Genomic DNA, 143,139 nt, shown 5'->3' with positions numbered 1-143,139 from the left:
TTCCGGGTCAAAAAGCCACGCAGGCCGCGTGGGGCCCCGAAAGGTGCAGAGTTCCTCGCGGTCGGGAGTGATGGTGTCACCCGGTTCACCAGGGCAGCCCTCACACTCACAGTCACTCACACTCACACCACACACACTCACGGGCACCCACACCCACAGACCCACGCGTTCAACATGTATTCTCGGTCTCACACACACACACACACACACACACACACACACATACACATATCCAACATTTACACACTGACACACTTGTTCACAGTCACACTCTCATCACACTCAGACGCACAGGTACAGACACGCTCACGTGCTCTCGCATTCCTACTCACACTTGCATGCATCCAACACACACGCACACACCCATACAGACACACCTGCTGCACCCACAGCCTCAAGCACACCAGCAGGAGGTGGGGCCGAGGGGCCGCAAGCCATCTGGGCCCTTTCTGGTCTGAGAGGTCTCAGCATTGGTTCGGCTGGAGTTTCCTTCCTCCCTCCCTGGGCCCCCCCACACCCAGGAAGTTGGTCTTGGTCAAGTGTGAACAGGGTGGCCAGTGTGCCATCAGCTCCCAGAGTTCTCAGCTGGCCTGGACGCCCCTCCTTCTTTGACCCCAGGCCTTCTGGGGCCTGGGCAGCCTCCAGGGCCAGGGCCACCCTTTTCTCCAGAGGCCTCAGCCCTCTGTCCCCTAAGCCATCAAGGGTTCCTCAACGTCCTCCAAGATTACCCAGTCCGGCAGGGCCTGGCAAGCCCTGAGCAATGGAGGCCCGTCTCCGGGAAGCTCCAGGCCAACCCGGAGCGAGCCAGGCCACGTCCACGCAACGCTGAGGAGGCAGAGTGGACTTGTCATTTTTCTCTTCTCAACAAGACTTTGTACAAAGATTCCTGGACCCGCCGAAACCGGTTCAGTGGATAGAGCGTCGGCCTGCGGACTGAAGGGTCCCGGGTTCGATTCCGGTCAGGGGCATGTACCTTGGTTGCGAGCACATCCCCAGTGGGGGGTGTGCAGGAGGCAGCTGATCGATGTTTCTCTCTCATCGATGTTTCTAGCTCTCTATCCCTCTCCCTTCCTCTCTGTAAAATATCAATAAAATATATTTAAAAAAAAAAAAAAGATTCCTGGACCCAACACACAACATACTACAGGTGATGTATCATAGAGCTGTACACCTGAAACCTATATAATTTAATGAGCCGATGTCACCCCAATAAATTCTATAAAAAATAAAAAAGATTCCTGGAGTGTGACCAGCGTCAGCCAGTCCTCCTTGTGTCTCTCAGTGACTCATGGGACTAGAGGCAGGAAGTCCAGCGCCTCCTCCGCCAGCTTCCCCAGGGGCTGTCCCAGAACTCTGACCAGGCTGACGGGGCTGATGGGCTCCTTCATCCCAACAGGTGCAGCCACAGCAGTGGGACCTTGCTACCCGGACTCAGCCAGGCCCCAGTGGCGCCCCCCGCTCAGTCCCCTAACGGGGCACAGCTCTTTGAATTCAGACCAGAGAACCGGAGGTGGCTGCCATTCACAAAGCACCCATGTCAGTGACAGGCCAGTCCTTGCACACAGGCCCGAGCTCTGAGTTGAACCCGAGTCCCCAGGCTGGTTCCCCCTCCCCTCATGGTGGGTTCCCTTCTAGAGCTTTGGGTGCCCCTTCCTGCCTGTCAGAAGTTGCAATGACACTGACCTCAAAGGCTCATGGGCCGGACTGCATTCCCTCCCCTAGGCTCCGAGGCCTTTGCATGGTTTCCCACCTCCTCCCAGGCCGTGGACACTGTCTGCCAGGTGCCCACTCCCACCTACTGCCTCCCTCTGTAAACGGGGGGCCTATTTAAGACGTGGCCAAAGTCAGACTTTGCCAAAAATTTCCCAGGCTGAACTACGTATGATTCTTATAAAGTAAGCAACTAGGCAGACATTTCAAAGACCTGCCCGAGGCGTGTTCTGCGACTCCTTCTATTCTCTACCAAAGCAATTACCAAGCAACATTCCGAACGCAGAGATGCAGAGGCAACCATGGTCGAGTCCCCCACCCCCACCCCAACTGTCAGAGCAGCTATGGACCCCTGCTACGGGGGATTGGAGGTGAGCGGCACAAAGACGTTTGCCCCAAACCCGGCAACTGCTTTGGAGGCCAGCCTTCTGCCCTCTGCAGTTATAGCAGCTGAGCAGCAGTGATGGACAGCAAGGAGAACCAATCACAGCTCTCTCCTCGATGCATATCAAAGGCGGAACTCTCTGTTCCCTATGGCAACGTGGAACAACAAGCTGACACCATTCTGGACAAAGACCTGTCTCCCAGGAATGTATGCAGCGCTACATGTTTGCTGCATGTCTGGGAGAAGTGCACACAGAAATTAGAGGGACTCACATCCATGTCACAGCTCAGAAAGAAGAAACATCCGCTGCATAGTGTTAGGGGGCTTCAGGCCAGTGAAGGGGCTTCACGAGGATCAGGCCCTCAGTGACACCTCCCCCGAAAAGACCATCGCCCCAGGGGTCCAACTTGGGCTGAAACGTGCTGGCAACTTCTCCCACTAAGACATGTTAAATGTGCACCAGGCGGGACCGCGACACATGGAAAAACAGTGACTAATTGTTCAGACGAGAGGATTCCGCACTCCGCATCCCAGAGATGGCTGTGACCACGGCTCTGCTCCGTTCTTTCTGCCAGGCTGTGTTGGGGGCCCCCTGTGCTCGTGCCCTGTTATTCACGTGAAGCATGTGAAATGAGCTATGACTGAGAAAGTCAACTACAACTAGAATGAATCCCCACACTCGGGCACGCAGGCCTTTGGAGAAAGCTGAGGCTGGTGGTGGGTGAGCGGGGTCTATGAGCAGTTCCCAGGGACAGCAGGTGGGATGGGAGTTTTGGGGGAGGATGGGAGTTTCCAGTCTGGAGACCAAAAGGGGTCTGAGTAGGCCTGTAATTGTCAGACCTTCTCTGCTCTCCAGCCTGGGTAGCGAGGATAACAAATGATCAGATTCACAAATTCAGGCTGTCCCTACACCTCCGGCTCGCCCATTGCTCTCAGACGGTCATCGCTGTGAGTGATTTGCAACGTAGGGGATGTTTCACAACTAACCCAGTTTGAACTTCCCTCCACTATTTCTCAACATAAATGCAAATGGTGAGCTCAAGTCACAGGAGCTCTCTCTCAGTGCTACATGCTGACGCTAATGGGACAGCCTTCGGGGCTGTTTTCAGGGGCTAATCAGCCAGCTACCTAAACAACCCGCCACCTTCTAATGAGAGCTTTCTGTCTAGTCAGGACCAAGAGGTCACGGTGTGATCCCTGGTCAGGGCCCAGGCCCAGTTTGCAGCTTCAATCCCCAGTGGGGGCCGTGTAGGAAGCGCCGATCAATGCTTCTCTCTCATCATTGAAGTTCGTATCTCTCTCTTCTTCCCCCTTCCTCTCTCTGAAACCAAGAAGAATATATTTAAGAGGAGAAAAAAGCCGAAACCGGTTTGGCTCAGTGGATAGAGCATCGGCCTGCGGACTGAAGGGTCCCGGGTTCGATTCCGGTCAAGGGCATGTACCTTGGTTGCGGGCACATCCCCAGTGGGGGGTGTGCAGGAGGCAGCTGATCGATGTTTCTCTCTCATCGATGTTTCTAACTATCTATCCCTCTCCCTTCCTCTCTGTAAAAAAATCAATAAAAATATATTTAAAAAAAAAATAAAAGGAGAAAAAAGCGTTTGCCAAGCACCAGCTGTCTGGTACTTCCTAAAGTCTGGATGAAGGCGCCTAGGGCTGTGATTGAAGGGACGGGCCTGGAGGGGACCTCCACCTGGCCTCTCTGCGGACCCCTGCCTGGGGCCCAGGCATCTTGGGCGTGTTCCTTTACCTCTGAGGCTGAGGTGCCCGGTTTCCCCGAGGTGCTGTGCTTCACCTATTCTGGGGTGTCATAGGCACGGGCCTGGTTAAGAGTCAGGCGGCAGGGCTCCTGGGACGCCCCGTGGAGTGAAGCTGCCAGGGTGGGCACCTGAAGCAGGTGACTGCCCCAGTGGCCCTGTCACAGGAAGTGGCCTTTCCTCCCTTGCTGTTTCTTTTTGAGTATGAGGCAAACCAAAAAATTTCCCCGCAGATGGTTAAGGAACCAAAATCGGACACTGACTTTGATGTGGGGATTTTGCCCTCCGGGCAGGGCTCTTCATTCTGCAACTCCAAATGCAGAAACTGCCCGACAGGCCCCCGAACAAAGCCCTTCTGGGCAGCCACTTCCAGGTCGCCCCCCAGAAAGGCCATGGGGGGGCTCCCTCGGAGGAAACAATTTGAATAGGCGTGGGCCTGTCTGAAGCTGTCTGGGGAACTCGGAAATGGGACTGGGATGTGCCCTCCTGCTCTGACTCAAGTAGATGTGACATCTTGTTTCCCAAAAGAAAGCAAAAGGTATGCCTGGCCGGCGTGGCTCAGTGGTTGAGCATCGACCTATGAACCAGGAGGTCACGGTCAGGGCACATGCCCGGGTTGCAGGCTTGATCCCCAATGTGGGGCATGCAGGAAGCAGCCAATCAATGATTCTCTCGCATCATTGATGTTTCTCTCTCTCTCTCTCCCTCTCCCTTCCTCTCTGAAATCAATAAAAATATATATTTCTTTTTAAAAAAGGTAGAAAAGGATAAAGGAAAAGTTCCCCATTTTTTCCAGAGCCTTGATTCCACTTTTCCTCCATTTTTAAGGAAAAATAAGATTGATTTTACCCCTGGATCAGAAAAACATAACATCCACTTATGGATCTTTGAAATAGTCATTCATTCGTTCATTCATTCATTCATACAGCCACAATGTCTACTAGGCCGTTGAGAAATCCAATCTACTCTGAGCCTATTCTGCTTGTAAATCCCCAAAGCTGCCCCTCCTGGGGGCCCCGAGAATTAATGCCCATGAAGGTGTCCCCCCATGCCTTCCTCCCCCATGTCACTCCGCCTACGCTGTGTAACTCCCTGGAAAGCCTGTGAAGACAGGCGCCACGCATGCGCTGAAGGTGTCTTCAGAATTGTGTTGTGAGGGTTTTGGCCAGAGCAAGGGTCCAGCTGCCACCTGGTTGTCAAAAGACCTGAAACGCTAATCTATAAGAATAAAAGTGTAATATGCTAATGAGACCTACCGTTCTTCTGGACGAAGCCGGGGCTGGGAGGGAAGCCGGGTCCCAGGTGCCAGAGGGAAGCCAGTGCCGGCAGCCGGGGGAAGGAAGGCCCACTCTCGCACGAATTTCGTGCATCGGGCCTCTAGTAATGCAATAAGAGCTCTGACATTTGCCCAGAAAAAACAAGACAGCCGAAACGTACACCTCCGAATACCTTTGTGGTTAGGCAAAACCCAGTAGCATCATTTAGCAACATGCATCCAGGTTAAGATCCTTTCAAAATGCTGGAATTTTCCCTAAGCCATTCCTTGCTACCCACCCCACCGCCAGGCCTTACTAGCACCTGCCATTGCTCCTCACCACTCTGCCCAGCAGGGCCCCCATCCTTCCTGACACCCATGCCCTCATTATCCCCCTACCACCCCCTTGTTCTCCCTACAACCCCCTTACTGTCCCCCACATGCCTGCCATTCCCTGCCACTCACCTCATTCCTCCCCATCTTTCCTCTGCCACCCATTCTCCCCCGCCATCCCCCACATATGAAGCGTGTCACTCTCCCATCACTGCTCGGCCCCAGGCCCAGCTGTGAGGCCAAGGCTGAAGTGTGGGCAGCCCGGGGGGCCAGGAATGGACGCCAGCACCTCTAACTGCATCTGACCCCAGAGCTCAGACCCAGGGACCAGCTCCTTCCCGGCCCTCCCCACGCTCCAGGCCCTGGGAAACTCCAGCGCCTCTTGCAGCCACTCCCAGGACGGGGACCTGCTGCCATGCTCACGGTCTCGGAGGAAGCCGCACACATTTCGGTTCCAGAGTTTCCAACCGAGAAGACAGACCCCCATGCTGTGCAGGGGGACCACGGAGGCACCCCCCCTGCCCCGTCCTGGAGTCCCCTCCTGGATTCCGAGGTGGGAGGGAGGTTAGGGGGCCGAAGGGCCGGCTGGACCACCAGGATCAGGGGCTGGCTGAGGACATGAGCTCCGGGTGCACAGGTGCTCTCCCCGTCCTTCACCGAGGCCGCTGTGCGCCAGACACGCCAGAGGCTCGGGGTGGAAAGAGAAATGAGGCTAATGGGGTGAGCAGACACGCACACACACACACAGCGACGGAGTGTCGGGGTGACACGGAGGCCCCGCTGTTTGGACGGTGCTCCAAGTCCTCAGGAAGCCCCCTTGTCTGTGTTCCTCATGACAACAGGGAGGCGGACACTGTCCAAGTCAGCATGCCGTCTCTAGGACCGCACAACAGAGCGGCCATACCGAGCGGCTGGCTGACAGCGATGTCAGCTCATCCTCCCTCAAGGCTCCCGGGGGCCCAGGGGCCGGAGGGGGGGGGGAGGGGGGAGGGCTGGCCGGGTGGGCTGCTAACCCGCTATGACTGCGTGGCTGCGGAAAGGGACTTCCTCCGAGGTCTGATCCTTGGCCCGCTGACCCTGGCGTGCTCCTCACAGACCTCGGAGCCATCAACCAAGACTGCTCCCTGCACAGCAGAGTTCCCCCCCACACACGGAGCCCTGTGGCTCAATGAGGAGTGCCGGGGCTCCTGGAGGCAAAAGGGAACCAGCCCTGAGGGACTCCCAGAGCAGAGCCTTTGGGGTGGAGGTAAAAGTCAGGGTCACGGGGTCATCTTTCCAGTTGCCACGTCCTCAGAGCCAAGGAGCTATGTGGGCAGGCTTGGCAATGCTGAGCTGCCCCTTGCAAAGCACTTTTGGGGTCTCTTGGATAAAGATTTCAATATTAAACATTAAGATTTTGCGATGATTAATTTCTCACTGGGCATGAGGCAAGAGCTGTAACTACATTTCAGTGCAGCATTTGAAGGGATTTAGTGATTTTCCATTAAGTTTTTTTTTAAATGTCAAGGGTACAGGTCTTTATTCGAGGACTCGGCCTATGGCAGGTTTCAGATTTAAAAAGCCCAGCGATGGACTTGTGAGACCAAGACAGGGGGGTGGAAATCTACAATTCAAACATCATAAAGCTGTTACGTCTTCAATTGGTTACAAAAAAAAAAATCATCTCCTTGGAAAATTCTGTAAGCCCTCTATGCATAATCAACTAAAATGAACCCTTGTAAGAGCTTGCTTTCTGAATAAAATGATCAAGCTCAGATCAAAGGCATTGCTGAGGGACCCGATCTCATTACAGAAGACCCAAATGAAGGCCCAGGGTTATGCTATGGGAGGAGACGGGCCGGACCGGGCCTCCCTCCTTCCTAGGCCGCCTCCGTCTCTCTCCCCCAGCCCTGCCTCGCGGCCAAGAAAGCATGCAGAGGTGCAGGCTTCAATTTTATGGAGCCATGGGTTCACTGCAAATATTTATTAGCTGTTTAGTAAATACAATTAAATTTCTGGCTGAGCTTTGCATGACTATTGCATTAGAATTAGCTAAGGCCCACTTCCAAGTCTAAGTGGGTACCATGGAGTATAGCGGTGTAGACATTCAAGTGCAAATGAGCCCGGCCGGCATGGCTCAGGGGTTGAGCACTGACCTATGAACCTGGAGGTCACGGTTTGATTCCCGGTCAGGGCACATGCCCGGATTGTGGGCTCAGTCCCTAGTGGGGAGGTGACCGATCCATGATTCTCTCTCATCGTTGATGTTTCTCTCTCTCTCCCTCTCTCTTCTTCTCTGAAATCAATAAAAACATATTTTTAAAAAATAAAGTGCAGCCAAAACCGGTTTGGCTCAGTGGATAGAGCGTCGGCCTGTGGACTGAAGGGTCCCGGGTTCGATTCCGGTCAAGGGCATGTACCTTGGTTGCGGGCACATCCCCAGTGGGAGGTGTGCAGGAGGCAGCTGATCGATGTCTCTCTCTCATCGATGTTTCTGGCTCTCTATCCCTCTCCCTTCCTCTCTGTAAAATATCAATAAAATATATTTTTTTAAAAAATAAAATAAAGTGCAAATGAAGAATTGGTGCTGATTACAGCAGGCGGGCAGCGGCTTCCTGTCTGTGAGGAGCAAAGGGCCTGGTCCGGGAGCCAACCTTGGGGCCTATGCCCATGTCCCTGCCTGCCATGCCTCTGCATGTGGGCACCATCATCGCTCCCCAGCACAGGCAGAGAAACGGTGGGCTCCTTCCCCAGGAAGGAAGTGGGCAGGCAGTGCCTCTCAGGGCTGCGCATCAGGCCAGCGCCCCTGGCTGAGACCCGCCCAGAGAAGACCTTCGGCCAAAGTCCTACAGTCACCAGATAGCACAGCGGGGCCCTCGGCCTCCCTGCTCCTGCTCAGGGCCTGGGTCACTAACCCCACCCGCCGACCCCTTCCATGGGTGCTTTCACCTGGTAGCAAGGCCCTGGCCCCGAGATTCTGCTCCCGGGTATCTCCCCTAGAGCTGTGGTCGGCAAACTGCGGCTCGCGAGCCACATGTTGCTCTTTGGCCCCTTGAGTGTGGCTCTTCCACAAAATACCACGGCCTGGGCGAGTCTATGTTGAAGAAGTGGCGTTAGAAGAAGTTTAAGTTTAAAAAATGTGGCTCTCCAAAGAAATTTCCATCGTTGTGCTGTTGATATTTGGCTCTGTGGACGAATGAGTTTGCCGACCACTGGCCTAGAGGAACGAAAACACCTGTGCACGTGAACACGTGTACACGGGTGTTCATGTCTGCCTTAGTCATGAAGCCTCCAGGTGGGGAGCAGCCAGCTTTCCTGCATCTGCTCAGCGGAGAACCGCGATGAGGGCTCTCCTACAACGAATACCCTTTGGCAGTAACTGAACCCAGCACTGGCCCCTGCCTCCACGTGGGTGAACCCTGAAATCCCCACGTTGCGTGGAAGCCCACGCAAGGACCGCACCGCAGGCCCCACTGTAAGAGCTCAGAACTGCAAACCCAGAGAGAGGCTTAGTGGTTGCTGGGCTGGAGGGCGGGAACCAGGGGCGACCACTACGGGGCGTGTGGTTTCTTTCGCGGGTAATGAACTTGCTCTAAAAGTGGTTGTGGTGATGGTTGCACAACTGTGACGATGGCAACCACCCCTGGGTTGGAGACTTGAAAACAGCGGACTGCGGCCCTAGCGGGTTTGGCTCAGTGGATGGAGCGTCAGCCTGCGGATTGAAGGGTCCCGGGTTCGATTCTGGTCAAGGGCATGTGCCTTGGTTGCGGGCACATCCCCAGTAGGGGGTGTGCAGGAGGCGGCTGATCGATGTTTCTCTCTCATCGATGTTTCTAACTCTCTATCCCTCTCCCTTCCTCTCTGTGAAAAATCAATGGAATGTATTAAAAAAAAAAGAAAGAAAGAAAGAAAGAAAGAAAACAGCGGACTGCGGACTGGACTCGGTTTTCGAAAGGACTTTCCTTGGAGGGTGTAGGCGACGCCTAAGCTCCGGGTGGGGCTCCCAGCCCCCCTTCCCGGCTGTGGGGCTCACCTCCGCCTCCTGAGCAGGTGTGAGGCCTCAGGGAGCCACTCGAGGGGCTGCCCTTGCGTCTAAGACAGGGGTGGGCAAACTTTTTAACTCGAGGGCCACAATGGGTTCTTAAACTGGACCGGAGGGCCGGAACAAAAGCATGGATGGAGTGTTTGTGTGAACTAATATAAATTCAAAGTAAACATCATTACATAAAAGGGTACGGTCTTTTTTTTTATTTCAATAGTTTTATTCATTTCAAACATTTTAACAAGAAGAATATAAACACTAATTATTATAATTTGAAACTTCAAAAAATGGAGGAATCATAGCACAATAACATACCTTATATTGAAGATGGCAAAGGCAAAATAAAATTGCCTAACAAAGGAAAGGTACAAAAGCCTTTCAAATTAAACTTAAATACAATAAAATAATTTAAAACTAAAACAAATAGAAAAGAACAAAATGTGTAAACAGTAAATTAAACATTTTCTTTAGTGCAACTTCCAAATTATGCCCGGGACGTAGATGTAGATGGCAATGTAGACTGGGTTGAAAGGTTTTTGGTCTTTGAAACATCAACTTCAGTGGGAACAGTGTTGTTGGTCTCCTTTTTAGCTAATGCTCTGATACTGTGCTCTCCAGGGGCGTGTCTCCCTACATCACCACGATGACGTGTCTCCGCATTCCCAGGGTGATGTTGGGGGACGCGTCCGCGGGCATTACAAGGAGCCTCTGGAAGATGGAGAGGTTGTTCCTTCTACTGAATGAAGAAGGAGCTCAGAAGAAGGAGCTGCGGCCGTGTTTCCCGACGTTGCCATGTTAACACTGCTGCTGGTGAAGGAGCGGAGGGGAGAGCAAGAGAACCCTCCGCTCTTTCGGCTCCGTGGGCCGGATAGAACAGCCGAACGGGCCGGATCCGGCCCGCGGGCCGTAGTTTGCCCACGGCTGGTCTAAGAGCACCTTCTTGGTCCTCGGGGTTTGGGCCGAGGCCCCGGCCCTCCTGGAGGTGGCCCTGCTCGCATGCCCATCCAGGCGGACAGGCAGCTAGGCCTGCCCGCTCCGCTCCACCCTCGCTGGGCCCCTCCGACACGGGTGGGTGGCCTTGGGCAACACTCAGTGGACATAGTGGGTTGGAGACGCCTTCTTCCAGCTCCTAGAAAGTCCTAGAAAGTTCTAGAAAGCCTTCCCCTCCCACAGGCAGAGCACAGCGACATCTGAGGGTTTGGCCACAAGTTAGAAGTGGCTTTTAAAAAAAGAATGATAAAAAATAACATAACATAACATAATAAATTAAATAAAATTAAATTAAAATAAGAAGTGGCTTTTAGGACAGCTTGGGGCCACGGATGGCGGCCGCCCGTCTAGGTTCCCAGGGCCCAAGCCCTGCCCTGCACGCCTCAGGGGGAAGCTCTGATTGGCTAAGCCCTGGTTCCCCTAGCCCATGATTGGCTTAGCCCTGCGCATGCGGGCCAGGCCCAGCCAATGCCGTGTGCGAGGCTGGCTACGGGGATTCCGGGGGGAGCTTTCTCAGGGAGACCAGACCAGGGGCACAGACGGCCTCGCTGGCGGACGATGGGGGCTGTGCCCGTGACGCCCAGACTCGCGGCAGCCCCCTCGCAGCCATGCGGGCTGCCCTGACGGTGACCAGGCCAGCCCGGAGCGGCCCTTCTTGGGGGAGGTCACTGCTCTCCTTGTCCTCACGCCAGTGGTTCAGGGCTCCCTGAGGAAGGGTCCCGGCCACCGCGGCCAGGTGTCTGGCGTCAGCAGAGCGATGGCGGGTGAGCACTTCTCCCGAGCGGGTTTCTGGCTCAGCCGCAGGGCTGTTTCCTCCTGGGCACACCCCTTTCCCAGCGCTCACACGAGGCCCTCACCAGGAGGCCTGCGCAGAGCCCGCCACCCGGGGCCTCGGTGCGCCTGCCCCAGGGCCCGCCACCGGGGAAGACGGCCCTGGCTCCGCGGGCACTCCGCCATCCACTTGGGTTTCCCCTTCGTGAACCACATCCTTGATGCCAAGAGGACGGGACGTCAGGACCCGCCGGCACTGTGCTCAGAGGTTCTCCCCAGGGGGCTGAGCCCGGGCCACAGCCTCGCCAATGGTCCCTCGGGGCAGAACTGCAGGGAGAAGGCCCTGATGCGGCCTGCAGGCCCGGGCTCCCTTTAGGACTGTGGTCGGCAAACTGCGGCTCGCGAGCCACCTGCGGCTCTTTGGCCCCTTGAGTGTGGCTCTTCCACAAAATACCACGGCCTGGGCGAGTCTATTTTGAAGAAGTGCCGTTAGAAGAAGTTTAAGTTTAAAAAATGTGGCTCTCCAAAGAAATTTCCGTCGTTGTCCTGTTGATATTTGGCTCTGTGGACGAATGAGTTTGCCGACCACTGCTTTAGGAGGCTGCAGTCTTGCAGACTCTGGCCTGTCCAGGAAGGCAGGAGGCTGGGGCGGGATCCACCTCTGCCTCAGTTTCTCCATGGTCAGTGGACAGGTCCACAGGATTTCCACCTCCCTCCTATCTCAGATGGGCCATGATCCAGCGGTGATGGTGGCAAGAGAAACAAAGGGCCACTACTCCCTCTTCTGGGGAATTCATTCATTCATTCATTCATTCATTCATTCGTACATTCATTCGTACATTCATTCATTCCGTTCCTAAGGCTCCACCTCTGGGGCAGGAGGACAGGAGGGGTCTTTAGGCAGCGAACCCGAGATGGGCTGGTGCAAAAAGACACCAGGTGCCATGCGCTCAGGACACCGGAGGGCAACAGGGACCCTCCGCGATCATCGCCAGCTGTGATGGGGGTCAGGAGCAGATCTGAGTCCTCTCGTGGGCTCCAGGCGGAGGCCTGAGGGAGGGGGAGAGTGTGCTCAGCTCCTGTGTAGGAAGGGAACCCCAGGCAGCGAGGACCGAGGCAGCCGGGGCGGAGTGGGCAGTGCTGTGAGCCACCGCAGGACAGCGATGCGAGGGGCTGAGCAGGGGCCAGAGCGCCAGCACGCAAGTGGGCTCGGGCTCTGCCACCCATGGATTTAATGCCCAGCTGGACATGCAGGAGGGAGAAGGCGCAGTGCATGCTGGGGCTTCAAGGCTCTGGCTCAGGGGCCGGGGTGGGAGGTGCCAGGAGAGGGGGCCGGGGGAGAAAGGACTGTGCTGAGCTTGGACCTGTGCCGTGGGGACACCCAAGAACGACGTGGGGGTGCAGGTGGTGGGGCTCAAGGATGGGGGCCATTGAGGTGAGGACAGGGAGCCCGAAGAGGAGAACCCACAGGCCCTCGCCAGGTGTTCCTTCCCAGCAGGAAGCAGGGTTGTGGCCAGAGACCTGCGTCCTCCGACCCTGAGCTCCCCCTCAATTTCCCATGAGCCTGAGCACCTTGGAGGAGGAAGGAGCGGATCAGGGGAGCGGAAATAAGGCCTCAGGGCATGTATAGCCAGGACAGGCATCGCTTGCTTACTTTGGGGTCATCAAGATAACTCAACCTCTCCCCTGAGGGGCCGAAAGCCCCCAATTTCCTAGTAGGGTCAACTGCAGCAAGAGTGAGGTTCAGGTGGCCTCATTGGTTCTGGCAGTTGGTTCCACCTCTGCCTCAGTTTCCCCGTTATCAATAGTCACTCTCAGAACTGCTTTCTCCCACAATCTCACCCAGGGGGCAGCCCTAGCCCTTGAGCTTGAGGCCCCAGACGGGAAAATGAGGCCTCATTTTCGCTCACTCATGCCCCAAGTTCCTGGTCCCCCAAACCCGCCCCCTCAGCCAGCTTCCCACAGGGCTTTATAGGATTGAATCGCTGAGGGCTGTCATGAGCGCTCAGTTTATTAAGATCTCGTTTCTCTGAAAATGTCTCATGAAGTTTTCTCTTAAATAATTAAAGCTAAATGCCACCGAGAAGGCGTGTTTGGCGCTGCGGCGTCCTCGAGTGACTTATCGGGGCCACACGCGCTTTCTCATCTGTCCCCGGAGGCACTGGCCTGCAGGTCCCGAGCTTTCAAAGTCCGTTTCTTCTCCTCTCGGGCCACTGTTGTGCACAGGGACGCTGGCCACGTTCCAGACCTTCCCAATATACCGCTGTCCTGAAGACACGCAGGCCAGAAAAATCATGCGACGTCAGGCGCCGACTCCAATCGGCCAGTCCCAAAACAAGGCTTTATCTGTGTCCCAAGAACGCAATCGCATCTATACTTAGGCTGCGGAATTCACACGCCGGGTGCCGGTGAGCTCACCACCTCCAAAAGCCAGAACTTGGAGCAGGGCTCAGCCCTCCGGACACTGGGCCCTCCAAGTGGGTCCCTACACGGCCACTGCTCTCCCGTGACCAGAGTGGAGCTGTCCTGTGGGGTGAGGCTGCCGTGATGGCCGACAGGACGGGAGGCAGGCTGAGCACACTGACCAGTTCAGTGTCCTTCCCATGACCCGGGCCACGTGTGTCTCCCGCCCACGCACTGGCCTGGCTGGTCCCTCACCTCCCTCGCAGGAGCTCGTTTGCACTCTGCACGGGGGGGATGCTCAGCCTGGATGCTGCTCAGCTGCATGGATTGCTGTCCTACTGGGTGCCAGGCAGGGCACCAGGTGGGCCTGGTGTTGGGCTTTTGGCGACTCTCACTGACCCAGGGCGCCAACGCTCCCCGCCATCGGGCCGGTGGAGATGCCGTCCTCGCCCCTGCGCGGTGGCCGCTGCCTGGTCCCCGTGTCAGAGACCGGGTCTCGGCTCCCTGAGCCGGCAGGCGGCTCCCTGGGGCCCGTCCGTGGCTCCCGCAGCGCATTTGCTGTGGCTGAAACGTGCAGGATTTTGTTGACCTTTAACTCTGCGGGGCGTTTTGTAGGAACAAACCTTGTCACCATCATCACCTTCTCTGGGTGTCCCTGCCCTGCACCCCAACTTCTGCCCAGCCATGGTGGACAGTGCTGTGTCAGGCCCAGGCTTACGGGTTCCTCTGAAGAGGGAAGGCCACAGCCTGCACCCGCGGAAGGAGTGGGGTGTCATCACCCCAGGGGCAGCCCTCAACCAGCTGGAGCTGAGTCTCTGGATGAGCACCCCCCTCCTGAAGGGCTGTCCTGAGGTGCAGGCGAGGCGATTTCCAGGTCCCCCACCCCCACGCAGGACTGAACTGCTGGCCGCCGGCCGGATCCCCCGGGGAACGGCCCGCGCCCAGCTCCTTGCTCACCCTGTTTCCGGGCACGTGGACGGGCCACGACCTCTGCACTCCAACCTGCTCACGGGAAAGGGGAGTAGGAGACAGGCCGCAGGGTGCCGGGAGGTTTGAGGGTGACCGCAGAGCCTGGCCGTGACCGCAGACGCTGCGGGAGGGGCGCGCGGGCGAGAGATGCAACGGGCGATGGCGTCTTCCGCCGTGGCTCCCGCACGTGCTCCTGGTGGCTGCTGGCAGCACGGCTGCTGGTTGGCTTCCTACTTGTTGGTCCTGGGCTGGCGCGGCCACAGATCCTCACCGCGCCCGCCTCGCTCCGGCTGCTTTCTGGAGAATTCAAGCAAAGCCCAGAATGTTCCGCCAGTGCCTCGCGGCCACGGGACGAGGGACAGGCCGAGGCCCTGCCCCACCTGCTCTGAAAACGCACAACCCGCAGCCGGGAAGAGCCGGGCCGGCGGGGAAGCAGCGCAGAGGGGACCCACAGCCCGCGGCGGCGCCCCTGAGGCGCTGGGACAGGCTGAGGGGCTCCCCCCTCCCCCCCCCCCCCCCGGGATCAGCACCTTCAAGATGAAACGCTGGAGCATGAACTCGTTAAGAAACGTGCGACATAGGTGACATCGAGAGTTGTCCCTGCCCAGACAGCGTGGCTCAGTGGCTGAGCGTTGACCTATGAACCAGGAGGTCACAGTTTGATTCCTGGTCAGGGCACAGGCCCAGGTTGTGGGCTCCATCCCCAGTGGGGGGCGTGCAGGAGGCAGCCGATCCATGCTTCTCTCTCATCTTTGATGTTTCTCTCCCTCCCTCTCCCTCCCTCTCTGAATCAGCACAGACATGAGGGGAAAGGCTCCTCCTGTCTGCTGACAGCTGGGCCCCACGGGGAGCGGCCGGTGGTGGCAGTGGGGACTCATGTGGCCTCTCTTTCTGCTGCACTGATTCTGGGGTTAGGGCTGTCGCCCGGGCAGCCCCAAGTGTGGCCTCACGCAGGCGGGCTGGGCCGGATGCCAGCTCTGGGAGAATCCGCTGAGTGTGTGTGTGTGGGGGGGGCGGGGGGGGGGCGAGCAGGGGCGGTTCTGCCGCAGGAGGAGAATCTGCAGGAAACCTCGCCTCCAGGCCTCGCAGGCACACGGGTCCCAATGGGCCAGGGAGGCGAGGTCTCTGGGGCCCGAGGCCTTGGAGCTGAAGCTGCTAAAAATAGCTGGGGCCTTGCCCCCCGAACCCACTCCACCTGGCCGCCCGGCAGGTGTGAGACAAGAATAGGCCGCGACCCCCGCACGGCCTCCACCCTGTGGGGATGAGCCGGACAGCGGATGGCGGGCCAAGCCGATCTGCAGGGCAGTGAGGAAGGGCCAGGCCAGGCCCCCGAGGGGGCAGGGGGCAGGGGGCGGGGAAGCACGCCCAGTACAACAAGGGGCAGGCCCGGCAGTGCCCTGGGCTTGGCTGGAGCGTGTCTCGGACTCTGGTGGGCTGTGTGGCCGCTCCAGGTGCAGCCCCCTGGCCACGCTCTGGGCACCCTGAGTCTGACCCCGCAGGGCGATGGGAACGGGGTGCTGCTGGGCCTGGCAAGGGCTCCGGGGGTCCACAGAGGGCCTGTCCCTGCAGCCGATAGCTCCGGGGCAGGGGCATGGGCGGGAGCGGGGGAAGGTGGCCGTGAGCCAGGCCACGTGAGTGAGCGGGTGTGGGGTGAGCCCTGGAAGTGACATGGTCTGTGGCTAAATAGGTCTGGTCACCAAAATACAGCAGCGGCGCCGGCGTCGGGGTGGGGGCTGGTGCGCTCTTGGGCGTCGATATCATGAGTTCAAAATATCACACCCCGTGAGGACGCGCGGCCTGGCCAGACGGGGCCACGGGGTGTGCCTCCCACTCCTTTCTATGAGCCGTGGGGCGGCAGGCTCCTGGGCCTGGGCCCGAGCATCGCAGCCCCCGTACCTGGGACTGGGCGCTGCTGGCATCTGGGCTGTGGCTGAGCCAGGCAGTCACTGGGGGCGCAGACTTGGGGGCGGAGAACCCCACGTGCCCCCTGTGGAGCCCAGCCTGTCCCAAGGTGGCTGTCTGCTCCCCAGTGTCCACATCCCTGGGCACCTCTGGGAGCCTGCATGGGGCACACAGCCCCGCTGAACAGGCCCCACGCTCAGCCGTCCCCTCGCTCAGCCAGCAGTGTGGGTGCTCCCTGGACAGCGCGGGACGCCCCTGGGTGCGGGACGGAGACAGGCTGGCCAGTGGGGGAGAGACGCACCCACCGCCCTGGGACCCTCCCTGCACCCGGCTCCCCTCGCTCTGGCCTGGCCGGCATCATCACGGGGTGGGGGGTATTTTGAACTCATGAGCTCCCCTCGCTCTGGCATCCTGACAGCCGGCCGGGCTGGTGCCAGCGGGCACCCTTGGTCCAGGGAGACTGTTGTCCCCACAGCCCACGCCTCTGCCCAGGCTGGACAGCGCTGGCCTTGCAAACAACCCTCTGCACCTTAGCGGCCCTGCCCAAGGCCTTCTGAGGGACCCCGTGCTCCCCCGAACCCTGTGGGCCCAGGAATGGTCAAGATCCCCTTCCTCAGGGACCCCGGCTCCAGGTCACTGTCACCTGAGCCCTCCCTGCCCAGTGCAGGAAGCCCTAACGGCTGTGGTGGGTGGAGCTGGCCCCTGCCCTGCGGTGGGTGCCCAGCAGCCTCATGGGACCCCTGCTCTCCCTCTCTGTCCTGCCCAGGTCTCCTGGCCACCTCCCCACCCTTCACCCCCACCCACCCTGGCCCCACCCCCCAGGACACAGGAGGGCCCGGCAGGGCTGGCTCTACCACCTCAGAGCCTTCTTTGTTTTAAATAAACCCAGGCAGCTTGGCTGGCAGGGCTCCATGGTTGAGCGTCAACCTATGAACCAGGAGGTCACGGTTTGATTCCTGGTCAGGGCACATGCCCAGGTTGGGGGCTCGATTCCCAGGGTGGGGTGTGCAGGAGGCAGCTGATCCATGATTCTCTCTCATCACTGATGTTGCTCTCTCCCTTCCTCTCTGAATAAAAATATATCTTATATAATAAAAAGCTAATATGCAAATCAACCGAACAGCGGAATAACCGGTCACTATGATGCGCACTGACCACCAGGGGGCAGATGCTCAACACAGGAGCTGCCCCCTGGTGGTCAGTGCGCTCCCACAGCGGGAACTCCGCTCAGCCAGAAGCCCTGAGCCGGCTCTTAGCAGCGCTAAGGATGTCCGACTGCCAACAGTTGGACATCCCGCCAAGGGCTCCCGAACTGGGAGAGGGCACAGGCCGGGCTGAGGGACCCCTTCCCGAGTGCACGAATTTTGAGCACTGGGCCTCTAGTTTAAAAATAAATAAATAAGTGTTGTGCAGGCACGAAACAGCCCTGGCCCCCACACAGGCACCGGGCCAGGCTGAGTCAGGGGCTGAGCGCCTGCTTTACCGGGGCTGATGCAAGAGCCACAGCACCACCAGGGGTCTCCTTGCCCACTGCCAGGGGCTCCGAACCTTCCCCAGAGCAGCCTCGACCCATCCTCAGGACTCACAGGGCAGGTGTAACCCCAGACAGGTGTAACCCCAGGGCAGGTGTAACCCCAGGCAGGTGTAACCCCAGGCAGGTGTAACCCAGGGCAGGTGTAACCCCGGGCAGGTGTAACCCCAGGGCAGGTGTAACCCCAGGCAGGTGTAACCCCAGGCAGGTGTAACCCCGGGCAGGTATAACCCCGGGCAGGTGGAACCCAGGGCAGGTATAACCCCAGGGCAGGTGTAACCCCAGGTAGGTGTAACCCCGGGCAGGTGTAACCCCAGGGCAGGTGTAACCCCAGGGCAGGTGTAACCCTGGGCAGGTGTAACCCCAGGCAGGTGGAACCCAGGGCAGGTGTAACCCCAGGGAAGGTATAACCCCAGGCAGGTGGAACCCAGGGCAGGTGTAACCTTGGGCAGGTGTAACCCCAGGGCAGGTGTAACCCCAGGGAAGGTATAACTCCAGGCAGGTGGAACCCAGGGCAGGTGGAACCCCAGGGCAGGTGGAACCCCGGGCAGGTGGAACCCCAGGGCAGGTGGAACCCCAGGGCAGGTGTAACCTTGGGCTCTCCACGCTCACCTGTTCCCAGGAGAAGCCCAGGGAAGGAGAGGTCCAGAGGAAGGCTGCGGGGAAGCGCCTGGAGGCGGGCCCGCGGCTGGGATAGCTGGAAGGGGGCAGGGCGGGAGGAGCAGCTGAGCCCCAGGGGCCCTTCTCCTCACTGTCCGGGACCTCCTGGCGGCGGAGATGTCCTCGGGGAGCAGACTGAGGCCCAGGACAGGGCTTTGCTCCCAGACTTCTCCGGGGCGAGCTGGAGAGCACAGGGAGCCCCTTCCCCGGCCAAGCCCCGGATCTCCCTAAAATGGCTTCTTGGGGACTTTGCACCCCAAGCCTACCCGAAGGTCCTGGGCACAGAGAGGACTCCCCTCCCCACACCCCCACGTGCACATGGGCCCTCGACACCTCCACAGCTGCTTCCGGCAGTTTCTCCACATCCGCACCCACGCTTGTTGTTTTTTAAACACAGGGTCTCCATGGGCTCACCCCCAGCCAGGCCTCCCCCAGGGCCCGGGCTCAGTGTGCCTCAACTCACCGCCCGGGGCATCTGAGAGTCAGCCCAGGGAATGGGGTGAGACGGGCATCTCTGGCCAAAACCATGCTTGGCAGAGGGGCCCTGACCTGCCCCAGGGCTTCCTGGGCCAACAGGGAGGGGCCCCAGAGCTGCCCCCACCCAGACACAGACAGGTGAGGTGAAGCTCAAGGTCACTATTGCTCAGAGAAATGCAAATTAAAACCACAGTGAGGTATCACCTCACACCTGTTCGCATAGCTACCATCAATAATCAACAAGCGTGGGTGAGGATGTGGAGAGAAGGGAGCCCTCGTGCACTCTTGGTGGGAATACAGATTGGTGTAGCCACGGTGGACAGCAGTATGGAGGTTCCGCGAAAAGTTAAAAATGCCCCATCCAGGTAGCTCAGCTGGTTAGAGCGTCATCCTGATGCGCCAAGGTTGTGGGTTTGATCCCCGGTCAGGGCACATACAAGAAGCAACCAATGAATGCATACATAAGTGGGACAACAAATTGATGTTTCTCTCTCTAAAAAAAAAATTAAAAGTGGAACTGCCTTATGACCTGGTAATTCCACTTCTGGGTACTCATCTGAAAAAAAACCCACACACTAATTTGAAAAGATATATGTACCCCCCCGTTCATTGTAGAGTTATTTACAATAATCAAGCTATGGAAGCAACCCAAGTGCTCAACAACAGACAAATGGACAGAGTACATACACACAATGGAACATTAGCCACAAAACAGAACAAAATCTTCCCATTTGTGACAGCTTGGAAGGACCAGGAGAGTGTTGCGCTAAGTGAAATAAGTCAGACAGAGAAAGACAAGTACCATATGATTTCACTTATGTGTGGGATCTAAAGCGCAAAATAAACCACAGACTCACAGATACGAAGAATAAACTGATGGCTGCCAGATGGCAGGGGTGTTGCAGGGCGGGGTGAAAAGGTGAAGGGATTAAGAAGTACAAATTGGTGGCTGCAAAATAGTCATGGGATGTAAAGTATAGCACAGTCAATTATATTGTAACTAGAGGCCCGGGGCACGAATTTGTGCACCAGTGGGGCCCCGCAGCCTGGCCTGCGGGATCAGGCCAAAAGGGGCTCTCTGACATCCCCCAAGGGGTCCTGGCTTCCGAGAGGGTGGTTCTCGGGTTCGCACCCTGGAATCAGGCTCCCTCTTCTCTGGTTCCGGGTGCATCACCCGAGAACTGCAGCTGCCAAGTCACCGCAGCTTGGTAGCTCCTGTGTTGAGCGTCTGCCCCCTAGCAGTCATTACGTGTCATAGCTACTGGTCAGACGGTTGAATGGTCCGATGGTCGCTTAGGCTTTTATATAGAGGGAGGTGGACTGTCAAAAAAATAATTGAAAAGAAAAAACCTTCTTCATTGACATGAGTGGTTTCTGTCTAGATCTTGGAGACACATCTAGTCTTTGACCCACATGCTTACCACTTGCATTGCCGTCCATCCAGCCGTACATCTTCGATGCCAGCTAGAGCCACCCCTTCAACATCACCAACTCGCTTTCACATTTCTCAGAATGAAGATCTGCATAGGAAAAATTCTCTTGCTTTTTGTTTATAGAAAATGTCTTTATTTGGCCTTCATTTTGAAGATTTTGCTGGATATAGAGTTCTTATTTGGCAGTTTTTAATTTCAGCATTTTGATGTTCCAGAGTGTTCTATCCTCTATTGTTTCTGCTGCCAAGTCAGTTAATCGTGTCATTGTCCCTCTGTGTAGCCCGTTTTTCTCTCACTTCCAAGATTTTCTCATTCCCATTGGTGTTCAGGGGTCAGCGATGGTGATCCTAGGACTGGTTTCCATGTTTCATCCTGCTTCAGGCTCACTGAGCCTCTTGGATCTAGAATTAATATGGCTCACAAATTTGGGTGGTTTCTGCCATTATATCTTGAGATGTGTGTCCTGTCCCTTTCTCCATTTCCTCTCCTTCTGAGACAATTACATGTGTGTTGGCTGCTTCATACAGTCTCACACAGCTCTGAGGTCCTGTTCATTCTTCCTCTTTGTTATCTCCATTTTTTGGATTAATTTCTATTGCTCTATCTTGAAGTTCTCCAATTCTTCTGCTACCTCTAATCTGCTATTCAAACCATCTAAAAACACAAAGAGAGAGAGAAACCAAGATGGTGGCATAGGAAAATAGCTGATCTTGCTGCCTTGCACAACCACTTCAAAACTACAACTAAAAGACAAAACGGACATCATCTAGAACCACAGGAAGGCTGGCTGAGTGGAAATTCTACAACTAGAAGGGAAGAGAAAAGCACACGGAGACTCAGAGGAGCTGCGGAAGTAACGTGTGGAGGTACGGAGGCGCGCGAGAAGAAAGGGCCGGCTACTGAGGACGAGGTTGTCTTTCTCAATCCGGAGGGAGACACAAGCTCCTGACTGTTCTGAACTCCAGTTCCGGGCGAGACTCTGGGGACCCAGACTCATACAGGGAAACTGGACTGTCTGGCATGGGGCTGGAACATGAGGGTGGCTTTCTCTCAGAGGCGCTTGCAGCGATTACCGCGGGACACTGAGACCCAGGGTCCTCTTAGGGCAGGGCTGAAGGTCAGCCATTGCTGATTGCTCCACCCTGTTGATTCGCTGAGACCCCGCCCCACCCAATTTACAACGCCAAACAAGCTGTGCTCAGAGAGGCTTTGGCATATGAATGGCCTGGCCCTTTGCAATCTAAAATTACCTATCAAACTGCAACTGGGTCAGAGAGACCCAGAACTTCCAAAAGAAGGCCCAAGGCCCCATAGCAGCCTGCATTGCTTCACAGCTGGGCCTCATCTGGGCACCTCCAAACCCCAAACAAAGAGGAGGAATCTGCAGATCTCTCTGTAGCTCCTGCTGGGTGGCCTCAGGTAGAGGCTAAATTGGCACCTCCTTGGAGATCCAAGAGCCAGTGTACCCAGGGGTCAGAGTAGGACCATCCAGATTACAACTCCTCAGATCCATAAGGGACACACTCAAGGGGCAGACTCAGTGAGCACCAAAGCCCCACTGAAGCAAGTCCTGCCCCATAAGGGTGTCTCCAGCACAGAAGTTCTCCCATAGTAGACACAGCTGCTCCTCACAGCCAATTGGCCTGGAGGTCAATTCCTCCCAGTGACACCAACAACAATCAAGGCTTAACTACAACAAGACTGTGCACACAGCCCACAAAGGGCTGCACCAAGAGTGTCCACCTCAGGTAACTGGGGAGGCTGAGCCACTGGGCCCTATAGGACACCTAGCACACAAAGCCACTCTATCAACTCAGGGAAGCAGCCAAAATGTGGAGACAAAGAAACAGATCACAAATGAAAGAAATGGAGGAAAGCACTACTGGATATAGAGTTCAAAACCACGGTTATAAGGTTTCTCAAGAATTTTCTAGAAACTGTTGATAAATTTAGTGAGTCCCTCAAGGATATGAAAAAGGACCAATTAGAACTTAAGCATACACTGACTGAAATAAAGAATAACATACAAAGATCCAACAGCAGACTAGAGGATCGCAAGAATCAAGTCAAAGATTTGAAATACGAAGAAGAAAACAACACCCATCCGGAAAAGCAAAAAGAAAAAATCCAAAAATATGAAGATAGTGTAAGGAGCAGCTGGGACAACTTCAAGCGTACCAACATCAGAATTATGGGGGTGCCAGAAGAAGAGAGAGAGCAAGATACTGAAAACCTATTTGAAGAAATAATGACCGAAAACTTCTCCCACCTGGTGAAAGAAATAGACTTACAAGTCCAGGAAGCGCAGAGAACCCCAAACAAAAGGAATCCAAAGAGGACCACACCAAGACACATCATAATTAAAATGCCAAGAGCAAAAGACAAAGAGAGAATCTTAAAAGTACCAAGAGAAAAACAGTTAATTACCTACAAGGGAGCACCCATACGACTGTCAGCTGATTTCTCAACAGAAACTATGCAGGCCAGAAGGGAGTGGCAAGAAATATTCAAAGTGATGAATAGCAAGAACCTACAACCAAGAATACTCTACCCAGCAAAGCTATCATTCAGAATTGAAGGTCAGATAAAGAGCTTCACAGACAAGAAAAAGCTAAAGGAGTTCATCACCGCCAAACCAGTATTACATGAAATGCTGAAGGGTATTCTTTAAGAAGAGGAAGAAGAAGAAAAAGGTAAAGTTAAAAATTATGAACAACAAATACATGTCTATCAACAAGTGAATCTAAAAATCAAGTGAATAAAAAATCTGATGAACAGAAAAAAAAAATCTAAAAACACACATTTTTCATTTTAGTTTTCCTACTGTTCAGCTCTAGAAATTCCATTTAACAACTTTTAAAAAATCTCTTGAGCTTCCTTATCTGATCACTCATTAAAGTAATTATCCCTTCATTATTGATACATATTTATAATATGATTTGAAGTGATTGCTAAGTTCAGCACCATGGTCCACTTGGTGACAATTTCTGTTTTTCCTGCTCCTACATTTTTCTGACTCTTTGCATGTTTTGGTTGAAAATCAGACATTGCAGTGATTCTGGATTCTGCTGTGTTCTCGTGGTGGTTACTTTGTTGTTATTGTTTTGGAGCGCAGGTAACTGGCCTGTGTTCAAACTACAGATTCCGTCTTACCCGACAGTTGCAGCAGCTGAATTTGCTCAGTCCCTTCAGCTTCCAGCAGCAGCTTTTGTTACCGGCTTCCCTGGGGCGGGGTATACGCCCCTCTGCCTGTATAGTTGGGCAGTCAGTCAAGGATTTCAGTAAAGTTTTTTTTTAAATATTTTTACAGATGTCAGAGAGGAAGAGAGAGGGAGATAGAAACATCAATGACGGCCCTAGCCAATTTGGCTCAGTGGATAGAGCATCGTCCTGCAGATCGAAGGGTCCTGGGGTCGATTCCTCGTACCCAGGCAGGTACCTGGGTTGCAGGCTCCTCCCCGGCCCTGGCCCTTGTTGGGCACATGCAGGAGGCAACCCATCAATGTGTTTCTCTCACATCGGTATTTCTCTGTCTTTCCCTCTCTCTAAAAATCAATGGAAAAATATCCTCTGGTGAGGATTAACAAAAGAAATCAATGATGAGAGAGAATCATTGATGGGCTGCCTCCTGCACGCCCCGCACTGGGGATGGAGTCTGCAACCCAGTCATGTGCCCTCACCAGGAATTAAACGGTGACCTCATGGTTCAGAGGGGAAAGCTCAACCACGGAGCCAGGCCGGGGGGCGGGTTTCAGTGAGTTTGCAGTGAGGTTACTCCCTCTGGGGGTCCCCTGCTTCTCAGATTCCCTCTGCCAGCGCCGGGGTACATGGTGGACCCGCAAACATGGAGTAAGGGGCACCCACCCCTCGTGCAGTTGAAACTCCACATATAACTTCTTTGGGTCCTTTTTTCTTTTTTAAAAAAATGTTTTTATTGATTTTTAGAGGGAGAGGGAGAAGAGAGATAGAAACATCAATGAGAAACATTAATCAGCTGCTTCCTGCACACCTCCTACTGGTTTAAGCCCGCAACCCTGGCATGCGCCCTGACCAGGAATCAAACCATGACCTCCTGGTTCATAGGTCAATGCTCAATGCTCAATCACCGAGCCACACGGTCTGGGCAGGCTGGCTCTTTTTAGCACATGCACTCACTGGACGGATGGAGACAGGAAGCCACGAACAACCGAGTCCCACGTGGGCGTGGTCACGCCCTCTCTGTGTCCCCACGGCCCTGACAGGCTGGTGGGAGAGGAGGTCCGAGAGCAGCCGGGACCGGACCCTGGCTCAGTGGACAGACCCTGCACGTTGGAACTGGCCTCCACCGTGGCCGGGTGAGCTCTGCAGAGCTGCGTGGGAAGGGGCTGTCCCTGCAGAGGACCGGCCCTGCCCTGGGGTCCCCTCAGCACAGTCCTCAATCTTCGCCAGCTGTTCAGCTCGGCACCTCAGTGGGATCCCAACCGTGAGGTCCCCGCATGCGGAAAGGAGGTGGTTCAGGGAGACAGAGGCTGAGACAGAGGCCTCCCAGCCCCACAGGGCGTGTGCCCACACTCAGAACCTCAGGGCCAAGGCAAGGGCGGGGGTACTGCTCTGATGGAGGGGGGTGCAGAAAATTGTTGTTTCATATTTTATTACATCAATGGCTTGAAAACTTTTATTTAATTTCAGCAATAGAAAAATGAACTCTGCAGAATCTCACAAATAAATTTTCCGATCTCCACTAACAAATGTTACCCTCAATGGCTAAGCAAGGGTCATGCTATGCACAGTCACAGGATGAGTGCTGACATGGGGAGCAGGCAGACAGTAAAGTATCACTCACACAGCATATCACAACTTCGCTTTGAAATCCCCAGGCGACTTCATCACTTGAAGATATACAGCATCTCCATTACCGTGTCAGCCTTAACCTTACACATCTTGTAAAACCCCCAAGATTTTAGCCGCCACAAAGCACTCCGTGGCGCCGAGCCTGCGCGGGCCTGTCCGCTCCGGGGGCGCCTGTGAGCGCGGGCGCTGCGCCGCCGCGGGCTGTGCTTTATCTGGTTGGGAAAGGCGGGGCAGGCGCAGGGGTGCCCTGCTGGCGTCGCAGGCCCCGCTCGGAGCGTCGGCTTGAGGCAAAGCTGCACATGATTAGAAGCTCGAGTCTGGGCTTTAGGCGTGACTGGGGGTGGGGGTGGGGCAGCCGGCAAGCAGACAGTGGGGTGGGGAGAAGTGGGGGCTCTGCCCTCTCCGAGGAAGGAGGGGACCACCTTCCCAACCTCCAGAACCCCCGGGCCCTGCAGTCTGCCCAGGCCGGTGCGGGGGAGCCAGTGCGGATGGACTCAGCCTTGAGGCCCTAGACCGGCTGCACCTCGTGCTTCGTCCAGGACTGAGCGCACCGCCCCCCGCCCCCCACGAGTGTCAGAAGACGGTCCTGATGGGGACAGATCGCGCCCAGGCACGGGCCTTGGACCCGGCCTTCCAGTCCAGCGCGTCTGGAGCATGCGCGGAGGGCGGGGAAACGTGTCCTGGAGGGGAACGAGGGAACCTGTTTGCGTGTGGACAGACACCCTCTGGGAAGACACAGCGGAGGGAAACCTCATGGTCCAGAGGCGTGGGAATTATTCCAAGAACAGTGCAAGGCATCTGTAATTACATTCATTCCAGGGAGGAAAAACTGGTGTTCGTATAAGATTTCATATTTTGAAAATTTTGGGGTAAGATAAGGGAACTATTAGGTGTTTCAAAGACCAACCTTTCGGCTCATGACGATAAAACCCGAGTCCGCATGTGAAGGGTGCACGGAGCGCTTGATGTGGTCCCATGAGGCTCCGCCACCGGGGAAGGGAGCCCCTCGGACACGCAGCTGGCACCAGGACGCAGGAGCGCCCTTGTCATTCCCGGGAAACCAGAGGCCCGCGAACGGGACGGGCCTGGCCGGTGGGGTGTGAAGGCTAGTGAAGCAGCGAGGGCGCTGTCCCCCCGGCGGGGCCGCTCTGCTGGGGCCGAGGGGGGTGCTGTGCTCAAAGCGAGTCGGTAGAAGGACAAGAAGTTTCCAGACTCATTACTGTAACCCGTTGCTCTCCGTCGGCACACAGTGAACCTGCAACAAAAACTACCGCCTTTTAGGCCAAGGGGCCCAAACCATTCAGAGCGCAGCTGGTGGCAACGCCGCCACCTGCAGCGCAGAGGAAAGACCCGGCACACGGCTCAGTGGCTCGGCAATAACTTAAGGATGTGTCATTTCTAGTTGTTGCATCCGGGTTCAGAGCTATTTTATAAATTTGGGGTTCAGGTATGAATATAAATAAAATAATGCATTAAAAACAGAAAAGCTTGAATCCTGGGTCCTAGGGTTCGGCACGGGGCTGGAGAGGAAGGCGGCTCCGCCTCCCGCGGCACCAGGTCCAGCGCCGGCTCCGCCTCCCGCGCCCAGGCCGGTCTGGCCAGGGGGACGCACTGGTGGCTTATTTTGGGGGCGCGGTTACACCAACAGTACATGTGATATTCAGAAAGACAAAAATAGGGGTAGCTGGAACTTAAAGTGACTTACAGGCGTGTGACATCTGAGGAAACTTTACGCACACAGGAAGCTGCTTGCTCCGTCCCGCAGTCAAGCTGTAAACCAACGGCATTTTCATACGCGTTTTCTGATGAGAGGTTTGTGAGCCTCCAAGGGTCTCACAGGCTAAAAACTACCAGCATCTCCCAGGCCGGGCGTCTGGGTCACACACTCAGCGAGCCCACTCAGTGGAGTCCACACGGGACCTCGGCCCCCTGGGTGAGAGCTGCATCGCAGAACTGACCACCGTTTCAAACCAGCCAGCACGACATTCAAGTAACAAGGTGTTTCCATGGAGAAGGAGAAAAACTTTACCTAACACTTTACACAGCTACAGGAAATTAAATAAAACAAACTTTTAATGCATATGCAATACAATTTATATCTTTTAGGGTTTCTAAACTAAAACTATCATTTGTTTCAATGGTACTATATTTTGCACAATAACTTATACTTAGGAGGAATCTTCCACAAAAATAGATATAATTATGACATTCACATTGATACTCTTTAAGAAGACAAAGCTGAGGGAACATGGTCCCTGACCTCCCACCCCACGCACGCCTGTGATGCACCGAAGTCTTGATATGTTTAAAAAGGTCTTCACGTCGGTAAGACCAGTCACTCGCTTTCAGCAAAGTGGTTTCTTGCATTTACATCATTGCAGACAGTGAGAACAGCCGAGGACACAGTGCTATCTGAGGTGTGAAACCGGCGGAAGCAGCCAGCAGCCAGCAGCCAGCAGCCGGGCCAAGACGCCGCGCCGCCTCTTCCTTCCGGCGGATGGAAACCACAGGCCCCTTTTCCTGGGAGACAGAGCCCACGTCAGCTGCTGTGCCGGCGGGAAGACCAGCGGTGGCGCCGAAGCAGGTGGAGACCAAAGAGCACGTGGTGCCAGGCAGGCCGCCGCCTGGCCCTGCCTCGCCGCAGGACGGGCACCAAGCTCCCCGCGGCCGGGGGACCAGTTCCCAAGGAACACAGCCTGGGCCGCGGGGAGGACAACCTGCCGGCAGAGTGAGAGCCCCTGCTGATCGGGGAGGAGGGAGGCCGGGAGGAGGGAGGCCGGGAGGAGGGAGGCCGCGAGAAGCGAGGAGCCTAAAGCCCCCGCCCAGGCCGTGTCCCTTACGGTGATGTGCAAATGTATGAGCGCTCCCATGGCCCCCTGCGCTTGCAATCACACAGCAGGCTTGCGATGCAGAGGAGACCAAGCTTGGGTGGCTCCTAGTGTCATCTCGCTCCCTGCCCAGGCAGGACCGTGGCTGGACTGCCCTCTGCCTCCCGGCTGCCCTCACCTGCGAGGACGCGAGCTCAGCAAGTCCCATCTTACTGCCCCTTCCGAATGACCTTTGTCCAGATTCCTTTAAACCAAAGGTCCCGTTCCAAACAAGCTGAGTCTAGCTGAGCCTCTTCCTAAAATCAGCAGACTTAAGAAAAGGCAAGGTGCTTGAGTCAAAACACGTCCGATTTTAATTGCATATTTTAAATTCCTAAGAATTGCTTATGCGCCTTAAAGCCTCGCACTTGTTTCGTTTTTGGTACTGAAAGCAGGAAAGGGTTTAAATGGCGGGAAAACGACAACAGGGAGCTCCTGCAGCGTGTCCAGTGCCGGCGGAGCTGCGGGGAGGGCGGCCAGGCTCGCCACAGCCCGCAGCCGCCCCGGGTCGGCTGAGAGCAGAAGCGACTCTGGAAGTCCCGGGACGTTTCTTAGGAAGTTTCCTTTGCTCCCAGTCCAACCAGGCAGTGCACACCCCTGCGGGCTGTTTGCTCTCATCGCGGCTCACCAGCACCAGCCACCTGCTCACGCCTCGCTCTGTGCTACGCTGTGGGAGAGGGCGGGCCGTGTGGCCTCATCAGGGCCTGAGGACCAGGGGTGTGGAGTGACGGGGAGAAGCCAGGCTGCCCAGGAGGGGGAACAACGTGCACTTTTAGAACCCCCCCCCCCGGCTACTCTGTTCCCCCGTGGGCTGCCTGACATCTCAGGCTGCTCCGTTGGGCGCGGCGGCGGGCTCTCCACGCTCGGGATGTCATCTTTGGCAAGCAGTGCCGTGAAAGAGCTCCAGCACTGAAGCAGAAACAGGACTGAGGACGCGGCTGCCCCAGGAGAAGGCACCAAGTCCAAGTGTACGAGCACCAGCGCAGTGAACGGACCCAGTCTCTTGGAGTGGGTTTGGGGGAAGCGGGAGGAGAGGGCGGCACCCATCCTGGGGTTGCCATGCGGAGGGCTGAAGGCAGAGGGTGGAGTCCACGTTCCTTTTAAGTTACGTGTCCAAAGAGAGCTGCTGCGAGCCAGCTGTCGACCAGCCGGGAAGGCAGAGGGAGCGGGCTAGCGGACTAGCTGTACCAGCCATCGCTGCCCCGCTTCCGGGAGGCGGGACCGAATCGGGGCGTTTGGCACGATGAAGGTTACAATGCAGTCTGCACACACGGCGATATCCAGAAACATGATCTCTTAGGTGGGGGCCTCCGAACCGGACCCGAGAACCCTCTAGAAGGCCAACAGGTCCAGTTGCTGAGAATGACATGATGCACAAAGGAGCGATCCAGGCCATGCAGGAAGAGGCGTGCCTTCCCGTCGGCCACCTGCTCTGAAGCTGCGGACGGAGGGGGAGAGCTGCCGTGGGGGCCCGGAGCTCTGCCGGGGGAGGCCACCCCAGGGCCAGGGCGCCATGCAGCCGCGAGATCCCGGCGCGTAGACTGCGCGTGAGATGCACGGAGCTCTCCAGCTAGTGGCGCCGACATGGAGGAACGAGCAAAGATTAAGGCAGATGTAGCACAGGACCGGAAGTGTTGCCATTTTTGGTAATAGCTGCTTGTCCACAGATGTGAGCAGATGGCTAGGTGATGCCTTGTCATACCTGATATCCGGGGAACACAGACGCCCATACCAAGTGTGGGAAGCTGCCTGAGTTTCTCAGGAGGCGGATGCATATCTGACGTCAAGGACAGAAGCAGCCTGAGGAAAGGAGAACAAAGGATCAGCCTGGCCGGCCTGGCTCAGTGGCTGAGTGTTGACCTTTGAACCAGGAGGTCATGGTTAAATTCCTAGTCAGGGCACATGCCCGGGTTGCGGGCTCCATCCCCAATGGAGGGCATGCTGGAGGCAGCCAATCAATGATTCTCTCTCATCATGGATGTTTCTATCCCTCTCATCCTCTCCCTTCCTCTCTGAAATCAATAATTTTTTTTTTTTTTTTTTTTTTATAAAAGAAGAGCAGGAAACGATGCAAATGGCTCGTTCTGGCGTCCTGCAAGGCGAGAGGGGGCCTGCTGGCTGCCCCGTACACAGCGGGCACAGCAGAGCTCCGGAGGCGGCCCAGGGGGTGGCTGCACAGCGTGGCCCCTGCAGCCAAATGCGGGCCCGGAGCCTGGCTCTGCCCCTTCCCGCTGTCTCCTTGCAGAATCCAGTCCCGGAGCCCAGCACCCAGGACAAACAGAACCCGCCAGGGCAGGAGCGTGTGCTTGGCGAGGGCGGCGCGGCTGGAGGCCGCCAGGCTCCTGCAGGGACACAGGACACCTAAGACCCCAAAGATGGCAGGACCCTCTTTCCCAGCTGCCATGGCATTCCTCCACTCTCCGTCCCCGTCTTCAAGCCGGACTCCCACCCCAAACCTCCAGCCTAACAGTCCCTTGTAGGCCCTGCTTCCCTCGTGGCGTCTTGTTGCCAGGAAACAATGGCTCTGCATCCAGAAGCTGCACACGCACCCTTCAGGGGTGCTCAGGTTCCGGGGCGCTCAGGTTCCGTGAGGACTGGGCGTCCATCGCGAGCCTTCTCCGAGCGACACAGCCCTCCACTCACTTCCAGGGAGCTCCTCCTTTCCCCACCTCCGTTCCAGCGCTCGCTCTGCCCCTTCTGACACTCCCAGCCCCGGGCCACCGCTGGCTCCTCAGCGAACCCTGGATCTCAGCAGCCCCGACGCCGGGGCTTCCCAACCTTCTCCGTCTGAAGGGCAAGCGCACGGAAGAAAGCCTTCTCTCTTGCAAACTCGGATGTCCTGTCCCAGGAGCCTCAACGCTAAACGCCTCCTGAGCGGAGCCCAGGACTCCAGGACGTCGCTGTGCTGCCAAAGGGCAACTGGCAGGGGACGAAGCCACGGCCAAGGATGGAGATGCCTTCGAGCTGCTCAGACGCTGCTGCGAGCCAGGGCTGCAGGCCCCGCGCCACTGGCCGGGGACCCTCGCATCGGCCACCCTTCCTACAGGGCATCCCAGTAGGGGCTGGTCTCGCTCTCACCAGTGGCCCGGGTCCGCACCTGCGGGTCCGCACCTGCGGGTCCGCACCTGCTGCCGAAGGCCCCGACACTCCCCCACTCGGCGGGAGGACCTCCGGGCTGCTCCCGGCTTCCGGAGGACAGCTCAGCAGCAGGAAACGGGGGCCTGGGCATCCCCATGGCTGCGCAGGGCTTGAGGAGAGTGACCTTCCTTGTAAAGCCAAGCTCACTGGGAAGTGACCAGCTCAGTGAACGCCGCCAATGGGGAGTGATGGGGATGACCGGGCCCTGTGCTCCGGGTGCGCCAGGCCACGGGTGGGAAACAGAACAAGCCTGTCCCAGCAGCAGGGAGGGGCGGGGTCCCTGCAGCCTCAGGAGCCCCCTGCCTGACCGCCACCGCTCAGAACCGCCCCCGGGGGAAGCACTGGGCCCCGCGGCCGCGGCAGAACGCACAGCAGTCCGCGAGGCGCGCAGTGAGGCGGCAGCACCGCTTCCAGCTGCGCTCCGCGGCCCCCCGGCACTTGCCGCTCCCCGGTCCCCGCTCCCCACTCCGTGGCAGCGCTTTCCGAGCTTAGGAGCCGGTGGGGATGTGTGACAGTCTGCGGCTGGGGAACCAGGGTGCAATGAGGGAGTGTCCAGGAATTCAAATGTAAGTGACACCCAGGGACAAAGCCGTGAACGAGCTCCACACCCAGATCACGGCATTACGGGCTAAAGTCGTTACTGACCGCTGAGACCAGGAACCGGCCCGCGGGGCGCGGCGGGTGGGCGGAGAAGGGCGTGCTCTGCGGCTTACCTCCTCCTCCTCCTCGGGGACCTTGATGGCGCTGTCCGGGGACTTGACGGGCCTCTGGCCGTTGGGCCCGTTGGCCTCTTCTTTCCCGTGCTCCGCCTCCCATTCCTGTAAAACTTCGTCGATGTTGAAGCGGCGTCGATAATTTACAAAAAAGTTTTTCACTTGTACCACTGATTTGTTCCCAATCACATCCGAGATGGCCTGGAAGTCCCGGCCATATTTCCTGATGGCTGAAGAGAATGTTGGTTTCAACACAGAGAAACCGAGGAAACGCCCCGCTGAGGCCTTCCTGTCTCCAGACAGGGAAACCTACAGGCTCCACCCGCAGGCCCACCCAGTCCCGGACGAGAGGGGTGGTCTGGCCACACCCACAGACGGCTCACGGGGTCAGGGCGGCCCTGCCAGCAGACGCCCCGTGAACACTGGCCACCCAGCAATGACTAGGGGCGTGGACACTCCGCACCCATCCTCTCAGGTCCCAGGACTACAACACCCCGTCCTTAAGCCCTGACACTCAGTCTGCCAAAATGAACCCATCACACCTGTAAAACTGGCACCTCCACACTAGCTTTTCATCTGTGAGACCAGCGGGAGTGGTGATGTGGCTAACAATGACTTCCACGGCAGGACCTGACCCCCGGAGTCTGCTTCCACGTGAGCAGTGCACGGGGCACGGGGGTGTGGGGGCGGGGGGATCTCACCAGTCTCGCCGGAAAGCTCTCTACGAGGAGGACGCCTTACCTTGCACGGCAAGCAGCTGCTCCTCTGTGGTCCAGCGCGCGTTGCACTTCTGAATGACCTGCACATCCAAAGGAGTCCTGTCAGCAGCCACCCATCCTCAGGAGCCAGCCACCCCGCTCAGGCCAGGGCCTCACACCAGCTCGGCTAGGAGGCCGTCCGCACCTTCCCCAAGAGGGTGAGCGGTGCGACGGGGACAGCGCGCAGGGCCGTGGCCCTCCGACGCGTAAACCCTGGGCAGGGCCTTTGTGGTGACGCTGACAGGCCTACCTCGGGGAGTCGGTACAGCTCGATTCCCCCGTCGAGTTTTTCTTTGAGAGCACTGTTGGTCTGTTTAATGTTCTGGATCTAAGAGAGAAAAGACTGTTATCCTATCTAATAAAGAGGGAATATGCTAATTGACCATCACTCCGTCACAAAGATGGCTGCACCCACAGCTGAGGCCAAGTTCCCATAAGGAGCCTTAATGAGCAATCAGCAGGGACCTCAGGCCACGCCCCCCACCAGGTGGGGCTTGACAGGGGACCTCAAGGTGTGCTTCCCGTCCTGGTGCTGGGCTAGGGGACCTCAGGCTGCTCCCCCCGCCCCAACACCAGGCCGGGGGACCTCAGGCCACGCCCTGCACCAGGTGGGGCTTGATGGGGGACCTCAAGGCACACCCACTGCCCCCGGTCTGGGCTGGGGGACCTCAGGCCACGCCCTCCATCCTGGCGCTGAGCCAGGGGACCTGAGGCTATGTCCCCTGTTGGTGGGGCTTGACAAGGGTGGGACTGGCGGGGTCTGGATCTAGCCCAACGGGGGGTAGGGCGGCTGGGTCTGGGTCTCACGCAATTTTGAGGTGCATGTGGGTGGGCGGGGACTTGACTCTGGGTCCCGTGGTGCGCCCCAGACTCTGACAGGAGGAAGGTTTTCATATACATTTTACTAATTTTCTTTCATCTCTGACACTTCTATTATAGAGAAAGGGCAAATAGCAATATTAAATTATTTCCTCTAATTAACCCCCTTTTAATGTGCACGGATTACGTGCACCAGGCCACTAGTTTTAAAATAAAAAAGCTCTGAAGTAGGGTGAGGCGGGCTGGTCCTCGGGCAGCGGGCAGGGTGGGGCCCCGCTCCTGCTCCGTGGGGCTCCGGGCTCTGTGCCCGCAGGAGGAAGTGGCAGGAAAGTGATTGACAGCAGGTGAGGATCTGAGGCAGAGCCAGCGACACTGAAGGCACCTGGACTGTGCGGGCGGCTCCAGGGCTTGTGGGGAGGAGAAAGGGTCACGGTGTGAGAAGGCGGTGCTGATAACAATTCTGATGTGCTCTCTCCCTCTCCCCTCCTCCTCTGAAATCAATAAAAACACCTTTTAAAAGTATTTCCTTCATTGTTTAAGCTGCTGTGAGTCAGGTTTCCTGTCATTTCCAGGCGAATGGTTCCCTGACATACAACCCAACACGGGCCTCCAGGCAAAGCGGTGTGTGCCTGCCTGAGTCCAGGGAGCGCCGGGCGGAGCCAGAGGCCATGGGCGGGGGGCACATGCTCCACCTCCACAAGGCGGACTCCGAGTGCTCTTTGCCTGCTCTCCTGCTACCCGCCACAGCCAGCAGGGCTGCGGGAAGAGGGGCAGCCGCAGGGGGCAGGGAGTCTCTGCAGAGGAAGGCAGATGCGCCCGGGAGCTCACAGCCCGATTCCACAGCCGGATTGGGGCGAGCGATTGGGGCGAGCACTTCCCATGCAAGCAGAGCACCCAATGCCCTGCGCTGCGACCCTCAGCACCCTGGAAGGCGGGGAGGCCCTCAGTCAGCACCCTGGAAGGCGGGGAGGCCCTCAGCACCCTGGAAGGTGGGGTGGCCCTCAGTCGGCACCCTGGAAGGCGGGGAGGCCCTCGGCACCCTGGAAGGCGGGGAGGCCCTCGGCACCCTGGAAGGCGGGGAGGCCCTCGGCACCCTGGAAGGCGGGGAGGCCCTCGGCACCCTGGAAGGCGGGGAGGCCCTCAGTCAGCACCCTGGAAGGCGGGGAGGCCCTCAGCACCCTGGAAGGCGGGGAGGCCCTCGGCACCCTGGAAGGCGGGGAGGCCCTCGGCACCCTGGAAGGCGGGGAGGCCCTCGGCACCCTGGAAGGTGGGGTGGCCCTCAGTCAGCACCCTGGAAGATGGGGTGGCCCTCAGTCAGCACCCTGGAAGGCGGGGTGGCCCTCAGTCAGCACCCTGGAAGGCGGGCAGGCCCTGGGCACCCTGGAAGGCAGGGAGGCCCTGGGCACCCTGGAAGGTGGACAGCGAGGACTGACCTCCTCTCTGAAAAGGGGCCGGAAGGCTGAGTGGTTCCCCCGAGATTAGAGTGCAGCTGCGCCAGTCGCCGCGCCAGCAGCCCAGCCTCGGCCCCGGGCCTGTGTCCCGGGCTCTGCTCCCTCCTGCACCACAATGCAGACCGGCCTCGGACCCACGCTTCTCATCCCCAAAGTGAGCGCTGGCCTCCTATCTGACCTTCAAACAAGTCAAAGCAGCAAAGACTAAAGTAAACCCTCAGGACAGAGGGAGAGGAGGGGGAGGGCGGGCAGAGGGGAAGCACAGAAAAGGGCGACAGGAGGCCACGCAGGTGAATTTCAGCTGCGATGTACCAGGCAAAATTAGATCCAAACCACACGCTATTTCTCAGGCTAGCATGAACACGTAGAAAAGGGTTACTGTTTTTTCTTCTTATTGATTTGAGAGAGGAAGAAAGAGTGAGGGGGCAGGGCAGAAGAGGGTTAATTTAAAAACAATGGCCTTTACAAGAACATCAAGGAAGTACCAAATACCTAGGAGGACTCCAGCAGGGACAGGCGAGACCATGCACTGGGAACAACACACAGAGAAGCTGAAGGCCGCGGTGAGTGTGCGGAGTCTCACGGGTCAGATGGTGTTAATGCCCCACTTTGACCTATAGGTTCAGCACAATCGCGATCGAGATTCTAGCAGCATTATGTTCCTGGAAGCTGAGAAGATGATTCTCCATTTAAACGGAAATACAAAGGGCCCGGAATGGCCGAGACAATCCCTTAGGACTTGCACTACCAGACGCCTGACTTCCACTCTCCCTCCGGACGGTCCACGCTGTGAGGAAGGACAGACAGACCACGAGCGGGCAAGAAACCCGCACTGACCGCCGGGGCTGCAAGGAAGACCAAGGCCCTGCCCTGCAGCAGGAAGGGCACGCGTCTCAGCACCCAGCACGAGTTTCACCCGAAGCCGCGCAGCACATGGACCCGCAGAGCACACACAGGACACCCCGCGCAGCACATGGACCCGCACAGCACATGGACCCGCAGAGCACACACAGGACACCCCGCACAGCACATGGACCCGCAGAGCACACACAGGACACCCCGTACAGCACATGGACCCGCAGAGCACACACAGGACACCCCGCACAGCACATGGACCCGCAGAGCAGAGCACACACAGGACACCCCGCGCAGCACATGGACCCGCAGAGCACACACAGGACACCCCGCACAGCACATGGACCCGCAGAGCACACAGACCCCGCAGAGCACACACAGGACACCCCGCGCAGCACATGGACCCGCAGAGCAGAGCACACACAGGACACCCCGCACAGCACATGGACCCGCAGAACACACACAGGACACCCCGCGCAGCACATGGACCCGCAGAGCAGAGCACACACAGGACACCCCGCGTAGCACATGGACCCCCAGAGCACACACAGGACACCCCGCAAAGCACATGGACCCCCAGAGCACACACAGGACACCCCTCACAGCACATGGACCCCGCAGAGCACACACAGGACACCCCACACAGCACATGGACCCCGCAGAGCACACACAGGACACCCTGCACAGCACATGGACCCGCAGAGCACACACAGGACACCCCGCATAGCACATGGACCCGCAGAGCACACACAGGACACCCCGCGCAGCACATGGACCCGCAGAGCACACACAGGACACCCCGCACAGCACATGGACCCGCAGAGCACACACAGGACACCCCGCACAGCACATGGACCCGCAGAGCACACACAGGACACCCCGCACAGCACATGGACCCCCAGAGCACACACAGGACACCCCGCACAGCACATGGACCCCCAGAGCACACACAGGACACCCCGAACAGCACATGGACCCGCAGAGCACACACAGGACACCCCGCACAGCACATGGACCCCGCAGAGCACACACAGGACACCCGCCGCGCACCGCAGACCACGCTGTAAGAGGCTTGGACGGATACATGCAGGCAGATGCAGCCAGCACACCTTCTACCACACAGGCGTGAACTCAGCCTGGGTCAAAGACTTACAGGTTAGACATGAAGCCATAAACGTTCTAGAAGAAAACACAGGCAGTAAAACCTCGGACATTTCTCGTAGCAATATTTTTTCTGATATGTCCTTGGGCAAGGGCAACAAAAGAAGAATAAACCAATGGGACCACATCAAACGAAAGAGATGTTGCACAGCACAGGAAACCATCAACAAAATAGAAACCAAAACACTAATTCAAAAGAACGTGTGTATCTCTACGTTCACTGAAGCGTCATTCACAACAGCCAAGATCTGGAAGCAGCCCAAGTGTCCATCAGTAGACGAGTGGCTAAAAAAGCTGTGGTACCAAAAAATAAAATAAAACAAAAAATTCCGTAAGACTTAAAACAGAAAAAAAAAGAAAAGAAAAAAAAAGCTGTGGTACATTTACACAATGGAATACTACTCTGCTGTAAAAAGAATTTTTTATTTTTTTTTTAAAGAAAATTTTTTGCCCTTTGTGACAGCATGGATGGCCCTGGAGAACATTATGCTAAGCGAAATAAGCCAGTCAGAGAAAGACAAGGACCATATGATTTCACTCGTGTGTGGAATTTAATACGCAAACTGAACTAACAAGTAAAACAGACAGATTCAGAGAGAGAGAGAGGCTGGCAGCTGGGGGGGGGGTGTATGGTTGGGGAGGGAGGCGTCACAGCGAGCGAATGTGCCTGTTTTACTTGTTAAAGAACAGAGCGAGAACTCATGGACACGGACAACAGTGATGATGGGGGGGTGAAAGGGATGAGTAGAGGGGGATGAGGCATAGAGGGAAGAAAAGGTGATGTTTTGAAAAAAATAACATAAAATGAAAAAATGTTTAAATGTAAAAGGCAAAACAACACCAGGATCACATGGGGAGTATCTTCCCTGCCTAGGAAGGCTGGCAACAGAACCCCAGAGCGCTGCCCACGAAAGACAAGAATGAGAAACGGGCGGCGGAAAGTAAGAACTTCTGTGACTCACAGGGTACCACGAGGAGTGGAAAGCCAAGCCTTAGAACAAACGGGCCATCTGCGCCCCCTCTTCCCGGCCAGTCCGCATCGCCTCGGGACAGTTCTGTGGTCACCGCGGGGGCGGGGGGGGGCACTGCCAGCATCTGGTGGGTGAAGGCCAGAGACGCTGCCGGCACTGGCTCAGGCACAAGACAAGTCCCCACAGAGAGGAACTGCACAGCCCGCACCTCGGCAGCGGTGGTTCGGGAACCTGCGCACGGCCACCCACACGCACTCCCACCCAGCAATGCCAACAAGGACACACGGTGCAGGGGTCACGTAAAAGAAGGTTCACCTGTGTTATCTGCAATGGCCCCAAATGGGGAACCACCCAGACGTCTACTTCGTACAACAGTTCCCAGCGGTGAGAAAGAATGAGAACCACGGCTCTACACTACACGGGTGCTCTCACGCGTTACATGAAAACCAGACATGCAAGAAACCACCTGATGTCACCTACAGATCTATGTTATAAAAGCCCAGTCCGTAAACGGTCCCTCGGGAGTGCGACCGCGAGTTCGACCAGAGGGTGGTGCGGAAAGAAGGCAGGCCTGGCCAGTAGCCGGGAGGCCCCGATCGGCCCTGATCGCCGGACAGGCCTGGGGACCCCACCTGTGCACGACTTCCCTGCACCGGGCCTCTCGTTTTTCTATAAAATCCACAAATGCATCACAATCACTGGTGGTTTTAGAGTCAGCACTGGAGAAGGCGGGGTGAGCCAGAGGCACGGGCGGAGCGGGTGACCGTGACCGGAGGGGACGCGAGTGGGGCTTCGGAGGCAACGGCCATTGCTTGGCTCAGGGAGAGGTTAGTCGGGCGTGTTCACCGTGTGGAAATCAGCGCGAACACACACACAGAAGCATTTATATGCACACACTTAACGTCGACTTCTAAGTGAATTTAAGAAAAAGCCGTGAGCCAGTACTAAGATCTTCTGCCCAATTCCTGGGGGAAAGTGCCCTTCGGAGATGTGGGGAGGAGACCATCCGCGTGTGTGAACAGTGACCCCCTAAGGCCTGGTCAGCCCCCCAGGCCGGGCGGGTACCTGGCGCTTGATGGAGACCAGCTCCATGTCCAGCTGGCGCAGCACCGTGGTGGCCGCGGTGGCGTTGGCAGACACGGCCTCCACGTCTTCTTGGGAGAGAAACATCCCTTTCGGAGGTTTCCTTTTGGCTCGGTTCTTAGCTTGAGTGCTATGCTTTTCTTTCTTCATCTGAGGGATGGTCTCAGTGGGGGGCGCCTGCACAATACAGATTTGGATGAATGTGACACTAAAATTAAAACGCCAAGTGGACAGTCAACCGTATTCCCTCACCACGGCTCCAAACAGTCCAGGACCAACACCAGGCTGCATTGTCACCGCACCGCCCCGCCCCGCCCGAACAGGGAGGCAGGCAGGGACGCCGGCTGCTGGGCTCTGCCTGGACGCCTGGCAGAGGACCCCACTTCCTGCCCACAGCTGCTCCCTCACTCTCACTTGGAGGCTCTGACGGCAGCACCTCAGCTCCCTGCACTGACGGGAGGGCACCTGCGCGCTGCACTGCACACAGAGGGCAGGAGCGGCTTGTCTTCACAGGCCCCACCGTGCACAGGGCACTGGACACGGACAGGAGGGAGGGAGGGAGGGGGGAGGGAGGGAGGGGGGAGTGAGGAAGAGAGGGAGAGAGGGAGGGAGGGAGGGAGGGAGGGAGGGAGGGAGGGAGGAAGGGAGGGAGAGAGGGGGGAGGGAGGGAGGGAGAGAGGGGGGAGGGAGGGAGAGAGGGGGGAGGGAGGGAGAGAGGGAGGGAGGGGGGAGGGAGGGGGGAGTGAGAGAGGGCGGTTGGTTCAGCACATGTATAAAGATCCATTTAAATTCTTTAAATCTTTATACAGGTTTAAAAATATACAAACTTCAATATGAATCTGTGACGTTTTACACATTCTTTTGGGGGGAATGACATTCAGCTTTTAGGGCAACTGTGCCCTGAAAATCTCCTTCAGGAACTGTAAGCGGTCATTTCCATGCCCGGCTGCTGCTCGTTTTTTAGGCACTTTCTCTCTGAACCCAGAAGCTGCAGAAACGAAAGGCAGTGGAGCCGGGGCCAGGAGAGCATACCCTGTCTCCCTGCTCGCCCTTTAAGAGCAGGAAGTGCATGTGCTCTGCTGATAAACTTAACTACCTTCACGTGTGAGACCGAGCTGAAGGCCATGCAGACTGGCCACAGCAGTGAGTCCCCAGCGCTAGGAGAGGCCACGGCCACGGCAGTGAGTCCCCAGCGCTAGGAGAGGCCACGGCCACGGCAGTGAGTCCCCCAGCGCTTGGAGAGGCCACGGCCACGGCAGTGAGTCCCCAGCACTAGCAGAGGCCACGGCCACGGCAGTGAGTCCCCAGCACTAGCAGAGGCCACGGCCACGGCAGTGAGTCCCCCAGTGCTAGCAGAGGCCACGGCCCCGGCAGTGAGTCCCCCAGCGCTTGGAGAGGCCACGGCCACGGCCACGGCAGTGAGTCCCCCAGCACTAGCAGAGGCCATGGCCACGGCAGTGAGTCCCCCAGCACTAGCAGAGGCCCATGATGCTGCCACAGGGCTATGCTGTCCAGCAAAGACCGCCGATGGACAGTGTGTCTGTTTTAATAACACTTTAGTATGCAAACAAACTACGATTTAAGCATTTTTCTTTTTGATTGAGAAATTGAGCTATATAAATAAGAATTACAGAGATTAATATAAAATCAACCTTTTCTCTTCCATTTAAAATGTTCCATTGAAGAACCTAATAGTGCAACAACACAAACCTTACTGAACATCCCAAGTCCAATTTGATTTCTCAGACAGTCTTAACTGCACTAACCCTTAAAGCAATCTTGTTGTTTGGACTCATACGAATTGCTGGCAGAGTGCCATCGCTCAAGAATGACTAGTTCCCCATTTGGTGATATAACCAGACCAAAGAAGCCTTAAAAACATGTCTAGAACACTTTCACCCACAGTCCACATCCAGAAATTAACTATAGCCCTAACCAGTTTGGCTCAGTGGATAGAGCGTCGGCCTGCGGACTGAAGGGTCCCAGGTTCGATTCCGGTCAAGGGCATGTACCTTGGTTGCGGGCGCATCCCCAGTAGGGGGTGTGCAGGAGGCAGCTGATTGATATTTCTCTCTCATCGATGTTTCTAACTCTCTCTCTCCCTCTCTGTAAAAAATCAATAAAATATATTTTTTAAAAATTAACTGTAATGGAAAAAAATAAGTGCACAAATACTTAGTTATGAGATCAGCAGTTCAGCATTGTTATAACAGCAAAAAGCAGGGGCAGAACTGTAAAAACCCACGAGGATTCATTTACTCGAGTATGAGGGAGGTGTTTGATGGAATAACATACAGCCGTGCGGGAAGCATGGGACTTGGCTGGAATGTCTGTAAGGATTCTCCGAAAGGTCAGGGGCCTCTGCCTTGACCTTTCCAAGCAAGTCCGATCCCCTTTCACGTGTGAGACCGAGCTGAAGGCCATGCAGACTGGCCACGGCAGTGAGTCCGCAGTGCTAGCAGAGGCCACGGCAAAAAGCAGGGGCAGCAAAAAGCAGGGGCAGAACTGTAAAACCCACGAGCATTCATTTACTCGAGTATGAGGGAGGTGTTTGACGGAATAACGTACAGCCGTGTGGGAAGCACGGGACTTGGCTGGAATGTCTGTAAGGATTCTCCGAAAGGTCAGGGGCCTCTAAGGGGACCTTGCCGAAGGCAGCAGCCCCTGCCTTGACCTTTCCAAGCAAGTCCGATCCCGGGTGTTCTGCTAGAATCTCTATGTTTAGTCTTTAAGACCCGACCTTGGAGAAGCATGTGCTTGGAGAAGCATGTGCGTTCTCAAGGATGCTTATGCTGATTGTGTCTAGAGGTTAATTTTAGTTCGAGCTGTTGTGACAATAAAAGCCAAAGGAGGCAGGCGAACAGGGCTACTGGGCGGCGACAGCCAAGTGGTGCCTTAGCCTCTCTTTCACAGAAACGGGTGTTAGAGTGACCATTCACCCGCCGCTCAGGTCTGCCGGTCAGCCCGGCACAGTTGTGTATACAAATGTATTTGACATAAAAATGTGTTCAGAGTAAATTTGAAAGGTTATGAAATTTATATATAGATAGATAAAGATCCCATTTATGTATTTTAAAATAAGTATTTACTCAGAATTAAGTATATAGGTATATACTTAAAAACATTTTTTTAAAATATATTTTATTGATTTTTTACAGAGAGGAAGGGAGAGGGATAGAGAGCTAGAAACATCGATGAGAGAGAAACATCGATCAGCTGCCTCCTGCACACCTCCCACTGGGGATGTGCCCGCAACCAAGGTACATGCCCTTGACCGGAATCGAACCCGGGACCCTTCAGTCCGCAGGCCGACGCTCTATCCACTGAGCCAAACCGGTTTCGGCTACTTAAAAACATTTTTTAAAAAATATATTTTTATTGATTTCAGAGAGGAAGGGAGAGGGAGAGAAAGATAGACACATCAATAATGAGAGAGAATCACTGATCGGCTGCCTCCTGCACGCCCCCTACTGGGACCAAGCCCGCAACCTGGGCCTGTGCCCTTGACCGGACTCGAACCCGGGACACTTTAGTCCCCAGGCCGATGCTCTATCCACTGAGCCAAACCAGCTAGGGCTACTTAAAAACATTTTTAAAGCCCTAACCGGTTTGGCTCAGTGGCTAGAGCGTCGGCCTGGGGACTGAGGGATCCCGGGTTCGATTCCGGTCAAGGGCGTGTACCTTGGTTGCGGGCACATCCCCAGTGGGGGGTGTGCAGGAGGCAGCTGATCGATGTCTCTCTCTCATCGATGTTTCTAACTCTCTATCCCTCTCCCTTCCTCTCTGTGAAAAATCAATAAAATATTATTAAAAAAAATTTTTTTTAAATTTATTTTAGGGAGTGAGAAAAAGGGAGAGGGAAGGAGGGAGGGAAAGAGAAAGAGGGGGAGAGGTCCATTTATTGTTCCACTTATTTATACATCCATTGGTTGATTTTTTTATGTGCTCCAAGCAGGGATAGAAGTTGCAATCTTGGTGTATAGGGACAACACTCTAGCCACAGCTACCAGCACCCACACACTTCTTACAGAGGAACAAGTTAATGGTGATTGTGTGTGTAAGTGGTTTCACTTCCTCCTTTTCGATGAGCTGTATTCGTACTTTGTCCATAAAAAGCACATGGTCCTGATGTCAGGTCAAGGTTAGGTGTGCCTAGCCCTTCTGTTTCCCTGCCTGAAACAGCTTTCTCAGACCTTAGAGCTTCTGAGACAGAGAACTGTCGAGTTTACTAAAACTGCAGGCTCTGCCTTCAGAACAACTCACGTGACCCCCAATGAACGTCCCGTCCACAGTGGGGGCCAACACCGCAGCGTGAGGAGCCCGGCCTGCCCTCTAGGCCATGTGGCCCCGGGCCTGCTGCAGGCAGTGCTGGATTGTGGGGTCCCCCAGAGCCACGGAGCCAGGGTTTCCTCGGAGGGCCCACAGATGCTTTATTCAATGCTGTGAATGGACAAAATAATGCCAGTCTGCGACCCCTACTTCAAAAGGCTACCATCCCGACACCCCCTATTCTCCGTGGACAGGTTACAAAAGTCCTCCACAATTACGGGGTTTTGTGAGGCAGGCCCCCGAGTCCACACTGAGAACCTCCGCATGTGCCTTTCAGGATGTGAGCGATGAAACCTCAGCGGGTGAGCTCACCGCGGGTGACCTGCGCTGCTGCTTCGGAGTAAGGGGAGGAGGGTGCGGAGCCCGGGCGTGACAGCGCGGGGGAGCCGCGCCCTCGCCTGGCCTCAGGAGCACCCCTGTCTAAGGCTCGCTGAGCCAGCGCCGGAAAGGTCGCAGCGAGGACTCGCTAGACAGCCTGTCACTCGTCACTGCAATCTCCCTTCAAGACTTCCTTTACTCTTGCTTCCTGGCGAACGCGAGGCTAGGTTCTCCAAAGCCAGGTCATTACTGCTCGAAATGCGTATCAGGACGCCCTGTGCCACAGAGCAACTCACACCTTCGGCGGAATGCGTGAGAGGGGGAAAGCTTTGCTTACGAACTAGCCAACACCTGTTTGCCTAATGGGAAAATACCTCCTTTTTGCTCTCCTTGTTCTGATCAACCTCAAGGTCGATGGGGTTGTTTCCATTGGCTTCTTCCAGCTCATCCTCACTGAAAGACAAGAAAAAGCCGCTGAAAGGTTACTCTGTATTAATGTACTTCACATACAAATAGAGGCAATATACCGATTTGATATAAAATTAGTATGTTTTCAGACTCTGAGATAAAAACCTTCTTACAATTTAAATAAAATACCAATTGCACAGTTCTTTTAGCCTAAATGATTAAAATAAACTGTTAAAACGGGTTTCTACCTCCCAAACCGGCCTAGAACCCTGTTGCTTTCTATAGAGTGTTTTCTCTCAGGTGAAAAGACAAAGTGTAAGACCTTCACTTTGCCTCCTCACCGTCACCTGGGGGAGAACCAGGACATGACCGTGCGCTACAACGGAGCCAAGTTCCCGAACGCAGCCCCTCTGCACAGGGAGCGGACTGACCAGCAAACACAGGGGCGGTCAAGGCCGCCCGCCGCCCACGGCCCCAGGCGCAGCGTGCGGGCTCGGGGCGGGAACTGGAGCTTTAAAGTCAGTCCATCTCAAAAGGCCCTCCCGGAGGGATGCTCCAGCTATCTAGCTCATGCCTCCACGCAGCCTTTATTTAAAGAGGACAGGAGATGCCCTGACCGGTGTGGCTCAGTGGATAGAGCATCAGCCTGCAGACTGAAGGGTCCCGGGTTCAATTCCGGTCAAGGGCATGTACCTTGGTTGTGGGCACATCCCCAGTGGGGAGTGTGCAGGAGGCAGCTGATGGATGTTTCTCTCTCATCGATGTTTCTAACTCTCTATCCCTCTCCCTTCCTCTCTGTAAAAAATCAGTAAAATATATATTAAAAAAAAATAATAATAAAAAAATAAAAAATAAAGAGGACAAGGGCTCGGTGGGGGAGAGTCCCTAGGAAATGAGAAAACGAGGCCGCAGCAGCCTGCCGGCTGGCCCACCACTGACACCAAGATGGCGCGGCCAGAGGGCTCGGGTTTTCCAACAGCCACACCCCCCTTGCATCCAGATGACCACGCCCCCTGCACCCCACTCTCCCCTACCCCACCCTCCACGGCCCAACGTGGTACAAGTTCTGGCTGAGGAAAGTGTGAAGGAAGGAAAGAGCCTGGGCTGAGGGCGCTCTGCCCCGTCCCTGCCATGGCACCACCCAGGTCCCAGCAGAGACAAGCCGGTGCCCCTGCCCCGCGGGCGGTGGGAGCAGCATAACACCTGGGGCGTCACCTCGCCCTCAGCACGGTCCCCACGTGTTTGGGGTTTAATGCTGACTCAGCGAGGGGACTGCGTCTGCCCGCAGTGACGGCCTCACTCTCACTCAGCACGAGACCTGCCCGAGCGGGACAGCCATGTCCTTGCAAAGCTGCCGCCGCCGAGGACACCCGGTAAGCAGGTGGCCACGTTTCTCTGGCGTGAGGCGTGCTGGCCAGGCAGCGACACGCCCCTCGTGCAGGCTGAAGACCCGGCCGCCAGCGGACGCCTCGGGGTCACTCTGCACGGCTCGGCGGGAGAGAGCGAGGTGGGCCGAGAGGGCTGAACTCTCCCAGAGGGATGCTCCACTCTCAACTTGTTCCCACGCTGTCCTCTTTAATGTGAAATCATAAAACACTCGTCTGAGATGGGGCCAAACTATTACTAGTTTATAAAACGACATATGACGCAAAAAGTGGAAAATGTAATTTTAAAAGTTGCCTATATTACCACCAACCTAACCCACAGACCACTGTGCTGTGCTGGCGCATGGCCCCGAAGCGCCTTCCTTTGGGCCGAGGGGCTGGGGCTGGGGCTGGGGCGGGCGAGCTGGGTCTGAACGGAAGGCCTGTGCGCAGCAGGGCCTCCCAGCCGGGCCTGGCGCCTGCTCCCGCGGCCACTCCCCCTGCGCTGTGCCTGCAGAGGCCCAGGGCCTGATGGCCAAGGTGCACCCTTTCACTAAACTCGCTGTACAACTCGCGTTTACCAAGAAAACATGGAACGCTTCTCTCTCTCACGTGTACAAAACAGACGGTCGAAGAGGGAAGAAGGAAACCCAAACTGCACTGGCATCTACCACCCCAAGCACGCGCACCCCACCCAGCACGCGCACCCCCACCAAGCACGCGCACCCCCACCAAGCACGCGCACCCCCACCCAGCACGCGCACCCCCACCCCAGCATGAGCACCCCCATCCCAGCATGAGCACCCCGGAGGCATGCCACGTAGCATCTGCGCAAGCACATCCGGTGGCTCCACGCAGAGCCCTGGCCGTGGAGCTCAGTGGACACAACGTCGGCCCGCGGCCTGAAGGGTCCGGGTTCGATTCCGGTCAAGGGCACGTATCTCGGTGGCAGGCTCCTCCCAGGCCTGGGCCCTGGTCAGGGCGCATGCAGGAGGCAACCAACATGGATGTTTCTCTCAGCCCCTCTCCTTCCGCCTCTCCAGAAGATCAACAGGAAGTGTCCTCGAGTGAGGATAACAGAAAAGCTGACTGAAAGCGACGCCAGGGAAGCACAGACCTGCTGCTGAAGAGACGCGGGCTCAGGCCCAGTGCACAGGGCTGGAGCATCGTCGTCCTGATGCACAGGACTGGGGTCCGAGCCGCGGCCAGGGCACATACAGGAGTCCCCAAGGAGCGTATAAACAAGTGGACAACAAACTGGTCTTCCCCACCCGCTCTTTCTTAAATCAATTTTTTTAAGCCGCCCTTAAGGGGCATGGCAGAAGGTGGGGAAGCTTCCCGGCGGGAGAGGGGCGAGGAGAGTGCTGCAGGAAATGCCCCGGTGCGTGAGCACCGCAGCCGCCGTGAGGGAAGCAGGTGGTGAGCCTGGTTCCAGCAGGAAGGCCCTGGGGGGACGCAGCCTCGATCTCGCCTGTGTCACCAGCTCACAGCGTGCTAGTGACCCCGACGGTCCCCAGGGGGGAGACAGCACCCCAGGTGCCCTCACCTTTCCTCCCGCTCTCGCTTCTGCTTGCGAGCATGGCGATCCATCACGCTGGTCTTAGTTCTCGTCTTCTTCCACGAGTAGTAAAATTTCACCAGACTCGCTATCGACTTGTCAGGAAGCTAAATGTAAGAAAGAGCTGACTTAGATTTAAAACTAACCTTTCAGAAGCACATGTGCTCAGACACACTTGTTAGGGTCACGCTCACATACTCAGAAATGTCAGAAGTCACAGCCCTTCCACAACAGGGGGGATCATGAAAGGGTTCTTCATCCATTTCCAAATGACTACGTGTGACCGTAAGGGAAACTCAGCAGTTGAAGATGAGCCCGTTTTCACACGCCCGAAGTCTAACATACTCTGACAGGACTTCGGGTTCCTTTATAGAGTTCATTTGAGCCCTGAGGTCCCAGTGGCGTGGCAGGAGCCCAGCGGGCAGCAGCCTGGAGTGTGAGAAATGAGCAGCCCTTCCCAGGCCGGCAGGCCGTGGCACCCCCTCCTCAACCGGAGAGCCTTCCCTAGCCTTCTGGGCGTCTGAACCAGCAGCCAGAGCCTTCCCCAGCCTTCCCCAGCCTTCCCCAGCCTTCTGGGCATCTTTACCAGCGGGCGGGGCTCACAGCCCTCAGGCTGGGAAGGGCCAGGAAGTGCTCCCTGCAGTGTTAGATCCTCTGCGCCCAGGTGTGCTGGGGCGGGGGGGAAGGTCTCTACTTACCATCTGTTGGATTCTGTGAAAAGTTTTCCCGTGAAAACTAAAGGCTTGCTCAAACAAGACTTTGTCTTCCACAGTCCACTCATCTGGGAAGGGGGTGAAGTTGGGCAAGTCAGCCAAGGACTTCTCAATGTTATGCTTGTGCCAAAAGAGCATCCCAAGAGCCTGGAAAAGAGCACCGGAGAGATCTCAGACCAAAGACGTGAGCGCACGTGACCACGGAGACGCGGCTGGCCAGAGCGCACACCTTCCCCCCGACAGTAAGAGCTGCTCCCGAGCACCGAGCACCGAGCACTGCCACGTGGCTGTCCCGAGGCATGGCCTCCTGCGCACGAACTCTCCGTCCGCGAGCCCGGGATAAGCAGGCCCCCCGCCCCCCACGTCTCGGGCTGGACCGGGAAGCCCTGCGGCACTGAGCGCCCTGCCCGCGCCACGGCCAGGCGGTGGCTCTGGCTCCGGTGCCGGCGGGTCACACCTCGGGCCCTGCACCTGGGGCAGAGGCTGCCTCACAAAAGCACACCGGCTCTGTCATTCCTCTGCCCAAACGCAAGCAGCCCTGGCTCAGTGGGCTGGAGCGCCGTCCTGGCACCAAAAGGTTGCGGGTTCGATTCCTAGGACACACACCCAGGTTGCGGGCTGGAGTACATACGGGAGGCAACCAATCCATGTTTTTCTCTCTCCCTCTCTCCCTTCCTCTCTCTCTAAAATCAACAAAAACATATCCTCGGGTGAGGGATGGGGAAAAAATAACCCCTGCAAATAGGCTGTTGTGGGGTAAATGAGCTCGGAAAGGAAGAAACATACAATGGACGAGGGATACATGAGAAACAGGAGAGGGCTCAGGACTTCCCTGAGGAGTGGCCCGTAGCACACCTCCGGAGCGAGGACGATCATACTTTGGAAGACCAGAACCCTTGAAAATTCATACAAGGGTATTTTGCAATCAACCCCCCAATGACGGTTACACTCTCTAACCAGAATAAAACATGGGTGAGTTTTCTGGGCAGCCCAGGAGCTCCCGAGCAGGGTTAGAACAGGAGGAGCGGCAGGTCTTGCCTGAAAGACCCTGGAGCCACCCTCTCAGAGCTGCCTTTCTGAGCAGTCCCCCCAGGACGGGACAGCTGGAAGAAGGCCAAGGCTGTACACGGAGGGCAAGTCTACACAACCTCTTTACTGGAACCTTCCGTCACTAGGGCCAGTGGAAATGCTTGCGCCTCGCAGGCTGCACAACCGAGACAGATGCCGGGAAGCACCGACCCGGCTTCGCCTGCCCACTTTGGAAGAGTGATTGCAACGCGGCTGTAACAGGCTCCGAACCATCTTAAATGAAGCCTTAGCCGAATTTTACACCTCACAGTGACTCAAAACAATTAACACTGAAACACGGCAGGTCCGAGTGTGGCAGCCCGAGTCGGGAACCACCAGCAGCAGCCACAAGGGGCAGCGCACACGGTCACGTAAGAAAGCACGTGCCCAGCGTCCCGCCCCACGGCCTCCACCGCCTGCGGCCCCGCGGGCGCACCGTCCACCGCCGCCCACCTCGAGGCTCCTCGCCCGCAGGCCCCCAGGCGGAGCGAGGGGCCAGAGCCCGGGTGACCACCCACGGCTGCCCCCCCGCCACGCCGAGGGGTCGCCCCACAGCCGTTACCTGCTCCATGTTGTAGCCGTGCTTCTCCTTGGCGATGGCGATGTACTCATCCACTGAAAGACAAGACAGGCCGTGAGCAGCGCCGCGGGCCCTGGGCGCCAGTGCACCCGAGTCCATGCACTAAACCAGCAGCCGCCAACCTTTTGGACCTCACGGACCACCAGGGCCACGGCCACCGGTTGGCGACGCTGAACGAAATGACCTCCGTGCGGCCTGGGTGAGCACGCAGCAGGCACTGCCCATTCCCGCCTCCACCCAGCTCTGCGAGCCACGGTGGCCACACGACCATCTCCCGGGGCCGAGCGCAGTCCCAGTGGGCCGCACTGCCCGCACCTGTGACAGAGCTCAGGAAGCCCGTCTGTTCCCCCCCCCCCCCCCCCCCCCCCGGCTTGCTGCCACCAGGTTTAGCCAAATCATCAGCTGGAAAACTCGGAAACAAAAGCACTCTGAACGCGCTCCGCTCTCACCTGCTGTTGTGTTCAATGCGAACACTGGCTGGGCTGGGCAGGGCAGGGCTGGGCAGGGCAGGGCGGGGCAGGGCAGCTGGGTGCTGGACGGAACCTTCATGGGCGCCCAGTAGGGCGCTGCGTGCAAGGTGGCCTGTAAGGCCCCGCCTGCAGGTTCCCCGGGCCTCCCTCTAAGGGAAGGGAGACCCCTAAGGGAAGGGAGAACGAGCCCACCACCCCAGCGCCACTCAGGCATGCACAGTCCGGAATGCTCCAGGCCCTGGCAGGCGGGAGGAAGTGACCTGTGGAAGAACCCTATCTGACACCCGCTGGCAGACACTGGCTCATTCTTTCCCTGTCCCCAGGTCCAAGGAAGACCAGCAAACACCTGCTGAGTGGTGCTGGGAGCTATGGCGTGCGGGTGGGGGCGTGGGGCTCCCTTCCCAGCAGGGTAAGGGGCCAGGTGAGCCCTGGGAGGAAGGCTCTGGCTGACAGAGCGAGGGCCTGGGCGGGGGGGACACTGGGCCCGGCATGTCAGGTGGAGGCCGCTCCCCCTAGCAGCTCCCCGGCCGCCCCAGCGTCCTTCAGAATGAACAAGTGTCTGAACCAGTAATGCTGAGACCGGCCTTGCCTGCCTAGCCCCGCCGTCCTGAGCTCCTCCTTGACACATGAGGCCCCACGCGACCGCGACCACCGCCGTTTCCGGCGCCCTGACTCCCCACCTCCCTGACTCCCTGACGGATGTGCCAGTAGCTGCTGGGAGGACATAATGAAAATGAAGTGTGAATTTTCAAAGCCTCCCGCGCTTTCCTTAAGCAAAACTAAGCTTTCAGCCTAAGAAAATAAAACCCACTTGCACATGCCCTGGTAAGAAAACAAAGGGTGACTAGATGCTTCCACAGGGATAAGAGATGAAACACAGGGGAGCGAGCCCCTGAGGCAGGGAGCCATCAAGGAAGATGTGATCAGGGCAAAGTCCACATGGCTAAGGAGCGGCCAGGACATGTCCTGGGGCCGGGACCTTTGCACCCGGCGCCCTGCCCTGCCCTCCCCAGTGCGCAGGGGTCAGTACCCGGAGTCCTGGGTGCAGGAAGCAGCAGACCTGCCTTGTGCACTTAGCTGACCCCCAGCTTGTCTGTCAGAAGCATAACTGGTCAGAGTTCAGGGCTCTCTGCTTCAGAAGCAGCCTCTCACTGCATAATGCAGTCTTTTTAAAACTTGAAAATTCCCATGGAAACCACCGAGGAAAACAGTCCAATCTTAAATGACGATGCATAAGATACACAACACTCTGCTGATTTAAGGAATTACACAGACTGTACGCAGCCTTTGCTTTTTTGACAAATACTTATTGTTATGGAAAGCACAGGTGGCTGAGTTCTGTTTTGGGGTAACATCACTTAAAGGCAGAGTGTGTGTGCACGTGATTCATCAAGAAAATTTACAATACAGTCAGCAATCCTCCTATATAATCCTATGTAATAAAAGGCTAATGTGCAAATCGACCCATCAGCGGAATGACCAGTGGCTACGACGCACACTGACCACCAGGGGACAGAGCTCAACACAGGAGCTGCCCCCTGGTGGTCAGTGTGCTCCCACAGCGCTGCTCAGCCAGAAGCTGGGCTCGTGGTTGGCGAGTGCCTCTCTCGCCTCCTCCGCTGCAGGCGGGCGGTAAGGAGCGAGGGGTCCTGGACTGCGAAAGCCCTGGACTGCGAGAGGGCACAGGCTGCCCCCCACCCAGTGCACAAATCTTGTGCACCGGGCCTCTAGTCCTATATAATAAAGAGGTAATATGCAAATTAACCCTCATGCCCTCACAAGATGGCTGCCTACGATCAGTCAGGGACGACCAAATGACTGGACAGCAGGCTGCGTAGGGCGACCCAGCCGGCAGGGGCGTTAGTGAGGGACGATCAAACGACTGAACAGCAGGCTGCATGGGGCGACCAGGCCAGCAGGGAGGGGTGTGAGGGGCGACCAGGCCGGCAGGGGGGCCGTGAGGGGTGACCAGGCCGGCGGGGGGCGTGGGGGGGAGTAGTTAGGGGCAACCAGGCTGGCAGAGGGGGACAGTTGGGGGCAACCAGGCCGGCAGCTGGTGACCAGGCCAGCAAGGGGGGAAGTAAGGGGTGACCAAGCCGGCAGGGGGAGGGGGAGGGCAGTTAGGAGTGACCAAGCCGGCAGGGAGGGGGCAGTTGGGGGTGACCTGGCCAGCAGCAGGGGGCAGTTAGGGGTGACCAGGCCGGTGCGGGGGCAGTTAGGGGCGATCAGGCAGGCATGCAGAGGCAGTGAGGGGCAATCAAGCCAGTAGGGGGGGTGCAGTTAGGGGCGATCAGGCAGGCAGGTAGGTGAGCGATTAGGAGCCAGCCCAGGGATCAGGCCTAAACCTGCAGTCAGACATTCCCCGAGGGGTCCCGATTTGGAGAGGGTGCAGGCTGGGCTGAGGGGACCCCCCCACCCCATGCACGAATTTCGTGCACCGGGCCTCTAGCATTGTAATAACTACGGATGGTGCCAGGGGAGTGCTGGGAACATCAGGAGACACTTGGTCAGGTATGACTGTCTACCACTATGCTGTACACCTGACACTAATGCAAAACAACCGTGAACGTAAACTTTAACTAAAAAATAACATTTAAAAAAAGAAGATTCACAAATGCCTCATCAAGAACATACTGAGCTACCCTTACTATGCAGAGAACGCTCTACGGAGTCGCAGGCCGAACCACAGGAGATAAACTGACTTCCCTCAGCGGCGTGGAACCACACACAGGCCACGGATGAGAACACCAGGTAGAGCTCCCAAAACCCCAGTGCACATGCACACGGCAAGGGCATGCCAGCGGGTCAGTGACGATAACGACGATGTCACCAGGGGACGCTGCCTGAAGATTCGACAGTTACACTGGGTGATGACAGCAGCTGACATTCGATAACTCACTGTGCCAGCCACTGCGATAAGGGTTTTGTTTCTGATTCTCCCCAACTTCAACTATTGCCCTCATTCACACACGAAGATACTGATGCTCAGAGAGGCAGGTGATGTGGAAACTCAGTGTCTGACTCGGGACCCGGGTGTGGAACCTCTGTCCATGGAGGGAGAAGGCCACGTCACACAGAACCGCCTCCAGGGTACAGAGAACAGACCAAGGCGGGCCGGCCTGCTGTATCCTGCATGAACGGAGTTCAGGAGCTAGAACCCTGGCTGATGAGGGCGGGGTGAAAACGGGCGGCCTTGTGCAGGCTTCACTTGTTTCTATATCCATGTTCAATCCAGGGAGCTGCCTGCCCTCGGCACCATTAGTAAGAGCCTCAAATCCAACTGCGAACGTAAGGAAGAACGCAGACGCAGCTGCCAGGTACCTGACTGCCGGCCCTTCCCTGGAACCCAGAGTCCGAACACCTTGTGCGGTGCATGTCCCAGCAGGAACAGGAGCAGGAGCAGGAGCAGGCCCCAGGGGGTGGGTGAGCTTCTTAAACGGTTTATCTGACAACCTTGGCAGCAGCGTTCGGTACGGAAAAGGAAGCATGGCGCCCGTTTCTCTCTTCAAGAACGTAATCAATATCGTGGCATCTCCTTTTATTATCAAAACACAAAACGAGCGATCACTGTACCTGACTCCAAAGGAGCTTAAATCATGTAAGGAAAGCAATGATGCCACCTGGTGGGCACAACTGTCACTACAGTTAACATTTCAATGAGGAACCCCCCCGCCCCCGTCCCCGTCCCCGCCCCCCTCAGCCCCAATTCAGGGGAAAAGAGAGCACAAGACACATGACCGGCCGCCGAGACTGCCAGAGCGTGATACAATGGGCCAGTGCTCCCTAGTCAGCAACCAAACACTTTCTCTGTGAAAATGCTGCTGCTCCACGTGGCTTTGCTAAAATCCCACTTCATAGAAAAAGTCGCCCCAGCTGGTGTGGCTCAGTGGATAGAGCATCAGCCTGCAGACTGAAGGGTCCCAGGTTTGATTCCAGCCAAAGGCACAGGCCCGGGTTGCAGGCTCGATCCGCAGTGTGGGGCATGCAGGAGGCAGCCAATCAATGCTTCTCTCTCATCACCGATGTTTCTCTCTCTCTCCCTCTCCCTCTCTCTCTGAAATCAATAAAAATATTTTTTTAAAAAGGAGGGGAAGCGCCCCCACCCTCCTGCACCCAGTGAATAGGACACAGCCCAGCCCAGTCCCTCAGACACTTGGATCAGGTGGAAACGGGAACTGTGAGGGCCGGGCCAAGCCTCCCACATCCGCAGGCAGCTCAGCACCTGCCGCTCTGCACCCCCTGCCGCCCTCCATCCAGGATCTGCACGCATGACTGGCAGTTCACCCGCCTCTGCGCCCGGGTCCTCATCCGTACGGGAGTGGAGTGTTTACGACCTTAAAGTGTCTTCCGTGGCTAACACTGCATGAGTAATCTCTTGAGTTTTAACGTGAAAGAGTCAAGTCAGCGAGTGACACACTCTCCTTGCGTCTCTCACATCAAGTCAACTTACTCATGACTCAGACCCTCGCAGGCAACTGCAGACTGAAAATAATTTCGTTTGCTCTCGTATGTCCTGCTTTGTACGATATGAGCTAAGAACAGAGCCATGCTCAAACAAACAAGGTCTGCACCTCCCTTTACTAAAGGCAGCATTCCCCCACATGGAGAGAGGCGGGGGGAGGGGGTGGTAAAAAAAAGTCCGGCAACATCGACTGGGCCTCAGCCACACAGCTGAGCGCCTCCTGGGAAGAGCCCTGACCCTGCGTCCGTCCTCGGCTCGTCGGGAACCAGCAGGCTGCAGGCCCGGCTCTCCCGAGAACCAGAGTAAGGCCAGGTACCTGCCCAGTCCGTCCCAGGCAGCAGAGCGGAGACGTACAATTGCAGGTGTTACAGAATTACCTCCTTCCTAAGTACTTGGGAGCGTCAACTACAGGTGAGGGTGCAGTTCAGAACCACGAGGTTCGCTTAGCAAGAGAAACCCACCGAGCTGGCGTGCCGCGGAACTCTGCTCCAACTCTGGTTCCCAGCCCCGGCCTGTGAGCCACCTCATCCACTTCTTCCAATCCCGCTCTTGGGCTCCACCCTGCTGTGTATATTCGTGTGCACGGCTGCATATGTGTGTACATGCACATGCATCTCTATATTGTGGTACATGTGTGTTACATACATGTGTACATACATCTATGTGTTTGGTGTGTGCACGTGCATGATGTATCCATATACTTTGGGCGTATGTGCAGTTTTATGAAGTATGCCGTGCTGTCATAAAGAAAAGCGCACCTGGGAGGACACAGCTTGGTGAATTTGTGGTGCACACACACCCCTAGCTCAAGGAGGGCCCCGCGCACGGTAGGTGGTTTGGGTCTGTTATTCTGGTGCTCCCGGGGATAATGACGGGCAGTTCTGAGAATCAATGAGCTAGAGCAAACAGCAATGTGTAAAGAGCATGGGTTTGATAACATCCCCCATTTAAATGTGATAAAACCCTCTCAACAGCACAGCGTATTCTAAGGGTTAGGTACTGAAAAGACTAAGACAGCAGCAAAGCCATAAGCACAAGAAGAAATGTGGCCTGAGGTTGTGAATTTGTGAGTTTCAGCCAAGCCAATAAATTTCCTTTCCGTGACCAACAAAGAGGCTCTTTGCAAAAGCACCAGGTTCAAGGCTGCCTCCTGCTGAGGGGTTACCAGCAGGGGAAAGGAGGTGGCCCGAGAAGGCTTTAGAAGCCGGCAGGCAGGACTTCTTGTAGCTTGTACACCAACCTCGCTTCACAGGGCGGCTGTCTTTGACCCGCCTCTCCCACCGAGGCAGACACTGGCCTTCCCTCACGCGATGCGTCCTGCAGAGCGCACAGCAAGTGGGGCCTAAGGGATTCACGTAGCCAAGGGCGGCCGGGCTAGGCCAGCACCTGGGGACGACCACCAGGTTCTGCCCACCACAACCTTACACAAGTCACTTGCCCTCTGCGGACCCTGTTTCCTCAGCTAAGCTGCGGGGTGGCATAGTGAGAATAGAGGGGGCATGCTTGTTGGGAGGGGACACCTTGTCCCCTGGTAAATCCTACTGTTTTCAATGCTTCAATCTCAGGGGGATGGGGCTCCTCAGCCAGTAAGAAACCTGAGCTTTCAAAGCAGGCTGCAGAGGAAGAGGTTTTACAACAAACTAGTGTGCTTACATTTAGCTATTCTCCACTGATTCAGTAAGTCTTTTAGCCCTACTGTGTGTGCCCAAGGCTGCTTCTGTAGCCATGACGAAAACAGTCTGCTTTCTAGAGCTCGGCGCCTGGCTGGGTAATTACACAATCAGTCCCAATTGCCACACGTGCAGAGAAGAGCTATGAGTGCACTGGCCTGGAAACTGACCTGCAGGATCAAGGAAGGACTTTTGCTTCTACTGGACGGACACTGTGAGTCCCTGCTCACGTGCATTATTTATAGTAGGGAAATGAAAGTATGTCAGTGGTCAAGAATGGAGACATGGTTAAACAAATCAAGCAGGCTGGCAACTGGGGGTGCTGTTGTTTTTTTCAATCGGGAGGGAGATACAAGCTCTTGACTGCTCTGAACTCATATCAGCATGGTTAAACATGCTGGAATATTATTCGGTATCAAAACTCAGTTTATTTCTTATCAGGAAAATTGAAGTTGGAAACTATTCTATACAGTGTGATCCATACGTGCTCAAAAGCAGAGTGCACACGGGCCTGGCAACAAGGCGTGAAAGCAACACGTTAGCAGTGTCACACCCACACGGTGCGGGGGAGGAACGCCAGGCTATTTTCAATGACAAAAACAAGCTCATGTGTACATGTAAATTCTTTTCTGAACCATGTGAGAGACTCCTATGTTGTGGCCTTGTACTCGTCTTAAATCCTCAGCATATATTTACTCATATTAAATGCTTGGCATTTGTTTTCCAACTGTAGGTACGTACATCCTCTTAACCACAGAACAGTACATCTAACATTGAAGTAACTCTCTCTGTGTCCAATCTGGCCAACACGTGCTTTATATGCTGAAGAATTTTTTAAATATATATATTTTAAATATACTTTTATTGATTTCAGAGAGGAAGGGAGGGGGGAGAGAGAGAGAGAGAGAAACATCAATGATGAGAAAGAATCATCTATCGGCTGCGTCCTGCACGCCCCCCACTGAGGATCAAGCCCGCGGAGCCAAACCGGCTGGACCATGCTAAAGAAGGTGAAAGTGAGAACAACCAAGATGGCGGCATAGGTAGACACCTGAACTGCTGCCTCTCACAACCACATCAGGGCTCCAACTACAAGACAAAACAGATATGATCCAGAACCACGGGAAACCTGGTTGAGTGGAAGGTCTACAACTAGAAGGAAAGAAAAAAGCGCATTGAGACAGGTAGGAGGTGCAGAGGTGCGGAAGTGCGGAGGTACGGAGGCGTGTAAAACGGGCTGGCAACTGGGTGCTCTGTTGTCTTTTTCGATTGGGAGGGAGACACAAGCTCCCGACTGCTCTGAACTCCAGTTCCGGGTGAGACTCTGGGGACCCAGACTCATACGGGGAGAAACTGGACTGTCTGGCATCGGGCAGGAATGCGAGGGCAGCTTTCTTTCAGAGGTGCTCACGGTGATCATTGTTCCTGCATAGGGCCGCGGGACACAGAGACCCGGGGACCGCTCCGGGGCATGGTGGACTGGCAGCCATTGCTGTTTGTTCTGCCCTGGTGATTCGGAGACCCCGCCCCAGCCAATTTACAACCCCACCCAAGCTGTGCTCAGAGGCTTTTGCATATGAATGGCCTGGCCTTTTGCAACCTAAAACCTAACAAACTGCAGCTGGGTTAGAGAGCTCCAAAGCGTCCAAAAGAAGGCCTAAGGCCCTGCAGCGGCAGCCTGCCTTGCTTCACCGCTGGGCCTCATCTGGGCACTTCCAAACCCCAAACAAAGAGGAGGAATCTGCAGATCTCTCTGTAGCTCCTGCTGGGTGGCATCAGGCAGTGGCTGACTTTGCACCTCCTTGGAGATCCAAGAGCCAGTACCCAGTGGTCAGTGTGAGACCATCCAGATTACAACACTTCACATCCATAAGCGACACACTCAGGGGGCAGACTCAGTGAGCACCAAAGCCCCACTGAAGCAAGTCCTGCCCCATAAGGGTGTCTCCAGCACAGCAGTTCTCCCATTGTAGACACCACTGGACCTCACAGCCAATTGACCTGGAGGTCAATTCCTCCCAGTGATACCAACAACAATCAAGGATTAACTACAACAAGGCTGTGCACACAGCCCACAAAGGGCTGCACCAAGAGTGTCCACCTCGCCAAAACCGGTTTGGCTCAGTGGATGGAGCGTCGGCCTGCGGACTGAAGGGTCCCAGGTTCGATTCCGGTCAAGGGCATGTAACTTGGTTGCGGGCACATCCCCAGTGGGAGGTGTGCAGGAGGCAGCTGATCGATGTTTCTCTCTCATCGATGTTTCTGACTATCTATACCTCTTCCTTTCTCTCTGTAAAAAAATCAATAAAATATATTTAAAAAAAAAAAAAAAAGAGTGTCCACCTCAGGTAACTGGGGAGGCTGAGCCACTGGGCCCTATAGGACACCTAGCACACAAAGCCACTCTATCAACTCAGGGAAGCAGCTAAAATGCAGAGACAAAGAAACAGGTCACAAATGAAAGAAATGGAGGAAAGCAAACTACTGGATATAGAGTTCAAAACCATGGTTATAAGGTTACTTAAGAATCTTCTGGAAACCTCCAAGAAATTTAGTGAGACCCTCCAGGATATGAAAAAGGACCAATCAGAAATTAAGCATACACTGACTGAAATAAAGAATAATATACAGAGATCCAACAGCAGAATAGAGGATCCCAAGAATCAAGTCAAAGATTTGAAATACGAAGAAGCAAAAAACACCTAACCAGAAAAGCAAAAAGAAAAAAGAATCCAAAAATATGAAGATAGTGTAAGGAGCAGCTGGGACAACTTCAAGCGTACCAACATCAGAATTATGGGGGTGCCAGAAGGAGAGAGAGAGCAAGATACTGAAAACCTATTTGAAGAAATAATGACAGAAAACTTCCCCCACCTGGTGAAAGAAATAGACTTACAAGTCCAGGAAGCGCACAGAACCCCAAACAAAAGGAATCCAAAGAGGACCACACCAAGACACATCATAATTAAAATGACAAGAGCAAAAGACAAAGAGAATATTAAAAGCAGCAAGAGAAAAACAGTTAGTTACCTACAAGGGAGCACCCATACGACTGTCAGCTGATTTCTCAACAGAAACTATGCAGGCCAGAAGGGAGTGGCAAGAAATATTCAAAGTGATGAATAGCAAGAACCTACAACCAAGACTACTCTACCCAGCAAAGCTATCATTCAGAATTGAAGGTCAGATAAAGAGCTTCACAGATAAGAAAAAGCTAAAGGAGTTCATCACCACCAAACCAGTATTATATGAAATGCTGAAAGGTATTCTTTAAGAAGAGGAAGAAGAAAAAGGTAAAGATAAAAAATTATGAACATCAAAATGACAACAAATACATATCTATCAACAAGTGAATCTAAAAATCAAGTGAATTAAAAAAATCTGATGAACAGAATATACTGGTGAATATAACAGAATCAGGGGCATAGAAAGGGAGTGGACTGACAATTCTTGGGGGGAAGGTGGCCTCGGGGGTGGGGGAAGAGATTGAAAAAATCTTACACCTATGGACGAGGACAGTATAGCGGGGGTAAGGGCATGGGGTGGGGTGGGAACCGGGTGGAGGGGAGCTATGTGGCGGGAGGGGGGGGGAGGGGAGGGAAGAGGAACAACTGTAATAATCTGAATAATAAAGATTTATTTTTTTAAAAAATAATTTTAAAGTAAGTCCAGGTATTTCATCAATATGCATCCTTTTAAAAAGGCCAAGAGCCCCAGCTCGTTTGGCTCAGTGGATAGAGAGTTGGCCTGCGGACTGAAGAGTCCTGGGTTCGATTCCAGTCAAGGGCATATGCTGGGTTGCGGGCTCTATCCCTAGTGTGGGGCGTGCAGGAGGCAGCCGGTCATTGATTCTCTCTCATCATTGATGTTTCTCTCCTTCTCCCTTCTTCCCTGAAATCAATGAAAATATATATATACTTTTTGAAAAGGCCAACCTATATTTTTTTTTTTTTTTTTTTACAAAACCACATGCCATTACCATACCTAACAAAAGCAGCAAACTTCCCTGGCATGAGAAACGATGTTATATGCACTGGCTCATCTAACACTCAGCAGTCTTACAGTCTCCGTACTGAAGACACCACGGATACATCACCCGCATCTCACTGGGCGGAGTATAAACCAGTCCGGCCACTTTGGGAAACAACCTGGCACTCACCTTAGAGCTGAGCTCTCTGCTCAGGATGGATATCAGACACAGGGCAAGGAATACTCCCAGCAGTAACAGCTGTCACAGTCAAAACGAAACAAAGGTGCAGAGAGGATAAATCATGATAACAAAATTTCAAGTTTAAAAGGATGAAGATAAGACTCATTGATATGGTTAAAGGGCCAAGTAATCCTTGATTGTAATGAGGGCTTCCTTTAGTGTGCAGATTTACCTATGTCTTGCTAATAAGTTTTGCACATTTTGGCTACCTCTAGAGCACTTAAAAAGAGAATAAATAATACAAATAATTTTCACAGGCTAAAAAACAGCATTTTAATCACAAGCCTCCAGCTCTTTGATAGCCATCCTATATAATAAAAGCCTACTATGCTAAGTGTCCGGTCGTCTGGTGACCGGTCCGGCTGTTCAACCAATCAAAGCGTAATATTCTAACGATATGCTAAGGCCGCTCAACTGCTCGCTATGACGTGCACTGACCACCAGGGGGCAGATGCTCCTACCGGTAGGTTAGCTTGCTGCTGGGGTCCAGCAGATCAGGACTGAGCGAGATGAGCCTGAAACGCCCTGGAGCCCTCCCACAGTTCCTCCCTGGCCCCAATCTTGCACTCGGCCTGGCCTGTGCCCTCTTGCATTTCGGGATCCCTCATGGGATGTCAGAGAGCTGGTTTCGGCCAGATCCTGCAACTCCCCTCGGGAGGGCGCCAGACGCAGGGCTCACGGCTGGTGAGTGCTGCTGCGGCACAAGCCTCTCCCGATCGGGGCCGGGATGAGTGGGAGCAGCAGGTAGGAGCTGCAGGCAGCGTTGGACTGAAGGTTTCGGCCCCATCCCCGCAGGCCACCCACAGGGACCCCACCCATGCACGAATTCGTTCACCGGGCCTCCAGTTTATTCATAACAAGCTGAAAACCAAGGCCAGCGTCAGCTTATCCCACCCCAACCCCTGCACGCTCCTGTCACCGAACGAACGGGTGAGAATGTGAGGTCCTGGCTCCCTGGGCAGTGAGCTCACAACCACACTGGCGGTTCCCACTGGACAAAGTGGCACTGGCCGGGGCTAGCATGCTCAGTCTGTCTTCCTCCAGCCGGACACATCAGCCGCTGCAATGTTCACTGAGCAAAGGAATGCTCCCCAAATGGCCCGAGTCGCAAAACAAAGCCCCAAGCCTGTACTTGCCATCTCCACCCAGGAGCGCCCACCCATCGTCTGCTCGCTCCCCGGACAGGTGGTCATGGCACGCTGCCACATGCCCACAGAGGGCCGACGGGGAACTGAACCAAGGGCCCGCCGCTGCGCTCGCCGAGGAGAGGCCCCGTGGTGCTAGGCTGGTGACTGGCGGGAGGAAGGAGCGAGCCCGGGGCCCTTTAGTGTGCCAAAGGAGGCCTCTGGAGAGCGCCGCCGCCGGACGGCGAGGAGGGCTGGGAGGAGCCCTGCTTGGGGAGCGTGCTGGAAGGCTCAGGAGGCAGAGGTCGGGTCGGGTCAGGCGATGCAAGGCCTGGTGCCCTGCGGCCAGGTCTCTGGCTTGAATTTATGGCGGACTGGAATGTTCTGAATAGAGACTCCTGACACTCACTACACGTTCACGTGAAAGTTTAGGCATTTACATTGACTACGTAACTGAACCTTCCGCACACAGCATACACACTCCTGGAAATGTGTGAAGGACACGCGCTGACATAGAACGAGTTCCACGTATGCTGCAGATCCCAGGCGGGTCTCACTCCAAGAAAACAGACTTATTTTCAAGTCTCGAATGTGCCTTTGGTTTCTGACACAATTTTAAATGCGGCATGTCTAGCATTTTGCGTGTTAGTTTCTTTCTCTGCAGTGACTGTCAGCCAGCGTGAAACACCACCAGCCAGCCTGACGCACAGCCAGTGAGTCCCGTCCCTGCCTCTCCAAGGACCAGTGCTTCTCACCACGTCACCAGTCCCTCCTCACGGTCATCAAATAAAAACAGTACGGTCAGTCACTTAAATAACCGCAGAAGCACCCATTAGGTACGACCCATGAAATACGTAACACGGAGCCACGATGACCGGTCCACGGATTCCCAGCAGCCCCCGCGGCAGTCTAGGAGGCGCTGCTTGGGAACCGCCAGCAGGGAGCGAGGCTGAAACCCAGGCCTCCCCTCCGGCGCCAAGTCAGCTCGTTCAAACCCTCCCTTCGAAGGAATCAAACAATGAAAAATCACCGTCACTATTCCCTTTGCTATCCTGTTCTCTCTTCCAAAGCTCCCTGCTAAGAATTCTCTCAGGCCACAGCTTCATATTTTTGGTTTTTCCTTAAAACGGTAAAATGGACTGTGGATAAGAGCTGGCCTAACTCTAAATACATTTCAAAGACAAGATTCTCTAGTAAAGACAAACACCTGTGAGATCCCGTGTTTAGTTAACGCTCACCTGCGTCTCTACACAAAGTGCAAACCTCAGGTGGGTCTCCCGGGCGTGGCAGGACAGGCACTGCACCCGCACAGCAGCGGCCCGTGGGGCGGACACTGCCAAAGCCACTGGGTGGGGGAGCAGGGGGGACACCCAGGGTGCCGATCACTGGGAGGAGAGGGAGGCCCGAGGGGGGCAGGCCTGGCGGGGGGGGGGGGGGGGGGGGGGTGAGCAGAGAGGAGCGCCCCTGCAGGGCAGCGGCACACATCACAACGGGGCCGGGCAGGCTCCCATACCCGTGGGGGACCAATGAGGGCACAGCGCTGTGAGAATGGACAAGGCATCTCTCCCGTCAAAGAACAGTTCAGACAGCCGCCATGTTGGACTGCGTGACCTGGCAGCCGCCCTGTTGGCCCTCCATGCATAATATTCTAATTCTAACCTCCCCTGGGGGCCGCCATCTTGAAACAGCCAAGGCCAACCCCTCCCTTTAACTAGCCAACCGCGAAAGACTGTGCGCCAGAGCTCCCATCAAGAGCAAAGGCCAGGTCACACGTAAGAGATTATAAACCCCAGCAGCCCGCCTGCTTCCAGACCAGGGGTGCGCACCCTTCTGTGGAGAAGTGAAGATGTTGGCCTCGCTGCCTGGCTCCCAGTGTTCTGTGTTCTACCAGGACCCCTGACTTGGGGGCTCGCCTTGTTTCTAACAGGCTGATGAACTGACAGAAAGCACCCTGCTTAGGGGCATGCTGAAGGCACCTGGCCCGCACCTAGCCCCACACTCCTATGACCCCACCTCCTTGGAGCAAGTTCAACCACTCCTGACATTGCTGCCTTCACAGCCTCCCAGACAGCACTGGCCTGTAAGAGCGTCAGATTCTCACCAGGAAGTGCGCGATGGCTTACTCACAGGGAAGCCTCCAGTCCCAGTCCCTCCAGTCCTCCCCGTCCCTCCAGTCCCCCCACTCCCCCTCAGTCCTGAACCCCAGCCCCTCCCCCAGGCTCCCCAAACCCCCCATGCCCCAGCTCTGCTCTAAACCACAGGCTGTCAAGAGCTTTCTGATGTAAATTATTTGGCTTCTAGCTAAAACGCCTCAAAAATCCTCATCCCTGTAAGTCTGCCTGCCTTTCCCGTTTCATGGCTTCTCATTCCCCAGGGACAACATGTGTCAGAGCCAGGCTGGGTTCCGAAGAGAAGAGTGCATTTCCTCCCACGTCTACACGTCTGTGCAAATGCCAGTCTCTCTTCTGTCTAGAATGCACTCTTAGCGAACCCATTCATGCCTCTGTTTTACTTAAATGTCAACAGTTTCCACCGCTTCCCTCAGTGCTGGAAACCGGAGCACTTCCTGCCGGGCCCCCAGGGAGCATCAGAGCACCAAACAGAGGAGACATTGGCGCTAAAATAATACGAGCACCAACTGTCCATTCTCCAATGTGCGAACACTTTCAGTTCCTCTCACTGTCCAACCCCAGATCCCACCACCCGCTTTCAGCCTCCCTTCACTCCACTGTCCCCGGATCTCATGGCATTGTTCAGTAATTTCCCACAAGCATTCACTATACTATTTGCACCCTATTGTTCTCCTCTGTGTTACTTGAAATTACTTAGATTTCCTCTACATGAAATGTCTCTACAAGACCCATTTTCTCGGCATCCCCAAAGGTTGCATCTTAGACACAGCCCAAAGCAACTAGTGTGCTATCAGTATTCAATTACCGTTTATTTAACGAAGCAGGACGGAAGGCAGATGTGTGTAATAACGCGGGCTATGGACCGGAAGTCTAGATGAAACCTGGCTGCTAACTAGCTGTGGGACCTTACGCATTAGACTGAACTCAGTTTCCAACACCTGAAAAGCCAGAGTGAGACGAGAAGAAATTTGTTTCATAGTCATTTTTCCCTCTTTCTCCACTAGAATATAAGCTTCCTGACACCCTCACTCCTGATGCCCTAGAGATTCACCTAGGAGAATAAAGACATGAGCCAGGAACACTGAGAAAAATAAAATGGTACCAAATCAACCGATACACCAACAAAACAAAATCCAGAGTCCAGACATAGACCAAAGTACGTATGAGTTAATGGACGTGAAGGGCACAAGTTCAATGGTCCAGGTGGAACAACGTTGTGAACGAGGAGGGAGGACAGAAGAAACAGGGGTGCGTGTCCATAATATTGAGGGGGAGGGCCCTGCTCTGACACATGACTGTACACTAGAAGCCACAGGTAAGATTAATAAATTTAACTAAAAATAATTTTTAAAAACAACAAATAAAATAAAAAACGTTTAGGTTGACTGCTATTTACAGAAAAATTAAAAATTCAAAATACAAAGATGCTCAACCTCCATAATAATTCATGAAAATCCTTTCATCAGCTCAGCAAAGTGTTAAGAAATTCCTGCCAAAACCGGTTTGGCTCAGTGGATAGAGCGTCGGCCTGCGGACTGAGGGGTCCCGGGTTCGATTCCGATCAAGGGCATGTGCCTTGGTTGCGGGCACATCCCCAGTGGGGGGTGTGCAGGAGGCAGCTGATCGATGTTTCTCTCTCATCGATGTTTCTAGCTCTCTATCCCTCTCCCTTCCTCTCTGTAAAATATTAATAAAATATATTAAAAAAAAAAAAAAAGAAGAAATTCCTATGCCCCACGATGAGATGCCTCTCACACCCAGCAGGATGACCACTTAAAGCAAAACCGAACCCCACAGAACAGGAAGGAAGTGCGACCAGAACGAACCCTTGTGCACTGTGAGGAGGAGGGTAACATGGAGCAGCTGCTGTGGCAGCCAGCATGGTGGTTCCTCAAAGAATTAAAAAACGGCATTAGCAAACCCGGGATCCCCATTCTGGATGCACAGCCGAGAGAACGGAAGGCAGGGTCTGGAGCGGTGTTTGCACAGCCACGCTCACGGCCGCAGGACTCACAGCACCAGAAGTAAGAGCCACGCACGTGCCCGTCGACGAATGAGAGAGAATGCGGCCTTCCACGCAGCGGGGACTGTCCGCCATAAGAGTGGAGGGACGGCGCCGTCGCCGTGGGGGGAGCCTGGAGGACAGTGTGCGAAGTGAGCTAAGCCAGTCACACGAGACAAATATCGTATGCATCCACTTACATGCAGGACCTGGAGCAGCCAATTCACCGAGTCACAGTGGAAAGGTGGTTGCGAGGGGTGGAGGGAGAGGGAGACGCAGAGTTGTTATTTTCGGGGACAGAGTTTCCGTTTTGCAAGATGAAGAGAGTTCTGGAAGCTGGTTGCACAACAATGTGAATGTACTTAACGGTGAACAGTACACTTAAAAATAGTTAAGATGGTAAATTTTATGTTGTGCATATTTTACCATCCTATCTAATAAAAGGGTAATATGCAAATTAATCACCACTCCGTCACAAAGATGGCGGCGCCCAGTCCTCTCAGCCCCGCTGGAGTCCCCCAGCCCCGGCGACGAGGCAAGCATTCTGCGCCCGGCCACGGATGGGCTTCTGGCCGTGGAGAGCCTCTGGGCAGTGGGCGTGGAACGGCCAGGTCCTGCAGAGAGCTACTGGCGCGTGGATTCGTGCGCAGGGCTACTAGTTAAATATAATAGCAAAATATTTTTTAGAGAAAATAATTAATATCTGCAGTGTTAGGGAGGTTTTGGAAAACAGGCACACTCATCTTTAGACAAAACATGGAAAAAATCCATACAATTTAAATGCATGCACCATTTGACCACTCCAAGGATGCTCTCTGCAGCGCTGTTTACTAGTAGAAATGCTTAAAACTATGAAACACCCACATTTTCCTATATAATAAGAGAGGAATATGCTAATTACCCATTACGCCTTGGGGCGTAACGACCAACCACGTAACAACCAGATCACAGATCTGCAGGAGGGTAGGGCAGCAAACTACAAGTGGGCAGTGAAACGCTACAGGAGGGGGCAGGGCAGCAAGCTATGGGGGGGGGGATTACAGGAGGGCAGGGCAGCGGGCGGAGAGCTCCATGAGGATGGGGCAGCCAGCTACGAGCAGCAGAGAGCTGCCAGCGGTGGTGGGCGGGTGGCCAGCTGAGGCAAGCGGCAGCAAGCTACTCGAATCCGTGCGCAGGGCTACCAGTGTGACATAAAAACACACACCAAGGTGTGTTCATAGAAACTAACAGACACCCAGAAAATTAACGTGACAGCAACTAACGTGGGAGACGCAGAATGTTCCCACTACTTTACTTTACGGAGTGTGCATGCCTTCTTCTCCGGTGTAGAAGAAAACAAGCCACACACCTATTCGGACGGCCCAAACCCACACGAACGCCGGCCGCTAGTGAGGGCGCGGAGCAGCCCTTCGGGGGCAGTTGGCAGCTTCTCACAGAACGAAACGTCCTCTTACCAGACAACCCAGCACTCCTGCTCCTCGGCGTCTGGCCAGAGTTGAAAACTTTGTCCACATAAAAACGTGCACACGATGTTTACAGCAGCTTCATCCGTGTCTGCCCTTGAACAGATGAACTGCGGTACATCCAGGAGAGTATTGCACAGCACTGAGAGAAAATGAGCTATAAACCCGTGGAAAGACATGGAAGAATCTCAAATGTACATTATTACTAAGTCAGAGCAGCCAATCTGAAAAGGGCTACGCGTGCTGTATGATCCCAACTACATGAACTCTGGAAAAGGCGAAGAATGGAGACAGTCAAGAGCAGTGGCTGCCGGGAGGTGGGGCTGGGAGGCCTGCCGCGGCGGAGCTCGGAGGACTCGCAGGCTACAATGACGGTACCCGGCACACATCTGCCAAGACTGACAGACAGCCTTTGAGATCTTGCTCCCCGGAATGTAGTCAGTTTGGCTTAACTGAATTCTTATACAAATTCGAAACAACAAAATAACCTATAGAATGTACAACACAAGAGTGAACCTAATGTCACTACAGCCTTTGGGTGATAACGAGGTGTGAGTGGAATGCAGGTCACTGACGGTAAGCGATGTGCCACTCGGGTGAGGGACGCCCATCGTGGGGAGGCTGTGCCTGTGTGGGGCCTGGGGTATGTGGGAAACCTCTACTTTACGCACAATTGGACTGTGAACCTAACACTGCTCTAAAAATTAAATCTATTTTTAAAAAGAAAAGAATAATATATTTGCTCCTTGTCCTAGAACTATGAATTTATCCTAAAGAAATAAGAATGTTCACTACAGCTTTTTAAAGAGGATCAAAAAGATTTCAAATATCCACCAATAGGGAACTTTGTTTAAAAAAAATAATGAAAGACTAAATTATGACACACCCATACCTATTAAAAATTAGGTAAATTTATTGAGACAGAACCAAGTCCCACATATACTGATAACAGCAAATTGCTGACCAGCTCATATTTTGTGATAAAAAGTTTTAAAATATTAGCAAAAGCATATCTATTGTAAATAGTAACTATAAAAGGGCTTTACCTGTCTACACTGCACGTTCTGTATTGCTTGAAATCACTACAACAGCATTTACTTTTATGACCACAGAGTAATTCTGTGAACTCGCAGTAACCCCAAGAGGCAGAACTTCAGCAGCTACTTGAGAAGAAACACACACAGGACTTGCACAGGGGCCTCATTTAGAAAGAAATCTACGCATGCTCAGAATTACCCTAGTTCTCAGCAGAATCAGAACCAACGTTGGACAAGCAACGCTTTCACGTTATTTCAAAACAAAAAAAGACTTCTTTTCTGCCTACATAAGGGGGGAAGGCAGCTGGCCGAGAAATTATTAGTGCTGTCTGCGTCAACACTATGATCACACCCCAGGCTGAGGGTTAGACTGTTAATCAAGGAGTCTGATTCCCAAAGCCCCACACACCAGCACCTGCTCACCAGCCCACACTCACACTTCAGCAGATAAATGATTCCCATCCACCCACAGTCCACTCCTAGGAATACGGCCTAAGCAAATACTGAAACACAACGAAACCCACAACAGAGAAACAAGGTAGGGGGCCAAAGCGCTATGCTTCCGTTTTCCGCTGCAGCCTTCTTCTACAAAACCAACAAATCAGAAGCAACCCAACTATTTCCTAGGAGAATGGTTAAGTACACTGACAGGCCCACGTGACAGAAGAGTCCATAGCTATTAAAACGTGTACAGGAGCCCTAGACTGTGTGGCTCAGCGGATAGAGTGTCGGCCTGCGGACTGAAGGGTCCCGGGTTTGATTCTAGTCAAGGGCACATGCCTGGGTTGCAGGCTCAATCCGCAGGAGGAGGTGTGCAAGAGGCAGCCGATCCATGATTCTCTCTCATCATTGATGTTTCTATCTCTCTCTCCCCCCTCTTCCTTGCCCTCTGAAATCAATTTTTAAAAAAAATATGTACAAGAGACTCACAACAGGGAAATGCTGAAGTCAGTGTGTCCAGGAAGACAGTGCACAGGCAAACACATCCAGCAGGTCCTGGAATAACATCGTTGTTATAACGATGACGGTGGGGCGGGGGGGGGGGGAGGCAGTAACTGATTCCTGACCAGGACTGTGCACAGGAAGTGAATGGCATGTCTGCACAGTCCCAGTGTGAGTGTGTTAGTGGGTGTGAGGTCACCTGAGATGGGAGGATGTCTAGGGTGGTCCCACCTTGCACCCTGAGCAGCCAAGAGAGTCCAGCCGCTGGTGACCCTGAACTGGAATCAGCGGGTTGGAAAATCATTATCTGACTTGTTTTTATGCATCACCCTTAGACGTCTGTATAGCTCACACTTACTTCAATGTCTGATATTGGAAATGTCTGCCCGGCTAGTGTGCCTCAGGGGTTGAATATCAACCTATGAACCAGGAGGTCACAGTTGGTTCCGGTCAGGGCACATGCCCAGGTAACAGGCTCACTCGCCAGCAGGGGGCGTGCAGGAGGCAGCCAATCAGTGCTTCTCTCTTTTCACTGATGTCTCTCTCTCCCTTCCTTTCCTCTCTGAAATCAATCAATATATACATTTTAAAAGGAACGCTTTGGGTCCCCATTCACAAGTTTGGAACAGTAACTTAACTCTCGTTCTATCAACTAACCTGGGGTACAACTGGTTTGTTATACTGTTTTTCACTTAAAGTCGCAGCTGCCAAAAACCTATGGAGGATGTTAAGTGAAGGCTTACTGTATGCACCTACATAGACAGAAATGCCATCACCTCACTTATATAAATATGCACAGAGGGGAGAAGGGCTACAAAAACACCCCAAGATGTTTAAAAAAGTATCTCTGGATAACGAAATAATGAGTGAAAGGTTTCTTAATTCTTGTCTGTGTCTTCTGAACTTTCAACAAAATACACAAATAATACTTTGATTGGTTTTTAAAGTTTAAACCATTACAGGAAGGGTTCACGTTAAAGCTGAAATTTTACTGTAGCCAATACCATTATTTTAAAACGTATTAACTTTTCATATTCTGTTCTTTTCTTCTGGATAAGATAATATTAAAGTCAAACTCTGGCTCCAAAGACACCACAGGAACCCGACAGCAGGAGGCACTGGCAGCCGTGACTGTAAGGACAGGAGCGCGGCTGAAACGCAGCGAGGACTGCAGCTCAGGAACTCGAGTCTCGAGTTGCGTTTAGAACCCGAACCGCGGGGCAGCGCCAGCAAAGCTGGGCAGGCGCCCAGTCCGCCGGCTGTCAGCGCACGAGATTCTGACAGGGACAGTCAAGATGAAGGAGCGGTTTTCTTTAGGAAACAATTCTGCCAAAAACATGGAATGTAAGTAATTTAAAATATTCAAGACATATGCACGACTGACTCCAAACGGCCATTAGTATGCTTTGTAGGACAGGATGTAAGAACTACCTCCATCTACGGAATGCTTAGCTGACACTCAAGACAAAACCTCACATATTCAACATCCCACTATTTTCTGGTTGTACCAAAAAATAAACCACCAGAAAATTATTTCTTATAAACTGGGATGAGGTAGAATTTCCTCCTTCTTAAAAATGTTGCTAGAGCTACTAAAAAAACTTGCATTTGCAAAATAGTTGATAAAAAAAATCTTGCCCTGGCCCTGGCCGGTTTGGCTCAGTGGATGAAGCATCAGCCTGCAGATCAAAAGGTCTCGGTTCAATTCCGGTCAAAGGCATGTACCTTGGTTGCAGGCTCCCCTCCAGCCCAGGCTCTGGTTGGGGGCATGCAGGAGGCAACCAATTGATGTGTTTCTCTCCCATTGAAGTTTCTCTCTGTCTTCCCTCTCTCTTCTACTCTCCCTAAAAATCAATGAAAAAATAAGCTTGGGTGAGGATTCACAATTGCCAGAAGCCAGTTCCAGCATGTCATAATTATAAGTTTCATCAAAAGGTTGATGGAACTTGGGGACTCAACAAGGGCTGAGTCACATATGTTATCACCTGTTGGGAATGGCTAAAGGCATTTCCCCAAACCTGAAAGGGACTCATAAATTGATTACTTGATGCCAGACAGCTCAGGGCATCTCAATCTACATGTTATTGCCTCCTGTTGGCCAAACACCTGAACAGCCCAAGGCAATTCCCCAATCTGACAATGGATTCTGGGCCTAACCCTACCCTTTGATGTGTATATCTCCACCTTGCCTTAGGACAAATTGTGTTAATAAAAAGCAAGGGGTTCTGAGACAAGGAGAACTTGGTTTCTTCAGCCAAGCTCCTCTGCCCTCCTCCCACCCCAAAATGCCTTTCAAAATTATGTTTCGTCTCTGGACTCTTATTTAATTTACACACAGCCCTTCTCCAGGTTCCTGGACCCTTCTAGATGCCGGATCAAGGCCAACAGCGTTACACAACAACAAAAATCTTCCTCTAGATTGTGCAAGAAGGGAGACAGAGACCACAGATAAGACATGGTGTGTGATATTAATCAGACTTGGCTTCTTTCTCTGCTGCTTCACCCGACACTGGCCTCTCCTCCTCTTCAGTTTCTCTGTTTTCCCGTAGGTAGATCTTTAGGTTCCTGGTCAGCCACTTGGGCCTGCTTTTACTTTGCTCCCCTTGCCCTTCCGTAAGCACTTTTTTCTCAGCAGATTTATCCTTTCCTGCCACCTTTTTTGGCTTCGTTCCTTTTTTTTTTTTTTTTTTTTTTTTTTTTTGCAGGAGCAGGTTTGGCTAACAGCCTTGCTGACCTCCTCCTAGGCTCCTCCTTCGCTGCCTATAGGGGGAGCTGACTTCCTCTTGGGCACCATGGAGATGGCAGGCAGCTGGGGCCTGAGGGCTGAGCCTTTGAGAACCTGGGTTGATGGCTGCTGCCACTTCTGCAGCCATCCCAGCTGCCCAAGCTGCTGGGACCTACAATGGGGGGCGGTGGGAAAACCATCTGAAACTGGACTGGGAGCCCACCTGCCGTGCCCCACGCCCCCTCCCCCCCCAATGTTCTTAATATTCAGTTCTGGGCACCGTAATTTAAGATGGGAATTGTCGCCCTGGCTGGTTTGGCTTAGTATATAGAGCATCAGCCTGTGGACTGAAGTCTTGGGTTTCATTCCAGTCAAGGGCACATGCCCGGTTTAAGGGCTCGATCCCCAGTGGGGGGCATGCAGGAGGCAGCCAACCAATGATTCTCTCTCATCATTGATGTTTCTCCCTCTCCCTTCCTCTCTGAAATCAATCAATATATATATTTTTAAATGGGCATTGTCACCAAATACAATATACCCAGGAGGGCCACAGAGATAAAGAAACCTCAAAATCAACCATCTCATAACCCTTAACGTGCAGCAAGACGGCCAACGAAGTAGGACGACAACATCTCAGAGACGTTGGGGGCAGGTCAGTGAGCAGAGTTCAGGAACAGAGCGCTCAGGCAGCAGCTGTTCAGCTCTCTGGTAGAAAGAACATGTTCAAAAATGGAACCGGGTGCTTCTGTAAGTTACTGCAAGTGCTCAAAAAAGAGAGGGAGTACTTTAGGTCCTCCCTGCAGTGAAGGCATCAGGAATGTCAACACACTTCCTTCTGCTGTTCTGTTCTCCACTATAAACTCATCAAGCAGCAGTCTGATGGAGGCAAAATCAAGGCACTCTTACAAGCAGATTATACTGAGACTAGAAGCCCAGTGCACGAAATTCGTGCACGGGTGGGGTCCCTAGGCCTGGCCTGTGATCAGGGCCAATCAGGTTCCCTGCCTCCCCGCCTCATCCTTCCCTCACCGCCCGTGTGCCACCACTGCGCAGTTCCCCGTCTCCCGCACCTCCTTCCCTCGCCACCCGCATCCGCCTTCACGCCCACCCCCCCAGTTCCCTGTCCCAGCCCGGCCCCAATTGGGCAATTGGGACTTGCCAGTCGGGGGGAGGGACCAGGAGGTTAGCCACAAGCCCCATCGGCAATCAGGGTGCCTGCAGGTTGGGGGCAGCTCCTGCGTTGAGCGTCTGCCCACTGGTGGTCAGCACATGTCATAGCAACCAGTCGTCTAGGCTTTTATATATATAATAGAGGCCCGGTGCATGAAATTCGTGAATGGGGGTGTGTGTCCCTCAGTCCAGCCTGCACCCTCTCCAATCTGACATCCCTCTCACAATCCAGGACTGCTGGCTCCCAACCGCTCGCCTGCCTGCCTGATTGCCCCTAACTGTTTCTGCCTGCCAGCCTGATCACCCCCTAACCACTCCCCTGCCAGCCTGATCGATGCCTAACTGCTCCCCTGCCGGCCCGATTGCCCCTAATTTCCCTGCCCTGCAGGCCTGGTCACCCCCAACCGCCCTCCCCTGCTATCGTGGTCACCCCTAACTGTGCTCCCCTGGCCTGGTCCCCCCAAACTGCCCTCCCCTGCCAACCTGATCAATGCCTAACTGCTCCCCTGCCGGCCTGATAGCCCCTAATTGCCCTTCCCTGAAGGCCTGGTCGCCCCCAAATGCCCTCCCCTGCAGGCCTGGTTGCCCCCAACTCCCCTCCCCTGCCGACCCAGTCACCCCTAAATGCCCTCCCCTGCCGGCCTGGTTGCCCCCAAATGCCCTCCCCTGCAGGCCTGGGCCCCCCCAACTGTCCTCTCCTGCAGGCATCATTCCTCCCAACTCCCCTCCCCTGCTGGCCTGATCACCCACAACTGCCCTCCCCTGCAGGCCTGGTCACCCCCAACTGCCCTCCCTTGCAGGCCTGGTCCCTCCCAACTGCCCTCCTCTGCTGGCCGGATCGCCCACAACTGCCCTCCCCTGCAGACCATCTTGTGGTGGCCATCTTGTGTGTTGGAGTGATAGTCAATTTGCATATTACCTCTTTATTATATAGGACTAGTGGCCCAGTGCATGAAATTCGTGCACATTAAAAGGGAATTAATTAGAGGAAATATTTTAATATTATTTGCCCTTTCTCTATAATAGAAATGTCAGAGATGAAAGAAAATTAGTAAAATGTGTATGAAAATCTTCCTCCTGTCAGAATCTTGGGCGCGCTGTGGGACCTAGAGTCAAGTCCCCACCCACGCGCACCTTGAAATCATGCAAGACCCAGATCTGGCCAGCCCCACCCCCACTGGGCGAGATCCAGACCCGGCTGGCCCCACCCCCATCAAGCCCTGCCAGGCAGGGGGCATGGCCTGAGGTCCCCCTGCCCAACATTGGGGCAGGGGGCACACCTTGAGGTCCCCTGTCAAGCCCCACTGGGCGGGGGGCACGGCCTCAGGTCCCCTGACCTGGCGCCAGGGCTGGGGGTGCAGCATCAGGTCCCTGCTGATTGCTCATTAAGGCTCGTTACAGGAACTCAGCCTCCGCTGTGGGTGCAGCCATCTTGTGTTACGGAAACCCCCCACCTCCGCTGTGGGTGCAGCCATCTTGTGTTACGGAAAACCCCCAACTCCGCTGTGGGTGCTTCCATCTTTGTTGCGGCGTGATGGTCAATTTGCATATTCCCTCTTTATTAGATTAGCTATAGGCTAGAAGCCCAGTGCATGAAATTCGTGCACGGGGGGGGGGCGGGGAGGGCGGTGTCCATCAGCCTGGCATGCACCCTCTCGCAATCCGGGACCGCTGGCTCCTAACCGCTCACCTGCCTGCCTGATTGCCCTTAACCACTCTGCCTGCCTGCCTGATAGCCCCTAACTGCTCGCCTGCCTGCCTGATCAACCCTAACCACTTGCCTGCCTGCCTGATCAACCCTAACCACTCTGCCTGCCTGCTTGATCGCCCCTAACCACCTCTGCCTTAGCCCCCGCCTCTGCGGCTTCGTCTGGAAGGACGTCCAGAATGACGGCCGGAAGGTCATTTGGCTGTCTGGTCTAATTAGCATATTACACTTTTACTATTATAAATTATTATTGCTAAATTTAGCATTAGTAAGAGCAGTTCAGTTTCCCATGTTCCAGGGAGGGTATTGTACCAAAAAGGATCCCTCTTGACCAAAACTAAACATGTTTCTTTACCATATGAGCTCTTTGCATCTTAAATGCTAACACGGATGCTGAGTACGAGAGGGGGGTATTTATTTAATATGCAGCATCGTCCCACTGCTTGGCAGTAATGTGTTCACACTATTTAATGCTGCAGAACATAATGTGGGAAACCCTTGTCAAAGCCCAAGAGTCCAGCCTCTGCTCACAACTTAACCGTTTTCTGATGAGCGTTCACCACGGGTTGCTTTATGAAGCCCTGTCCTGTTTTACAGAATCGACTGTGAGCCTTTCTATTGGCCAAGCAGCCTTCTGAAAACCCAATGTCACTTCTCCAGAAATGCATGTGTGCCCAGAAATTTTGCATGTGATCTCCAAGTTCACAAGTTCCCATCAATTCCATCCAGACGCCCACTAAAACATTCTCAGAGGAAATTTCTTTTTTCTTTTTTTTAATATATATATTTTTATTTATTTCAGAAAGGAAGGGAGAGGGAAAGAGAGATAGAAATATCAATGATGAGAGAGAATCACTGATTGGCTGCCTTTTGCATGCCCCTTACTGGGGATCAAGCCTGCAACCCAGGCATGTGCCCTGACCAGGAATAGAACCAAGGACCCTATCCACGGAGCCAAACCAACTAGGGCAGAAATTGAGTTTTTCTTCTCTCTTTTAAGTTATGAAGAAAAAAAAAACTTTGAAAATGGCAAAGATCTGGTAATATATCAGATATAAAATCATTTTTGAATGGTATCATTTGAGCAAAAGGGACAGAAAATCTGAAAAAGCAAACTCTGAAAATACAACTAATATTACTAATAGCTTTAGGTCCCCTACCGCCCCCCTCCCCACACAAATCCAAAGTAGCCCAGAATATTCATCCTAATAAGATTTCAAACACATGAAACAAACAGCCAACTCCAAAGCTTTACTTCTAGCTAGGCTTAAGTCTTGTACTACGATGCCCATTCCAAAATCACACATTTGACCTTTGTAATCTTTCAAATTAGAAATCTGTTCGACTCTTCATCTTTATAACCCTACACCCTCCCGGCTGGTGGAGTTATACATTGCATTATAATGTTCCTTCCCCTCTAGGCCTTTCCTCTTAGTTACTTCAGTATTAGCTTGTACAGCATTTTGGAAAAAGCAAATTGTGAAACCACAGGTTAGAAACCTTTCAATCATCATGACAGGCTACAGTAAAGAAATATACTTTCAAACTCATGAAATTATTTTAAAAATGTAAGAGAATTGTCATACGTAGGGACTTTCAGCTACAAAACTTATTTAAAACTTTGCATTAAGTAAGAAGGTGAAAAATAAAGGTGCTTTAAAACTTACGTTTTGCTTCTGATAGATTCTGATTAGGTGACCAGACCAGCATCCCAAGATTGTCTCGTTCTTGACTGCGTCTTGCTAATTTGGCTTGGTAGAAATAAAAAGAGAGAATGCTCGTTGTAATTTAACAGACATGTGAAGCAATGATCAACAACACGACTCTGATCTTTTAACCTCAGACCCTGATGCCATCATCACCCACCCTGGATTGAAAGCCTGCACACTGGCCACCACCACAGGGTAATGGGGGCGTGGAGCAGGCTCTGAAGTCCCCGGAAACATTTCTAAGTCTTTTCCTAGGTTATTCCTTATTTAACAAGCAGGTGTAATTATTATCTTCATACTAAACAGGTCACTCGGCTGGAAGGACGTAGTCAGGACTAAACTCAGACTGGCTCGGCACCCCAGGTTAAATTAAAGCGCTGTACCCGAGGATGCTGTTTCCAGACACGGGACATCCAGAAGGGAAGCTGCCCCAAGATTTTCTTAGAACATGAATCCTTCCAATGTGCTTAGAATACCCTCACCCTTCTCTGCCAGTGTAACTTTTGGGTGGCTTGACAACAGGAATACAAAGATTCTTTCAAAAACTTTATTGAAGAACTAGAGGCCTAGTGCATGAATTCGTGCACGGGTGGGGTCCCTCAGGGTGGCCTGCGGGGATCAGGCTGAAACCCGCAGTCCAACACCGCCTGCAGCTCCTTCCTGCTGCTCCTACTCATTCCGGCCCCGCTGTGCCAGCTGCGGGCTCGTGCCCAACTAGTCCCAATCGGGAGAGGCTGGCACCGCTGCAGCAATGCTCACCAGCTGTGAACCCTGCATCTGGTGCCCTCCTGAGGGGAGGGCCTTGTGGGATCGGGCCGAAACCGGCTCTCTGACATCCCCTGAGGGGTCTCGGATTGCGAGAGGGTGCAGGCCAGGTCGAGGGACCCCACCAGTGCATGATTGGTGCTGGGGAGGGAGTGTGGGAAGGCTCCAGGGCAAGTCCGGCCCCTTCTTGCCCAGTCCCGATCAGCTGGACCCTAGCAACAAGCTAACCTACCAGTCGGAGGGTCTGCCCCCTGGTGGTCAGTGCACATCATAGCTACAGGTCGACCAGTAGACTGTCTGCCCCTGGTGGTCAGTGCTAATCATAGCGAGTGGTTGAGTGGTCTTAGCATATCATTAGCATATTACACTTTGGTTGAACAGTTGACTGGTCACCTGATGACAGGACACTTAGCATATTAGGCTTTTATTATATAAGATAACTTATTAAAAAGATTTAATTTGAAAGGAAACTTCTGAAGTGCATTCAAATTCTTAGAAATCTGTGATATAAAACAATGGGCCCACAGGTGTACAAGTGCCAGAAGAAAGAAGGAAATCTTGCCATTTGTGACAACAGAAATGGACCTGGGGGATTTGCTAAGTGAAGTAAGTCAGAGAAGGATAAATACCATATGCTTTTGCTAATATGTGGAATCTAAAAAAGAAAATAAACAAACTCATAGATACAGAGACTATTTTGATGGTTGCAACATGGAAGGGGGTTTGGGAATATGAAAAATGGGAAGTGATTAAGAAGTACAAATTGCCAGTTATAAAAACAATCACAGGGATGTAAAGTACAGCATAGGGAATATAGTCAATAATATTAAAATAACTACTAGAGGCCTGGTGTACAAAATTCATGCATGGGTGGTGGGGTGGGGGTGTCCCTCAGCCCAGCCTGCACACTCTCCAATCTGACATCCCTCTCACAATCCAGGACTGCTGGCTCCCAACCGCTCGCCTGCCTGTCTGCCTGCCTGCCTGATTACCCCTAACTGCTTCTACCTGCCAGCCTGATCACCCCCTAACACTCCCCTGCCAGCCTGATCGATGCCTAACTGCTCCCCTGCCAGCCCAATTGTCCCTAACTGCCCTCCCCTGCCAGCCTGGTCACCCCTAACTGCCCTCCCCTGCTGGCCCAGTCACCCCCAACTGCCCTCCTCTGCCAGCCCAGTCACCCCTAACTGCCCTCCCCTGCAGGCCTGGTCCCCCCCCAACTACCCTCCCCTGCTGGCCTGGTCCCCGCAACTACCCTCCCCTGCTGGCCTGATCGCCCCCAAATGCCCTCCCTTGCAGGCCTGGTCTCCCCCAATTGCTCTCCCCTGCCGGCCTGATCACCCCCAACTGCCCTCCCTTGCAAGCCTGGTCCCTCCCAACTGCCCTCCCTTGCAGGCCTGGTCCCTTCCAACTGCCCTCCCCTACTGGCCTGATCACCCACAACTTCCCTCCCCTGCCAGCCATCTTGTGGAGGCCATCTTGTGTCCACATGGGGGAGTGATGGTCAATTTGCATATTACCTCTTTATTATATAGGATGGTGTCAGGTGGGTACTAGACTTATTGGGGTGATCACTTTGTAAATTATATAAATGTTGTACATATACCCAAAAGTAATATAATAGTGTACATCAACTGTAGTTGAAAATTATTTAAAGTTTTCATTTGGATTGCAAATTAAAATGAAGGCTGACAACACCAAGGTGTGGCAATCATGTGGGGAAACTGGAACTCTCACGCACTGCTGGTGGGAATGTAACATGATGCTATCACTTGGGGGGGAAAGCCTGGCAATCTCCTAAAATGTGGTATATCCATTCAATGGACTAAAACTCAGCAATACAAAGGATGAACTATTTAAGCATATAACATGAATGAATCTCAAAACAATTACTCCGAGTGAATGAGTTACACATACAGAAAGGGGGGGGCTAGAGAAAGTTCCGTGGTGCTCCAGAGAAATGAGGTAACAGTATGACATCAACGTTTTCAACAGAATTAGAAACGTGGGTGTGTGCACATGTCTGCGTGCACACACACGTTTACTTCCCAGTTCTGCCCACTGAGCGGGTCCTGATGCAATGACAATCCAGCAACAACTGAGCACATCGCGCTCCCAGATCTTGGTTCCCAGCGAAAGAAACAGGCCCCGTGGAGAAACGGCTGGCTGCAGGGCTGGGAGGGAGGAAATGGTGTGGCTCAGCTGGCTGGAGCACAGTCGATTCCCGGTCAGTGTACACACCGAGGTTGCAGGTTGGATCCCCGGTCAGAGCCCATGCAGGAGGCAACCAATCGCTGTGTCTCTCTCACATCAATGTCTTTCTCTCTTCCTCTCTCACCATGTCTCTCTCTCTGTCTCTCAAAATCAATGGGAAAAATACCCTCAGGTGAAGATTAACAAACAAGCCCTAACCGGTTTGGCTCAGTGGACAGAGCGTTGCCTGCGGACTGAAAGGTCCCGGGTTCAATTCCAGTCAAGGACACGTAGCTTTGGTTGTGGGCTCGGTCCCCAGTGGAGAGCATGCAAGAGGCAGCTGGTCGATGTTTCTCTCTCATCGATGTTTCTAACTCTCTATCCCTCTCCCTTCCTCTCTTAAAAATCAATAATATATATGTACATTTTTTAAAAAAGGCCTTTAGAGTAAAGGTTGGTATAAATTTTTAAAGCCTCCAAATAAATATCACCTCCAAATAAATGACAAACCAACAGCAACAGAAGCCAGAGATAGTGGAATACTATCTTTAATGGACTGAGAGGAAATCTTAGAATGTACCCTGCGAAACTCTCAGAAACATGGGCGAAATGGGAAGATTTTCACATAAACACTTATGGAGACTTGAAGTACACTAAAGAATATGCTCAGGAAAAAACATCCTCAAAGGAAGGTTGATATTCAAAAAAAAAGTAACTAATGATTTTGTAAGCACTACCTATTAAAAAATAAAATCATGTCCAGCCCAGCCAGTGTGGCTCAGTGGCTGAGTGTCAACCTATGAACCAGGAGGTCACAATTTGAATCCCAAGCAGGGCACCTGCCCAGGTTGCTCGATCCTCAGTGTGGGGCGTGCAGGAGGCAGCCGGTCAATAATTCTCTCTCATCGTTGGTATTTCTATCTCTCCCTTTTCCTCCCTCCCTGAAATCAATAAAAATGCTTTTTTTAAAGACATGTCCAATTTAAGGAGTTTTGAAAAAGAACAGAACTAAAATTCTGGACAATAACTAACAACATGTATCTCTGGGTAGTAGGGTCATAGCTCAACTGTTCTAGAGCTGAAAGATTAACTTTAGGTGTTAAATTGAGTGGGTGGGGTGAGGAGACCCGACAAACCCTTGTGATGACGGTCTACAATGACAGGGACGGCGTCATGGCTACAGCATGTGCCAATGGGGTGTGATGAGAAGGGCATCGCTTCGCCTCTGTGGTCTTCCTCCCCAAACGCTCGGTTAATAAACAGGAAAACATCAGACAGGTCCCAACTGAACAACATTTTACAGAAATCCTGACTTATACTCCTCAAAACCACTGGAGTCACCACAAAGAAGGAAAGTTGTAAGAAACTGTCACAGCCAAGAGGTGCCTGATGAGACATGACAACCACAGGTAATGTGTATCGTGGATGGGATCCTGGGACAGAAATAAGGACATTAAGTAAAAACTAAGGAAATCTGAATAAAGTATGGTTTCAGGTAATAACACTGAACCAATCAATATTGGTTCATCAACTGTAACAAATATACCATACTAATGTAAGACATGAATAATAGGGGCAACATGGTGTGGGGTTATGGGAATTCTCTGTACTATCTTTGTAACTTCTGTAAGTCTAAAACTATCCTATATAATAAAAGCCTAATATGCAAATTGTCCCTGGACCGGGAGTTCGACCGTTTGCTATGACATGCACTGACCACCAGGGGGGCGGTGCGGAACATGGTGGACATCAGCGACGCGGCACTGGCAGCGGGCAGCAGTGGAGGCACTGCTGGCCCCAATGGGCCCTGAAGAGAACGGGACCGTGGCGGGATGGTGGAGCAGCTGAGCGGGCGGCGCCATGCCAAGGCAGATACGAGCGGGGCCTGATCACCCTGCCATTCTCCCCACAGACAGCAACCAGGGGCAGCAGTGGGGGACGGGGGGCAGGGCTGCCGCCCAGCTCCCAGGCGCTGAGGGAGCAGAGCGGGAGCCCCATTGCCCTGCAGACGGCAACCAGCATTCATTACAGAGAAAGGGCAAATAGCAATATTAAAAATACTAAGGGCCCAGTGCACGAATTGGTGCACCTTGAAAGGAACCGTGGGCCATGAGGCTGCAGTGGGCACAGGGTCAGGTCTTAGCCCATCCTCTGCACCCCGCCCGGCCCCTCCTGCCACGGCCTCCAGTCCTCCGTCTGCTGGTAGCCCTGCTCCCACGCGCTGACGGCGCCAGCCCCGCTCGCACCTACTGACAGCCTGGAGTGATGGGGGCCAGCGCCAGCAGGGGGTGCAAGCGGGGCCGGCACCATCAGTGGGTGCAAGCGCTGATCGCCCCTCAGGAGCAGGGGGAGGTGGAGAAGCCCACAGGGGCGATCGGGGCCGGCAGCCGCCGCTCGCACCCGCTGATGGCACTGAGTGATCGGGACTGGCCAGGCGCCAGCAGCAGGTGCAACAGTGGCTCCAGTGCCAGCTGTGGGTACGAGCAGGGCCGGTGCCAGCTGTGGGTACGAGCAGGGCTGGTGCCAGCTGTGGGTACGAGCGGGGCTGGTGCCAGCTGTGGGTACGAGCGGGGCTGGTGCCAGCAGTGGGTGTGAGCGGGGCCATTGCCAGCAGTGGGTGCGGGCGGGGCTGGCACCGGCAGCGGGTGCGAGTGCTTGGCGGGACCGCGATGCACAGGACGAAGAATTTTCAGTAACCACCAGAGGCTCACCCCGATGACAGCGACTGGCACCCTGCCTTGGTCTGGCACCCCGCTCACCTGCTCCGCCATCTTGCTGCGGCCGATGCCCACCATGTTCCGCGCACACCCCCGGTGGTCAGCACGCATCATAGCGACCAACTGTTTGGTTGTTCCGCCATTCGGTCTATTTGCATATTAGAGTTTTACATACTAGTATATAGATAGATTTCTTCTAATTATTTTCCTTTCAGTGTGCACGGATCCGTGCACCAGGCCCCTCGTTCTAAAATAAAAGTTTACTTTGAATCCCAGGCCCTACACAATCTGACCAGGCTACCTGCCTACCCCATGCCCCATTCTCAGGATCCGCCTATGCCCCACAGGGTAATTGCTCTGCTGTGCCTTTCCGTTTTCTCTCATCTTTCCCTTACGCCTCCTTCTCGCTGAGGTACCCTCCCTGGCCTTTCCCACCAGCTAACTGCTTCTCACTTCTCAGGACAGCCCGAAGAGCGCCACCTGTGGGACGTCTGCTCTGACGCCCAGTCCCGGCTACAAGGCACCCTCCTCAGTGCCCCACGCCACGGAGGACCACCCTCTCTCACAGCTTAGATCGTCATTAATGGTTTGCTCAGAGACACCTGCCGTTGTGGAAAGAACGCCACTGAAAGTAAGACTCAGCTAGTGCTGTACTGGAGTCCCCCTTATTCTCAGACACTCGTTCCAAGACCCCTAGAGGATGCCTGAAACGGCGCAAGGTACCGAACCCTCTGTATGCTGTGTTTTTTCCTATACTTCCACACCTATGACCAAGTTTCATGTATAGATTAGGGCCAGTAAGAAACTGACAAGAATAACTAATAATAAAATAGAACAATTGTAGCAATGCACTCCGGGCGCTCTGCAAAAACTCACCTGCAAAGTTACATGAGTGTGTGCCCTGTGCGTGTGTGTGTGTGTGTGTGTCTCTCTCTCTCTGATAATCAATCTGGTCACTGAGACGGCGACTAATAACCGGTCAGGAGCATATACAGCGTGGGTACGCGGGACATAGGTATGACTCACACCCGGGCAGGACAAAGCAGGACAGAGCAAGATTTCATCACACTACTCAGAATGGCAGGCAATTTAAAACGTATTCAGTTTATTTCTGGTATTTTTTCATTTCATATTTTTGGGCCACAGTGAACCTGTGGATAAGGGGGAATCTACTGTAATTATTAGTGGCCTTGGGATCAATAAGATCTCACTGTAATACACAAAATAACCCCATGAGACAGGATGTTCTCCTTCGTTTGAAAGAGGGGTGAAGTGACTTGTGCTAGAGCTCAGCTCTGCCTGAGATCTGAGTTCACCTCTGAGACTACCCCAGGCTGGTCTGAACCCCTCAGCCACTCTGTCACCAAGTGACGATGAACTCTGCTTCATCGACCCCTGCTGAAAAATGGGGGGTAACACCTGCCTTCGGCACCCAGGTTTCCGTGAGGATTACAAAAGGCACATATTACGTGCCTGGTACACACTTAATAACCATAAGTAACGGCAGTTATTCTCTTCTGTCTCCCTGGTGAGGCTGAGCTTCTTGAGACCTCTGTATCTTTACTGTCAGGCACATTATAGGTGTTTCATAAAAGCTGAATAAATTTGTTTAAAATATATTTTTATTCATTTTATGAGGGAAAGAGAGATAGAAACATCAATGATGAGAATCACTGTTCGGCTGCCCCCTACACACCCCACCCTGGGGATCGAGCCCACAAACCGGGCCTGTGCCCTGACCAGAAATCGAGCCGTGACCTCCTGGGGTTCATAGGTCGACGCTCAACCACTGAGCCACGCCACCCGGACAAAGCTGAAAAAATTAGTATGCACAAAGTAACAAGTCAGGTGTCCAAATAATAGAAAGTTCTAGAAAGGGAGCAGCACACTGCTCTATTCCCTTTCTTTCCCTGCAGCTGTCCAGATGGACAAGCGTGAGAACCAATAGGCTGGACAACTCCTGTAGCTCTGCCCTCCAGAGCACAGCCCTCACCTCGCTGCCTGCCTCTGCAAACTAGCACCCTGCCCTCTGCAGGCATCAGCCACCCGCAGGAGGGAGGCCATTTCAAACACGCGTGCTCACTCTTCCCTGAGAGCGGGGACATCCCTGTCCAGTAATCCAAGTCCAGCCAGGGCCTGACCTTTCCTAATTCTCTCAGTAGGAAGGTAGATCCTAACCCAGTGGTCGGCAAACTGCAGCTCTGTTGACTAATGAGTTTGCCGACCACTGCCCTAACCCAATGCCACACAGTAAGCTCTGTCTACACTACAAACTGGAGCTGTGCGCTCAGGTTCCTTCTAACCCAAAACATCTTATTCTCCCCCGTTCTCCCCAGCCTAAGGGTCAGATCAGTCTCCTCTAGAGAAAACAAACTCTCCTTCCATGCTACTAATCTAACCGACTCGTCATTGAACACCAATGTAATATCACCACGTACAACCCTGAAACTAAATCGAAGGGGACAAGACCCTTCAGAGGCCAATCGATTCCACAGCGGATGTTTCACATTCTGGATCCCTCTGTTTTCCTTAACGCTATTCTACAGGACTGTCACCAAAGCTCACTGGTCAGGCGGGCAGAACCACACGGGCAGACCTCCGAGACACTGCGGCCCGGTCCCGGCCATGCCTACGAAGCTACCATCACAAGCAGGGGAGTCAGGAGTGTTTGGTTCCCAGTGCAGATATGTTATGTTTATACGATGCTGTAGTCCAGGGGTCCTCAAACTACGGCCCGCGGGCCACATGCGGCCCGCCGAGGACATTTATCCGGCCCGCTGGGTGCTGCTGCCTGTCCTGCTTAGCAGCCGACTCATCCCGGGCCCGCAGTGCGCATAGGAATTTGTTCATTGTTTTGGTTTTTTTTAAACTATAGTCCGGCCCTCCAACGGTCTGAGGGACAGTGAACTGGCCCCTGTTTAAAAAGTTTGAGGACCCCTGCTGTGGTCTATTAAGTGTGCAACAGCATTATGCCTGAAACAATGTACACACCGTAACTGAACCTCACTGCTAAGAAATGCTCAACGACCTCTAAGCCTTCAGCGAGGTGTAATCTTTTTGCTGGTGGAGGGTCTTAGCTTCCACGTGTGAGAATCGCAGTGTCTGGAAGCGCAACGAAGTGAGGTCTGCCTGCATGGGTGTTTGTTTCACCACGAGCTCCGAGAAGAACCCCCTCAAGCCACAGGCTGACAGCGTGACGCCACCCCCCCAGGATGCAGGGGCCGGCTCCTTGTGTAACACAGCACATTCTCCATGGCCCAGGGAGAGCTCCAATTACTCAACAGCTCGCTGAGAACAGCTCTTTAGAACTATCCCACGTTATTCGAGTTTCCTTCTAAGAGGTGAGTTAGAAAACAGAGAACATGGAATTCTTTCCCAAGTTTGGCAGAGCAACATGTTAGAAAGGGCTGCCGAAAAGTAGCCACCAGAAGCGCTGACAGCGCGCAGGGTGCTGTGACAGTTCCGGCTCTCCGAAAGGCAGGCCGTTCGCAGTGTTTACCAAGGCCTCCAGCAATGTGTCCCAAAGCAAACACTCCGGGCGCTCTGCAAAAACTCACCCGCAAAGCTGCTCACCCAGTGCTGCCGGAAGGCGTGAACAGGGGCCGGGCCCGGGTCCGACAGGAGCCCTTTCAAACGCTGGGGGCAGCCCCACAGCGGACGCTGCGCACGTTGCCCTGGCGGGGACCCCGCTGATTGGAGTGTTGTCCCAAAAAGGCTGCAGGTTTGATTCCCAGTCAGGGCACAAACCTAGGCTCGGGTTCGACCCTGGTCAGGGCGAGTAAGGGAGGCAATCAATTGGTATTTCTCTCTCACATCATTGTTCCTTTCTCTCTCCCCACCTTACGTCTCTAAAATCAGTAAAAGCATGTCTTGAGTGAAAATTTAAAAAAAGAAAAGAAACTACGCACACATCAGCAGCAGCTGTGGAGCCCTTCCAATGACGGGGGACAACGTGTGGGTCATGCAGCCGCGTCAGCTCGGACCCTGTGAATCAGTGCCGTCCCCACAGCCCGCTTGGGTCCTGAGGTCATGCCTATGGCTTCCTTTATGGAGTCCATCTATTGTGCATCTGGTCTCCAGACACATAAAGTAAAACAGAGCAGATTTCCAAGAAGGGCTGCGGATTACAGAATCGCCCAAGGTCACGACTCACGCCCAGTGAAAATTATCCCCATAAATGCAGCCACCGCTCGCGCACTAAGTCCCATCCAGCGGTTTCTCAGCCATCCCCCCGCAAAGACGCACCCCTCTCCTCCTGTGCTCACCTCTAACGACAGCACCCGCCGCCCTTGGCTTTCCCGAAGCTTCACACGTAATAAATGATCATGCTGGTGACTAAAGTTTTCTGAATGAGAAACTATTTCTTCCCTCTGAAGTCTATGAGGTAGAGGATGCTGAGAGATAAAGCCATTGACATAGTTTGATGAAAGATGAATATTCATTCTTTTGGTGGAATAAAAAATAGCACAAAGGATCAGGTTTTTAAGTTATTACTGACTTGCCCATAACTAATGCAGATTTGTGAGGATTTTATTAGATTCCTGCCTCCACAATCGCGCTTTACCAAGTGCTTGTCCCTCTGAAAAAGTCTGGCCACTCCTGGTCCCACACAGCCTAAAAAAAGCCCTGCTAGCAGCCTGACCATTTCTCACTGTGACGGCACCCCATGGGACACCCCATGGACCCCGAGCAATGGAAAAGACCTTTGTACCCAAGTTCCAGAGAGCACAGACCAGAGTAAAAAGGAGATTTTCCATTGTGATTTAAAATACGAACTAGGGAATTCCTCTCTTCCTGATGTATGATGCTCTGCAAACAATTTAATAATAGGCTTTTGGGGGTGCCATTTCATTCCTGCAGGCAATGGTCTTCCATTGTCCACGTAGCCTGTAGCTACAGCCGTCACTACTCTTTCAAATAGTGGCGCCTATACAAAAATAAACCTCATGCCAGAAGAACACAGCAATTCACATACACAGTTGTATTGGCTGCTTTATTTTAATAACAAATCTGAGCCAACTTATAAGACTGTTATTTATACAACTCGTACCACATTAAGGAAACAACCACCTTGAATACTATACTTGAGGATGAAAACTCCCATACAGCTTCTCACTAGCAAACTGCCCTGCTAATACCACGCTTTAACAATGGCGGAGAGCCAAAGGCTGTCACCTTCCTAATCCTAGTCACGAAAGAGGAGGCACAGCTCCTTTTTCTTCATTTAGAACAGACTGAAAAGCTAACTCTATTTATTATACAAGATAGAAAAAGAGACTTATTTTTGCCCAAAGAGTAACCTATACAAAAGGATCTGTGCAAATTTTCATATCTGTTAAAAACCACAATAAATATCATTGTATATCCAATTCATAGAGCTATACAACCTATAGATTCAATACAATTCCTATCAAGATACCAATGGCATATTTCACAGAACTAGAACAAATATTCCAAAAATGTATATGGAACCACAAAAAGACCCCGAATAGCCACAGCAATCTTGAGAAAAGAGAACAAAGTTGGAGGACTCACACTATCTGCTATCAAACTATATTACAGGGCTATAGTAATAAAACAGCATGGTACTGGCATAAAAACAGACATGCAGATCATAAAAAGAATAGAGAGCCCAGAAATAAATCCATGCCTTTATGTCAATTAATATATTTGACAAAGGAGTCAAAAAACATACAGTGGGGTAAAGGTAGTCTAGTCTATAAACTATGTTGGGAAAATTGGACAGATACATGCAAAACAATGAAACGAGACTACCTACTTACAACTTACACAAGAATAAACTCAAAATGGATTAAAGACTTAAATGTTAGACTTGAAACCATAAAAACTCTACAAGAAAAATAGGCAGTAAAACCTCGGACATTTCTCGTAGCAGTACTTTTTCTCAAATAGCGCCTTGGGCAAGGGCAACAAAAGGAAAAATAAACAAATGGGACCACATCAAACTAAAAAGTTTTTACACAGCAAAGGAAACCATCAACATGTGAAGACAACCTACTGAACAGGAAAACATATTCATCAGAGATACACCTGGTAAGGGGTTAATATCCAAAACTTATAAAGAACTTACAAAACACAACACCAAAAAAACCCCAAGCAATCCAATTAAAAAATGGGCACAGGACCTGAACACTTCTCCAAAGAGGACATACAGATGGCTAACAGACATATGAAATCATGCTCAATGTCACTGATCAGAGACATGCACATTAAAACTACAAGGAGATACAGCCTCATGCCTGTGAGAATGGCTGTCATCAATAAATCAACAAACAGCCCTAGCTGGTTTGGCTCAGTGGATAGAGCGTCAGCCTGCGGACTAAAGGGTCCCAGGTTCAATTCCAGTCAAGGTCACATGCCCGGGTTGCGGGCTCGATCCCCAGTGGGAGGTGTGCAGGAGGTGGCTGATGAATGATTCTCTCTCATCATTGAAGTTTCTATCTCTCTCTTCCTCTCCCTTCCTCTCTGAAATCAATTAAAAAATATATTAAAGATAAATAAAAATAAATCAACAAACAAGTGCTGGTGAGGATGTGGAGAAAAGGGAACCCTCGTGCACTGTTGGTGGGAATGCAGACTGGCACAGTCACTGTGGAAAACAGTACAAAGTTTCCTCAAAAAATTAAAAAAGGAACTGCCTTATGACACAATGATTCCACTCCTGGGAATCTATCCAAAGAAGCACAAAACACTGATTTGAAAGAATACATGGGCCCCGGCTGGGAGCTTATTGGTTAGAGCTTTGTTCCGATTCCCAAGGCTGTGGATGTGTTCCCCAGTCAGGGCACATACAAGAATCAACCAGTGCCGAAACCGGTTTGGCTCAGTGGATAGAGCATCAGCCTGCAGACTGAAAGGTCCCAGGTTCGATTCCGGTCAAGGGCATGTACCGTGGTTGCGGGCACATCCCCAGTAGGAGGTGTGCAGGAGGCAGCTGATCGATGTTTCTCTCTCATCGATGTTTCTAACTCTCTCTCTCTCTCCCTTCCTCTCTGTAAAAAATCAATAAAATATATTAAAAAAAAAAAATCAACCAGTGAATACGTAAGTAAGTGGAGCAGCAAAGAGATGTGTCCCTCCCCGCTCCCCGCCCCCCGCCCCCGCTTTTCCTCTCTCCTCAATAAATAAATATTTAAAATAAATAAATATCCCTGGCTGGTGTGGCTGTCAGCAGGAGCATCATCCTGTACACCAAGCATGTCAAACTCAAAGGCTAACATGGCCAAATAAACAAGGTTTAAGTTTATGTGGGCCTCAAAAAAACAAAAGCTTCCAGAGAAACCAAGATGGCGGCACAGGTAAACACCTGAACTTGCCGCCTCGCACAACCACTCCAAACTACAACTAAAAGACAAAATGGACACCATCCAGAACCACAGGAAGGCTGGCTGAGTGGAAATTCTACAACTAGAAGGGAAGAGAAAAGCACACGGAGACTCAGAGGAGCTGCGGAAGTGAAGTGTGGAGGTACAGAGGCGCGCGAGCAGAAAGGGCCGGCTACTGAGGACGAGGTTGTCTTTTTCAATCCGGAGGGAGACACAAGCTCCCGACTGCTCTGAACTCCAGTTCCAGGCGAGACTCTGGGGACCCAGACTCATACGGGGGAGAAACCGGACTGTCTGGCATTGGGCCGGAACACGCGGGCGACTTTCAGAGGTGCTTGCAGCGATTACCGTGGAACCCGGGGTCCTCTTAGGGCAGGGCTGAAGGTCAGCCACTGCTGTTTGCTCCGCCCTGTTGATTCCCTGAGACCCCGCCCCACCCAATTTACAACCCCAAACAAGCTGTGCACAAAGAGGCTTTGGCATATGAATGGCCTGGCCCTTTGCAATCTAAAATTACCTAACAAACTGCAGCTGAGTCAGAGAGACCCAGAACATCCAAAAGAAGGCCCAAGGCCCCATAGCAGCTTGCACTGCTTCACAGCTGGGCCTCATCTGGGCACCTCCAAACCCCAAACAAAGAGGAGGAATCTGCAGATCTCTCTGTAGCTCCTGCTGGGTGGCCTCAGGCAGAGGCTGGCTTTGCACCTCCTTGGAGATCCAAGAGCCAGTGTACCCAGGGGTCAGAGTGGGACCATCCAGATTACAACTCCTCAGATCCATAAGGGACACACTCAGGGGGCAGACTCGGTGAGCACCAAAGCCCCACTGAAGCAAGTCCTGCCCCATAAGGGTGTCTCCAGCACAAAGTTCTCCCATCGTAGACACAGCTGCTCCTCACAGCCAGTTGACCTGGAGGTCAATTCCTCCCAGTGATGCCAACAACAATCAAGGTTTAACTACAACAAGACTGTGCACACAGCCCACAAAGGGGTGCACCAAGAGTGTCCACCTCAGGTAACTGGGGAGGCTGAGCCACTGGGCCCTCTAGGACACCTAGCACACAAAGCCACTCTATCAACTCAGGGAAGCAGCCACAATGCGGAGACAAAGAAACAGGTCACAAATGACAGAAATGGAGGAAAGCAAACGACTGGATATAGAGTTCAAAACCATGTTATAAGGTTTTTCAAGGATCTTCTAGAAACCTCCAAGAAATTTAGTGAGATCCTCAAGGATATGAAAAAGGACCAATCAGAAATTAAGCATACACTGACTGAAATCCTATCTAATAAAAGAGTAACATGCAAATTGACCGTCACTCCAAGACACAAGATGGCCACCCCCAGTGGTTAAAGATGGCTGCCCCCATGTGGACACAAGATGGCCATCACAAGATGGCCTGCAGAGGGGGGCAGTTGTGGGCAGTTGGGGGTGACCAGGCCAGCAGAGGAGGGCAGTTGGGGGAGACCAGGCCAACAAGGGAGGGCAGTTGGGGGGACCCAGGCCTGTAGAGGAGGGCATTTGGGGGGACCAGGCCTGCAGTGGAGGACAGTTGGGGGGGACCCAGGCCTGCAGGGGAGGGCAGTTGGGGGAGACCAGGCCTGCAGGGTAGAGCAACTGGGGGGGACCAGGCCTGCAGGGGAAGGCAGTTGTGGGCAATCAGGCCAGCAGGGAGGGAAGTTAGGGGTGACCAGGCCGGCAGGGGAGGGCAGTTAGGGGCAATCGGGCCGGCAAGGGAGCAGTTAGGCGTCGATCAGGCTGGCAGGGGAGTGGTTAGGGGGTGATCAGGCTGGCAGGCAGAAGCGGTTAGGGGCAATCAGGTAGAGGCAGGCGAACAGTTGGGAGCCAGCAGTCCTGGATTGTGAGAGGGATGTCCGACCGCCCGTTTAGGCCCCATCCCACCGGGTCCCAGATTGGAGAGGGTGTAGGCTGGGCTGAGGGACACCCCCTCCCCCATGCACGAATTTCTAGTAAATAATAATATACAGAGATGCAACAGCAGACTAGAGGATTGCAAAAATCAAGTCAAAGATTTGAAATACGAAGAAGCAAAAAACACCCAACCGGAAAAGAAAAAAGAAAAAAGAATCCAGCCCTAACCAGTTTGGCTCAGTGGCTAGAGCGTCGGCCTGGGGACTGGGGGGTCCCGGGTTCGATTCCGGTCAAGGGCATGTACCTTGGTTGCGGGCACATCCCCAGTGGGGGGGGGTGCAGGAGGCAGCTGATCGATGTCACTCTCTCATCGATGTTTCTAACTCTCTATCCCTCTCCCTTCCTCTCTGTGGAAAATCAATAAAATATATTTTTTAAAAAAAGAAAAAATAATCCAAAAATATGAAGATAGTGTAAGGAGCCTCTGGGACAACTTCAAGCATACCAACATTTGAATTATGAGGGTGCGAGAAGAAGAGAGAGAGCAAGATACTGAAAACCTATTTGAAGAAATAATGACAGAAAACTTCCCCTACCTGGTGAAAGAAATAGACTTACAAGTCCAGGAAGCGCAGAGAACCCCAAAAAAAGGAATCCAAAGAGGACCACACCAAGACACATCATAATTAAAATGCCAAGAGCAAAAGACAAAGAGAGAATATTAAAAGCAGCAAGAGAAAAACAGTTAGTTACCTACAAGGGAGCACCCATACGACTGTCAGCTGATTTCTCAACAGAAACTATGCAGGCCAGATGGGAATGGCAAGAAATATTCAAAGAGATGATAAGCAAGAACCTACAACCAAGATTACTCTACCCAGCAAAGCTATCATTCAGAATTGAAGGTCAGATAAAGAGCTTCACAGACAAGAAAAAGCTAAAGGAGTTCATCACCGCCAAACCAGTATTATATGAAATGCTGAAGGGTGTTCTTTAAGAAGAGGAAGAAGAATAAAAAGATAAAGATAAAATTATGAACAACAAATACATATCTATCAACAAGTGAATCTAAAAATCAAGTGAATAAAAAGTCTGAGGAACAGAATAAACTGGTGAATATGATAGAATCAGGGGCATAGAAAGGGAGTAGACTGACAATTCTCGGGGGTGAAAGGGGTGTCAGAGGTGCAGGAAGAGACTGGACAAAAAATCGTACACCTATGGATGAAGACAGTGGGAGGGGGGGTAAGGGCAGAAGGTGGGGTGGGAACCAGGTGGAGGGGAGCTATGGGGGGAAAAAAAGAGGAACAAATGTAATAATCTGAACAATAAAAATTTATTTAAAAAAACAAACAAACAAACAAACATAAGCTCCCATTTTCATAGAAACGTAGGTTTATTTCGACAGAGACATGCTGAATACAAAGGGCTGAAATAAGTGAGTCATCGTTAACATAAATAGAACATTTTAATAAAAATTAATTTTTCTTGCCGAAACCGGTTTGGCTCAGTGGATAGAGCGTCAGCCTGTGGACTGAAGGGTCCCAGGTTCGATTCTGGTCTAGGGCATGTACCTTGGTTGCGGGCACGTCCCCAGTAGGGGGTGTGCAGGAGGCAGCTGATCGATGTTTCTCTCTCATTGATGTTTCTAACTCTCTATCCCTCTCTCTTCCTCTCTGTAAAAAATCAATAAAATATATTTTTTAAAAAAATTAATTTTTCTTGAACATTAACTTACCAGACACTGAATAACTGCACAAATTAATAAGTGTAACGCAAATAAACCTATTTTTTTTGTTCTCCGAAAGCGAAATATTTCCTATTGCACACACCAAACAAGTCAGTCCAAGACTAACGACGCGGCCATCGCTGCTAACATATTCGCTGCGGGTATTAGTGGAGAGAAATGGTGCGCCTGTGTGTGAGGCACATAAGGGAAGTGACTGCAACACGATTACAGTAATCGGTCATTAGCGAACGTTGTAGTTCGTTATTAATAACTGGAAGCCCAGTGCACTGGAGGGAGGGGATCCCTCGGCCCAGCCTGCACCCTCTCGCAGTCCAGAAGCCCTTGGGGGTGTCTCGCATCCAGGACCCCTCGCTCCTTAGCACTGCCTGCTCGCTGCTCCTTACCGCTCAGCTCGCTGCTCCTTAGCACTGCCTGCCCGCTGCTCCTTACCGCTCAGCTCGCTGCTCCTTACCACTGCCTGCCCGCTGCTCCTTAGCACTGCCTGCTCGCTGCTCCTTACCGCTCAGCTCGCTGCTCCTTAGCACTGCCTGCCCGCTGCTCCTTACCGCTCAGCTCGCTGCTCCTTAGCACTGCCTGCCCGCTGCTCCTTACCACTGCCTGCTCGCTGCTCCTTACCGCTGCCTGCCCGCTGCTCCTTACCGCTCAGCCCGCTGCTCCTTACCGCTCAGCCCGCTGCTCCTTACCGCTCAGCCCGCTGCTCCTTACCGCTCAGCCCGCTGCTCCTTACCGCTCAGCTCGCTGCTCCTTACCGCTCAGCTCGCTGCTCCTTACCGCTGCCTGCCCGCTGCTCCTTAGCGCTGCCTGCCCGCTGCTCCTTACCACTCAGCTCGCTGCTCCTTACCGCTCAGCTCGCTGCTCCTTACCGCTCAGCTCGCTGCTCCTTACCACTGCCTGCTCGCTGCTCCTTACCGCTCAGCTCGCTGCTCCTTACCACTGCCTGCCCGCTGCTCCTTACCACTCAGCTCGCTGCTCCTTACCGCTCAGCTCGCTGCTCCTTACCACTGCCTGCCCGCTGCTCCTTAGCACTGCCTGCTCGCTGCTCCTTACCACTCAGCTCGCTGCTCCTTAGCACTGCCTGCTCCTTACCGCTCAGCTCGCTGCTCCTTACCGCTCAGCTCGCTGCTCCTTACCACTGCCTGCTCGCTGCTCCTTAGCACTGCCTGCCCGCTGCTCCTTAGCACTGCCTGCTTGCTGCTCCTTACCGCTCAGCTCGCTGCTCCTTAGCACTGCCTGCTCCTTACCGCTCAGCTCGCTGCTCCTTACCACTGCCTGCTCGCTGCTCCTTACCACTGCCTGCTCGCTGCTCCTTAGCACTGCCTGCCCGCTGCTCCTTACCACTGCCTGCTCGCTGCTCCTTACCGCTCAGCTCGCTGCTCCTTAGCACTGCCTGCTCGCTGCTCCTTACCGCTCAGCTCGCTGCTCCTTAGCACTGCCTGCCCGCTGCTCCTTACCGCTCAGCTCGCTGCTCCTTAGCACTGCCGCGGAGGAGGGAGAGCCTCCCGCCACTGCCGCTGCGCTCACCAGGCGTGGGCCCGGCTTCTGGCTGAGCGGGCTCCCCCTGTGGGCGCGCACTGACCACCGGGGGCAGCTCCTGTGTTTAGCGTCTGTCCCCTGGCGGTCAGTGGGCATCACAGTGACTGGTCATTCTGGTAGTTCCGCCGTAATGGTCGCTTAGGCTTGTAGTATGTAGATTATGTATAACAGGATATTGTAAAAATCAAGTTACAAAATTCTTATTCAAACATTTCTTGTATACCATTATACTGGCTGGGCCGCAAAAATATTCCTTGTGGGCCGCATATGGCCCGCGGGCCGCGAGTTTGACATGCTTGCTGTACCCAAAAGGTGGCGGGTTTGATCCTTGGTCAGGGCACATACCCGGGTTGCGTTGTGGGTTCAATCTCCAGATAGGGCAAATACAGGAGGCAACAGATTGGTGTTTCTCTCTCATATCAATCTTTTTTTTCTCTCTCTCTCCCCCTCTCTCTAAAATCAATAAAACTATCTTCGGGTGAGGATTTTAAAAAGAATGGATGGGACTGAAAGTTTTGATTATACTCCAGCTAGGTTTCCAGGGTGATGATAGTCTAATTACATACCAATTATGAATTTCTTTTCATCTTCAAAGCCATTAACTAATAAACCCTCACAGCGCCTCTGTGTTATAGCAATCTTCTGAGTGAAAGCCGCCTCACTAGAAAGGTTGGTATAAATTAGCTCCACGTGGAGTAGATCAGTTTAGATTAGGGTGAAATGCTTGGGTTTTCAGGCACCTAACAAAAGGTCAGTATGCCCGTATGCCTTAAGCACGAGCGTATGAAGTCACCTCCAATTGCCCTACCCTGCAGGCCTGGTCTCCCCCAACTGCCCTCCCCTGCAGGCCTGGTCCCCCCCAATTGCCCTACCCTGCAGTCCTGGTCTCCCCCAACTGCCCTCCCCTGCAGGCCTGGGTCCCCCCCAACTGCCCTACCCTGCAGTCCTGGTCTCCCCCAACTGCCCTCCCCTGCAGGCCTGGGTCCCCCCCAACTGTCTTCCACACCGCCTCCTGCTATCCACCCGCCAGAGAGTCGGCGCTCCTTAAGGAAAGCATTGGCTCACGCCCGGGGCAGGGAACATACAAGATGGACTTGGAACGTGTTCATATGCCAGCCAGCAAGTGCTGAAGAATGGTGGGGATCTGTCAAAAGGACACAGGAGCCGGCTTAAAGGGGCTCCCACTGGCCAAATATGGAACCATCTGAGCATCAAATAAATAACGATAGTTGTGAGCTGTAGCTCTTAGAGTAAGGTGGAAGACCGTGAGTCCACACTTACAAAAATAAAGGAGTGAATAAACGACAGAATTTAACAGCCACCAACTGCTTCCTCACAAAATATTTATTACACATTAACAAATACAAAATACTTTTTAAATAATTCTACAGTGGAGAAGTGTGGCAGACACTGAAGGAACAAAAACTTATTCTCAGATGGTCCCCAAAAGGGTGCACACTAAAGAAAGAGGGTGGAGGAGCCCCCCCCCCCTAACAGGGGGCCTTCCGCTCTGCAAGGCCTCTGTCTCCCCCGCAGTTCCACGTGGACCCCCCACTGGAGGTGCTCCTGCTAGAGCCTGGGGCGCCACCCCACTGCCCCCTCCAGTCCCTTCCGGCATGCGGACCCTCAGGCCACGGCTGTGGGACCCTCTATTCTCTGTGGTGAAATACGGGGACGCACAGACTTATTCTTGCTTTTATTCACTGTGCGGGGCACGTGGTGGGGCTGTTTATCTGGGAAATGTTTAAACGGTAATTTAACCACTGTTCCCTCTCAGTTTCCTTTTTTCTCTCTCTCTGGAGGACACCTAGCAATGCAGATGTTGGGTCTCCTGAACTGATTGATCCCTTACCTCTGACATATTCCTTTCTGTTTTGTTTTTCTATTACATTATGCCATAATTGCTTTAATTCTCCCCCCCACACACACACACAATCACACTCCAGACACCATCTCAAAAATGCACACATAATACTTAGCACCTTCAGTGTGCACCTCCTAAGAAGGACATTCTCCTACAAGACCACAATGCCACTGCCGCATGTCATTAACTAACATTCATTCACTTCCACTTAGTACGCAGTCCACGGCCACGTCCACATTTCCTCTGCCCACCTCAAACAGTATTTCTCAATCAAGGGTCCAATCGAGGCTCAGACCACTGTCCGTCCTCTTTTCATGCGTCCTTTTGCCTGCTCCTCTCCGGAAGGTCCATCGGCTTCCTGTGGAAGAGTTCCCCGCCACCCTATTTCCAGGACCTCCCGCCTGGTCTCTAAATGGGTCCCTGTTTTGTGCCGTCCTGGTTTGGGTCATGGGTTTAACATGTCTTTCAGTTTTTTGTTGTTGTTTTTTTAACATATTTTACCGATTTTTTTACAGAGAGGAAGGGAGAGGGAGAGAGAGTTAGAAACATCGATGAGAGAGAAACATCCATCAGCTGCCTCCTGCACACCCCCTACTGGGGATGTGCCTGCAACCAAGGTACATGCCCTTGACCGGAATCGAACCCGGGACCGACCCTTCAGTCCGCAGCTGACGCTCCATCCACTGGGCCAAACTGGTTAGGGCTGTCTTTCAGTTCTTTAAGCTTTTCATTTTTAAAGTTGAACTTTTCTTCTGCAACTTGCTTGCATTTCCTGTTTCTTCATTCGGTTTCTTTTATCTGTTTGTGTCAGACTTCAAGGCTTTCTTCATGATCATGACGGCCTGGACGGTTCGGTCACAGCTAGAAGGAAGTACTAACTAAAAAGGAGGTTTCCGTTTCGTGTGCAGACGGGCTCATTAAGAAAAGCAGCCAGGCTTGCCTGCAGGGGGAGCAGACCGGGATCTGTTTCACTGAGAGCCTGAGACCGTATTTTCTAAAGCTGACCACATACCTAGCTCCCCACAGGACCTTCAAAAGAGGGGGTCTATGCTTCCTCCCCCTTGAACCTGAGCAAGCCTGTGACTACAGCAGAAACGATGTGCTTTGCCTCCTGAGAGTAAGTCATAAAGAGAGGACACGTGCTGCCCGACTTCCTGGGACCCAGACCGCTGAAAGCTGGGCAGTGAGCATCACGCAGGCATGAGCGAGCGCCCGGGAGAAGCAGCGCAGCTAGTGCGCACACAGGACCCCGGGGGGCCCGGACCACACGCAGGGAGAAGCCCAGGTGGCACGCGGCCTCCTCACCTGCCCTGCGCCCACTGCTACTTTTCCCGCTCCACCAACCGCCTGCAACCACAGAAGTGACCTGAGCCAGAATCACCCAGCCAAGCTCTCCCAAGCTCCTGGCCCCTGGAAACCGTGAATTATATGAAGTCACTTAAAGGGGAGGGGTGTCATTTTTTAGGCAGGAAGATTAATGGGGCAGATTTGGGCACCTGCAAGGCAGAAGCTGCCGTAGCAAACCCAGACCGTGTGGAACTGGCTTTGGGACAGGAAGCAGGTGGAAACCGGCGGGCGGAGGCTCTGAAGACTTGAAGGGCCTCAACAGGAGACCACCCAGGGGAAGTAAGAACACGATGGCCGTAGGTGGAGAGAAGGCCCCCCGTTACGAGGGGTGGGAAACTGGCTGCAGTAAAACGGAAAGCAGGAAATGTGCCCAACAGACCCTATGACCTCTCCGAGGAGACTTCCGGGCAGCTGCTGAGCACCAGCAGCGTCTGCACGCCGCCTCGGGTAAAGTGAGAGCTGGGGAGCACGGGCTGGTAAAAATAAAGGGCGCAGTGGATAGGGTGTCGGCCTGCGGGCCAAAGGGTCTCGGGTTCAATTCTGGTCAAAGGCATGTACCTTGGCTGCAGGCTCCTCCCCAGCCTGGACCCTGGTCAGGACTCATGCAGGAGGCAACCAATCGATGTGTTTCTCTCACATCCATGTTTCTCTGTCTTTCCCTCTCTCGCCCACTCTCTCTCTAAAAATCAATGGAAAAGTCCGGCTGGCGTGGCTCAGTTGCGGGATCGATCCCCAGTGGGGGACGTGCAAGAGGCAGCCGATCAATGATTCTCTTTCATCATTATTAATGTTTCTATCTCTCCCTCTCCCTCTCTCTTCTTCTCTGAAATCAATAAAAACATTTAAATAAAAATCAATGGAAAAATATCCTTGGGTAAGGATTAAAAAAATTTTTTTTAATAAAAAATAAAGGGGGTCAGGACTTGCTGGGTTAAAAAGGGGTATTTCTCAGCCTCCGCATGTTCTGAGGGCGAAACAATTCTCAAAACAAAAAATGGCTGCGGGGGCGGGGGGGGGGGGACCAAATCCAGATTATGATTGGGTAACTTTATTAAAAAGTCAGAAAGATCCAAGTTAGTTTCAAATTGGCATTTCAAACAGACCCAGGGCCTTCTAGAGACCTTAGGGCCCCCTCTAAAGATCCTCTCCATTTAAGCAGTAGGGCTTCCAGCACTGTTACAAGTGGCTCTCCACCGCAGACTCACACGGAGCCCAAGGAAGCGAAGGACTTACCACAAAGAGATGTGTAAGTATGGCTTTTGTTTAATAGATTGGATTATAAATTGGTGCATAGAGAACCCACAAGAATTATAAAGAAATTGTACCAGTTTAGACTGAGAGGTAAAAAACAGTACAAAACTGAGACCTTTGTTCCTCCCCAAATACTATGTGTGAAGCAGGCTAAGAAAACTAGTCAGCTATAGAAAGCAGCCATTTTTTGGAGAAAATACTTCCATACAATAGATCTGCTATGGGATTAACATCCACAATATACAGAGCACCCCAAAAACTCAACAACTTCAAAAAACAACCCCATTCAAAAAAAGGGGCCAAGGACTCCAACAGACATTTCCCCAAAAAGGTACAGGTCTCCTTCGTCTTACTGTGCTTCACTGTATAGCACTTCGGAAGTTGTGGGATCGCCACATTAATGGCAAGACCCTCCCACGGGCAAACAGATTCCAGTTTGTTTCAATGCACCATTCGCTTTTGCTGCAGAGGTCTGCAAGCGAGCCCAGGGTTCTAAGGTATGTCTGTCTGTGCACAAAGGGTTAAGCAGAACATAAAAAGAAGCTCAACTTCACTGCAAACCAAACTACAGTGAGATCTTCCTTTACACCAGTTAGGATGGATACTATTAAAAAAGAAAGGAAGGCCCTGGCCAGTTTGGTTCCGTGGATAGAGCAATGGCCTGCGGACTGAAGGGTCCCGGGTTCGATTCCGGTCAAGGGTGCATGCCCAGGTTGCAGGCTTGATCCCCGGTAGGGGGCGTGGAGGAGGCAGCCAATCGGTGATTTTCTCTCATCATTGATGTTTCTAACTCTCTCTCCCTCTCCCTTCCTCTCTAAAATCAATAAAAATATAATTTAAAAAATGTATTTTAAAAAAAAAAGGAAGGAAGAAAGGTAGGGGGAAGCGAAGGGGAGAGGAGGGAAGGAAATGAGTTGTTGAGGATGTGAAGAAATTGGAGCCCTTGTACAACGTTGGTGGAATGGAAAATGGCACAGGCACTGTGGAAAATAGTACGGCAATGCCTTAAAATTTCTTAAATAGGATTACCCTATGATCCAGCGATTGCATTTCCAGGTCTGTACCCCAAAGCACTGAAAACAGGGTCCTGAAGAGGCACTTTGTATACCTATGTTCAGAGCAGCGATATTCACAATGGTTAAAACATGGGAGTGACCCCAAGGGTCCTCCCACAGAACAGAGAAGCAAATACAGTGTACAGCCATGTAACGGAATATAACCCAGCCTTAAAGGGAGGGAATTCTGACATGGGCTACAAAGGTGGATGACCCTTGAAGATAGGCTAAGCACAACGAGCCAGCCACCAAAAACACAGACACCGTGTGCTTCCACTGATACGAGGTACTCAGAATAGTCGAGATCACAGAGAAAGAAAGCAGAACGGCGGGAACCGGAGGTGGGGAGGAGGGAATGGGGCGTTTGTGTTAATGGTGTAATGGGTCCAGAGTTTCAGTTTTACATGATGAAAAGCGTTCTGGAGGCACATTTTGCATGATGGTTGCACATTGTAAATATATTTAATACCATGGAACTATACACTTAAGAATGGTTAAGATGGGCCCTGGCCTGTGTTGCTCAGTGGGTAGAGCATGGGCCCACACACCGGGGGTAGCGGGATTGATTCCCAGTCAAGGGCATGTACCTGGGTTGCAGGTTCAATCCCTAGCCCTGATTGGGTCCATGCAGGAGGCAGACAATTGTTATGTTTCTCTCACATCAATGTTTCTCTCTCTCTCTCTCTCTCTACCTCCCTCCCTCCCTTCTACTCTCCCTAAAAAAAAAAAAAAAAAGTAATGATATCCTCAGGTAAGGATTAACAACCAAAACAAAAGGTTAAGGTGAAAAAATCTGTGTTATGTGTATTTAACGCCTTTAAAAACAAACCTCGCCATTACTTGTGGAAAGGGGTAACTCAGAAGGTGGAGCCAAGCACCTTGGAGAATCACTCCCAAACTAAGAACTCAGTCCTACTCAGTGACAGCGACCTGCGCCCGGCTGCATCCCCCAGCTACGGCCCGTGACTGCCGCGCCTGCCATCTTCTTCGTGACCGGAGTGTCTGTAGCAATGACTCTGAGCCTGACCCACCATGTGTAGTTGGAAGGACTGTCAGACTGCCTATCTCCTGAATGCACAGGTGTTCGGACCCAGAACCACACCTGAGGAGCTCCATCTAGTCACCACTGGGCCTGATTTAGATGACAAGATCCTGAACTTGGAGCGACTGTCATACTGAGGCGAGAGTGGGCACACTGGGAGAAGGCACATAGATATAATTAGCCTGAAGTAGGAATGCATTACAATGAAAGGGTCAATTGTACTTAATCATGTCTTCCAAAGACGGCCAGAACGTCATCCTACATGTTCTCCTGACAACCTGACTTTGATTCAACTTCCATGGAGAGAAGGAGTCTATGCTAACCTCCCCGGGAGCCTGAACAGACTTCTGACTCTGGCAGAAATGAGGCTGTGTGACTCCTGGGGCGAGGGCATGAAAGGCGACTCCACGTGAATAAAGATGCTTGGTCAGCCCACGCTGCTTCAGCATTCCTACTGTTTTGGCTCCAGCCACCACGTGACCACAACCTAAAGAGAAACACCTCCGCTTCCCCCCACCCCCCAAAAAAAAGACAGAAAAAAATAAAATTAAAGAGAAACCCAAGCCAGCCAGACCTGCCCAGCTAAGCCCTTCCTAAATCCTGACCACCGGAAGCTGCGGGCGATCATTTACTCTGAGGCAACAGCAATGGCAATAGTAATGCAACATTAACTGGAATACAGGTGACAACTGTCAGAGGCTGTAACAGACCTTTACATCTGGGCCAGATTTCTCCCAAAGCAATCTTCTAATCTGTTGCCTAGAACAGCAGTCACCAACCGGTGGTCCGGACTCCTGTGGTCCGTGAGGTCGAAAGGTTGGCAACCGCGGGCCTAGAGGGTATAAGCCAGATGCAAGAATTCTGGGATGTTCTGAGAGTCCCACCATTCAATGCAAACTCACACCTAATCTCTGCATCTTCCCACCCTCTCAGGCTCGGTTCCATCCATCCTTCCCCCTTCAAATCTGCTGTCCCTTCGGTTCAAACTCTAAGAGAAAACATTCCCGATGGAACAGGAAAGGGGCAGTTGCTGGGTTGTTGAAAGTAAAGCCAGAATCCAAACACCTAAGGACTCCCTATGGCCTTCAGGTCAGCCCTCGGGTTAGCCCTTCCACCCACAGCTAAGCCTAGAAGAGGCCTGGGACTTGCACATCCGAGGCCTTCCCGAGGTTCCGCGGCAGCAACCTGCCTGTTTCTACTGGCATCACTCCATCGTCTGGTTTCAGCTTTCTCAGTCCCTCCACGGCAATGACGACTGTACCTTAACCTCTTTTCTCAGTTTCCAAACATTAGTGACATCTTCGGACTGCGCTACTGTGCATAGCATCCCATTTCTCAAGACGTCAAAACCCAGTCTTTTCACTTCCCCCCTGTATGGTTTGTTTACATCCTCTCAAATCTAATCTCTCCCATTTTCAATGCTTAGCTCGGCCTTCATGATCAAGTTCAGCATACTATCAAACCTTTAAAATGGCCTTCCTGACCCCGTTCTCCCCTACTCCGACCCCTCCTACAATGTCACAGAATACTTTTCTGCCCATACTATGCCAGCACACACTAAGCGCTCAGCAAATATAACCACCAGTATTACCATCAAGTCATCAGACCAAGACTTTTATAAAGATTATCTCTTAATCCTCATATCAGCCTGTGAGAGAAATATTATCCCCACTTAACAAAGAAAATAACTCAACAATTATCTGTGGAACTGAACTATCTCTCATTTTCCTCTTGCCAAATAACCCAATAATCCTACCCAGCTCTAAAACCTTATTTTCTACGATTCATACAAAATTATACTAAACACAGGTTTTCAAGATCACAAACACTTACTTGTTAATATCGGCATTTAACGTGACAAAGGAGTTTATTCCTTCGTTTGATTCCTGCATTCCTACTTCTTCCTTCTGTTAGGTCAAGGCACTGAAAGGACGCTGGGCCAAGATACAGTGGGGGCAGGAGTGGAAGAAAATGGGTAAAAACTAAACACCCCCAAAGGAATGGAGTCACAATGGTATCAATCTCTGTATTAGCCACTGTCCCAAACATCAGGGAGGCTCTCTCGAATGATATTCAGAAATATAAGGTTCCCCTGATAAAAATGCAGATTCAACAGTACTCAAATACTGTAACTTCTCTACCAAGGAAAGTCTGAGCCACAGCTACACGCGTTCAAAGCTAATAAATGAGGACACAGCCGTCTCTGCGAAACCAGCCTTCAAACTACATTGGACGCACTACCCAAACCCACAGGGACCGCGTTAGGTGCAGGGGGTAAAGCAGCAGCAGCACATGGCCGTGCTTTTTGTTGGGGCACACAGTCTGGCTGGCAAGAAACACCACACCTTGTGCACGTTCCTTCACTTCTCCGTCTCGGTTTCCTTCTCGGTAACATGGAGGCAATAAACACGGCTGCCTGAGGTTGCCCGACAATGCACTGGCCACAGTGGCTGACACATGGAGATGCATGAATATTACCTGTTATTATTAAGTAACTACTCAAATGATTCTTTGAATTATAAACTGACACGGTAGCCTCCGGGGAACTGTGTGTCTTGGAGGACACAGTAAGAGACCAATTACATTTCACTCTACGTTTTTGAAATTTAGTTGTTTTATACCAATGATACATTACCTATTAAACATTTTTAATTAAAGAAGTTAGAATTTCAATCCAAATAAGGGACAAGTCCCTCCATCTCCGCGATGCTTCCCTGGCTGAGCCGCCACTCAGAAGCATAAGGGGCTGCCTGCAATAGCCGTTGCCGCTGCGGATCTGACAGGCACTCTCGGGCGGATCAGGTGTTCGCGTCTAGTCCACACACATTTGAACACTGACCTTCTAAGCCCAAGAGGCCAAGCTTATAGCACACAATCAGTCATGTCCACTAATTCTCTCCTATGTCAAACACTCAAGGAATTCAAAACATGACCGGTCCTTCCCACTATATAAAGGGTTTATACAATTTCACAGTTATAATTCCAAACTACTATTTTGTTACCTTCCCCCACAAAAGGTGAAACATCCAAACACTTTTTAATGAGAAAATTTACATTCTGAGCTAGATCTGCCTTAGCAACAAGTTATAGAGTCATGTCCTCCTACTTCTGTTCCCATGGGTACAGTCATGAACAGTACAGTGGCAAGCTGTACAAATCAAGGAAATAATCCCAAGAGAATCATATTCAAAACTTGGATAAAGCCCAGCCGGGCATGGCTCAGTGGCTGAGCATCGACCCAGGAACCAGGTCACTGGCTCAATTCCTGGTCAGGGCACATGCCTGGGTTGCAGACTCAGTCCCCAGGAGGCAGCCAATCGATGATCCTCTCTCATCATTGATGTTTCCATTTCTCTCTCCCTCTCTCTTCCTCTCTGAAATCAATTTTTAAAAAATTAAAAAAAAAAACTTGGATAGAAAACCATACTGCAAAGGGAGGAACAATGTGTAGTAACTCTTCCTATTAAAACCACCTCTCCCTACAAGTCCCAAATAGCCTTCCATCAGAATCTCCCCCCTTGGCCCTAGCTGCGTAGCTCAGTTGGTTAGAGCATCATCCCGATATGCAAAGATTGTGAGTTCGATCCCTGGTCAGGGCGCATACAAGAATTACTGCAAAAATAAGTGGAACAATTTGATGTTTCTGTTTCCGTTTCTCTCTCTCTCTCTCTAAAGAAATTACATTTTTTAAATAAAAATAAAAATAAATTTCTGCCTTTAAACTTATCCGCACTCAATGTTTCTAAAAACAACTATTTTTTTAAAATATATTTTATTGATTTTTTTACAGAGAGGAAGGGAGAGGGATAGAGAGTTAGAAACATCGATGAGAGAGAAACATTGATCAGCTGCCTCCTGCACACCTCCCACTGGAGATGTGCCCACAACCAAGGTACATGCCCTTGACCAGAATCGAACCTGGGACCTTTCAGTCCACAGGCTGACGCTCTATCCACTGAGCCAAACCGGTTAGGACTAAAAACAACTATTAATAAGGCTTCAGCAACAAGCTCTGAGTCGGAGTTGATAATGACCCTCGGCTATTTGTATGTGTGCTATTCCAAAACTGATACACTGTTCTTTCTGATGTAGAAAATGTGTCAAATTGGCTTGAACACAAGGCAGTAACCCAATTTATATTTTAAATCTGTAATCCAGATAAAGTTAAAAATTTTTATTGGTTTTTTAAACCAACATTTTTAAACACTGACATCTGAAGTAAAAGGAGTACATAACCCAAAGTGTGGGAAAGACAATTATTTTTAATGTGGATATTTATTTCTACATTAAGAACTATTTTTAAAACATTAAGTTTTGATACACTGTGACAAGGGAAAATAAAGAAACACCCCTCATTGCACTTTAAGGGCATTCTTCCTTTATTCAACTTTTTCCTAAATTGTAAAACTTCTAATAGCACAAAATAAGGGCATAAACTGAAGAGTAACAATCTCAGAAGCCATAAATAAAATGATATATCTGTCTATATAAAATGTAAAACTTTTGAAGAGCCAAATAACCCATACATCATCAAAATAAAAACATTTACAAAATTTGCATCAAAAGGCTAGTTACTTTAATATCCAGAGAGTTGTTATAAATCAATAAGTAAAATAAATGAAGGTCACAAATAGGCTGTATACAGAAAGAATGATAGTTTATAAATATATGAATAGATGCTTAAGTTCATTAGCTAAAAGGACTGATAATTACTCACAAAATAAGGATACTTTCAAAATCCACACAAAATGCAAAATAACTTCTACAGAGGTAATTTGGTCATTTTTATCTAAATTTTTATCCAATTCCTCTACTGCTAGGAATCTACTCTACAGAAAAACTAACCCAAGTGGACAGGATTATATGCAGAAAAACAAGCATGCAGGATTAGAACCTCAGAAACAAGAAAAGGTCCATCAGTAGGGTCAAATTATGGTTAAATCCATACAAACACTGTATGAAATTATTATGAAGAAATATAGCTAGCTGCCTTTAACTCATTTCTATATATGTATGTATAATACATTCTAATAAATATAAATAGCTTCAAAATTTTATCAGGAGACTTTAGAAATAATATATGGGAGAAAACTTTTAAACTTGCATGAGAAAAAATTTAAAGAAAGGGACAGGGAAGGAGGACTTAGATATTAGAAACAATAGAAGCACATGAAGAAACCAGAGGTTTGACTAAAAAGAGTTGTAACTAGTCCTGGCTGGTGTTGCCCTGTGGTTAGAGCGTCAGCCTGCACACCCAAGGGTTGCCGGTTTGATCTCTGGTCAAGGGCACGTACCTGGGCTGCAGGCTTTTGTTTTGTTTTTGTTTGTTTGTTTGTTTGTTTGTTTTCAATATATTTTTATTGATTTCAGAGAGGAAGAGGAGGGGAGAGAGAGAATGAATCATGGATCAGCTGCTTCCTGCACTCCACCACCCCCAGCCCCCAACCCATGCCTCACTAGGAATCAAGCCCAAAACCCAGGCATGTGACCTGACGGGGAACTGAACTGTGACCTCCTGGTTCATAGGTCGATGCTCAATCACTGAGCAACACCAGCCGGGGGGCCTGGGTTGCAAGTTTGAACCCTGTCCTGGGTTGGGGCGCATGCAGGAGGCAACCAGTCAATGTTTCTCTTTCTCTCTCCTCTCTCCTCTCTCCTCTCTCCTCTCTCTCCTCTCTCTCCTCTCTCTCTCTCTCTCTCTCTCTCTCTCCCTCCCCCTCCCCCTCCCTCCCCCTCCCCCTCCCTCTTTAAAAATCAATGGAAAAATATCCTTGGTTGAGGATTAACAACAAAAAAAGTAACTGAACAATTTAAAAGGCAAGCAAGAGATCTAGGCCTAGCTGGTTTGACTCAGTGAATAGAGTGCCGGGCCTGTGGACTGAAGGGTCCCAGGTTCGATTCCGGCCAAGGGCACATGCCCGGGTTATGGGCTAGATCCCCCCAGTAGGGGGCGTGCAGGAGGCAGCCAATCAATGATTCCCTCATCGTTGATGCTTCTCTCTCTCTCTCTCCCTTCCTCTCTGAAATCAGTAAAAAGTGTATTTTTTTTAATGTTCATACATAAGACCCAGTAATTTCCCTTTGGAGACTCTGGGAATAATCCCCAGTATAGGAGAGTGTTATAAACAGGGAGATTCATCTCAAATTAGTTATGAGGGAGACTTTTTATTTGTTTTTATATATATATTTTTTTAATATATTTTATTGATTTTTTACAGAGAGGAAGGGAGAGGGATAGAAAGTCAGAAACATCAATGAGAGAGAAACATCGATCAGCTGCCTCCTGCACACCTCCCACTGGGGATGTGCCCGCAACCAAGGCACATGCCCTCAACCGGAATCGAACCCGGGACCTTTCAGTCCGCAGGCCGACGCTCTATCCACTGAGCCAAACCGGTCAGGGCTATTTTTTTATATTCTTATTGATTTTAGAGAGGAAGGGAGAGATAGAAACATCAATGATGAAAGAAAATCACTGATTGGCTGCCTCCTGCATACCCCCTCTAGGGATCAAGCCCACAACCCAGGCATGTGCCCTGACCGGGAATCAAATTGTGACCTCCGGGTTCCTAGGTTGACATTCAACCTCTGAGCCATGCTGGCCGGGCAGAAAAAAAAAATTTAAACCAACTTTGCTAATGGTAAGGAGTTGGTATGTCTGTAATCTATTCCATGGATAATCATCCAATTAAAAAATTTTGAAGACCATGCAGATATAAAACGAATATCAGAACAATGTCAGGCACTGTTCTCGGAGTACCTTATGTGTATTAATTCACTTAATAATACTGTTAGAAAACTATTAATGGCATAAAGCAGTGGTTCTTGAGATTGGTTTTTCTTTTAAGTCAGAAATGATTGAGAATTTTATGAAAGCTATGGATCCTGGTATTTTCTACAAAAACTCACATACAACGTTTTGCACACAACTTCAGAAGGTTCCTAAGTCCGAGGTTGAAAAGCCCGACACTCCGTATGTTAAGAAACAGGCGGACAAACAATATGAAGGCAATGCAGCCAGAGGGAACCCTTTCTCCAGGGAGGTTAAACTTTTGCGCTTAGTGGGAGGTAAGGAATATACGTGGTGCCGTTGGGAAGGACCTTTGCCCAAGTTCCCGGAGGAGAACCAGGAGAGTTTTCAGTCAGCAAGCCTGAGGTCCACTCCAAGCTTTGACCATTACTGTCTACACCACCTCTAATACTGGGCAAGTCAGGCTTAGTTCCTCGTGTGTAAAATGCCAATGTTCTTCACAAGACTGCCATCTATCCTAATAAAAGGGTAAGATGCTAATTAGACCAGACGTCCTTTCAGATAAAGCCACCCAACAAAGGAGAATGGTTAGGGGGCGATCGGGCCGGCAGGGGAGCAGTTAGGGGACAGCCAGGCCAGAAGGGGAGCAGTTAGGGGGCGGCCAGGCCGGCGGGGGGGGGGGGGATAGGGGGCGACCAGGTTGGCAGGGGACCAGTTAGGGGCTATCTAGCTGGCAAGCAGAGGCAGTTAGGGGCGATCAGGCAGGCAGGTAGAGTGGTTAGAGGCGACCAGGCCGGCAGGGGGGCAGTTAGGGGACGGCCAGGCCAGCAGGGGGGCAGTTAAGGGGCGGCCAAGCTGGCAGGAGGGCAGTTAAGGGGCGGCCAGGCTGGTAGGGGGGCAGTTAGGGGGCAGCCAGGCTGGTAGGCAGGCGAGTGGTTAGGAGCCAGCGGTCCGATTGCGAGAGGGATGTCCAAATGGAGAGGGTGCATGCCGGGCTGAGGGACCCCCGCCCCCTGTGCATTAATTTCATGCACTGAGCCTCTAGTCCAGGGGTGGGCAAACTTTTTGACTCGAGGGCCACAATGGGTTCTTAAACTGGACCGGAGGACCGAACAAAAGCATGGATGGAGTGTTTGTGTGAACTAATATAAATTCAAAGTAAAGGAGCGGAGGGGAGAGCAAGAGAACCAGATAGAACAGCCGGATCCGGCCCGCGGGCCGTAGTTTGCCCACGGCTGCTCTAGTCCTATATAATAAAAGGCTAATATGTTAAGTGTCCAATCGTCCACTCAACCAATCAAAGTGTAATATGCTAATGATATAATAAGGTCACTCAACAGCTCGCTATGACATGCACTGACTACCAGGGGGGAGACAGTCGACCGGTAGGTTAGCTTGCTGCTGGGTCCGGCAGATCGGGACTGAGAAAGACGGGCCGGGCACACCCTGGAGCCCTCCCCAATCCCTCCCCAGCCCCGATCGTGCCCCGGTGGGGTCCCTCACCCTGGCCTGCACACTCTCACAATCCAGGACCCCTTGGGGGATGTCGGAGAGCTGGTTTTGGCCCAACCCTGCAGGCCAGGCGGAGGGACCCACTGGTGCACGAATTTGTGCACCGGGCCTCTAGTGTAATATAAAGTGGCGGTGTCAGACCTGTGCGGAATGTTGGTTCTGTACGCCCTGAGATCACTCTGCCCCTGGGTGACAGAGCATGGGCTTCAGCAGACCACCCTCACACTAGCAACTTGTTCAGCCCAAGAGAGACCTCGCAGCGATTCAAATCTGCAGACACTTGGTGTAGAGAGCTGTTTTGTTTTCACTCTAGTCAGGATTAATCAAGAGGCTACTACCCTGCATGCAAGCCAAGAATTTTCACTGACACCTCCCCTCACCAACCCAGGCAGGTGCCCTGACCGGGAATCAAATTGTGACCTCCGGGCTCATAGGCTGACACTCAACCTCTGAGCCATGCTGTGCGGAATGTTTATGTTATCTTCCACTAACTTTTATATTATCTTTTATATTATTTTTATATTAACTTTTGCACTTAGTGGAAGATAAGGAATACGAATTTGTGCACCGGCCTCTAGTGTAATATAAAGTGGGGGGCACTGCATCGCCCCCTTGGAAAGCTTGTGGGCGAGCCACGGGCCTTCGTCCTGGTGCCTGAAGCACAAGCACGTGCAGCACACGGAGGCGTGCGGTATTCTGGAGGCACCGCCCATCCCAAGGGGACCTTCAGGTCCGTCTCAGAACCCTCTTCCACTAGATAGAAAAGCAGCGTGTCTAACTTCAGAGTCTTCTCTTGTTGAAAGTATTACAGATGCCCCTTTCCCCCGACTGACCTCTGCCAGCCCTCCCCACCCCCACAGTTTCCCTTTACCGTCACCTTTCCAAGATTTAATATTCGACTGAGAACAAATCCCACTTTGGATTACACACTAACTTTCCTTCAAAGTATAGAGTGAAAAACACTTTACCCCATCAAGTGTTCTGGATCCCACCTAGCCCAGATCCCACCGGGCTGTGACAGCCCGTTACAGCTCTGCAACTGTCTGCGGGGACCTGTGCCTACGGCCCACAGGCGGGAAGGGCACTTGCGAGCTGGAGGACACCTCTGAACTGCAGAATGGAGCTGCGTCTTAGGAGATTAGGCCCCGAGTCACCATCGAGCAAGGTGAAAATGGCAGAGTCCCAATCAACCTGGAAAAAGACCTCAGGAACACTGCCCGCTGGGGACCGACACACACATTCATCTCGGTGGGCTCCCAGCCCGTTCTCCTCCGCTGCTAACAACTCCTCCCGGGCTGCCGAGCACTCAGAGCTGTTGGGCTGTGTACAGAAGTCATGTTCCCTTTAAAACATGAGAACAATGCTTAACAGTCATGTTTTCACACTCGGAGACTCAAGGCAACACCTGTCTCTCGCTCCTCCGGGCACAAGTGTGAGAACGATGGCCACGCCCTCTGTCTAGCCTCGTCCTGGCGAGGTCCAGTTTACCCCTGTCAACCGGCATAGCTTTCCACAGGCCCCTGCTCCCTCTTAAAAGAGTCTGGACTACCTACTCCCAATGAGCTCACTCCCACGCCCCGTAGTCAACTCGCAACAAATCTGGGCTGGGCTGTGACTCATGTTAACCAAGGAAATGTCAGAGTGATAATGCGCCAGCTCTGGGCCTACACTGTAAAGGGACTAGCAAGTCTGCTTCCTCTTCTTGGAATGCTTGCTCTGGGGAGCCCCGAGCCACGTGTGAGGACTCGAACTCCCCACTGGAGACCACTCCCACTAGGAAAGACAGGGGAAGAAACAGGCCCAGCTGCCCCGCATCGCAGTGAGCCCCCAGATGGCACCCCCACCCACAGCCAGTGACACTGCCAGGAAGCCCAGCGGAATGGCTCTCCAGCTGAACAGGAACATGGGTAACAGCTGTCATTTTAAGCCCTGAAACCCGAGTGGTTTGCTCCACTTTCCTCTGTGACAGGAAGGAGCTCCTGGAACCTCACCGAGAGTCCGGAGGCGGTGGGGCTGGTGGAGAACTTGAGTGACAAAGGGAAGGTCCTCTGCAATGGCCTCACCACCACTCTCTAACCTTCCAGACAAAGAACGGACTTCTGGCCGAAACCGGTTTGGTTCAGTGGATAGAGCGTCGGCCTGCGGACTGAAGGGTCCCAGGTTCGATTCCGGTCAAGGGCACGTACCTGGGTTGCGGGCACATCCCCAGTGGGAGGTGTGCAGGAGGCAGCTGATCGATGTTTCTAGCTCTCTATCCCTCTCCCTTCCTCTCTGTAAAAAATCAATAAAATATATTTAAAAAAAAAAAAAAGAACGGACCTCCGATGCAGTCACTACCAGTTCTGACCTGGAAGACGGGGGGGGGGGGGGGGGGGGGAGGCTATAGCTGAGCAAGGCCCCTGGCAGAGTTATTCTTGCACCGATTTCAGACAGGAGTCCTAACTTGGAGCGGTTGCTTTAGGCAGACGCTTTAAACATTTAACACTCTTACATGGGGTTAAACAGCCTGCCCACGATTCCTCAGTTCCTGCATGACACACAACAGGATGCCCTCCTACATCCAGGTGGCATGTCATGTAAAAATAGTCAAGAATATAGGATCTAGATCAAGTTACCCCAAGTTCGGTTCTGTCACTTGCCAACTGAGACCTCAGGCAAGTGGTTTAAGCTCTCTAAATCTCAGTCTCAGTCTGTACAATGGGGATGCTGCCTCTGGTGTTGTGGGGTTGTTATGAGGATTAAGTGAGATCATCTCTGTAAAGCTCTTCAGCACAGAGCTGGTACACACACACACACGCATGTGCACGGAGCTAGGAGGAAAGGAGGTGAGGCGGCTGGCAAGGCGCCTTCAGAACTATAAAACGCCTATCTATAAAAACATACAACAGGCATCTGTAAGCCAATAAAGGTATTCATGGATGAGAGTTGCAGACTAGAAACCTGTATTTTATAAACCCCATGGGAAGAGTTCCTGTCCATGTTGTTAAACAATCAGAAAGCTGTTACTGAGAGACACACTGTCACCAGGCACTGCTCTGGAAACTGGGCTATAAAAGGCACAAAATTAAAAGGCCCTCGCCTCCCAGAGCTTACCTTCTAGCTGGGAAGTTACACCAGATAAACGAGGAAGTATGCCGGAGAACGATCAGAGTGGAGGAGGAAACAATGAAGTGAGGAAGGAGAAAGGAAAGCCTGGGATGCAGCTGAAACTCTCAGGTAGATGGACCACGAAAACCCTCACTGCGCATGTGACGTTTCCCCGCAGAGGGAAGAAGCAAGACCACGGGCCACAGTGCAGGAGGAGGGGCACAGAAAGGCAGTGCAGCCAGCAGGTCCCCATGACGGGCGTGAAAGGGGAGGGGGGCTGGCGCTGCCGTCAGGGTGACAGGGACCAGATCTGGTTGGAACTAAACGCATTTGGTCGAGTGTCATAGGAAGAAAGGGCTTTGTGACGGTTAGTTTTATGAGTCAACATGACCAAGTCACACAGCATGACAGTGTGCCTAGATATCGGTCAAATGTTCTGAGTGCCTCTGTGAGCATGGTCTGGGTGAGATTAACATCTGAACTGGGAGACTGAGTAAAATAAACTGCCCTCCATAATGTGGGTGACCCTCATCCAATCAGCTGGAACAGGGGACCTCCTAGTTCGCAGGCCTCTGGACGTGGACTAGCACTCACACCATCACCTCTCCGGCGGCTCCAGCTCACTGACTGCACATCTTGGGACTGCTCAAACCTCTTATAGTATGTGTACACGTATGTGTGTGTTATGTGTGTATGCTACCAGTTCTGTTTCTCCGGAGAAGTGTGTCTAGCCAGTTTTCAGGAGGAGTGACTCACTGGGTCTCTTGGGGTAAATAGGTCAAGTAAGGTGAGGACCGCCAGCTGACCATGGGGTTTAGCAATATGGAGGTCACTGGTGACCTTAGGCAAGATTCCGGAGAAGCAGGGGGCAAAGCCTGAGGGAATGTGTTCAAGAGAGAAAAGAAATAGAAAGCGGGATATAGACATTACCAAGAGGGATTTTTAAAACCAGGGAGAAATTACAGCCTATTTATATGCTGTTGAGAATACAACGGAGAAGAAAAACTCGTTGAGGCAAGTAAAGGGTGCCAGAGTGATACCTCTGAGGAGACAGAAGGCAGCAGGGTCTGACGCGCACGCAGAGGCGGCCTCAGCTGGAAGCATCACCAGTCACAGGAGAAAAGGCAGAGGACTGGGCGCAGGTGTGGGAAGGTGAGCCGCGGAAGTTTTCTCCCAATCGCTGCCATTTCCCCCAGTGAAATAAAGGCTGCGGAGAGAAGAACTGAAGGTCTGCCATTTCCCCCAGTGAAATAAAGGCTGCGGAGAGAAGAACTGAAGGTCTGGAGTGAGATGTTGAAATGCTGTCAAGGTGAGTCACTGCAGCAGTGAAACAGATGCAGTAGATGGGCAAGCCCGACTTTGGTGATCGCCCCTTTACAGTGAGACTACAGTCAGCATGGTTTCTCCAGCCACAGTCAGCTGTACCAACAGAGGCAAAGGCCAGCAAAGGCTGGATTAACAGGCTGCAGGGGTCCTCAAACTACGGCCCGCGGGCCACATGCGGCCCGCCGAGGACATTTATCCGGCCCGCCGAGGACATTTATCCGGGTGCCGCTGCCTGTCCTGCTTAGCAGCCGACGCGTCCCGGGCCTGCAGTGCGCATAAGAATTAGTTCATAGGTTTTTTTTTTAGCTATAGTCCGGCCCTCCAACGGTCTGAGGGACAGTGAACTGGCCCCCTGTTTAAAAAGTTTGAGGACAAAAAAAAAATAAAAATAAAAAAATAAAAAGTTTGAGGACCGCTGCAACGGATGCAGTTCATGCACCTCCCCCAAATCCACTCAACTTGCCTGCTGCTCTATGTCCCCCCCCCCCCCCCCGCCCTGCTGGAGCAGCCCCCCAAGGTCTAGCAAAAGCTGGCAAACCCGCATGATCATGAAGCCCAGCCCACCACCTGTGCCTCCTCTCCGAGGCCACCAGCTGCCTGCCTCCCCGCCCCTCCCCGGAGAAGGCTGGGCTGTGGCGGCCTCCCTGGTGCCCACCATGGCAGAAGCCACAGCAGCTCCAATGATCGATTCAGCTGCTTCTCCAGCAGCTGCCTAGAGGCCAAGTAACAAATCCAAAGCACAGGCCGGCGAAGACTCTGCGGGCACCTTTGACCATTAAGACAGGAGGTGGGAAGGAGCCAACAAATGAATTCCTCAGCTGTCCTCCCCACACCTCCCCGGAGTGTCCTGCGAGCCTTACACACTGCCAGTAGGAACGTACAATTTGGAAGTTGGCAGCTTCTTAAAAAGTTAAGCATACAACTAACTGTTTGATTCCATTCCTGAGTATTTACCCAAGAGAAAGGGAAATGTATGGTCACACTAAGATTGTACAGAGATATTCTTAGCAGCTTTATTTATTGTAACCAGACAATAGAAATAACCCTAATGTCCATCAAGAGGTCAGTGAATAAAACCAATTCTGTACCCATACATTGTAATGCTCTGCTCTGCAACAAAAAGGGAAAACCAACTGATACATGTACAGTGAAGGGAGTCTCAAAACCACCACTGAATGAGAAGCCAGACACGCAGGACGTAGTTTAAGCTTCCATTTATGTAAAGCTCCAGACAACGCCAACGAATCCACGTGCGAGGGAGCAGACGGGTCAGCGGCTGCTTGGGAGAGGAGGAGCGTGGAGGAGGAACAGCAAAGGCCACGAGAAACCCTGTGGAGTGATGGGTATATTCGGTGTCCTACAGTGATAACGTCACAGGTGCATACGTAAGTCAAAACTATCTATAACAACAAAAGCGTAATATGCTAATTAGACCGGATGTCCTTCCTGACGACCTTCTGGGGCCTGGAGGGAAGCCTGGGTCCCGGGTGCCAGAGGGAAGCCAGTGCCGCAGCCAGGGGAAGGAAGGCCTACTCTTGTCCGCATTTTGTGCATCGGGCCTCTAGTCAAACTATAAACTTTACATATGACAGTTTATTGAATGCCAATTATACCTCAACAAAGCTTTTTTAAGATATATTTTTATTGATTTCAGAGAGGAAGGAAGAGGGAGAGAGAGATAGAAACATCAGTGATGAGAATCATTGATTGGCTGCCTCCTGCACGCCCCCCACTGGGGATTGAGCCCACAACAAGGGCATGTGCCCTGACCGGAATCGAACCTGAGACCCTTCAGTCCGCAGGCTAATGCTCTATCCACCGAGCCAAACCGGCTAGGGCAACAAAGCTTTTTTTAAATGCAACATATGAATCATGTTTGAATCCTGATCTAAACAAACCAGCTGTTTAAAAATAGCAGACTGGAGCCAGGCCAGCATAGCTCAGTGGTTAGGCATCGACCTATGAAAGGGGAGGGTCACGGTTCGATTCTGGTCGGGGCACATGTCTGGTTTGCAGGCTCAATCCCCAGTAGGGGGTGTGCAGGAGGCAGCCAATCCACGATTCTCTCTCATCACTGATGTTTCTCTCTCCCTGTCCCTTCCTCTCTGTGACATCAATAAAAATACACTTAAAACATTTTTTTTAATTTAAAAAAGTTGACTGGCGATTTAATTGCACTAGGGGATAAATATTAACTTTATTTTATTTATTTTATGGAGCGCTTCACGAATATGCGTGTCATCCTTGCCCAGGGGCCATGCTAATCTTCTCTGCACCATTCCAATTTTAATGTACGTGCTGCCAAAGCGAGCACAATACTAATTTTATTTAACTGTGATGCTGGTGGTTAGATTTTTTGTTAATGTTCATTTTTATATAAGACTTTATTTTTTAGAGCAATTTTAGGTTTACAGCAAAACTGAGGAAGGCAGAAAGATTTCCCATATCTCCCCCGCCCCCAGACATGGACAGTTTCACTCATTACCAACACCCCTCACCATAATGTGACATTTCTCACAAATGACGAACCTACATTGCTACGTCATAACCACACAAAGCCTGCAGCATACCACAGGATTCGCCTTTGGTGCTGTACCTGCCATGGGTTTGGACAGAGACAATGCCACGTGTCCATCACCACAGCACCCACCAGTCTTTTCACTGCCCTGAAACCCCTCTGGGCTCCACCTATACATCCCTCCCTCCTGCCTACACCCTGGCAACCGGATCTCTCACTGCCCACACAGTTTTGCCTTTTCCAGAAGGGCATGTAGCTGGATTCATACAGTGTGTAGCCAGACTGTTAACATGGATAGGCAGGTATCAAGATAAGCCTCAGCGAGACGGTAACGGCTGAGCAAAGATTTGGAAGACGTGAAGGAGATGAAGTCCGAAAGCAACGCAGGACCAAAACCAGCAGGTCTTGGAAGGCCACTGTGAGGGCTCGGCCCCTGTGAGGTTTTGAGAGAAACATACTAACTTGTCTCTTAACACACAGAAGCAGACTTACCAAAAGCTACCGCAGTAATCTGAGTTACAGATGACGATGGCTCACAGAGGAGGCAATAGAGTAGTTATATTCTCCAAGCTGGTATGCATGGTCTTAAGATGCAAACATTCACGGCAGTTCCCACCCTCAGTAGGACAGGCAGGGGAGAAGACATAAAAGCTAATAATTACTTAAAAGTAGAGAAGTACTGGGGTGGGGGTGGGTGGGAAGAGATTAACCCAAGAACTTGTTATATACCTACCCATGGACACAGACAACAGTGCGGTGAAGGCCTGGGGCGGGGGCAAGTGTGGACTAGAAGGGGTCAATGGGGGGAAATGGGGGGCATCTGTAGTATTTTCAACAATAAAGATCTTTTAAGCCAAAACCGGTTTGGCTCAGTGGATAGAGCGTCGGCCTGTGGACTGAAGGGTCCCGGGTTCGATTCCGGTCAAGGGCATGTACCTTGGTTGCGGGCACATCCCCAGTAGGGGGTGTGCAGGAGGCAGCTGATCAATGTTTCTCTCTCGTCGATGTTTCTAACTATCACTCTTCCTTCCTCTCTGTAAAAAATCAATAAAATATATTTTAAAAAAAAAAAAAAAAAGATCTTTTAAAACTGGAGAAGTACTATAATAGAGGTAAGCAGCAAGCACAGTAAGAAAACAGACACGGTGACCAGCTCAGGGGGGAGACGGGAGAAGAGCCCCTGACGAGTCTCAGAAGTGCTGCCTGACTTATGTGTGGGGACGCAATCCCCAAACTCCCCCCTACGACAGTGATGGCCCCTCGCTACCAAGTCACCGACAGCAGCAACCCAGGAGCCATTAGGCCTCCTGTGCCCCACATCCAACCTGTCATTCAAGTCTGTCCACCTGACAGCTGAGGAGCTTCCCAGTCCATCCTCACTTCCCTCCTGAACCACAGCCCTCACAGCAGCCCCTCACCAGAGCTCAGTTTGGGATGTCTGGTTTGTTCACAGGTGCTCATTAAAGCTTCCAAATGAATGAGTCTTCCCTACCTTCGGTAAACCCCTCCACAAGCCCTCCTCACAATCAATGATCTTTCCACACGCAAGTGCACTCGGAGCACTCGGGCTTAAAATTCTCCAGGGTCACTGACCAAAACACAATGACTCTCCAAAGTGGAGCCCGGCCGGCGTGGCTCAGTGGGTGAGCGTCGACCTATGAACCAGAAGGTCAGGGTTCGATTCCCAGTCAGGGCACATGCCCTGGTTGCGGACTCAACCCCCAGTGTGGGACGTGCAGGAGGCAACCGATCAATGATTCTCTCTCATCACTGATGTTTCTATCTCCCTCTCCCTCTCCCTTCCTCTCTGAAATAAAAATTTTTAAATAAAATGCATGGTCAATATGACATGTATGATTTCACGAAAATGTTACACCAACATTAAGGAAGGTATGTTATGTGGGGGGGGGGGGGGGCAATGGTAAGATATGTACACATATAATACCTTAATTAAAAAAAAAAAAAAGGAAGGTATGTTATTTTTATGCACATCAGAGACGTGAGTCTTTAGGGTTATTACAAGTCACACTAGGCATGGCCAATGTCACTCAGGTGGCTGGAGTGTCGTCCGGTGCACTGCAAGGTCACAGGTTCGCTTCCCGTCAGGGCACATACCCAGGTTGTGGTTCAATTCCTGGTCAGGGTATATACAGGAGGCAGCCAAACAATGTTTCTCTCTCACACTGATGTTTCACTCTCTCTCTCCAAAATCAGTAAAAACATATTTTAAAAATAAAGTAAACAGACCATGAGTCTTTGCGTTTTCTCTTTCCAGCCGGCGCCGAGCTACGGGTGTCTCTCGGGACAACTGGCACAAGCACCGCAAGGCCGGGGGCAAGAGGAAGCCCTGTCACAAGAAGCGACGATGTGCGCTGGGACGCCCTGTGCCAGCCCTAAGACTGGACTCCGCCGCGCACACACAGTCCGAGCGCGGGGGCAACAGGAAGTACCCGGCCTTGAGGCTGGACGTGGGCACCTTCTCCGGGGGCTCGGAGTGTGTACGGCAACACAAGGACCATTGATGCTGTCTACAATGCATCCAACAACGAGCTGGCCCGCACCGAGACCCTCGTAAGAACTGCATCGTGCTCGCTGACAGCACCCCGTACCGACAGTGTGCGAGCCCCACTGCGCACTGCCCCTGGGCCGCAAGGAGGGGGCCACGCTGACTCCTGAAGAGGAAGAGATTTGGAACAAAAAACGATCAAAGCAAATTCAGCAGAAATCTGATGGAAGGAACAAGAATGCCCCAATCGGCAGTCTTCTCGAGGAGCAGTTCCAGGAGGGCGAGCTTCTTGCACGCATCGCTCCAGACCAGGCCCGTGTGGCCGAGCAGATGGCCATGTGCTCGAGGGCAAGGAGCTGGAGTTCTGTTTGAGGAAAATCAAGGCCCGGAAAGGCAAATAAATCCTCTTCCCTCCTGTCTTAGCTCATGTAATAAAGGTGTTTATTCTAAAAAATAATAATAATAATAAAATTAAAAAAAATAAAGTAAATAAATAAGCATGTGGCTCCCTCAGTCTGAAGTATTTTTCGTTCACCTGTCCTTCAAGACCCACCCAAAGGGCCCTATGGCACGCAAGCTCTGCTTTTCACACAGTTTCAGCCCCTCCTCCCACCAGCCCCACTTTCCGAGCACAGGCACACTGTCCCAGCACTCAGCACCCGGCACTCAGCACCCGGCACCCAGCACCCCAGTACCCAGCACCCCGGTACCCAGCATCCCGGCACCCAGCATCCCGGCACCCAGCATCCTGCACTCAACACCCCGGCACTCAGCATCCCGGCACTCAGCACCCGGCACTCTGCATCCCGGCACTCGGCACCCGGCACTCTGCATCCCGGCACTCAGCACCCGGCACTCTGCATCCCGGCACTCTGCATCCCGGCACTCTGCATCCCGGCACTCGGCACCCGGCACTCTGAATCCCGGCACTCAGCACCCGGCACTCAGCACCCGGCACTCAACACCCCGGCACTCAACACCCCGGCACTCAGCACCCGGCGCGGGCTTTCGGCTGTGGAGGAGAAAGCACCCCTCCGGCAGGAGTCTAGCAGAGATACCGCTGCTTTTCTATAATGTGCACGCGCCACTCAGAAGGAAATGTACTCAACTGCAGCCAAGCAAACATTTTATTAAGCAAACAAAGCCAAACTCTAACAACTATTAAATCTGGTTGCTGGACATATAGGATTCATTAACATTCTATTTTTTCTATATGTTCAAATTTTCCTTAAGCAAAAAAGCAAATTTACTAAATGTTTAGGAAAACTATATAAGTGTAATATCCTGTAACAGGAAAATTCGTGTTCTTAGATCACCAGCAGTATACACAGTCCACCATTTCCTCACCTGAGTTCCTAAAACACATACAAAACTGGAATATGATGCCTGGCCGGCATGGCTCAGGGGTTGAGCGGCTACCTACGAACCAGGAGGCTGAGGTTCGATTCCAGGTCAGGGCACGTGCCCGGGGGGAGAGGGGGTTGCAGGAGGCAGCCAGTCAATGCTTCTCTCTCCTCATTGATGTTATTGCTCCTCTCTCCCTCTCCCTCTCCCTTCCTCTCTCTGAAATCAATAATAATTTTTTTAAAAAAGCAAGGCAATGGACATGTCTTAAGGGTAATTATGTTCCTGAAAAGCTAAAAACTGTAAAATAATTACATCTCGTCTTACTTTCCAGAGTATAGTTCCAATTTCATACAAGTTCTTAAGTTACTGTTGTTTTTTCTTCACAATTAAAGTCAACCAACAAATGTGTCCACCAGAGGTAGAAACAGCATGCTTTTGGAATGCTGAATTAATTATTGTAAGCTTTGTCTCAACTGCATTGAAGTTTATAGAACCTACACTTCATTGGTATCAACACTTTCACTTTGCCACTGCCACTTGTTCTTAATAAGGCAGAAAGTGGCATTTTAAATTTTTTACGTCAGTAAGACTCTTACTTTCAAAATTACCTAGAAATGTAAATGGGCAAAACTAAATAAAAGCTCAGCTATTGTAGTTTATAGCGGCTTTAGCAGGGTAAGGGGCCTGCATCCCCACCCCTAACCTCTCAGCTCCGCTGACAGTGGTGTGCAAAAACAGCAACGCCATGGAAACTGACCTGTTGCTAAGCAAGCAGAACATCAAGCAAGGCTCAAAACCATAGTTCACCAGTTGATATATAAAACTCTAATTCAGTTTAGAGCATCAATATGTGGCATATAAAAAGCGCCAGATGTTCAAAAATAAAAAAGGCATATAGCTGAAAATGGATAGAAAACAAAAGAAATTTCTACAAGAAATACTTCCAACAGGAAATACATACACACACAAACACACAAATACTCATTTTACTACATTGCAGCAAGATAGAGGTCCAAGGCAGTCCAAGAATGAGACACTTCCATTAAATTACACTTTTCACAGAAGTACATTAATTAGAAGTACTGATTTTTAAATAATTTACTTTTTAAAGAATAGTTCATTTTTTAAATACTACCCTCCTTTGGAAAATTCTAGGCTAAAATGATCAGATTTCATGAGTGGGGTAGATCAGGCTGAGCACTGCATCACAAATACTGAAATGGCCAAAACTGGTTTGGCTCAGTGGATAGAGCGTCGGCCTGCGGACTGAAAGGTCCCGGGTTCGATTCCGGTCAAGGGCATGTACCTTGGTTGCGGGCACATCCTCAGTGGGAGGTGTGCAGGAGGCAGCTGATCGATGTTTCTCTCTCATCGATGTTTCTAGCTCTCTATCCCTCTCCCTTCCTCTCTGTGAAATATCAATAAAATATATTTAAAAATATATATATATATATAAATGCTTTTAAAAAAAAAAAAAAAAATACTGAAATGATCAGGGGCTATATAAAAACGTAAAATGTGAGCCTTGACTGGGGTTGCTCAGTGGTTAGAGCATCAGCCCAGGAACCGAAGGGTCGAGGATACGATTCCAGATGGAGGGCACGTACTTGGTTGCAGGCTCAATCCCCAGCCCCAGCTGGTGTGCATGAGGGAGGCAACCAGTCAATGTGTCTCTCCTCTCTCTCGGCCTCCCACCTCCTCACTCCCACTCTCCCTAAAACAATGGAAAAATATTCTCGGGTGAGGATTAACAACAACAAAAAAAGCTTGGGACCTGGCTGGCTGGCTCGGTTGGCTGAGTGTCATCCCATATACAAAAGGTTGCTGGTTCAATTACCGGGCAGGGCACACACCCAGGTTACAGGTTCAATCCTGATTGGGGCATGGGAGACAGTCAATCAATGTTTCTCACATCTGTTTCTCTCTCTCTCTTCCTCTCTCTCTAAAATCAATAAAAACATATCATTGGGTGAGGCTATAAAAAAAACTTTAAAACATAAAACTTGATATTCTAGTTTCAAAAAGCATTATTATTCTATTTACAGAACCCACATTTAAGAAGTTTAAAAGACATAACTTCAAGGAAAAAACAAACAGATAAGAGGTAAAAGAAAACATAAATACATATCACACCTACATCCATTCTGAAGGCTTTGACCACCTCACCTACTTCCTCTACTCTATATCCTCCACAGGCATTTACACTTGTGAATCTCTTGTACACATAACTAAACGAACTATCACAGGAATAACATCAATCACCTTCAAAGTAGGAAGGAGAGTGAAGGAATCAGCTTCAGCTGCACCTGAAGCAAATATGGCCAAATAGTGAGTGTTTCATCACAATGGTGGCCACATAACTGTATGTGTTCTTTTCTGTTCTATTTGAACATTTTTTAAACATTTTTTTATGGATATGAGAGAGGAAGGGAGAGGGAGAGATAGAAATATCAAAGATGTGAGAGAATCATTGATCAGCTGCCACCTGCATCAATGTGCCTCTCTCACATCGATGTTTCACTGTCTCTTCCCTGCCCTTCCTCCCTCCCACTCGCTCTAAAAAATCAATGGAAAAAATATCCTCGGGTAAGAATTAACCAATAAATAAATGAATAAAGTGATGAACACATATGACTGTTCCCAATTACTGCACCCAGGAACAAGGCTCTGGAACGTCTGGCAATGAAAGATTAACGTTTGCCCTCATCATGGCCTCAAGTCTCCCCTGAAATACTTCTAATCTAATACTTAGATACTTTCGAAAGACAGACCTACAAGTCACTTTATCCCTCTAGGTCTCCTTTTCCACGTCTAGAGCACAAGAAGGGTGGATCATATGGACATTATAATTTTCTCATTACTTTGAGGGAAGGAATAGAGAAATTTCAAGGAGTTGGGTCTGGTGTGCAGTTTTTATTAAGATCCACACATTTAGCCCTGGCCGGTTTGGCTCAGTGGATAGAGCGTCGGCCTGCGGACTGAAGGGTCCCGGGTTCGATTCTGGTCGGGGCACATACCTTGGTTGCGGGCACATCCCCAGTGGGAGGTGTGCAGGAGGCAGCTGATTGATATTTCTCTCTCATCGATGTTTCTAACTCTCTCCCCCTCTCCCTTCCACTCTGTAAAAAATCAATAAAATATATTTTTAAAAAAAGATCCACACATTTAAACAATTTAACTAATTTGAAAAAGTAGTTTTAGGGTTTTAATGACTTTAATGTTATTTTATGTTATTTTAAAATATTTATTTCTCTCATTTTAGCAAAACACTTGCTACCTTACACCAACTTTAAAATATTATAGAAGGCATAAAAATCAACCAGAGATTTAGCTTCTGGAACACAAAACGAAACTGTCATACTGCAATTATGCCCCTCCCTATCATTTCTAGGATCACAGTATTTTCCACAATTGCTATTTAGCACTGCAAGAATTATTAACTCAGCCCCAATCGTGAAGTCAGCATTCGATTCACAATGCCTACCTTCCTCAGACTTTCACTGTGCTGCTAGAGTAGCTCTCACCCGAACGTGATTTCAAGGTCTCTGTTTTTTTGGCTTGTTTTTAATTGATTTTATTTCTTTTAATTTTATTTTATTGCTTAAAGTATTACAAATAGTAGTACATACGTCTCCTTTTTTTCCCCATTGACCTTCCCCCGGCCTCCCCTACCCCCCGGGCACATGCCCTCACACCCCACCCCAGTGTCTTGTGTCCATTGGTTATGCTTATAGAAACAGACAAACAGACATGATTTCTCTGTTTGAATATAAACACTAACGTATTACTCCATAGCAAACATTGTTTTCCATTAGAATAAGGGCACAAAATAGAAGCCTTATTTCTTACTTTTAAATTATGCATGGAACCTCTGAAGAAAGGCTCAGAAGGAAGTGAAGGTTAAACTAAGTCAATTAAAACAATCTCTGTAGCAGAGAGGGAAATATTAAAAGTTTGATAAACTGGGGAAGAATATAGTAACTTAGGTAGAACTTTGATGTTTCATCTCCAACAACCGTTTTAAACTAAATTGCCCCACAGAACTTTATAATGCCAAGGAAAATGAATAAGAGTAAGCCTAAATTTCTTCAGGACAAATGACCCTTAACATTGCTTTTATTTATTTATTATTAAACTAGAGGCCCAGTGCATGAAATTCATGCACTGAGGCGGGGGGCGTGGGGGGGGGAGGCAGGTCCCCTCAGCCCAGCCTGCACCCTCTCCAATCTGGAATCCCTCTCACATTCCGGGACCACTGGCTCCTAACTGTTCACCTGCCTGCCTGCCTGATCACTCCTAACTGCCCCCCCTGCCGGCCTGGTCACCTCCAACTGCCCCCCCTGCCAGCCTGGTCGCCTCCAACTGCCCCCCCTGCCAGCCTGGTCGCCTCCAACTGCCCCCCCCCCACCACCAGCCTGGTTGGCCCTCACTGCCTCCCACCCTGCCGGCCTGGTCGCCCCAACTGCCCCCCCCCCCCCCCCGCGGGCCTGGTCGCCCCATGCAGCTTGCTGTTCGGTCATTTGGTCACCCTTCACTAACCCCCCTGCCGGCCTGGTTGCCCCACGCAGCCTGTTCGGTCGTCTGTTCGGTTGCAATGGTCGCTTAGGGTTTTATTATTATAGATACTAGAGGCCCTGTGCATGAATTCATGCACGGCTGGGGGAGAGGCAAGGGTGGTTGGCTGACCAGCCCCGCCCCCTGTGAAATGGACAATTTGCATATTAGCCTTTTATTATACAGGATATTTCTATTGATTTCAGAGAGGAAGGGAGAGGGAGAGAGAGAAGCATCAATGATGAGAGAGAATCACATATTGGCTGCCTCCTGTGTGCCCCACACTGGGAATTGAGCCCTAACCGGGAACTGAACTGGTGACCTCTTGGTTCCTAGATCCATGACCAACGACTCAACCACACAGGTTGGGCCCAGATAACCTTTTAATCACAGTCATCACACATGGAAGAGAAGATTGTCATAGAACGTGCCTCGAAAGCATTAACTCTCAAAGACAAGTTTAAAGCAAAAACTCCCTAGCTCACAACCTCCCTGGTGTGTGCTTCCCCTGACCCAGGGGTGGATTCAGGTTTCTTTTGTGCATCTGGAAACTTGATCTGAAATTTAAAAAAAAAAATGGGAAACAGCAGCTCAGTTGGTTAGAGCATTGTCCCAATATGCCAAGGTTGCAGTTTGATCCCCAGTCAGGGCACACACAAGAATCAACAAATGGCTCTGTCTGGTGGGGCTCAGTGGTTAGAGTGTGGGCAGACTACCAAAGGTTCATGGGTTCGATTCCTAATTCCTGGTCAAGGGCACATACCTAGGTTGCAGGTTCGATCCCCAGCCCCAGTCAAGGTGTGTGCAGGAGGCAACGAATGGATGTACATCTCTATCTCTAGCATCAATGTTTCTCTCTCTACCCACCCCTGCCTCCCTTCCACTCTCCCTAATTATCAGTGAAAAAATATCCTCCGATGAGGATTAACAACAACAAAAAATGAAGTATCTTGCCCAGGGGTCAGCACACAGGGGCAAGAAGCACTGCGAGGATGTGAGGGTTTCACAACTCTCTCAGCCCGAGCTCGCAGCCTACTCCATGCTGCTTCCGAAGTAAACATGAAATTAAAGGTGACTGTACCTGGCATAACCACACACCCTCCGTGATGAAAAGAACCTGACTCATGCATGACCCAGGAAGCAGGCTTCTGGGAATAAAATGACCAACTCTACCTGCTATCACCTTCTTAATCACAGAGGCAGGGCATTCCACCTCCTGACTGCCAGCTCTAGGGGTCTCCCCGCCACACTACTTAATGACGTGACCGCTCGCAGGATTGATCATCGCCCTGACTTCTCGTTTGGTGAAGACTGCTTCCAAGTATGTCTGACTCACAAACAATTCACCGTAACTTACGAATTTTAGGATATCAATAAAACCGATTTTTACAATGAAACTAAAGCATAGAAAATAATGTGCTCGAAGAGGTACATAGAACCACCAATAAAAAAATGAAAATGCCCTATTCAGTAAAATTATTCCACAGTAAAGTGTAATACATTTTTTAATACCAGTCAACTCTGAAGTGATAGTTGAACCGATACAACCACCATTTTCAAATCTGATTAAATCTATTGGGTTCAATGTTCCAAATATGGGTTGCATGTTTAAAGGCCCATTACCACAACAATAGGTACCATTAACATTCCCTCTTCTGCAAGAGTCTTAATTTTACTATCAGTGAACTGTGATACTGACAACCAACTCAGGCAGAAGGTGACAGTAACACATGCTTCAGAAAACACAGAGCTGGAGTCAACCCCAAAACCCCGTCCCTGCGCTCCTCCAGCCAGAAGACAACAGACAGAAGGAGCGGTCAAGACATGATCCACAAAATGCACGGGCTCCAAGCTCCTTCCCCCTTGCAGGCTCGCTGGGAACACGCACATTTTTGTACAGAAAACACTACTCACGTCAAAACAAACCCTGCTGTGCCAGAAGATAACTAGCCACGGCCGGGGTAGAGGAAGCATGCCTCCCTGACTGACTATGATCACTGAACTAGCAGAAAGGACACATCAGCACATGCTATGGCATTGGGAAGGGAAAGCTGGCCTAGTCACCAGCGAGAAGCAAGCCTCAGTTAAGGGAATATAATGAACAACAAAAACTGAGCAAAAATAGATCCAGAGACAGAGAAGCATCAAACAGACCGTCAAACCTCAGAGGGAAGGCGGGGGGGGGGGGGGGGGGGGCCGCGGGGAAGAGATCAACCAAAGGACTTACATGCCTGCACATAAGCATTACCAATGGACACAGACACTAGGGGGGGTGAGGGCATGTGCTGGGGGGTGGGGGTGGCCGGGGAGAGGTCAATGGGGGGAAAGGAGACATATGTAATACTTTAAACAATAAAGAATTTTTTTTAAAAATTAATGTCAAAAAAAGAAGGTATAAGACTGCATTCTGCTTTGTTTTTAAATCGAACCGATAAAACTTCTTCTATCGTTGTAAACAGATGCTTACAAGTTATGCCAGAATCCACGGATTTAGTCTGGGTCCTAATGAGATCAGAAGAGCTGAATCAGCATGTCAGGGCCACTTCATTCACTACTTACGAGGGATGAGAGATGAATTTTCCTTGGAATACCAGGGAATAACAGGTGGTCCTGGTTTCAACCATTTGCTTTTAAAGCTAAATAGGGTCAAGCTGAGAGACTGGGGGGAATAAAATGACTTCAAAAAAAATTGAAATCAACTTCTTCCACTCACACATCTTTACCACGGGGAGGAAAACGGCTTTCTGGTGAGTTTCACATTCACCTGCCTGTTCAAATTCTGACAGAGAGAAAGAGAGAGAGATGCATTCAAAACTCGGGCAGGGCCCTGCTTTGTGACTCAGTGGTTGAGTGCACCAATAGGTCAGGGTTGGATTCCCCTTCAGGGCACAGGCCTGGGTTACAGGCTCCATCCCCAGTGCGGGCGTGAGGAGGCAGCCCTTCCATGTTTCTCATCCAAGTTTCTGTCTCTCCCTCTCCCTTCCTCTCTCTCTAAAAATAAATAAAAACGTATTTTAAAAAAAAAAGAAAACAGTAAGATATGTACACATATACCTTAATTTTAAAAAATTTAAAAATAAAAAAAAACACAAAACAGGCAGGGAGAAATAGTAACAATCACAGTCTCAATCCATACTACTCCTCACTTGAACTGGGGGGGGGGGGGGGAGGGGGGGGGGGAGAATGGTCTTAGGTCTGTTCCAAAATGGAAGTCACCTCTCCCTTAGCCTTTAAGTTGTATGAGAACACACCCAGAACACTCACCAGGAAACACCCCACAACTCCCAGCGCTCCGCGGGCCGTGTCCCAGCGCTCAGAGGGACACAACAGGGTGTGAATGTATTCCGGACCCGTCAGCTGCCTTTCCAGATGAACACAAACACACAACAGGCAATCTGGAAATGTGACTACGGGACCCACTCACTTGGCAGTAAGACGACCTGGCAGGACATCTACAACGTCTTACCGCTTGAGTGGCAGGTCTCTGGCAAACTTATGCTTGTAGCTAGCCCCTCAAAAATGCAAATACAACTCAAAACGCAATCCTGTTACATCTGCGGTTCCAAAGAAGAGAACAACTCTAAGGTTAGGCTCATGGCAACGCGGAGCCGGACATCAATACCAGAGGAATGTCAGAAATCTGCGCCCTGTGGGTGCCCGCACACAGCCCTCTTCCTTCCTCACAGCAAACGTCTCTAAGCAAAGCTTTCCAAACTAATAGCACCGAAGTGTACCCAAACCTGGCCACCTTACCAACAGGAAAGCCTTACGTTCCGTGGGCTACAAGGAAGATGGACTTGACCTACAAGATGCAGATGGGGTCAACTGTAACCAAGAAGCAGAGTGCTTCCCCTGGCGGCCGCGCGAGGAACGGAGGCGGCGTGCCCGGGTGCCCCGCTCCCGGGTGCCCGGCGCCCGGCTCCGTGCTGTCACTGCCGTCAATGAGAAGTGACCAAAAAAGGAAGGTGGGGGGGAGGGGAAGTACCAAAACACGAGCAGGAGTTTAGAAGGAATGCAACCCGGCGCTGGGCTACCTACCTGGAGGAGGTTGGCGGCCAGGGACCAACGTTTGGAAGCGCGTGTGGGAAAGGTCACTGATTTCCAGGGCACCCAGGAGCTAGCTCACCGAGGGACCCCCGCGCGTTCTCACTTCAAAGGACACCCCGAGTTTAGCACCTGAATAGCAGCCTCGGAGCGGAGGCCGTTTTCCAGGACTACATCCGCGCAATGTTCTGCAGCCTTGTTTCCAAGGAAAAGCAGTTTCTTAGGCACTTATGTTCTCCAAGGCGCCAGCGGGGGTGACCGACGGAGCGACCCTCCCGCCCCCACGCCTCCCGCCGGGGCTCTGCTCACGCCGGGCTACCGGAGTCTCCGCGTCTCAAAGGGGGCGGGAGGGATGGTCACCCCGCGTCCTTTGAAACAGGTTCGATGCCCGCAGCCTTTGAAGACAGCCTCGCACGGAGACGGCTAGAACCGCGTGCATTAAACCGACCGGTTCCTTTGTCTGATTGGATTTTTCCTGGTGCCACTCGGAACTGGCTTCCTCGCAGAGCAGCCGGGAGGGAAGGCAGTGCTCCGGGCGGGGGTGCAGGGGTTTCTCGGGGTGGAAATCACAGGTCAGGCTACAGCCTTGGCAGGTCCTAGTCTTCCAGAACCCTCCCTTTCCAAAAGGATGGGGGCGGGGGCACACACACTTGCAGACAGGTCCCAGGACTGCGGCAGGGGCCTCTCGGAGGCGTGGGGCGACCGCAGCAGGAGAGGCCCCGGGCAGCACTCGCCGGGGCACCGGGTCCGAGGCCGCCCGGGCCCGGCTCGCGGGATGCTAACTCTCCCGCACGGCCACCCTGTGGCGGGCCGGGGCGCAGCCCGTCCGGACCGGGCACCGCCGGGGCCCCCAAGCCAGGGGTGTCCGACCGGGCGGCCTCGGGTCCCCCCGGGGACACGCGGGGGGCGGCCGGGCACCCCACGCCGGGCGTGCTCCCCTCCCCGTCGCGCCTGCTGTTCTCCCCGCGGACGGCAGGGCGAACACACAAAAAGAAAGTTGTCCAAGGGCTCTCCGCCCCCTCGGGCTCCCGGCCGGCCCGGGGCGCTACTCACCGGGGTCGAAGTCGGGCACCGCCGCCTGGTACTGGGGTCCCACCCGCATGCCGCCGCCACCTGCGGGGAAGCAGAGCACGGGGTGAGCGGGCGCGGGGCGGCGCGGGGCGGGCGCGGGCGCGGGGCGGCTGCACCTACCGTGCTCCTCGTCGCTGGACGAGCCCGAGCTGCCTTCCTCCCAGGAGTTGCTGCTGCTGTTGCCATTGGGCGCCGCCGCCGCCAAACTTTTATTCTGCCCATTATTGGGGGCGGCGGCGGCCGAGGCGGCCGAGGAGGAGGAGGAGGCGGCGGCGGAGACTGCGGCGGCCGAGGCGGCCGAGGCGGGGGCGGCCGAGGTGGCGGCGCTGGCCGCGTTGTTCCTCCCTCTCCGCTTCCCTGACACCTCGGGGCCCTTCTCCACCATGGTCGGCATCAGCGGGGGCCGGGGCCGCGCGAGAGTGACGGGGACCCCGGCTCCTGAGGAGGAGGCGCCGGGACGGGACGGGACGGGGGGTGCGGCGGGCGCGGGGCCGGGCGGGCGCGGCAGGGGCTGGGGGCGGCCCAGGCGGGCGGAGCGCGGGGCCGCTTCAAGCCCCCAGCGCCGAGCCGAGCGCAACTTTCGCTCTCATCACCGCCCGCACTTCACTGGCTCCAACTACTCCGGGAGCAGCGGGCGGGAGGGAGGGGAGGGGCGGGGCCTGGCCGCGGGGGGAAGCCGCGTGCAGCCCAACCCGATGCGGAGCGGCTCCGCCCCCGCGCGCTCCCATTGGCTCTCGTGGGATTTGGACGGTGAGCTGCCTCCCGGTTGGCTCGGCGCACCCGTCTATCCCAGGCACGGGGCGGGAGGAGGGGAGGGGCTCGGGCTTCCGTTGGTCAGGTTCGGTTGACGCGTATCGCCCGCTGTACGTGGTTTGAGGTTTGCAATCTCTCTACGCCCCATGATCCCTCTCTCCCGGCACCGCGAGGAGTTAGCCGCCTCCCCGCCCCCTCCCGCTGCCGGGGTGCCCACCCCCTCCCCTGCGCGCACCCCCGGCGGCCTCGGCCCCCACATCCCCCGAGGGTCCCCACCGAGGGTCCCATCGGCTTCAAAAAGTAAAATATGGGCGACATGAGAACAGAAATTGAATGGAAGGTCGGGACTACTTTCCCCCTCGCGCGGAGGAGTACATTTCACAGTTTGAATGGGTCTATACAAAGAGGAAACTAATTGAAAGAAACTAATTGCGCCCCCACTTTACCCAAGGGATTCGGGGGTGCAGCAGGGCCTGGGGAGCCCTGGTGCAGAGGGCGGGGTTCCCAGGTGACAGTCTCCGGAGGGGAAGGCGGCGGTGCGGCAGCTCGCGGGGTTCGTTCTGCTAATTGGTGGGGGAGGTGGGAAGTCACCGTAATTGCCCGAGTTGCGGGGCGCGCCGCGCCCGCCGAGGCCGGACGGGAGGGTCCCCGCGGTCCGGACGCCGCTTAGAGACCAGCGCAGGGCCCGGCCCGGGGGGAGGGGCGCACTTGCAGAAAGGGGGAGGGGACTTGAGAAATGGGCTGGGGGCCCGGATGGGTAAAGAGGAAGAAGCTATTTTCATCCCAAGCCCGGGCTCGGGGAGGACGGTCAACTTCCTCCCAGGCAGGAGCCACTTTTCCGGATCTGCTGCCGGCCTTGTCTCCCCCTCCACCCCGGGCCCCGCTGAGGGAGAGCACGACCCCGCCCTAGACATCCCTGCCCCGGAGACCGACCACCGGCGGCCCGGGGCCACTGCAGACCGGCATGGTCGGTGTCTGCCCCTCCCCCACCCCCATCCCCACCCCACCCCACCCCCAGGCTGCTCGTCCATAATTAGCCAGCGAGAGGTCTATAATTGAATTTTTTTAATGCAGCGACGGCTATTTTTCTTTTAAGTTACTTCAAACCTGAGCTTAATATGGGGACAGTTTACACCAGCTCAGGATTATAAATAGCTACAGGGAGAAATCTGGAGTTTTATGGTTTTATAGCCCAAATAACTACTGTTCGCTTCTATGGTGTGTTTTTTTGTTTTGTTTTTTTTTTTTTTTTTGCAGCATGAACCATTATTATTAACTTCCATGAAGTGGCCAGGTTCGCTTCTGCCTAAATGGCTTTTGAGATAAAGGGCTGGGAGCCCTCCCTTCCCCAGGAGGGACCCCTGCCCCACCGAGTTCAGAGCCCAAGGCCCTGGACTGCCCTGCCAGGGGGAGCCTCTCCTTGGAGAGCCCCAGGCAGTGCTGGGGTGAGTCCCTGGCATAGTCCCTGCCAGCTGGCCTGGGTAGGGTGTGGACAGCAGAGCCAGGCAGGGGAGAAGTACTGAGGTGGCATTCCCCAGGGGCTGGGCCACCTGGCTCAGGGCTGTGACTTACCTGGAAGGGAGCTCTGCTTGAGAAATGGGGTGAAGAGCATGATACTCAGTGGGTGTCTGCGAAGTTCTACCACCAAACTCTGAAAAGATCGGCCTACAAGGGCACAGGTAACCCTGAGTCATGTCTTAGGGTAGGAAGTCACCAGCCCCACCCGCCAACTCCAAGCTTGGGGCTGCCTGGCGTCTGGATTGGACTGTGGGTGCATCACTGGGCTGTCCCACCATTCACATTTCTCAACAAACTCTTAGTAACACCTAACAGACCAAGGCCACTTGGGTACTACATTGGCCTTGAACCTCTCAGCTTCCCCATCAATGAAACAGATAATAGTACCTACTTCCTGGCCTGGCCTCCCAGCTCCTCCTTCCTTCCACCATGGGAAGCCCTCCAACCGCTCCTGCCCGGCCTATTGCTCGGGTGGGTGGGGGTGGGGTACACACCACCTTTCTGATTGGGAATTTGTGATAAACTTCAAACTGGCATAGAGTCAGCAGCTCACCATGTTTTTCAGTGACACTCCCACTCTGAGACTAAGATTTCACACCCTCTCCCCCTCCTCTCACCCCTCACAGCCCCTCCTGCCCTCACACCCAGCGCCAGACCTCACCTCCCTCTTCAGTGAAAAAAAACAGAAGCCATCACATAGCATCCCTCTCACCTTCCGGTCTCCAGACCGACACATCTCCCTGCCTGGCACCCACCTGCCCCGCGGGCTCTCCTACCCTGAGCTTGATCTTGGGCACCCTCCCCCTGCTGCCCTCCCCTTTATGCTCTCCTGAGCCGTCAGCCTCCGTACCCCTGGTCCGTATTTTAAAAAAAGTGGAGAAATTCTCCCTTTCTCCTACATGTCCTCCTGCCTCCTCCCATTTCTCTACTCCCCCCACAGAAAACGCCAAAGGTGTGTCTCACCGTGGAATACTATGCAGCAGTAAAAAAGAAGGGTCTTTTGCCCTAGCCGGTTTGGCTCAGTGAATAGAGCATCAGCCTGCGGACTGAAGGGTCCCAGGTTCCATTCTGGTCAAGGGCACATGCCCAGGGGAGGGCTTGATCCCCAGTAAAGGGTGTGCAGGAGGCAGCCGATCAATGATTCTCTTTCATCACTGATGTTTCTCTCTCTCCCTCTCCCTTCCTCTCTGAAATCAATAAAAATATATTTTTTTTTTAAAAAAAAAAGGTCTCTTACCCTTTGGGACAGCATGGAGGAGCCTGGGGAGCATCATGCCAAGTGAAATAAGCCAGTCAGAGAAAGACAAGTATCCCACCATCTCACTCCGATGTGGAATCTAATGAACAAAACAAACTGATGAAGAGAATGGACCCAGGGACACGGAAGCATGGAGCAGAGTGCGGAATCTCGGAGGGAAGGCGGAGGAGGGTGGGTGGGAGGTGATCAACCAAAGACCTTGTGTGCACATATGCATGGCCCCTGGGTACAGACAGTAGAGTGGTGAGGGCCGGGGCAGGGTGGGCTGGAGGGGGATGATGGGGGAAAAGAGGGGCATGTAATACTTTCAACAATATGTTTTAAAAATGCGTCTATAGCCAAAACCGGTTTGGCTCAGTGGATAGAGCGTCAGCCTGCGGACTGAAAGGTCCCGGGTTCGATTCCGGTCAAGGGCATGTACCTTGGTTGCGGGCACATCCCCAGTGGGAGGTGTGCAGGAGGCAGCTGATTGATGTCTTTCTCTCATCGATGTTTCTAGCTCTCTATCCCTCTCCCTTCCTCTCTGTAAAAAATCAATAAAATATATTTTTAAAAAAAATGCGTCTATACCTCCCTTCTCCACTCCCTACCTTCCCAGCCTCTACTCACCCCTCACCCCGCCCCCCCCTCCCCCCCCCCCCCCCCCCCGCAGGGCTGTGTCCCCACTCGCAACTCTTGCGAGGTCACCGCACCCTTCCTGCTGCCCAATCCAGCGGTCACCTCTTGGTCTCACCTGAACCCACATTCCTCTCCCAGAAATCCCCTCGCTTCTCAGGGCCTCGTTCTCCCACCGCACAGAGCACCCCCCCCTGCCCGCGCTCAACTCCCTTTGCTGCCTCCACCCCCTCCTTCCAGCCTGTGATTGTTGGGGTTCCTCCTGGACCCCCTGCTCTGGGCCTAGCACCTGTTAAATATTTGTTGAGAAATGAGTGATAGGAAAGTAATGTCAGGCTGCTGTGGGTGCACAGCGGGGAGGGCTCCTGGAATAAGGGAGGCCTGACCAAGAGGTCAAATAATGGGGGGCGAGGGCCTGGGGCCTCCCGGCCCAGCATCTGCCTGGAAGCCCGCCCCCCGCCCACACTCAACAGCTCCTCCAGGACCAGATGGTTGTCCCGGCCTGTCCCACCCCAGCACGTGCCCCAGGCCTGGCCAATCAGCGCGCCCCAGCCCTCTGGCTGCAGCGATTGGCTCAGGCGTGGGCACGTGACCTAGCCAGACCAATAAAAGCCCCTTCAGGCCCTTTTTCTGGAGCTTTCAAGGAAGGGCTTCCTTCTGGAACGTAGGCCCAGGGCCTGGGAAAGCTGAGAGCCTCCAGGGCAGGGCCTGGGCAGGCAGGCCGGCAGCCGTGCAGAGGCTGAGGAGGCGCCGCGCAGGCCCCGGGGCCAGTGCAGGGCCCTGGAGAGCGCACCCTGCTCCTGGGAGCCCAACCTACCTCGCCAGCCTGAGGCAAGGAGGGTTGAGTCCTGATAGGATCTCTGAGCGCTCCCCAATGCCCGCACCCTGTAACCAGGCCTGAAATCCTGGCCTTTATTTTATTTTATTTTTTTAAGTATATTTTATTGGTATTTTACAGAGAGGAGGAGAGAGGGATAGAGAGCTAGAAACATCGATCAGCTGCCTCCTGCACACCTCCCACTGGGGATGTGCCCGCAACCAATGTACATGCCCTTGACCGGAATCGAACCCAGGACCCTTCAGTCCGCAGGTCGACGCTCTATGCACTGAGCCAAACCGGTTTCGGCAATCCTGGCCTTTAAAGTGAGCACCTTGAGTTTCTGTTACAACTCAGAGAATGTAGCATGAGACAAATAGCCAGACATCCCCCCGGTGCAGAACAAGGAAGGAACACGCAGGCAGAGAAACAGCATCTTCGTCTCTCCTCCCGTGAAAGGCACGGTAATAGCTGTCTTCAGGGTGTAACTGTGCCTGGTCCTGCTCTCAGCTCTTGTCATCCGCCTGGTCATCCCACCACCAGATGATCAGTTATGACGGCGCACCCACGCCTCGAGTGAAGGAAACGGAGGCTGCCTAAACCAAGCAGCTGGCGAGGGAAGAGGGCCGGTCTCAGCCACAGAGGGTGCAGCCCTGGGCCTCCCCGCACACCCAGAGGCTGGGAGGGCAAGGGGGGAGGACGTGACCCAATGCCCTGATGGTACACATAGTGTTCATAATGATTAATTATGCAGTTTTTTTTCAGTGTTATTTTTTATTTTATTTATTGATATTTTTCTTTTTTTGGGGGGGAGGGCGGGGGAGAGAGAGAGAAACATCGATTTGTTGCTCCACTTATGTATGCATTCATTGGTTGATTTTGGTATGTGCCCTGACCAGGGATCAAGCCCACAACCTTGGTGTATGGGGATGATGCTCTAACCAACTGAGCTACCTGGCCAGGGAATTTTTGTTGTTCATCCTCATCAGAGGATATTTTTCCATTGCTCTTTAGAGAGTGGAAGGGTGGAAGCAGAGGGAGAGAGGGGGAAGAGGAGAGAGAGAGAGAAACATCGATGAGAGAGAGAGACATCAACTGGTTGTCTCCCGCACATGCCCCAACTGGAGCCAGGGATCAAACCGGAAACCCAGGTATGTGCCCTTGACCAGGAATCAAACCCTTGACGCTTTGGTGTGAGGGCGGGTGCTCTAACCACTTAGAAACACTGGTCAGGGCCAATTTTTTAGTTTTAGTATTAGTATTGTTAGATGGCTTCTTAGGAAATTCTTCTAAGCAAGGAACAACTTCCCCACGGCTGGAGCCAGACCAAGAGTGGTGGGCTGGGCTGGGGGTACCAGGAACCCAGCCCTGAAGCCAGTCTTGGAAGTTTCAAAGCACCAAAACACAATTCAGAAATAGAGGCTTTGGGCAGGAATTTTTGCCACCCCAGGAGTTGTTTTTTTGTTTTTTTTGTGGTTTTTTTTTTTAATATATCTTATTGATTTTTTACAGAGAGGAAGGGAGAAGGAGAGTTAGAAACATTGATGAGAGAGAAACATCGATTAGCTGCCTCCTGCACACCCCCTACTGGGGATGTGCCCGCAACCAAGGTACATGCCCTTGACCGGAATCGAACCTGGGACCTTTCAGTCCGCAGGCCGACGCTCTATCCACTGAGCCAAACCGGCTAGGGCAGGAGTTTTTTTAAATATATTTTTATTGATTTCAGAGAGGAAGGGAGAGGGAGAGAGAGATAGAAACATCAGTGATGAGAGAGAATCATTGATCGGCTGCCTCCTGCACGCCCCACACTGGGGATCAAGCCTGCAACCCGGGCCTGTGCCCTGACGGGGAATCAAACCATGACCTCCTGGTTCATAGGTCGACGCTCAATCACTGAGCCACGCCGGCCGGGCATCCCCAGGAGTTCTTAACCTGAAGTCTGTGGACAGAATTTGGAGGGACCATGGACCTCAGAGGTTAATTACAGCTTCATTGAAATGAGCCTGTACCGGAACCCAGCATTTTCTTCCGTTGTAAATGTACGCCGTATCAACAATGGCGGCAACACTGCCACCCATACAAGTCATGACACTATCTCATCACATCACAGTTCTTGGAGGGATCGCAGAGCCGTGTGCACGCATCTCCAAAATCACAGGAGGCATTAGACCCGCTGCCGGATCTTGTTACTTAAGGTGTTAACAAATAACTCAAAATAGACCATAACCTAACCATAAGAGCTAAAATTATAAACTCTTAGGAGAAAACACAGGGGCAAATCTTCATGACCTTGAGTTAGGCAAAGGCTTCTTAAACACAATTCCAAAGCGTAAGGAACAAAAGCTATACACAGGTAAACTGGACTTCATCAAAATGAAAATCTTTTTGTGTTTCAAAGGATACCATCCAGAAAGTAAACACAGCCCTGGCCAGTGTTGCTCAGTGGTTAGATCATCACCCCACCCTCTGGAAGTTTCCATTCCCAGTCAAGGGCATGTACCTGGGTTATAGGTTTGATCCCCAGTCCCCATGTGGGAGGCAACCAATGGATGTGTCTCTCTCACATCAATGTTTCCCTTCTCCTCCTCCTCCTCCTCCTCCTCCTCCTCCTCCTCCTCCTCCTTCTTCTTCTTCTTCCTTTCCTCCCTCCCTTCCACTCTCTAAAAATCAACAGAAAAAATATCCTTAGCCAAAACCGGTTTGGCTCAGTGGATAGAGCGTCGGCCTGCAGACTGAAGGGTCCCAGGTTCGATTCCGGTCAAGGGCACGTAACTTGGTTGCGGGCACATCCCCAGTAGGAGGTGTGCAGGAAGCAGCTGATCGATGTTTCTCTCTCATCGATGTTTCTAACTCTCTATCCCTCTTCCTTCCTCTCTGTAAAAAATCAATAAAATGTATTTAAAAAAAAAAAAAAGAAAAAGAAAAAATATCCTTGGATGAGGATTAACAACAACAAAAGAAAGTAAAAACAGTCCATACAATGGGCAACAATATTGGCAAATCACGCCAGGTAAGGGACTTTATCCAGAGTATATAAAGAACTTACTACTCAGTAATAAAAAGATGAATAACCCAATTTTAAAATGGATAAAGTATGGGGAAAGACGTTTTTCCAAAAAAAGACGTACAAATGGCCAATAAGCCCGTGAAAAGATGCTCATCGGGGAAAGGAAATCTAAAGTACACTGAGCTCCCCTGCAGAGGCCAAGCGGGGGGGGGGGGGGGGGGGGGGAGGATGTGGAGGAGCTGGGCCCTCATGCCTGCGGGCGGGACTGAAGGCTGCAGCTGCTGTGGGACGGTCTCATGCTCCTCAAAGAGTTCAACATGGAGCTGCCGCCCTGGCCGGGTAGTTGATTGGTTAGAGCGTCATCTTGATTCCTCAAGGTTGCAGTTCCATCCTCGGTCAGGGCACATACAAGAAAAGAACAACGAATGCATAAATAAGCTGAACAAAAAAATGGATGTTTCTCTCTTTCCCTAAAATCAATTTAAAAATAAACAAGCCCTGGCCAGTGACTCTCAGTGGTTAGAGCAGCTGTGGGCAAACTACAGCCCGCGGGCCAGATCCGGCTGTTCTATCCGGTTCTCTTGCTCTCCCCTCCGCTCCTTTACTTTGAATTTATATTAGTTCACACAGACACTCCATCCATGCTTTTGTTCCGGCCCTCCGGTCCAGTTTAAGAACCCATTGTGGCCCTCGAGTCAAAAAGTTTGCCCACCCCTGGGTTAGAGTGTCCCTTCGCCTGCCCACTGAAGGGTCTTGGGTTCAATTCCCAGTCAAGGGTAGGTACCTGTGTTGCAGGGTCAATCCCTGGCCCTGGACTAGATGCGTGTGGGAGGCAAACAGTCAATGTGTCTCTCTCACATCAATCTCTCTCTCTCTCTCTCTCTCTCTCTCTCTCTCTCTCTCTCTCTCCTCTCTCTCTCCCTCCCTTCTACTCTCTCTAAAAATAAATGGAAAAAATATGCTCGGGTGAGGATTAACTAAAAAGTAAATAATTAATAAATAAAGCATGGAGCTCTCATATGACCCAACAATTCTACCCTTAGATACATAAACAAAAGAATTGAAAACATATGTCCACACAAAAACTTGTATATATGCTCATAGCAGTGTTATTCACAATAACCAAAAAGTAGAAACAACTTAATGTCCTTCTACTGATGAATGGATGAACAAAATGTAGTCTCTGAAAAACAAATATAAAAACAAAAGCCCAGCCAGTGTGGCCCAGTGGTTGAGTGTCAACCTATGAACCAGGAGGTCACAATTCGATTCATGATTCATGCCAGTGTGGGGCTTGCAGGAGGCAGCCAATCAGTGATTCTCTCTCATCATTGGTGTTTCTATCTCTCTCTTTCCCTCTCCCTCTTTCAAATCAATAAAATATATATTAAAGCCCTGACCGGTTTGGCTCAGTGGATAGAGCGTTGGCCTGTGGACTGAAGGGTTCCAGGTTCGATTCTGGTCAGGGGCATGTGCCTTGTTTGCTGGCACATCCCCAGTGGGAGGTGTGCAGGAGGCAGCTGATTGATGTTTCTCTCTCATTGATGTTTCTAACTCTCTATCCCTCTCCCTTCCTCTCTGTAAAAAATCAATAAAATATATTTTAAATATATATATATTAAAAAAGACTAAAAGCAAAAAAAATAAAATTAAAGATAAAATGTAGTCTCCAATGGAATATTATTCAGCCACAAAAAGGAATGAAATACTGTCACATGCTCCAACATGGATGAATCTTTTTTTTAAACTTAGGCAATTTATTTATTTATTTTGAGAGAGAGAAAGGGGGGGGGAGAGAAACATCGATTTGTTGTTCCATTTATTTATTCATTCATTAGTTGATTTTTAAAATATTTTATTGATAGATTTTTTTTAGAGAGAGAGCAAGAGAAACATTGATTTGTTGTTCCACTCATTGGTATGTGCCCTGACTGGTGATCGAACCCGAAACCTTGGTGTGTGGGGATGACCCTATAATTCACTGACCCACCAAGGCCCTATTTTACTTTTTAAATTTAACTTATTGGGGTAACATGAGTGACTCTTGAAAGAGTTACATTAAATGAAAGAAGCCGCTCATAAAAGACTTCATGTTCCCTTATTTCATTTATATGAAACGTCTGGAATGGACACATGTATTGAGACAGGAAGTAGATTGCTGGTGGCCAGGGGCCAGGAGAGGCGGGGACGAGGCGATGGCTGCTAATGCGCGGAGGGCTTCTTTTGAAGCGATCAGGTCGCCTGAAATTGATTGGGGGGATGGATGCACCAAATCGGTTGACTTACACAGTTTAAACAGGTTCACTTCTCCGATGAGAGGTGGAGGCCCAGCTGGGTCTGTCATCAGGGTAGGACTTGTGGCCCAGCTGCGGTCTGTCATCAGGGTAGGACTTCACTGGCCCAGCCCCTTTTCTGCCCTCTTTTGTTTTTTTGTTTGTTCTGTTCTTAAACTATATTTTTATTGATTTCAGAGAGGAAGGGAGAGAGAGAGAGATAGAACCATCAGTGATGAGAGAGAATCATGGATCAGCTGCCTCCTGCACACCCCACACTGGGGATGGAGCCCACAACCCGGGCATGTGCCCTGACCGGGAATCAAACCATGACCTCCTGGTTCAGAGGTCAATGCTCAGCCACTGAGCCACACTGGCCGGCAGTTCCCCCATTTTTATCTAAACACCTTCAGGAATGTTTTACTCTTTCTCTGAGAAGCCTCCCGGCAGGATTGGGGAGCTGGCCACAGGCCTGGGGCCACCAGGCTCGCCAGGGCGACTCCCTTCCAGAGGCCACAGCCACGTGGGCAGACCGAGTGTCCCCAGCCCTGAGAGGTGGCAGAGGGAGGTCTCCAGGTTGAACACCAGCAGTCCTCCAGCTCCGGGTCTGGCTCAAGACTCCGTGTTTGGGGGACTTTTTCCTTCCTGGGGTTCCTCAGGGCACGCTGCTCCCACAAGGCCATTCGCTGGAACTGTGCCACTCGTCCGTCTGCCTGTCTCAGCTCACAGGTCACCTCCTCCAGGGAGCCCCTCTGACTGCCCACCCAGGTCCCCGTGATCTCCTTCTGGCATCAGTCCCAGCTCTAAGGACCTGGTGGTGCTGCCTTTTCCTCCCACTGGGAAATGGGCTCCACAAGGCCCCGTGGGGGGCCAGGTGTGTTTGGGGTCCCCGGCCAGCAGGGGCCTCGCTCACGGCTGCGGACTTGGTACTGGGGTCACACTGGCCTGTCAACATTCAGTCCGGGGACCAGCCACCCAGAGGTGCCAGCCTTCTCAGGGAGGGCAGCACAGCACAGCACAGCACCCCCGAGTGTCCCTGTCCCTGTCCCTGTCCCCGGCCAAGCTCCATCCCCTCCCCACAGACAGCTCCTTAGACTGTGGGCTGGAGGAGAAAATGCACAGCAACCCCTCCCCCACAGGCCCTCCTCCCTCCTGGGTCTCCTCTCGGCCTCGCCTCACCTCCTGGGCCTGTGCACAGGCTGTTCCTCATCCGGGAACCCAGTTCCCCATTCACTCATTCAAATGGCACCCTCAGGGGGCCTTCCCACCCTCCACCTCCTCCAGGGCCTCCAGGCCGCACCCGCCTTATCTCAGTGACAGTTAGGGCTCCCTTTGTTCTCATCTTTGCCTTCACAAGACTCCACCCTGGCCTGGCGCTGGGCCGGTATTGGGTCAGTCCTGCCCCCCACCCCAGGCGAGCCTGGCCTAGAGGGGAGAAGTCTGGTCCTCCGTGCAGTGAGGGGGGGGAGGGGGAGGGAGGGGGGGAGGGGGAGGGAGGGGGGAGGAGGTGGGTCTGGGGAAGGCCACCCAGGACCAGGGCCCAGGCGGGAACCAGCACAGCCCAGGCCTCTTCGGCCTCCACCGTCCAGCGGCCTCCCTCTCCAGGGGCCTCCCTCCCTTCAGCCCTCCCTCCGACTCGCTGCATCTGCCCCCATGGCCAGCGCCCCACGGGCCTCAGGAGGGTTTGGGGTGCTGGCTGGGTGGACCACGAGGGCGCATCCTTCTAGGTGTGTGTGGGGGGGGCCTTTCCCAAGTGCCCGCCATTAGCAGCTAGGTGTGTGGGGGGCGGGGGGGAAGGGGGAGGCATCGCAGAGCTGGGCCGGGGCCCCCCCAGGAGGGCTGGGCTTGTCCCAGAGGGCCACTTCCAAGTCGCAGAAACTCTTAGAAGGAAGGAGAGATGGGGGAGCCCATCCATTGCCCTTTGGCCCTGCCCTGAGCCCCGCAAATGAAAACACAGGGACAGAGACGCCAGAAGGACGGACGGACGGATGGACTGACAAACGGACGGCCACAGTCCCAGAAGCCGAGACGCGGATGCTGAGTGGTCCCTGCCCTGCCCGGGGACAGTGTGTGCCCACACTCACCGCCCCTGCCCTTGGCCTGGGACAAGGGGACTCCCTGCTTGGGGTGCATTTCCTCCCCACGGCCACCTCAGGGCGGCTCTGCTTCTCAGGGCGCAGGGCCAAGCGGGGGACCTTGGGACGCCCTGCGAGGTGCCGAGGAGAGCCCCAAAGGCCACTTACAGAGCCAGAGGCCGATGGCGCTGATGGGCCGGGTGGGGAGGGACAGCAGCGGCCACCGAACGGGACAGGGTTTCCTGTCTGGGCCACGGCCACTCCTGTCCCGGCCACGGATAGTCCAGGCGGCACCGCCCCGTGGACGTCCGTGCTCCACTGCCCTGGGCATCTCCAAAGGGTAAAACGATCCATTGTACGTCATGTGTGTTTCAAAGCGCGCACACACACACACACACACACACACACACACACACACACACACACGGACCTGAGGGACCACAGTTGGAGCCCAGCCCTCAGACCCCACATCAGGGCCCACCGACAGGACCAGAGGGGCCGCTGAAGGAGCCGCGGGGCGACCCTGTGTCTAGACCAGGGGTGGGCAAACTTTTTGACTCGAGGGCCACAATGGGTTCTTAAACTGGACCGGAGGGCCGGAACAAAAGCATGGATGGAGTGTTTGTGTGAACTAATGTAAATTCAAAGTAAAGGAGGGAGGGGAGAGCAAGAGAACCGGATAGAACAGCCGGATCCGGCCCGCGGGCCGTAGTTTGCCCACGGCTGGGCTAGACGCAGCCCCCCCGCCCGCCCGCACTCGTCCTTCCTGTGCCCTGCAAGGCCCACCCAGCAGGCAGGACCTCAGACCCTGTTCTGCCATCTTGCCTTCTGCCTGTCACCACCAGCTCTACCCCATGGCCCTCCTGCCAGTCCTCGAACAAACCAAGCCCAGACCTCAGGGCCTGGGCACCTGCTGCTCTGGGCGCCAGGAATGCGCTTCCCCAGGACCCCCGGTCCCACCCCG

The 143,139-nt window shown here is 52.6% G+C and overlaps 1 protein-coding gene and 1 pseudogene across 2 annotated transcripts; one reads left to right on the top strand and one right to left on the bottom strand.

Annotated features, from left to right (window-relative positions):
• Window positions 1-27,504: 27,504 nt before the first annotated feature.
• On the bottom strand, window positions 27,505-130,492 carry RCOR1 (REST corepressor 1). Its single transcript, XM_080644885.1, has 12 exons — window positions 129,977-130,492; window positions 129,839-129,898; window positions 76,364-76,447; window positions 49,564-49,616; window positions 47,919-48,080; window positions 47,209-47,327; window positions 44,265-44,343; window positions 39,226-39,420; window positions 33,154-33,231; window positions 32,887-32,944; window positions 32,146-32,375; window positions 27,505-30,094 (listed from the first exon to the last, which is right to left on the bottom strand). The coding sequence occupies exons 1-12, from the start codon at window positions 130,248-130,250 to the stop codon at window positions 30,053-30,055; spliced, it is 1,434 nt and encodes a 477-aa protein (XP_080501011.1). The 5' UTR covers window positions 130,251-130,492; the 3' UTR covers window positions 27,505-30,052.
• LOC308253459 (small ribosomal subunit protein eS8-like) lies at window positions 118,369-119,241 on the top strand (annotated as a pseudogene). The gene is made up of 2 exons: window positions 118,369-118,424; window positions 118,610-119,241. The product of its transcript is annotated as a small ribosomal subunit protein eS8-like (transcript).
• Window positions 130,493-143,139: the final 12,647 nt, after the last annotated feature.

This window comes from Plecotus auritus (genome assembly GCF_963455305.1).
Source record: "Plecotus auritus genome assembly, chromosome: 1".
NCBI lineage: Eukaryota > Metazoa > Chordata > Mammalia > Chiroptera > Vespertilionidae > Plecotus > Plecotus auritus.
Note: the sequence above shows the minus strand (reverse complement) of the source record. Positions and strands in the feature narration are given on the sequence as shown.

Bases quoted from the DNA above. Each gene is read 5' to 3' on its own strand.
- RCOR1 (XM_080644885.1), bottom strand. From the start codon at position 130,250: ATGCCGACCATGGTGGAGAAGGGCCCCGAGGTGTCAGGGAAGCGGAGA. The intron at 44,344-47,208 runs GTGAGGGCACCT...CTTGTCTTTCAG, and splicing joins AAGCGAGAGCGGGAGGAAAG to TGAGGATGAGCTGGAAGAAG. The intron at 32,945-33,153 runs GTAGGCCTGTCA...TTGGATGTGCAG, and splicing joins AGCTGTACCGACTCCCCGAG to GTCATTCAGAAGTGCAACGC.